Source organism: Chiloscyllium punctatum, chromosome 3 (assembly GCF_047496795.1).
Source record: "Chiloscyllium punctatum isolate Juve2018m chromosome 3, sChiPun1.3, whole genome shotgun sequence".
NCBI classification, from domain to species: Eukaryota; Metazoa; Chordata; class Chondrichthyes; order Orectolobiformes; family Hemiscylliidae; genus Chiloscyllium; species Chiloscyllium punctatum.
Genome location: NC_092741.1, coordinates 20,628,315 through 20,772,493, shown reverse-complemented (window position 1 = coordinate 20,772,493; position 144,179 = coordinate 20,628,315).

Here is a 144,179-nt window from a genome sequence, read left to right as displayed (position 1 = left end):
GAAGGGCGGCCATGTTCTATAAACCAATTCCAAGTCCAGGGGAATATGATCCATAACTATCCTACGCCAGTTCAAGAGTCCTGGGGGACTCTCTGATATGTAGTTCATTAAAATGTTTTTCCTCGCACAAAAAGAGAGGATGGTAAAAGATTTTCTTCCCATGTACATCTAGAGAGGGAAAGTTTGGAAAACCCGAAAGGAGAGACATTGGATCCAGGAAAAAGAACCCTTTATCACCTCTTGCTATGTTCTACCCATGAGCCAATTCTCTATCCATACCAACATCCATCCAACCCCACGGCCTCTTACCGTTTCACTTAATCTTTTGTGAGGTACTGTGCCATTCACCTCCAAAGTGGTTCTGTTTCCTCGTCTAAAGAAATATTTTTCTGTTTTCTATAAAATGCATCGTGGTACACTCTATTTTCTAAAACGGTGAACTTTTGACTTGAGTTTCAGTTACAAAGCCCTGTTTAAATGTGAGTAATTATCTTTCCAGACACTCCTAACTCAAAAATGAAAGGAAACTTACTCTTTCAAAACATAAACCATATAGAAATACCAATCATATTTAAAGCATACTGTTTCAAGTTTCGAAATGATGTTTTGAGGATGTTAAGGTAAAGTTGTCAAAGCCCTACTCTCTCTTCACAGAGAGATGACTCACGGTAGTTTAAATCAACAAGGTGGAAATGGGTACTGCAGATTTTGGAGATTAGAGTCAAGATTAGAGTGGTGCTGGAAAAGCACAGCAGGTCAGGCAGCGTCTGAGGAGCAGGAGAATCGACAGTTTGGGCAAAAGCCCTTCATCATGGTGGTTTAACCTGAGCGTTACCACACCGTAGGTGAGGGGAGAGGCTGGGTTCATCATGGGAACTACATCTGTACTCACAGTGGTTAGATCACTAGTCCTCAAATCCCAGAAAGATGTTGAGATTGTCATTTGTAAGCAGTAATGTTTTAAACTGTCCATTTTCCTCCAACATGGAATGGAATTGGGAATAAAGAATAACAAATCAGCATTTCTACCTGGATACAATGCCCATGTGATTCACATTGTCAGGGAGATGGTTTTTGAGGGGGGAAGAGTCCTTAGGAGAGCATTGTGAGATTCAATTCCCTGAAATTTGCAGATGAGTTGTTCTACCAGCATCTGAGAGAGAGAGAGAAACGTTGCAGTTCAAAGCCAAACACCTCCGTGATTCACCATGAAGGACAAAAAAAATTACATTCATGAGAATTTGAAACAAGGTTGGAATATTCACCCAGAGAGGAAGTCGCCAGGAAAAATCTTCACAGTGAAAGGTAGTTTTGGTGTGAAGAGATATAAGGCCAGCCCGCAAAACTAGTGTTTAATCAATAGTAAAAATCATAAAACATTAAATCTTGTGCCCAGTTCTGGTCACCATACTTCAGGAAAGACTTGAAGGTCCTTGACAGGGTGGAGAGGTGATTTACCAGAATGTTTCCAGGGATAAGGTGGGAAGGCTGGGGAATGAGCCTGGGGAGTTCAGTTACAATGTTGGGTTGGAAAGACTGGGGTTTGGAGCAAAGGAAATTTGAGGGGAGATTCGATAGAGGTGTGTAAGATTATCATGGGCTTAGACAAGGCAGAGAAAGATGAACTCAAAATTTTCAGCGTTTATGGACTGGGGGAAGAAAAGATTTTAAGATTTTGGGCTTGAGACAGAGGACGATTTGAGGTTAAACTTCATTAGGCCAAGAGTTCTAGTGACCTGGAACTCACTGCCCATGAGAATGGGAAAAGTATCAATAGTTCTCAAATGAGTTTTGAGAAGATTTGTAGCTCAGGTTGAGGTTTTGGATGTAAGTTTGCTCGCTGAGCTGCAAGGTTCATTTCCACACGTTTCGTCACCCCACTAGGTAACATCTTCAGTGGGCCTCAGGCGAAGCACTGCTGAAAATTCCTGCTTTCTATTTATATGTTTGGGTTTCTTTGGGTTGCTGATGTCATTTCCTGTGGTGAAGTCACTTCCTGTTCCTTTTCTTAGGGGGTGGTAGATGGGGCTTAACTCAATGTGTTTGTTAATAGAGTTCTGGTTGGAATGCCATGCTTCTAGGAATTCTCGTGCGTGTCTTTGTTTGGCTTGTCCTTAGATGGATGTGTTGTCCCAGTCGAAGTGATGTCCTTCCTCATCTGTATGTAAGGATATCAGTGAGAGGGGGTCATGTCGTTTTGTGGCTAGTTGGTGGCTAGTTTTCTGCCTGTTTGTCCAATGTAGTGTTTATTACAGTCCTTGCATGGTATTTTGAAAATGGCGCTAGTTTTGCTTGTTGTCTGTATAGGGTCTTTCAAGTTCATTAGCTGCTGTTTTAGTGTGTTGGTGGGTTTGTGGGCTACCATGATGCCAAGGGGTCTGAGTAGTCTGGCAGTCATTTCCGAAGTTTCCAAAGTTAATTGGATGGGCTTTGGAATGAATGGAGTTGCACATCTATGGGATTGAACAGGGGAATGGGACTGACTGGCTTGTTGCACTGGAGTTAGCAGAAAATTGATAGATTGAGTGGTCGTAACTATCTGGTAACTAACTCTAATCGAACACTTCAAAATTGAGGTTGTTAGATTAATGTGATGAAGTGTTACAGACCCATAGCAAGTAGGTGAAGTTAGAATAAGGATGGCTCCAATCTAACTGAATGGGGCAACAGGGTCTAGGATGGTCCCCAATGCTCTCCCGGTGACCTTTGGCCTCTCCAGGGGGGTCGGTGAAGTTTAGATTCACAGGAATCCTGGCTCAGAGGAGATCCCTCCAGCCTCCCCTCTGACAACTGCCATCAGCCCTGGTCAAGTGCTGGCTACCCACCAGAAACCAGCATCTGGTGGGACAACAGGGAGGCTGCACACAGACCACGGCCCAAGGGGAGCAATGGGAACCCCAGACCATGCTCACCCTGTGAAACATGGCAGATGTAAAACATCTCAGTTTTGTGACAGAGGTGGTTTGGAGTTTACAAAGATGAACAGCTAAGGCAGTGAGCAAAACAAAAGACTAGGCTTCCTCAGCTGACAAACACGTTCCTGTTCCCATGAAGTAACAGAGGAATCCCTTCAACAGGCTCCTCACAACAGGCTGAAGTGGGATCATACTGTGACACCCCCGTCCTATCAATCAAACTTTATCAGTAATTGTAGGACGTGGCATAATCTTGCAGGCAGCCATCAGCTCCGCACTCAGGGACCTGTCTTCATTATGCTGTAATTACACAGTGTCATTTGACATGTAAATGATTACATTTGCTTCTTTTTTAACAACATTTCTTTCCCAGTTCTGAAATCCTTCAAGCCCATCGTGTAGCTTGCCTTTCTCATGGAATATGAATTGAATAGGGACCAGAAGGTGGCTACAGCATTGAAGTGGTCACTCAGCCCATCAAGTCCATGCAAGCCCAGCAATAACGCCTGACCCACTCCCAGCCCCATCCCCATAGCTCTGCAAATCTTTCACTTCAAGTCCTTACCCAGTTCCATTTTGTAGCCTCATTTGACTCTTCCCTTCACCCCCCCGTTTTCAGACAGCACAATCCAGACCCGAGCCGCTCACTGCGTGGGAACCGTTTTCCTCATGTCTGCTGCGTTTGACACCAATTACCTGAACTCTCGCGCCTCTGGTTCTTGATCCTCGCACCAGTGGGAATAGTGTCTCTCTGAAAACTTCGTCAAGACCCTTCGGGATTTTGAATGTCTCAATCACACCTCCTCTCAGCTTTCCCTTCTGCGAGGAGAGCAGACCCACTGTCTCTAATCTATCTGGGAAACGATGTTCCTCAATCTTCTCAGTAACTTTCCACTTGAAGGCTGAACCATGTCTCATGAAGATTTAACAGAACATCTTTTTATTTTGTATTTAGTGCCTCTGATTATAAAGTCCACAACACTGATTGCTTAGTTTCTCTGAACCTGTCCTGATATCATCAATATTCATTATTCTTTCATGTGATGTGGGACAAGGTCAGAATTTACAGTCCATCCCTAACAATCTTTGACCTGAGAGGGCTATTAAGAGGCAACCACATTGCTGTGGGTCTGGAGTCACGTTTAGGCTAAACCAGCCAAGGATAGCAGATTTTCTTCCTTAAAGGGCATGAAGGAAGCAGATGAGTTCTTACAACAATTGAGGATAGTTTCATGGTAACCGTTACCAATGGCTGACATTTAGTTTCAGGTTAGTTACTAATTGAATTTGTATTGGAGTTAGGTTGGAGTCATATCTGGCACATAGGAAGACATCATAGTTGTTGGAAGTCAGTCATCTCACCTCCTGGACATCAGATCTTCAGCACAATGTATAGCACAATTTGCAACTCATCAGATACTGAAGCAGTCCATCTTCAAATGCCATAAGACCTGGACAGTATCCAGGCCTGGGGCTGACAAGTGACAAGTAACATTCATACTGTACAAATGCCAGGCAATGACTGTCACCAATAAGAGACCATCTAACCACCACCCCTTGATCTTCAGTGGTGGAACCATCACAGAACGCCCCACTATCTGACATACTACAGGCTTCCATTGACCAGCAACTCAACTGGACTCACCAGACAAACACAGCTAAAAGATCAGGTCGGAGGCTGGGAATATCGTGGGGAGTAACTCACCTCTGGACGCCCCATAGCCTATCCATCATCTTCAAGACAGAGGTTAGGAGTGTGATGGGATACTCCCCACTTACCTGGATGGGTGCAGCCCCAAACACACTGAAGAAGATTGACACCATCCAGGATAAAGCAGCCTGCTGGATTAACACCACATCCAGATGCATCCCTTCCCTCCACCACCGATAGCTCAGTAGCAGCAGTGTATACCCTCTACAAGATGCCCTGCAGAAATTCACCAAAGATCCTCAGGCAGCTCCTTCCAAACCCACGACCACTTCCATCTATGAAGGACAATGGCAGCAGTTACATGGGAACGTCATCACTTGCAAGTTCCCAAGTCACTCACCATCCTGATTTGGAAATATATCACCGTTCCTTTGCTGTCGCTGGGCCAAAATCCTGGAATTCCCTCCCTCAGGGCATTGTGGGTCCCTCTGTTGCTAACGAACATCAGTGGTGGAGGGAACAGATGGTTCTGGATGTGGTGCCAATCATGTGGGCCAATTTGTCTTCGGGATGGTGTTAAATGTCTTGAGTGTTGTAGGGGCTGCATCCATCCAGGTAAATGGGGAGTATCCCATCACATTCCTGACCTCTGCCTTGCAGATGATGGACAGGCTTTGGGGATTCCGGAGGTGAGTTACTCCCCACGATATTCCCAGAGTCTGACCTGCTCTTGTCACTGTGTTCATACGGTGAGTGTGGGAAAAGATCTGCTAACCCACGATAGGCCCACAAAAGCAAAATTGGCCAAACTGTACCAAAAGCACCCAGAATTCCCAAGCAGGCTCACAAGCCAAATCAGACAGCCCATGCAGACAAGGGAATACACTTTAAGCTCACTAACGATGACAGAGCACCACAGCTATCCCAAAGCCCCAAGGGCAGTTTCACAACCCAGCAATACCAAAGCCACACAATGAGCAGGTCAGACAAAGATGTACCAGCAAGGACATGTTCCAGGAGCAGGACGATGGAAGCCCCATACCACTTCAGAGGAGACTTTAACACCTACCTGTGAAGAGGAAGGGAACCATCGATGCTGTCGGGATGCTGCATTGTGGGAAGGAATAGGACATCCATCCGATAAGCAGTTTTCCAATTAGCATCCTTGGAACTAGATTACTCCATTTCTAGACACATTGTAGTTTCCCATTTCTTAGTCAGTGTCATTGTGCAGCAATACTATAAAACTGGTCTCATTCTCAGCTCTGGGAAGAGAGATTCTGATCTACCTGACCGTCCGTTCTGTGTCAGCCTAGGTCAATTTCTCTTCCAGCCATATCGCTCGCAATTTCACCTTGAGCTGTGTTTCGTCATCTCTAACCTATTGGGCAAATTTCTCCCACAGTGAGTTCAGCTGAGTTTCTGGGCTACTTGAAATGTTTTTTGGTGGGGGGGGGGGGGGGTGGGATACTTGAAATGTTTTTTGGTGGGGGGGGGGGTCTGGCCTGGTCCATAACATGTGTGAGACCGAGGTTACAGGAAGCTGGGAGAAGGTAAGTGGGGGAATATTCCATCACACTCTTGGCTTGGAGGGAATCGTTAGGAATGCGGCGGAATACTGGGCAGTTGCTGGTCTTCCGCCTGACATTTTCCAGAACTTTCTGTCTTTATTTCACAATACTTTATTCCCATTGCAATTAAATTCCACGGTTGAATTCACGCTAATGGCCATCAGTGGAAGAGATTTCCCTTCTTTGGTTCTGTGCGTTTGCCTGATTTGATTCCTGAAAGTTCTTAAGACTGGTAATCATGGTTGAATTTTCCTTTCATTGATTTTCAAACTGTTTACTGTCACGCCCTGTACACACAGCTCTAATCCCTGCCTCTCTTAACTCCTCAGCTGTTGCTCAATGATCAGATTGCTTCCAATACTCGCCCATCTGAATTTTTTCCCAGATTAAACATGGTTGAGATTGAAGCCTTCGTTTTCAACGACAATTCCAAACTCAGCTCCCCGGCTACTGACTGTCCCCCCGCCCGGCTACCAGCCTGAGATTAACTCCGTTACAATCTTAGATTACTTACAGTGTGGAAACAGCCCCCTTGGCCCAACGAGTCCACAGCGACCCTCCGAAGCGCAACCCACCCAGATCCGTTCCCCTACATTTACCCCTTCACCTAACACAACGGGCAATTTAGCCTGGCCAGTTCACCTGACCTGCACATCTTTGGACTGTGGGAGGAAACCCACGCAGACACGGGGAGAATGTGCAAACTCAATACGCGATATCCTATTCTATTCTATTTACAGAAAAAGGTGTCAGAGTGTTTCAGGAGGAGCTAATCTGAGCCAGGAATGATCTGCAGTGATGCCCTGAAGGTAATGAAATGTCTATGAGGCCAAAGATTTCTCTCACGGCCGTGAATGTGTGACGATGGTGCTCCTTTAACACGGTCTTGTTCTCCTTAGTTTTTTTTTCAGAGAGGTCATAAAACACACAGAGTCTGAAAAGTCGAGGTTGAAGGGTTTTCCAACCAGCTTGATTGTAGCTGACAGATACTGCCTCAGGAAAAAGGCTTTCAAGTATTTTTAAAATAAATCCTTGTACAATGAAAGAGGGGGTGGCCAGTTCTCCCAGCTCAGCTCTCTCTGGTTTGGTTTAGCACAGTAGGGTTGTGAAGCTGCTAGATCCACCGAAGCAGGACCAGGCTGATCCTCCTGCTCTCTTGGACACCTCCCGTGTAAGACCTTGTGCTTGAATTTTCCTTTTGTGCCAAGGAGTGTTTATGGGGAATCTTGTGAGTCAATCCTGTTTGGTTTAAAACTACATAGTTTGACCAACGCCTGGAATATCCACTCTATGCCTGCTTAAAACAACTCGGTAAGATGATCTGGGCTACTTTCTTGAAATTGTTTGGAGGGGGTCTGGCCTGGTCCATAACTACGTGAGACTAAGGTTACAGGAAGCTGGGGCGGCATGGTGGCACAGTGGTTCACACTGCTGCCTCACAGCGCCAGAGACCCGGGTTCGATTCCCGCCTCAGGAAGATTACCGAATGAAACACATACAAAAGAGAGCAGAATACAGAATAACATAACCTGTCCGAAAACTCAACAGATCATCCCAACTTAATCATGCTGTTCCAGATATTTGCAACAATCCCCATAAACACTCCTTGGCACAAAAGGAAAATTCAAGCACAAGGTCTTACACGGGAGGTGTCCAAGAGAGCAGGAGGATCAGCCTGGTCCTGCTTCGGTGGATCTAGCAGCTTCACAACCCTACTGTGCTAAACCAAACCAGAGAGAGCTGAGCTGGGAGAACTGGCCACCCCCTCTTTCATTGTACAAGGATTTATTTTAAAAATACTTGAAAGCCTTTTTCCTGAGGCAGTATCTGTCAGCTACAATCAAGCTGGTTGGAAAACCCTTCAACCTCGACTTTTCAGACTCTGTGTGTTTTATGACCTCTCTGAAAAAAAAACTAAGGAGAACAAGACCGTGTTAAAGGAGCACCATCGTCACACATTCACGGCCGTGAGAGAAATCTTTGGCCTCATAGACATTTCATTACCTTCAGGGTATCACTGCACATCATTCCTGGCTCAGATTAGCTCCTCCTGAAACACTCTGACACTTTTTTCTGTAAATAGAATAGAATAGGATATCGCGTAGTGACATGTGTACTCCACTGTAGGGTTACAGTGCAATGCTTTTCCAATGTCTGCTTCTTGCATCACCATCTTCGTTACATGTACCTAGATACAAAACATAAAGATGAAAGAGGAATAAAAAGGAGTTGCACAGCTTTACAGAGGTTAAAAAATAAGTTAGAAATAAGACATTGTTCAAGGATTGACATGACTGCCAGATAAAATAATTAAAAAAAACATACATGACAGCAGCTCAGAGCAAGGTCTTTGGACACAGTGTGACCGGTGGCCCCAGACCCCAATCCAACAGCCATCCCTGTTCTGCTCCGAGCCACAGACTGCTCGATACAGGCACACAGCTGCGACAAGGTCAGTGCCAGGATGGTCAAACCAAGACCATCGCTGTCCAGGCCTTGCTACACAGGCCAGTCTGGGACTAGCTCGTACACTATTCTGTTACTGACTCCCCACGCTGTGCCAGGAATCACTCCGCAAGCTACTCCACGACTCACTCCCCACGCTGCTCCGGGACTCACTGCACACACTGTTCTGTTACTCACTCCCCACGCTGCTCCGGGACTCACTGCACACACTGTTCTGTTACTCACTCCCCACGATGCTCCGGGACTCACTGCACACGCTGTTCTGTTACTCCCTCCCCACGATGCTCAGGGACTCACTGCACACACTGTTCTGTTACTCACTCCCCACGATGCTCCGGGACTCACTGCACACGCTGTTCTGTTACTCCCTCCCCACGATGCTCGGGGACTCACTGCACACTGTTCGGTTACTCACTCCCCACGATGCTCGGGGACTCACTGCACACACTGTTCTGTTACTCACTCCCCACGCTGCTCCGGGACTCAATGCACACTGTTCTGTTACTCACTCCCCACGATGCTCGGGGACTCACTGCACACACTGTTCTGTTACTCACTCCCCACGCTGCTCCGGGTCACACTGCACACACTGTTCTGTTACTCACTCCCCATGCTGCTCCAGGACACACTGCACACGCTGTTCTGTTACTCACTCCCCACGCTGCTCCGGGACTCACTGCACACACTGTTCTGTTACTCACTCCCCACGCTGCTCCGGGACTCACTGCACACGCTGTTCTGTTACTCACTCCCCACGCTGCTCCGGGACTCACTGCACACGCTGTTCTGTTACTCACTCCCCACGCTGCTCCGGGACTCACTGCACACTGTTCGGTTGCTCCCTCCCCACGATGCTCGGGGACTCACTGCACACTGTTCGGTTACTCACTCCCCACGATGCTCGGGGACTCACTGCACACGCTGTTCTGTTACTCACTCCCCACGCTGCTCCGGGACTCAATGCACACTGTTCTGTTACTCACTCCCCACGATGCTCGGGGACTCACTGCACACACTGTTCTGTTACTCACTCCCCACGCTGCTCCGGGTCACACTGCACACACTGTTCTGTTCCTCACTCCCCATGCTGCTCCAGGACACACTGCAAACGCTGTCCTGTTACTCACTCCCCACGCTGCTCCGGGTCACACTGCACACACTGTTCTGTTACTCACTCCCCACGCTGCTCCAGGACACACTGCAAACGCTGTTCTGTTACTCACTCCCCACGCTGCTCCAGGACACACTGCAAACGCTGTTCTGTTACTCACTCCCCACGCTACTCCAGGAGACACTGCAAACGCTGTTCTGTTCCTCGCTCACTACGCTGCTCTGAGATTCACTGCACACGCTGTTCTGTTACTCACTCCCCACGCTGGTCCGGGACACACTGCACACACTGTTCTGTTACTCACTCCCCACGCTGCTCCGGGACACACTGCTCACACTGTTCCGTTACTCTGTCCCCACGATGCTCCAGGACACACTGCACGCACTGTTCTGTTACTCTCTCCCCACACTGCTCCGGGACTCACTGCACACGCTGTTCTGTTACTCACTCCCCACGCTACTCCAGGAGACACTGCAAACGCTGTTCTGTTCCTCGCTCACTACGCTGCTCTGAGATTCACTGCACACGCTGTTCTGTTACTCACTCCCCACGCTGGTCCGGGACACACTGCACACACTGTTCTGTTACTCACTCCCCACGCTGCTCCAGGACTCATTGCACTCGCTGTTCTGTTAATCACTCCCCACGCTGCTCCGGAACACACTGCACACACTGTTCTGTTACTCACTCCCCACGCTGCTCAAGGAAATATTGCACACACTGTTCTGTTACTCACTCCCCACGCTGCTCCAGGACTCACTGCACACGCTGTTCTGTTACTCACTCCCCACGCTGCTCCGGGACTCACTGCACACGCTGTTCTGTTACTCACTCCCCACGCTGCACCGGGACACACTGCACACACTGTTCTGTTACTCACTCCACACGCTGCTCATGGACACACTGCACACACTGTTCTGTTACTCACTCCACACGCTGCTCCAGGATACACTGCACACTCTGTTCTGTTACTCAGTCCCCACGCTGCTCCGGGACTCACTGCACACACTGTTCTGTTAGTCACTCCTCACGCTGCTCCGGGACACACTGCACACGCTATTCTGTTACTCACTCCCCACGCTACTCCAGGACTCACTGCACACGCTGTTCTGTTACTCACTCCAAACGCTACTCCAGGAGACACTGCAAACGCTGTTCTGTTACTCACTCCCCACGCTGCCCCGGAACTCATTGCACACACTGTTCTGTTACTCACTCCCCACGCTGATCCAGGACTCATTGCACACTCTGTTCTGTTACACACTCCCCACGCTGCTCCAGGACACACTGCACACGTTGTTATGTTACCCACTCCCCATGCTGCTCCGGGACATATGGCACACACTGTTCTGTTACACACTCCCCACGCTGCTCCAGGACACACTGCACACGCTGTTCTGTTACTTTCTCCCCGCGCTGCTCCGCGACTCACTGCACACACTGTTCTGTTACTCACTCCCCACGCTGCTCTGGGACACACTTCACACACTGTTCTGTTACTCACTCCCCACGCTGCTCCAGGACACACTGCACACGCTGTTCTGTTACTCTCTCCCCACGCTGCTCCGGGACACACTGCACACACTGTTCTGTTACTCTCTCCACACGCTGCTCATGGACACACTGCACACACTGTTCTGTTACTCACTCCCCACGCTGCTCCAGGACACACTGCACACGCTGTTCTGTTACTCACTCCCCACGCTGCTCAAGGAAACACTGCACACGCTGTTCTCTTACTCACTCCCCACGCTGCTCTAGGATTCACTGCACACACTGTTCTGTTACTCACTCCCCACACTGCTCAAGGAAATATTGCACACACTGTTCTGTTACTCACTCCCCACGCTGCTCTGGGACACACTGCACACGCTGTTCTGTTACTCACTCCCCACGCTGCTCCGGGACACACTGCACACGCTATTCTGTTACTCACTCCCCACGCTACTCCGGGACTCACTGCACACGCTGTTCTGTTAGTCACTCCAAACGCTACTCCAGGAGATACTGCAAACGCTGTTCTGTTCCTAGCTCCCCACGTTGCTCTGAGATTCACTGCACACGCTGTTCTGTTACTCACTCCCCACGCTGCCCCGGAACTCATTGCACACACTGTTCTGTTACTCACTCCCCACGCTGATCCAGGACTCATTGCACACTCTGTTCTGTTACTCACTCCCCACGCTGCTCCGGGACACACTGCACACGTTGTTATGTTACTCACTCCCCACGCTGCTCCGGGACATATGGCACACACTGTTCTGTTACGCACTCCCCACGCTGCTCCAGGACACACTGCACACGCTGTTCTGTTACTCACTCCCCGCGCTGCTCCGCGACTCACTGCATACACTGTTCTGTTACTCACTCCCCACGCTACTCCGGGACACACTGCACACGCTGTTCTGTTCCTCACTCCCCACGCTGCTCCGGGTCTCAAGGCACACACTGTTCTGTTACTCACTCTCCACGCTGCTCCGGGACTCACTGCACACACTGTTGTGTTACTCACTCCCCACGCTGCTCCGGGTCTCACTGCACACACTGTTCTGTTACTCACTCCCCACGCTGCTGCAGGACACACTGCGCACACTGTTCTGTTACTCACTCCCCACGCTGCTCCGTGACTCACTGTACACAGTGTTTTGTTACTCGCTCACCACGCTGCTCCAGGACACACTGCACATGCTGTTCTGTTACTCACTCCACACGCTGCTCCAGGACACACTGCACACACTGTTCTGTTACTCACTCCACACGCTGCTCCAGGACACACTGCACATGCTGTTCTGTTACTCACTCCACACGATGCTCCGGGACACACTGCAAATGCTGTTCTGTTACTCACTCCCCACACTGCTCCTGAACGTATAGAACACACTGTTCTGTTACTCACTCCCCACGCTGCTCTAGGATTCACTGCACACACTGTTCTGTTACTCACTCCCCACACTGCTCAAGGAAATATTGCACACACTGTTCTGTTACTCACTCCCCACGCTGCTCTGGGACACACTGCACACACTGTTCTGTTACTCACTCCACACGCTGCTCCGGGACTCACTGCACACGCTGTTCTGTTACTCACTCCACACGCTGCTCCTGAACGAATAGAACACACTGTTCTGTTACTCACTCCCCACGCTCTTCCAGGACACATTGCACACGCTGTTCTGTTCCTCACTCCCCACGCTGCTCCGGGACTCACTGCACATGCTGTTCTGGTACTAACTCCACACGCTGCTCCGAGACTCACTGCACACGCTGTTCTGTTACTCACTCCCCACGCTGTTCCAGGACACACTGCACACGCTGTTCTGTTACTCACTCCCCACGCTCTTCCAGGACACATTGCACACGCTGTTCTGTTACTCACTCCCCACGATGCTCCGGGACACACTGCACACACTGTTCTGTTACTCACTCCCCACGCAGCTCCGGGACACACTGCACACGCTGTTCTGTTACTCACTCCACATGCTGCTCCGGGACACACTGCACACACTGTTCTGTTACTCACTCCCCACGCTGCTCCAGGACACACTGCACACACTGTTCTGTTACTCACTCCCCATGCTGCTCTGGGACACACTGCACACGCTGTTCTGTTACTCACTCCCCACGCTGCTCCGGGACACACTGCACACGCTGTTCTGTTACTCACTCCCCACGCTGATCCAGGACTCATTGCACACTCTGTTCTGTTACACACTCCCCGCGCTGCTCCGCGACTCACTGCATACACTGTTCTGTTACTCACTCCCCACGCTACTCCGGGACACACTGCACACGCTGTTCTGTTCCTCACTCCCCACGCTCTTCCAGGACACATCGCACACGCTGTTCTGTTACTCACTCCCCACGATGCTCCGGGTCACACTGCACACACTGTTCTGTTACTCACTCCCCACGCTGCTCCGGGACACACTGCACACGCTGTTCTGTTACTCACTCCACATGCTGCTCCGGGACACACTGCACACACTGTTCTGTTACTCACTCCCCACGCTGCTCCAGGACGCACTGCACACACTGTTCTGTTACTCACTCCCCATGCTGCTCTGGGACACACTGCACACGCTGTTCTGTTACTCACTCCCCACGCTGCTCCGGGACACACTGCACACGCTGTTCTGTTACTCACTCCCCACGCTGCTCCAGGACTCACTGCACACACTGTTCTGTTCCTCACTCCCCACGCTGCTCCAGGACACACTGCACACGCGGTTCTGTAACTCACTCCCCACGCTGCACCGGGACATACTGCACACGCTGTTCCGTTACTCTCTCCCCACGCTGCTCCAGGACACACTGCACACACTGTTCTGTTACTTATTCCCCACGATTTTACAGGACTCACTGCACACACTGTTCTGTTACTCACTCCCCACGCTGTTCCAGGACACACTGCACACACTGTTCTGTTACTCACTCCCCCCGCTGCTCCGGGACTCACTGCACACTCTGTTCTGTTACTCACTCCCCACGCTGCTCCGGGACTCACTGCACACGCTGTTCTGTTACTCACTCCCCACGCTGCTCCAGGACTCATTGCACACACTGTTCTGTTACTCACTCCCCACGTTGCCCAAGGAAACACTGCACACGCTGTTCTGTTACTCTGTCCCCACGCTGCTCCTGAACGTATAGCACACACAGTGTTCAGTTACTCACTCCCCACGCTGTTCCAGGACATACTGCACACGCTGTCCTGTTACTCACTCCCCACGCTGACCCGGGACTCACTGCACACACTGTCCTGTTACTCACTCTCCACGCTGCTCCAGGACTCACCGCACGCGTTGTTCTGTTACTCACTCCCCACGCTGCTCCAGGATACACTGCAAACGCTGTTCTGTTACTCACTTCCCACGCTGCTCGTGAACGTATAGCACACACTGTTCTGTTACTCACTCAACACGCTGTTCCAGGACACACTGCACACTCTGTTCTGTTACTCACTCCCCACGCTGCTCCAGGAGTCACTGCATGCGCTGTTCTGTTACACACTCCCCACGCTGTTCCAGGACACACTGCACACACTGTTCTGTTACTCACTCCCCACGCTGTTCCAGGACACACTGTACACGCTGTTCTGTTACTCACTCCCCACGCCGTTCCAGGACACACTGCACACACTGTTCTGTTACTCACTCCCCACGCTGTTCCAGGACACACTGCAAACGCTGTTCTGTTACTCACTCCCCATGCTGCTCTGGGACGCACGCACACGCTGTTCTGTTACTCACTCCACACGCTGTTCCAGGACACACTGCACAAGCTGTTCTGTTACTCACTCCCCACGCTGTTCCAGGACACACTGCACGCGCTGTTCTGTTACTCACTCCCCACGCTGCTCTTGGACACACTGCACACGCTGTTCTGTTACTCACTCCCCATGATGCTCTGGGACACACTGCACACACTGTTCTGTTACTCACTCCCCACGCTGTTCCACGACACACTGCACACACTGTTCTGTTACTCACTCCCCACGTGGCTCTGGGACACACTGCACACACTGTTCTGTTACTCACTCCCCACGCTGTTCCAGAACACACTGCACACACTGTTCTGTTACTCACTCCCCACGCTGTTCCACGACACACTGCACACACTGTTCTGTTAGTCACTCCCCACGCTGCTCCGGGACACACTGCACGCACTGTTCTGTTACTCACTCCCCACGCTGCTCCGGGACACACTGCAAACGCTGTTCTGTTACTCACTCCACACGCTGCTCCACGACCCACTGCAAGCGCTGTTCTGTTACTCACTCCCCACGCTGTTCGAGGACACACTGCACACGCTGTTCTGTTTTTCACTCCCCATGCTGCTCTTGAACGTATAGCACACACTGTTCTGTTACTCACTCACCACGCTGTTCCAGGACAAACTGCACACGCTGTTCTGTTATTCACTCCCCACGCTGCTCCGGGACACACTGCACACAGTGTTCTGTTACTCACTCCCCACGCTGCTCTGGGGCACACTGCAAACACTGTTCTGTTACTCACTCCCCACGCTGCTCTGGGATACACTGCACACGCTGTTCTGTTACTCACTCCCCACACTGCTCGTGAATGTATAGCACACACTGTTCAGTTACTCACTCCCCACGCTGCTCCGGGACACACTGCACACACTGTTCTGTTACTCACTCCCCACACTGCTCTGGGGCACACTGCACACACTGTTCTGTTACTCACTCCCCATGCTGCTCTGGGACACACTGCACACGCTGTTCTGTTACTCACTCCACACGCTGTTCCAGGACACACTGCCCTAGCTGTTCTGTTACTCACTCCCCACGCTGCTCTGGGATACACTGCACACGCTGTTCTGTTACTCACTCCCCACACTGCTCGTGAATGTATAGCACACACTGTTCAGTTACTCACTCCCCACGCTGTTCCAGAACACACTGCACACACTGTTCTGTTACTCACTCCCCACACTGCTCTGGGGCACACTGCACACACTGTTCTGTTACTCACTCCCCATGCTGCTCTGGGACACACTGCACACGCTGTTCTGTTACTCACTCCACACGCTGTTCCAGGACACACTGCACTAGCTGTTCTGTTACTCACTCCCCACGCTGTTCCAGGACACACTGCACACACTGTTCTGTTACTCACTCCCCACGCTCCTCCGGGATTCACTGCACACGCTGTTCTGTTACTCTGTCCCCACGCTGCTCCTGAACGTATAGCACACACAGTGTTCAGTTACTCACTCCCCACGTTGTTCCAGGACATACTGCACACGCTGTCCTGTTACTCACTCCCCACGCTGACCCGGGACTCACTGCACACACTGTCCTGTTACTCACTCTCCACGCTGCTCCAGGACTCACCGCACGCGTTGTTCTGTTACTCACTCCCCACGCTGCTCCAGGATACACTGCAAACACTGTTCTGTTACTCACTTCCCACGCTGCTCGTGAACGTATAGCACACACTGTTCTGTTACTCACTCAACACGCTGTTCCAGGACACACTGCACACTCTGTTCTGTTACTCACTCCCCACGCTGCTCCAGGAGTCACTGCATGCGCTGTTCTGTTACACACTCCCCACGCTGTTCCAGGACACACTGCACACACTGTTCTGTTACTCACTCCCCACGCTGTTCCAGGACACACTGTACACGCTGTTCTGTTACTCACTCCCCACGCCGTTCCAGGACACACTGCACACACTGTTCTGTTATTCACTTCCCACGCTGTTCCAGGACACACTGCAAACGCTGTTCTGTTACTCACTCCCCATGCTGCTCTGGGACGCACGCACACGCTGTTCTGTTACTCACTCCACACGCTGTTCCAGGACACACTGCACAAGCTGTTCTGTTACTCACTCCCCACGCTGTTCCAGGACACACTGCACGCGCTGTTCTGTTACTCACTCCCCACGCTGCTCTGGGACACACTGCACACACTGTTCTGTTACTCACTCCCCATGATGCTCTGGGACACACTGCACACACTGTTCTGTTACTCACTCCCCACGCTGTTCCACGACACACTGCACACACTGTTCTGTTACTCACTCCCCACGCTGCTCTGGGACACACTGCACGCACTGTTCTGTTACTCACTCCCCACGCTGCTCCGGGACACACTGCAAACGCTGTTCTGTTACTCACTCCACACGCTGCTCCACGACCCACTGCAAGCGCTGTTCTGTTACTCACTCCCCACGCTGTTCGAGGACACACTGCACACGCTGTTCTGTTTTTCACTCCCCATGCTGCTCTTGAACGTATAGCACACACTGTTCTGTTACTCACTCACCACGCTGTTCCAGGACAAACTGCACACGCTGTTCTGTTATTCACTCCCCACGCTGCTCCGGGACACACTGCACACAGTGTTCTGTTACTCACTCCCCACGCTGTTCCAGGACAAACTGCACACGCTGTTCTGTTATTCACTCCCCACGCTGCTCCGGGACACACTGCACACAGTGTTCTGTTACTCACTCCCCACGCTGCTCTGGGGCACACTGCACACACTGTTCTGTTACTCACTCCCCACGCTGCTCCGGGCCTCACTGCACACACTGTTCTGTTACTCACTCACCACGCTGTTCCAGGACAAACTGCACACGCTGTTCTGTTACTCACTCACCACGCTGTTCCAGGACAAACTGCACACGCTGTTCTGTTATTCACTCCCCACGCTGCTCTGGGGCACACTGCACACACTGTTCTGTTACTCAATCCCCACGCTGCTCTGGGGCACACTGCACACACTGTTCTGTTACTCACTCCCCACGCTGCTCGTGAACGTATAGCACACACTGTTCTGTTACTCACTCCCCACGCTGTCCCACGACACACTGCACACACTGTTCTGTTACTCACTCCCCATGCTGCTCTGGGACACACTGCACACGCTGTTCTGTTACTCACTCCCCACGCTGTTCCACGACACACTGCACACGCTGTTCTGTTACTCACTCCCCACGCTGTCCCACGACACACTGCACACTCTGTTATGTCACTCACTCCCCACGCTGCTCCAGGACACACTGTACACGCTGTTCTGTTACTCACTCCCCACGCTGCTTCAGTACTCACTGCAATACTGTTCTGTTACTCACTCCCCACGCTGCTCCAGGACACACTGCGCACGCTGTTCTGTTACTCACTCCCCACGCTGCTCCGGGACGCACTGCAAACGCTGTTCTGTTAGTCACTCCCCACGCTGCGCCGGGACACACTGCAAGCGCTGTTCTGTTACTCACTCCCCACGCTGTTCGAGGACACACTGCACACGCTGTTCTGTTACTCACTGCCCACGCTGCCCTTGAACATATAGCACACACTGTTCTGTTACTCACTCCCCACGCTGTTCCAGGACACACTGCACACGCTGTTCTGTTACTCACTCCCCACGCTGCTCTGGGGCACACTGCACACACTGTTCTGTTACTCACTCCCCACGCTGCTCTGGGACACACTGCACACACTGTTCTGTTACTCACTCCCCACGCTGCTCCAGGACACACTGCACACGCTGTTCTGTTACTCACTCCCCACGCTGCTCCAGGACACACTTCACACACTGTTCTGTTACTCACTCCCCATGCTGCTCTGGGACACACTACACACACTGTTCTGTTACTCACTCCACACGCTGCTCCGGGACACACTGCACACGCTGTTCTGTTACTCACTCCCCACGCTGCTCCAGGACACACTGCAAACACTGTTCTGTTACTCACTCCCCACGCTGCTCTGGAATACACTGCACACGCTGTTCTGTTACTCACTCCCCACACTGCTCGTGAATGTATAGCACACACTGTTCAGTTACTCACTCCCCACGCTGCTCCAGGACACACTGCACATGCTGTTCTGTTACTCACTCCACACGCTGCTCCAGGTCACACTGCACACGCTGTTCTGTTACTCACTCCCCACGCTGTTCCAGAACACACTGCACACACTGTTCTGTTACTCACTCCCCACGCTGTTCCACGACACACTGCACACACTGTTCTGTTAGTCACTCCCCACGCTGCTCCGGGACACACTGCAAGCGCTGTTCTGTTACTCACTCCCCATGCTGTTCCAGGACACACTGCACACGCTGCTCTGTTACTCACTCCCCACGCTGCTCTTGGGCACACTGCACACACTGTTCTGTTACTCACTCCCCATGCTGCTCCGGGACACACTGCACTCACTGTTCTGTCACTCACTCCCCACGCTGCTCCAGGACACACTGCACACGCTGTTCTGTTACTCACTCCCCACGCTGCTCCAGGACACACTGCAAACACTGTTCTGTTACTCACTCCCCACTCTGCTCCGGGACACACTGCACTCACTGTTCTGTCACTCACTCCCCACGCTGCTCCAGGACACACTGCACACGCTGTTCTGTTACTCACTCCCCACGCTGCTCCAGGACACACTGCACATGCTGTTCTGTTACTCACTCCACACGCTGCTCCAGGTCACACTGCACACGCTGTTCTGTTACTCACTCCCCACGCTGTTCCAGAACACACTGCACACACTGTTCTGTTACTCACTCCCCACACTGCTCTGGGGCACACTGCACACACTGTTCTGTTACTCACTCCCCATGCTGCTCTGGGACACACTGCACACGCTGTTCTGTTACTCACTCCACACGCTGTTCCAGGACACACTGCACTAGCTGTTCTGTTACTCACTCCCCACGCTGTTCCAGGACACACTCCACACGCTGTTCTGTTACTCCCTGCCCACGCTGCTCTGGGACACACTGCACACGCTGTCCTGTTACTCACTCCACACGCTGTTCCAGGACACACTGCACAAGCTGTTCTGTTACTCACTCCCCACGCTGTTCCAGGACACACTGCACGCGCTGTTCTGTTACTCACTCCCCACGCTGCTCTGGGACACACTGCACACACTGTTCTGTTACTCACTCCCCATGATGCTCTGGGACACACTGCACACACTGTTCTGTTACTCACTCCCCACGCTGTTCCACGACACACTGCACACACTGTTCTGTTACTCACTCCCCACGCTGCTCCGGGACACACAGCACACGCTGTTCTGTTACTCACTCCCCACGCTGCTCCGGGACACACTGCACACTCTGTTCTGTTACTCACTCCCCACGCTGCTCCGGGACACACTGCACACTCTGTTCTGTTACTCACTCCCCACGCTGTTCCAGGACACACTGCACACACTGTTCTGTTACTCACTCCCCCCGCTGCTCCGGGACTCACTGCACACTCTGTTCTGTTACTCACTCCCCACGCTGCTCCGGGACTCACTGCACACGCTGTTCTGTTACTCACTCCCCACGCTGCTCCAGGACTCATTGCACACACTGTTCTGTTACTCACTCCCCACGTTGCCCAAGGAAACACTGCACACGCTGTTCTGTTACTCTGTCCCCACGCTGCTCCTGAACGTATAGCACACACAGTGTTCAGTTACTCACTCCCCACGCTGTTCCAGGACATACTGCACACGCTGTCCTGTTACTCACTCCCCACGCTGACCCGGGACTCACTGCACACACTGTCCTGTTACTCACTCTCCACGCTGCTCCAGGACTCACCGCACGCGTTGTTCTGTTACTCACTCCCCACGCTGCTCCAGGATACACTGCAAACGCTGTTCTGTTACTCACTTCCCACGCTGCTCGTGAACGTATAGCACACACTGTTCTGTTACTCACTCAACACGCTGTTCCAGGTCACACTGCACACACTGTTCTGTTACTCACTCCCCACGCTGCTCCAGGAGTCACTGCATGCGCTGTTCTGTTACACACTCCCCACGCTGTTCCAGGACACACTGTACACACTGTTCTGATACTCACTCCCCACGCTGTTCCAGGACACACTGTACACGCTGTTCTGTTACTCACTCCCCACGCCGTTCCAGGACACACTGCACACACTGTTCTGTTACTCACTCCCCACGCTGTTCCAGGACACACTGCAAACGCTGTTCTGTTACTCACTCCCCATGCTGCTCTGGGACGCAAGCACACGCTGTTCTGTTACTCACTCCACACGCTGTTCCAGGACACACTGCACAAGCTGTTCTGTTACTCACTCCCCACGCTGTTCCAGGACACACTGCACGCGCTGTTCTGTTACTCACTCCCCACGCTGCTCTGGGACACACTGCACACACTGTTCTGTTACTCACTCCCCATGATGCTCTGGGACACACTGCACACACTGTTCTGTTACTCACTCCCCACGCTGTTCCACGACACACTGCACACACTGTTCTGTTACTCACTCCCCACGCTGCTCTGGGACACACTGCGCACACTGTTCTGTTACTCACTCCCCACGCTGTTCCACGACACACTGCACACAATGTTCTGTCACTCACTCCCCATGCTGCTCTGGGACACACTGCACACACTGTTCTGTTACTCACTCCCCACGCTGCTCTGGGACACACTGCACGCACTGTTCTGTTACTCACTCCCCACGCTGCTCCGGGACACACTGCAAACGCTGTTCTGTTACTCACTCCACACGCTGCTCCACGACCCACTGCAAGCGCTGTTCTGTTACTCACTCCCCACGCTGTTCGAGGACACACTGCACACGCTGTTCTGTTTTTCACTCCCCATGCTGCTCTTGAACGTATAGCACACACTGTTCTGTTACTCACTCACCACGCTGTTCCAGGACAAACTGCACACGCTGTTCTGTTATTCACTCCCCACGCTGCTCCGGGACACACTGCACACAGTGTTCTGTTACTCACTCCCCACGCTGCTCTGGGGCACACTGCACACACTGTTCTGTTACTCACTCCCCACGCTGCTCCGGGACACACTGCACGCACTGTCCTGTTACTCACTCCCCACGCTGCTCCGGGCCTCACTGCACACACTGTTCTGTTACTCACTCACCACGCTGTTCCAGGACAAACTGCACACGCTGTTCTGTTACTCACTCACCACGCTGTTCCAGGACAAACTGCACACGCTGTTCTGTTATTCACTCCCCACGCTGCTCTGGAGCACACTGCACACACTGTTCTGTTACTCAATCCCCACGCTGCTCTGGGGCACACTGCACACACTGTTCTGTTACTCACTCCCCACGCTGCTCGTGAACGTATAGCACACACTGTTCTGTTACTCACTCACCACGCTGTCCCACGACACACTGCACACACTGTTCTGTTACTCACTCCCCATGCTGCTCTGGGACACACTGCACACGCTGTTCTGTTACTCACTCCCCACGCTGTTCCACGACACACTGCACACGCTGTTCTGTTACTCACTCCCCACGCTGTCCCACGACACACTGCACACTCTGTTATGTCACTCACTCCCCACGCTGCTCCAGGACACAGTGTACACGCTGTTCTGTTACTCACTCCCCACGCTGCTTCAGTACTCACTGCAATACTGTTCTGTTACTCACTCCCCACGCTGCTCCAGGACACACTGCGCACGCTGTTCTGTTACTCACTCCCCACGCTGCTCCGGGACGCACTGCAAACGCTGTTCTGTTAGTCACTCCCCACGCTGCGCCGGGACACACTGCAAGCGCTGTTCTGTTACTCACTCCCCACGCTGTTCGAGGACACACTGCACACGCTGTTCTGTTACTCACTGCCCACGCTGCCCTTGAACATATAGCACACACTGTTCTGTTACTCACTCCCCACGCTGTTCCAGGACACACTGCACACGCTGTTCTGTTACTCACTCCCCACGCTGCTCTGGGGCACACTGCACACACTGTTCTGTTACTCACTCCCCACGCTGTTCCACGACACACTGCACACACTGTTCTGTTACTCACTCCCCACGCTGCTCTGGGACACACTGCACACACTGTTCTGTTACTCACTCCCCACGCTGTTCCACGACACACTGCACACAATGTTCTGTCACTCACTCCCCATGCTGCTCTGGGACACACTGCACACACTGTTCTGTTACTCACTCCCCACGCTGCTCTGGGACACACTGCACGCACTGTTCTGTTACTCACTCCCCACGCTGCTCCGGGACACACTGCAAACGCTGTTCTGTTACTCACTCCACACGCTGCTCCACGACCCACTGCAAGCGCTGTTCTGTTACTCACTCCCCACGCTGTTCGAGGACACACTGCACACGCTGTTCTGTTTTTCACTCCCCATGCTGCTCTTGAACGTATAGCACACACTGTTCTGTTACTCACTCACCACGCTGTTCCAGGACAAACTGCACACGCTGTTCTGTTATTCACTCCCCACGCTGCTCCGGGACACACTGCACACAGTGTTCTGTTACTCACTCCCCACGCTGCTCTGGGGCACACTGCACACACTGTTCTGTTACTCACTCCCCACGCTGCTCCGGGACACACTGCACGCACTGTCCTGTTACTCACTCCCCACGCTGCTCCGGGCCTCACTGCACACACTGTTCTGTTACTCACTCACCACGCTGTTCCAGGACAAACTGCACACGCTGTTCTGTTACTCACTCACCACGCTGTTCCAGGACAAACTGCACACGCTGTTCTGTTATTCACTCCCCACGCTGCTCTGGAGCACACTGCACACACTGTTCTGTTACTCAATCCCCACGCTGCTCTGGGGCACACTGCACACACTGTTCTGTTACTCACTCCCCACGCTGCTCGTGAACGTATAGCACACACTGTTCTGTTACTCACTCCCCACGCTGTCCCACGACACACTGCACACACTGTTCTGTTACTCACTCCCCATGCTGCTCTGGGACACACTGCACACGCTGTTCTGTTACTCACTCCCCACGCTGTTCCACGACACACTGCACACGCTGTTCTGTTACTCACTCCCCACGCTGTCCCACGACACACTGCACACTCTGTTATGTCACTCACTCCCCACGCTGCTCCAGGACACAGTGTACACGCTGTTCTGTTACTCACTCCCCACGCTGCTTCAGTACTCACTGCAATACTGTTCTGTTACTCACTCCCCACGCTGCTCGGGGACACACTGCACACACTGTTCTGTTACTCACTCCCCATGCTGCTCCAGGACACACTGCGCACGCTGTTCTGTTACTCACTCCCCACGCTGCTCCGGGACGCACTGCAAACGCTGTTCTGTTAGTCACTCCCCACGCTGCGCCGGGACACACTGCAAGCGCTGTTCTGTTACTCACTCCCCACGCTGTTCGAGGACACACTGCACACGCTGTTCTGTTACTCACTGCCCACGCTGCCCTTGAACATATAGCACACACTGTTCTGTTACTCACTCCCCACGCTGTTCCAGGACACACTGCACACGCTGTTCTGTTACTCACTCCCCACGCTGCTCTGGGGCACACTGCACACACTGTTCTGTTACTCACTCCCCACGCTGCTCCAGGACACACTGCACACGCTGTTCTGTTACTCACTCCCCACGCTGCTCCAGGACACACTGCACACACTGTTCTGTTACTCACTCCCCATGCTGCTCTGGGACACACTACACACACTGTTCTGTTACTCACTCCACACGCTGCTCCGGGACACACTGCACACGCTGTTCTGTTACTCACTCCCCACGCTGCTCCAGGACACACTGCAAACACTGTTCTGTTACTCACTCCCCACGCTGCTCTGGGATACACTGCACACGCTGTTCTGTTACTCACTCCCCACACTGCTCGTGAATGTATAGCACACACTGTTCAGTTACTCACTCCCCACGCTGCTCCAGGACACACTGCACATGCTGTTCTGTTACTCACTCCACACGCTGCTCCAGGTCACACTGCACACGCTGTTCTGTTACTCACTCCCCACGCTGTTCCAGAACACACTGCACACACTGTTCTGTTACTCACTCCCCACGCTGTTCCACGACACACTGCACACACTGTTCTGTTAGTCACTCCCCACGCTGCTCCGGGACACACTGCAAGCGCTGTTCTGTTACTCACTCCCCACGCTGTTCCAGGACACACTGCACACGCTGCTCTGTTACTCACTCCCCACGCTGCTCTTGGGCACACTGCACACACTGTTCTGTTACTCACTCCCCATGCTGCTCCGGGACACGCTGCACTCACTGTTCTGTCACTCACTCCCCACGCTGCTCCAGGACACACTGCACACGCTGTTCTGTTACTCACTCCCCACGCTGCTCCAGGACACACTGCAAACACTGTTCTGTTACTCACTCCCCACTCTGCTCCGGGACACACTGCACTCACTGTTCTGTCACTCACTCCCCACGCTGCTCCAGGACACACTGCACACGCTGTTCTGTTACTCACTCCACACGCTGCTCCAGGACACACTGCACATGCTGTTCTGTTACTCACTCCACACGCTGCTCCAGGTCACACTGCACACGCTGTTCTGTTACTCACTCCCCACGCTGTTCCAGGACACACTGCACACACTGTTCTGTTACTCACTCCCCACACTGCTCTGGGGCACACTGCACACACTGTTCTGTTACTCACTCCCCATGCTGCTCTGGGACACACTGCACACGCTGTTCTGTTACTCACTCCACACGCTGTTCCAGGACACACTGCACTAGCTGTTCTGTTACTCACTCCCCACGCTGTTCCAGGACACACTCCACACGCTGTTCTGTTACTCCCTGCCCACGCTGCTCTGGGACACACTGCACACGCTGTCCTGTTACTCACTCCCCACGCTGCTCCGGGACTCACTGCACACGCTGATCTGTTACTCACTCCCCACGCTGCTCCAGGACACACTGCACACACTGTTCTGTTACTCTCTCCCCACGCTGTTCCAGGACACACTGCACACGCTGTTCTGTTACTCACTCCCCATGCTGCTCTGGGACTCACTGCACACATTGTCCTGTTACTCACTCCCCACGCTGCTCTGGGACACACTGCACACACTGTTCTGTTACTCACTCCCCACGCTCCTCCGGGATTCACTGCACACGCTGTTCTGTTACTCTGTCCCCACGCTGCTCCTGAACGTATAGCACACACAGTGTTCAGTTACTCACTCCCCACGTTGTTCCAGGACATACTGCACACGCTGTCCTGTTACTCACTCCCCACGCTGACCCGGGACTCACTGCACACACTGTCCTGTTACTCACTCTCCACGCTGCTCCAGGACTCACCGCACGCGTTGTTCTGTTACTCACTCCCCACGCTGCTCCAGGATACACTGCAAACACTGTTCTGTTACTCACTTCCCACGCTGCTCGTGAACGTATAGCACACACTGTTCTGTTACTCACTCAACACGCTGTTCCAGGACACACTGCACACTCTGTTCTGTTACTCACTCCCCACGCTGCTCCAGGAGTCACTGCATGCGCTGTTCTGTTACACACTCCCCACGCTGTTCCAGGACACACTGCACACACTGTTCTGTTACTCACTCCCCACGCTGTTCCAGGACACACTGTACACGCTGTTCTGTTACTCACTCCCCACGCCGTTCCAGGACACACTGCACACACTGTTCTGTTATTCACTCCCCACGCTGTTCCAGGACACACTGCAAACGCTGTTCTGTTACTCACTCCCCATGCTGCTCTGGGACGCACGCACACGCTGTTCTGTTACTCACTCCACACGCTGTTCCAGGACACACTGCACAAGCTGTTCTGTTACTCACTCCCCACGCTGTTCCAGGACACACTGCACGCGCTGTTCTGTTACTCACTCCCCACGCTGCTCTGGGTCACACTGCACACACTGTTCTGTTACTCACTCCCCATGATGCTCTGGGACACACTGCACACACTGTTCTGTTACTCACTCCCCACGCTGTTCCACGACACACTGCACACACTGTTCTGTTACTCACTCCCCACGCTGCTCTGGGACACACTGCACGCACTGTTCTGCTACTCACTCCCCACGCTGCTCCGGGACACACTGCAAACGCTGTTCTGTTACTCACTCCACACGCTGCTCCACGACCCACTGCAAGCGCTGTTCTGTTACTCACTCCACACGCTGTTCGAGGACACACTGCACACGCTGTTCTGTTTTTCACTCCCCATGCTGCTCTTGAACGTATAGCACACACTGTTCTGTTACTCACTCCCCAAGCTGTTCCAGGACAAACTGCACACGCTGTTCTGTTATTCACTCCCCACGCTGCTCCGGGACACACTGCACACAGTGTTCTGTTACTCACTCCCCACGCTGCTCTGGGGCACACTGCACACACTGTTCTGTTACTCACTCCCCACGCTGCTCCGGGACACACTGCACGCACTGTCCTGTTACTCACTCCCCACGCTGCTCCGGGCCTCACTGCACACACTGTTCTGTTACTCACTCACCACGCTGTTCCAGGACAAACTGCACACGCTGTTCTGTTACTCACTCACCACGCTGTTCCAGGACAAACTGCACACGCTGTTCTGTTATTCACTTCCCACGCTGCTCTGGGGCACACTGCACACACTGTTCTGTTACTCAATCACCACGCTGCTCTGGGGCACACTGCACACACTGTTCTGTTACTCACTCCCCACGCTGCTCGTGAACGTATAGCACACACTGTTCTGTTACTCACTCCCCACGCTGTCCCACGACACACTGCACACACTGTTCTGTTACTCACTCCCCATGCTGCTCTGGGACACACTGCACACGCTGTTCTGTTACTCACTCCCCACGCTGTTCCACGACACACTGCACACGCTGTTCTGTTACTCACTCCCCACGCTGTCCCACGACACACTGCACACTCTGTTATGTCACTCACTCGCCACGCTGCTCCAGGACACACTGTACACGCTGTTCTGTTACTCACTCCCCACGCTGCTTCAGTACTCACTGCAATACTGTTCTGTTACTCACTCCCCACGCTGCTCCAGGACACACTGCGCACGCTGTTCTGTTACTCACTCCCCACGCTGCTCCGGGACGCACTGCAAACGCTGTTCTGTTAGTCACTCCCCACGCTGCGCCGGGACACACTGCAAGCGCTGTTCTGTTACTCACTCCCCACGCTGTTCGAGGACACACTGCACACGCTGTTCTGTTACGCACTGCCCACGCTGCCCTTGAACATATAGCACACACTGTTCTGTTACTCACTCCCCACGCTGTTCCAGGACACACAGCACACGCTGTTCTGTTACTCAATCCCCACGCTGCTCTTGGGCACACTGCACACACTGTTCTGTTACTCACTCCCCACGCTGCTCTGGGACACACTGCACACACTGTTCTGTTACTCACTCCCCACGCTGCTCCAGGACACACTGCACACGCTGTTCTGTTACTCACTCCCCACGCTGCTCCAGGACACACTGCACACACTGTTCTGTTACTCACTCCCCATGCTGCTCTGGGACACACTACACACACTGTTCTGTTACTCACTCCACACGCTGCTCCGGGACACACTGCACACGCTGTTCTGTTACTCACTCCCCACGCTGCTCCAGGACACACTGCAAACACTGTTCTGTTACTCACTCCCCACGCTGCTCTGGGATACACTGCACACGCTGTTCTGTTACTCACTCCCCTCACTGCTCGTGAATGTATAGCACACACTGTTCAGTTACTCACTCCCCACGCTGCTCCAGGACACACTGCACATGCTGTTCTGTTACTCACTCCACACGCTGCTCCAGGTCACACTGCACACGCTGTTCTGTTACTCACTCCCCACGCTGCTCTGGGACACACTGCACTCACTGTTCTGTCACTCACTCCCCACGCTGCTCCAGGACACACTGCACACGCTGTTCTGTTACTCACTCCCCACGCTGCTCCAGGACACACTGCAAACACTGTTCTGTTACTCACTCCCCACTCTGCTCCGGGACACACTGCACTCACTGTTCTGTCACTCACTCCCCACGCTGCTCCAGGACACACTGCACACGCTGTTCTGTTACTCACTCCCCACGCTGCTCCAGGACACACTGCACATGCTGTTCTGTTACTCACTCCACACGCTGCTCCAGGTCACACTGCACACGCTGTTCTGTTACTCACTCCCCACGCTGTTCCAGAACACACTGCACACACTGTTCTGTTACTCACTCCCCACACTGCTCTGGGGCACACTGCACACACTGTTCTGTTACTCACTCCCCATGCTGCTCTGGGACACACTGCACACGCTGTTCTGTTACTCACTCCACACGCTGTTCCAGGACACACTGCACTAGCTGTTCTGTTACTCACTCCCCACGCTGTTCCAGGACACACTCCACACGCTGTTCTGTTACTCCCTGCCCACGCTGCTCTGGGACACACTGCACACGCTGTCCTGTTACTCACTCCCCACGCTGCTCCGGGACTCACTGCACACGCTGATCTGTTACTCACTCCCCACGCTGCTCCAGGACACACTGCACACACTGTTCTGTTACTCTCTCCCCACGCTGTTCCAGGACACACTGCACACGCTGTTCTATTACTCACTCCCCATGCTGCTCTGGGACTCACTGCACACATTGTCCTGTTACTCACTCCCCACGCTGCTCTGGGACACACTGCACACACTGTTCTGTTACTCACTCCCCACGCTCCTCCGGGATTCACTGCACACGCTGTTCTGTTACTCTGTCCCCACGCTGCTCCTGAACGTCTAGCACACACAGTGTTCAGATACTCACTCCCCACGTTGTTCCAGGACATACTGCACACGCTGTCCTGTTACTCACTCCCCACGCTGACCCGGGACTCACTGCACACACTGTCCTGTTACTCACTCTCCACGCTGCTCCAGGACTCACCGCACGCGTTGTTCTGTTACTCACTCCCCACGCTGCTCCAGGATACACTGCAAACACTGTTCTGTTACTCACTTCCCACGCTGCTCGTGAACGTATAGCACACACTGTTCTGTTACTCACTCAACACGCTGTTCCAGGACACACTGCACACTCTGTTCTGTTACTCACTCCCCACGCTGCTCCAGGAGTCACTGCATGCGCTGTTCTGTTACACACTCCCCACGCTGTTCCAGGACACACTGCACACACTGTTCTGTTACTCACTCCCCACGCTGTTCCAGGTCACACTGTACACGCTGTTCTGTTACTCACTCCCCACGCCGTTCCAGGACACACTGCAAACGCTGTTCTGTTACTCACTCCCCATGCTGCTCTGGGACGCACGCACACGCTGTTCTGTTACTCACTCCACACGCTGTTCCAGGACACACTGCACAAGCTGTTCTGTTACTCACTCCCCACGCTGTTCCAGGACACACTGCACGCGCTGTTCTGTTACTCACTCCCCACGCTGCTCTGGGACACACTGCACACACTGTTCTGTTACTCACTCCCCATGATGCTCTGGGACACACTGCACACACTGTTCTGTTACTCACTCCCCACGCTGTTCCACGACACACTGCACACACTGTTCTGTTACTCACTCCCCACGCTGCTCTGGGACACACTGCACACACTGTTCTGTTACTCACTCCCCACGCTGTTCCACGACACACTGCACACAATGTTCTGTCACTCACTCCCCATGCTGCTCTGGGACACACTGCACACACTGTTCTGTTACTCACTCCCCACGCTGCTCTGGGACACACTGCACGCACTGTTCTGTTACTCACTCCCCACGCTGCTCCGGGACACACTGCAAACGCTGTTCTGTTACTCACTCCACACGCTGCTCCACGACTCACTGCAAGCGCTGTTCTGTTACTCACTCCCCACGCTGTTCGAGGACACACTGCACACGCTGTTCTGTTTTTCACTCCCCATGCTGCTCTTGAACGTATAGCACACACTGTTCCGTTACTCACTCACCACGCTGTTCCAGGACAAACTGCACACGCTGTTCTGTTATTCACTCCCCACGCTGCTCCGGGACACACTGCACACAGTGTTCTGTTACTCACTCCCCACGCTGCTCTGGGGCACACTGCACACACTGTTCTGTTACTCACTCCCCACGCTGCTCCGGGACACACTGCACGCACTGTTCTGTTACTCACTCCCCACGCTGCTCCGGGCCTCACTGCACACACTGTTCTGTTACTCACTCACCACGCTGTTCCAGGACAAACTGCACACGCTGTTCTGTTACTCACTCACCACGCTGTTCCAGGACAAACTGCACACGCTGTTCTGTTATTCACTCCCCACGCTGCTCTGGGGCACACTGCACACACTGTTCTGTTACTCAATCCCCACGCTGCTCTGGGGCACACTGCACACACTGTTCTGTTACTCACTCCCCACGCTGCTCGTGAACGTATAGCACACACTGTTCTGTTACTCACTCCCCACGCTGTCCCACGACACACTGCACACACTGTTCTGTTACTCACTCCCCATGCTGCTCTGGGACACACTGCACACGCTGTTCTGTTACTCACTCCCCACGCTGTTCCACGACACACTGCACACGCTGTTCTGTTACTCACTCCCCACGCTGTCCCACGACACACTGCACACTCTATATGTTACTCACTCCCCATGCTGCTCTGGGACACACTGCACACACTGTTCTGTTACTCACTCCCCACGCTGTTCCACGACACACTGCACACACTGTTCTGTTAATCACTCCCCATGCTGCTCTGGGACACTCTGCACACACTGTTCTGTTACTCACTCCCCACGCTGTTCCACGACACACTGCACACACTGTTCTGTTACTCACTCCCCACGCTGCTCTGGGACACACTGCACACACTGTTCTGTTACTCACTCCCCACGCTGTTCCACGACACACTGCACTCACTGTTCTGTTACTCACTCCCCATGCTGCTCTGGGACAGACTGCACACGCTGTTCTGTTACTCACTCCCCACGCTGTTCCACGACACACTGCACACACTGTTTTGTTAGTCACTCCCCACGCTGCTCCGGGACACACTGCAAGCGCTGTTCTGTTACTCACTCCCCACGCTGTTCCAGGACACACTGCACACGCTGTTCTGTTACTCACTCCCCACGCTGCTCTTGGGCACACTGCACACACTGTTCTGTTATTCACTCCCCACGCTGCTCTGGGGCACACTGCACACACTGTTCTGTTACTCACTCCCCACGCTGCTCGTGAACGTATAGCACACACTGTTCTGTTACTCACTCCCCACGCTGTCCCACGACATACTGCACACACTGTTCTGTTACTCACTCCCCATGCTGCTCTGGGACACACTGCACACGCTGTTCTGTTACTCACTCCCCACGCTGTTCCACGACATACTGCACACTCTGTTCTGTTACTCACTCCCCATGCTGCTCTGGGACACACTGCACACACTGTTCTGTTACTCACTCCCCACGCTGTTCCACGACACACTGCACACACTGTTCTGTTACTCACTCCCCATGCTGCTCTGGGACACTCTGCAAGCGCTGTTCTGTTACTCACTCCCCACGCTGTTCGAGGACACACTGCACACGCTGTTCTGTTACTCACTGCCCACGCTGTTCCAGGACACACTGCACACGCTGTTCTGTTACTCACTCCCCACGCTGTTCCAGGACACACTGCACACGCTGTTCTGTTACTCACTCCCCACGCTGCTCTGGGGCACACTGCACACACTGTTCTGTTACTCACTCCCCACGCTGCTCTGGGACACACTGCACACACTGTTCTGTTACTCACTCCCCACGCTGCTCCAGGACACACTGCACACGCTGTTCTGTTACTCACTCCCCACGCTGCTCCAGGACACACTGCACACACTGTTCTGTTACTCACTCCCCATGCTGCTCTGGGACACACTACACACACTGTTCTGTTACTCACTCCACACGCTGCTCCGGGACACACTGCACACGCTGTTCTGTTACTCACTCCCCACGCTGCTCCAGGACACACTGCACACACTGTTCTGTTACTCACTCCCCACGCTGCTCTGGGATACACTGCACACGCTGTTCTGTTACTCACTCCCCACGCTGCTCGTGAATGTATAGCACACACTGTTCAGTTACTCACTCCCCACGCTGCTCCAGGACACACTGCACATGCTGTTCTGTTACTCACTCCACACGCTGCTCCAGGTCACACTGCACACGCTGTTCTGTTACTCACTCCCCACGCTGTTCCAGAACACACTGCACACACTGTTCTGTTACTCACTCCCCACGCTGTTCCACGACACACTGCACACACTGTTCTGTTAGTCACTCCCCACGCTGTTCCGGGACACACTGCAAGCGCTGTTCTGTTACTCACTCCCCACGCTGTTCCAGGACACACTGCATACGCTGCTCTGTTACTCACTCCCCACGCTGCTCTTGGGCACACTGCACACACTGTTCTGTTACTCACTCCCCATGCTGCTCCGGGACACATGGCACTCACTGTTCTGTCACTCACTCCCCACGCTGCTCCAGGACACACTGCACACGCTGTTCTGTTACTCACTCCCCACGCTGCTCCAGGACACACTGCAAACACTGTTCTGTTACTCACTCCCCACTCTGCTCTGGGACACACTGCACACGCTGTTCTGTTACTCACTCCCCACGCTGCTCGTGAATGTATAGCACACACTGTTCTGTTACTCACTCCCCACGCTGCTCCAGGACACACTGCACATGCTGTTCTGTTACTCACTCCACACGCTGCTCCAGGTCACACTGCACACGCTGTTCTGTTACTCACTCCCCACGCTGTTCCAGAACACACTGCACACACTGTTCTGTTACTCACTCCCCACACTGCTCTGGGGCACACTGCACACACTGTTCTGTTACTCACTCCCCATGCTGCTCTGGGACACACTGCACACGCTGTTCTGTTACTCACTCCACACGCTGTTCCAGGACACACTGCACTAGCTGTTCTGTTACTCACTCCCCACGCTTTTCCAGGACACACTCCACACGCTGTTCTGTTACTCCCTGCCCACGCTGCTCTGGGACACACTGCACACGCTGTCCTGTTACTCACTCCCCACGCTGCTCCGGGACTCACTGCACACGCTGATCTGTTACTCACTCCCCACGCTGCTCCAGGACACACTGCACACACTGTTCTGTTACTCACTCCCCACGCTGTTCCACGACATACTGCACACTCTGTTCTGTTACTCACTCCCCATGCTGCTCTGGGACACACTACACACACTGTTCTGTTACTCACTCCACACGCTGCTCCGGGACACACTGCACACGCTGTTCTGTTACTCACTCCCCACACTGCTCCAGGACACACTGCAAACACTGTTCTGTTACTCACTCCCCACGCTGCTCTGGGATACACTGCACACGCTGTTCTGTTACTCACTCCCCACGCTGCTCGTGAATGTATAGCACACACTGTTCAGTTACTCACTCCCCACGCTGCTCCAGGACACACTGCACATGCTGTTCTGTTACTCACTCCACACGCTGCTCCAGGTCACACTGCACACGCTGTTCTGTTACTCACTCCCCACGCTGTTCCAGAACACACTGCACACACTGTTCTGTTACTCACTCCCCACGCTGTTCCACGACACACTGCACACACTGTTCTGTTAGTCACTCCCCACGCTGCTCCGGGACACACTGCAAGCGCTGTTCTGTTACTCACTCCCCACGCTGTTCCAGGACACACTGCACACGCTGTTCTGTTACTCACTCCACACCCTGTTCCAGGACACACTGCACTTGCTGTTCTGTTACTCACTCCCCACGCTGTTCCAGGACACACTCCACACGCTGTTCTGTTACTCCCTGCCCACGCTGCTCTGGGACACACGGCACACGCTGTCCTGTTACTCACTCCCCACGCTGCTCCGGGACTCACTGCACACGCTGATCTGTTACTCACTCCCCACGCTGCTCCAGGACGCACTGCACACACTGTTCTGTTACTCAATCCCCACGCTGTTCCACGACATACTGCACACTCTGTTCTGTTACTCACTCCCCATGCTGCTCTGGGACACACTGCACACGCTGTTCTGTTACTCACTCCCCACGCTGTTCCACGACACACTGCACACACTGTTCTGTTACTCACTCCCCACGCTGCTCTGGGACACACTGCACACACTGTTCTGTTACTCACTCCCCACGCTGTTCCACGACACACTGCACACACTGTTCTGTTACTCACTCCCCATGCTGCTCTGGGACACACTGCACACACTGTTCTGTTACTCACTCCCCACGCTGTTCCACGACACACTGCACACACTGTTCTGTTCGTCACTCCCCACGCTGCGCCGGGACACACTGCACGCGCTGTTCTGTTACTCACTCCCCACGCTGTTCCAGGACACACTGCACACGCTGTTCTGTTACTCACTCCCCACGCTGCTCTGGGGCACACTGCACACACTGTTCTGTTACTCACTCCCCACGCTGCTCTGGGACACACTGCACACACTGTTCTGTTACTCACTCCCCACGCTGTCCCACGACACACTGCACACGGTGTTCTGTTACTCACTCCCCACGCTGCTCCAGGACACACTGCACACACTGTTCTATTACTCACTCCCCATGCTGCTCTGGGACACACTGCACACGCTGTTCTGTTACTCACTCCCCACGCTGCTCCAGGACACACTGCAAACACTGTTCTGTTACTCACTCCCCACGCTGCTCTGGGATACACTGCACACGCTGTTCTGTTACTCACTCCCCACGCTGCTCGTGAATGTATAGCACACACTGTTCAGTTACTCACTCCCCACGCTGCTCCAGGACACACTGCACATGCTGTTCTGTTACTCACTCCACACGCTGCTCCAGGTCACACTGCACACGCTGTTCTGTTACTCAAACCCCACGCTGTTCCAGAACACACTGCACACACTGTTCTGTTACTCACTCCCCACGCTGTTCCACGACACACTGCACACACTGTTCTGTTACTCACTCCCCACGCTGCTCCGGGACACACTGCAAGCGCTGTTCTGTTACTCACTCCCCACGCTGTTCCAGGACACACTGCACACGCTGCTCCGTTACTCACTCCCCACGCTGCTCTTGGGCACACTGCACACGCTGTTCTGTTACTCACTCCCCACGCTGTTCCAGGACACACTGCACTCACTGTTCTGTCACTCACTCCCCACGCTGCTCCAGGACACACTGCACACGCTGTTCTGTTACTCACTCCCCACGCTGCTCCAGGACACACTGCAAACACTGTTCTGTTACTCACTCCCCACTCTGCTCTGGGACACACTGCACACGCTGTTCTGTTACTCACTCCCCACGCTGCTCGTGAATGTTTAGCACACACTGTTCTGTTACTCACTCCCCACGCTGCTCCAGGACACACTGCACATGCTGTTCTGTTACTCACTCCACACGCTGCTCCAGGTCACACTGCACTAGCTGTTCTGTTACTCACTCCCCACGCTGTTCCAGGACACACTCCACACGCTGTTCTGTTACTCCCTGCCCACGCTGCTCTGGGACACACTGCACACGCTGTCCTGTTACTCACTCCCCACGCTGCTCCGGGACTCACTGCACACGCTGATCTGTTACTCACTCCCCACGCTGCTCCAGGACACACTGCACACACTGTTCTGTTACTCTCTCCCCACGCTGTTCCAGGACACACTGCACACGCTGTTCTGTTACTCACTCCCCATGCTGCTCCGGGACTCACTGCACACATTGTCCTGTTACTCACTCCCCACGCTGCTCTGGGACACACTGCACACACTGTTCTGTTACTCACTCCCCACGCTCCTCCGGGATTCACTGCACACGCTGTTCTGTTACTCTGTCCCCACGCTGCTCCTGAACGTATAGCACACACAGTGTTCAGTTACTCACTCCCCACGCTGTTCCAGGACATACTGCACACGCTGTCCTGTTACTCACTCCCCACGCTGACCCGGGACTCACTGCACACACTGTCCTGTTACTCACTCTCCACGCTGCTCCAGGACTCACCGCACGCGTTGTTCTGTTACTCACTCCCCACGCTGCTCCAGGATACACTGCAAACGCTGTTCTGTTACTCACTTCCCACGCTGCTCGTGAACGTATAGCACACACTGTTCTGTTACTCACTCAACACGCTGTTCCAGGACACACTGCACACTCTGTTCTGTTACTCACTCCCCACGCTGCTCCAGGAGTCACTGCATGCGCTGTTCTGTTACTCACTCCCTACGCTGTTCCAGGACACACTGTACACGCTGTTCTGTTACTCACTCCCCACGCCGTTCCAGGACACACTGCACACGCTGTTCTGTTACTCACTCCCCACGCTGTTCCAGGACACACTGCAAACGCTGTTCTGTTACTCACTCCCCATGCTGCTCTGGGACGCACGCACACGCTGTTCTGTTACTCACTCCACACGCTGTTCCAGGACACACTGCACAAGCTGTTCTGTTACTCACTCCCCACGCTGTTCCAGGACACACTGCACGCGCTGTTCTGTTACTCACTCCCCACGCTGCTCTGGGACACACTGCACACACTGTTCTGTTACTCACTCCCCATGATGCTCTGGGACACACTGCACACACTGTTCTGTTACTCACTCCCCACGCTGTTCCACGACACACTGCACACACTGTTCTGTTACTCACTCCCCACGCTGCTCTGGGACACACTGCACACACTGTTCTGTTACTCACTCCCCACGCTGTTCCACGACACACTGCACACAATGTTCTGTTACTCACTCCCCATGCTGCTCTGGGACACACTGCACACACTGTTCTGTTACTCACTCCCCACGCTGCTCTGGGACACACTGCACGCACTGCTCTGTTACTCACTCCCCACGCTGCTCCGGGACACACTGCAAACGCTGTTCTGTTACTCACTCCACACGCTGCTCCACGACTCACTGCAAGCGCTGTTCTGTTACTCACTCCCCACGCTGTTCGAGGACACACTGCACACGCTGTTCTGTTTTTCACTCCCCATGCTGCTCTTGAACGTATAGCACACACTGTTCTGTTACTCACTCACCACGCTGTTCCAGGACAAACTGCACACGCTGTTCTGTTATTCACTCCCCACGCTGCTCCGGGACACACTGCACACAGTGTTCTGTTACTCACTCCCCACGCTGCTCTGTGGCACACTGCACGCACTGTTCTGTTACTCACTCCCCACGCTGCTCCGGGACACACTGCACGCACTGTTCTGTTACTCACTCCCCACGCTGCTCCGGGCCTCACAGCACACGCTGTTCTGTTACTCACTCACCACGCTGTTCCAGGACAAACTGCACACGCTGTTCTGTTACTCACTCACCACGCTGTTCCAGGACAAACTGCACACGCTGTTCTGTTATTCACTCCCCACGCTGCTCTGGGGCACACTGCACACACTGTTCTGTTACTCAATCCCCACGCTGCTGTGGGGCACACTGCACACACTGTTCTGTTACTCACTCCCCACGCTGCTCGTGAACGTATAGCACACACTGTTCTGTTACTCACTCCCCACGCTGTCCCACGACACACTGCACACACTGTTCTGTTACTCACTCCCCATGCTGCTCTGGGACACACTGCACACGCTGTTCTGTTACTCACTCCCCACGCTGTTCCACGACACACTGCACACGCTGTTCTGTTACTCACTCCCCACGCTGTCCCACGACACACTGCACACTCTGTTATGTTACTCACTCCCCATGCTGCTCTGGGACACACTGCACACACTGTTCTGTTACTCACTCCCCACGCTGTTCCACGACACACTGCACACACTGTTCTGTTACTCACTCCCCATGCTGCTCTGGGACACTCTGCACACACTGTTCTGTTACTCACTCCCCACGCTGTTCCACGACACACTGCACACACTGTTCTGTTACTCACTCCCCACGCTGCTCTGGGACACACTGCACACACTGTTCTGTTACTCACTCCCCACGCTGTTCCACGACACACTGCACACACTGTTCTGTTACTCACTCCCCATGCTGCTCTGGGACAGACTGCACACACTGTTCTGTTACTCACTCCCCACGCTGTTCCACGACACACTGCACACACTGTTCTGTTAGTCACTCCCCACGCTGCGCCGGGACACACTGCAAGCGCTGTTCTGTTACTCACTCCCCACGCTGTTCCAGGACACACTGCACACGCTGTTCTGTTACTCACTCCCCATGCTGCTCTGGGACTCACTGCACACATTGTCCTGTTACTCACTCCCCACGCTGCTCTGGGACACACTGCACACACTGTTCTGTTACTCACTCCCCACGCTCCTCCGGGATTCACTGCACACGCTGTTCTGTTACTCTGTCCCCACGCTGCTCCTGAACGTATAGCACACACAGTGTTCAGTTACTCACTCCCCACGCTGTTCCAGGACATACTGCACACGCTGTCCTGTTACTCACTCCCCACGCTGACCCGGGACTCACTGCACACACTGTACTGTTACTCACTCTCCACGCTGCTCCAGGACTCACCGCACGCGTTGTTCTGTTACTCACTCCCCACGCTGCTCCAGGATACACTGCAAACGCTGTTCTGTTACTCACTTCCCACGCTGCTCGTGAACGTATAGCACACACTGTTCTGTTACTCACTCAACACGCTGTTCCAGGACACACTGCACACTCTGTTCTGTTACTCACTCCCCACGCTGCTCCAGGAGTCACTGCATGCGCTGTTCTGTTACTCACTCCCTACGCTGTTCCAGGACACACTGTACACGCTGTTCTGTTACTCACTCCCCACGCCGTTCCAGGACACACTGCAAACGCTGTTCTGTTACTCACTCCCCATGCTGCTCTGGGACGCACGCACACGCTGTTCTGTTACTCACTCCACACGCTGTTCCAGGACACACTGCACAAGCTGTTCTGTTACTCACTCCCCACGCTGTTCCAGGACACACTGCACACACTGTTCTGTTACTCACTCCCCATGATGCTCTGGGACACACTGCACACACTGTTCTGTTACTCACTCCCCACGCTGTTCCACGACACACTGCACACACTGTTCTGTTACTCACTCCCCACGCTGCTCTGGGACACACTGCACACACTGTTCTGTTACTCACTCCCCACGCTGTTCCACGACACACTGCACACAATGTTCTGTTACTCACTCCCCACGCTGTTCCACGACACACTGCACACACTGTTCTGTTACTCACTCCCCACGCTGCTCTGGGACACACTGCACGCACTGTTCTGTTACTCACTCCCCACGCTGCTCCGGGACACACTGCAAACGCTGTTCTGTTACTCACTCCACACGCTGCTCCACGACTCACTGCAAGCGCTGTTCTGTTACTCACTCCCCACGCTGTTCGAGGACACACTGCACACGCTGTTCTGTTTTTCACTCCCCATGCTGCTGTTGAACGTATAGCACACACTGTTCTGTTACTCACTCACCACGCTGTTCCAGGACAAACTGCACACGCTGTTCTGTTATTCACTCCCCACGCTGCTCCGGGACACACTGCACACACTGTTCTGTTACTCACTCCCCACGCAGCTCCGGGACACACTGCACGCACTGTTCTGTTACTCACTCCCCACGCTGCTCCGGGCCTCACTGCACACGCTGTTCTGTTACTCACTCACCACGCTGTTCCAGGACAAACTGCACACGCTGTTCTGTTACTCACTCACCACGCTGTTCCAGGACAAACTGCACACGCTGTTCTGTTATTCACTCCCCACGCTGCTCTGGGGCACACTGCACACACTGTTCTGTTACTCAATCCCCACGCTGCTGTGGGGCACACTGCACACACTGTTCTGTTACTCACTCCCCACGCTGCTCGTGAACGTATAGCACACACTGTTCTGTTACTCACTCCCCACGCTGTCCCACGACACACTGCACACACTGTTCTGTTACTCACTCCCCATGCTGCTCTGGGACACACTGCACACACTGTTCTGTTACTCACTCCCCACGCTGTTCCACGACACACTGCACACACTGTTCTGTTACTCACTCCCCACGCTGCTCGTGAACGTATAGCACACACTGTTCTGTTACTCACTCCCCACGCTGTCCCACGACACACTGCACACACTGTTCTGTTACTCACTCCCCATGCTGCTCTGGGACACACTGCACACACTGTTCTGTTACTCACTCCCCACGCTGTTCCACGACACACTGCACACACTGTTCTGTTACTCACTCCCCACGCTGCTCTGGGACACACTGCACACACTGTTCTGTTACTCACTCCCCACGCTGTTCCACGACACACTGCACACACTGTTCTGTTACTCACTCCCCATGCTGCTCTGGGACACACTGCACACACTGTTCTGTTACTCACTCCCCACGCTGTTCCACGACACACTGCACACACTGTTCTGTTCGTCACTCCCCACGCTGCGCCGGGACACACTGCACGCGCTGTTCTTTTACTCACTCCCCACGCTGTTCCAGGACACACTGCACACGCTGTTCTGTTACTCACTCCCCACGCTGCTCTGGGGCACACTGCACACACTGTTCTGTTACTCACTCCCCACGCTGCTCTGGGACACACTGCACACACTGTTCTGTTACTCACTCCCCACGCTGTCCCACGACACACTGCACACGCTGTTCTGTTACTCACTCCCCACGCTGCTCTGGGACACACTGCACACACTGTTCTATTACTCACTCCCCATGCTGCTCTGGGACACACTGCACACGCTGTTCTGTTACTCACTCCCCACGCTGCTCCAGGACACACTGCAAACACTGTTCTGTTACTCACTCCCCACGCTGCTCTGGGATACACTGCACATGCTGTTCTTTTACTCACTCCCCACGCTGCTCGTGAATGTATAGCACACACTGTTCAGTTACTCACTCCCCACGCTGCTCCAGGACACACTGCACATGCTGTTCTGTTACTCACTCCACACGCTGCTCCAGGTCACACTGCACACGCTGTTCTGTTACTCAAACCCCACGCTGTTCCAGAACACACTGCACACACTGTTCTGTTACTCACTCCCCACGCTGTTCCACGACACACTGCACACACTGTTCTGTTACTCACTCCCTACGCTGCTCCGGGACACACTGCAAGCGCTGTTCTGTTACTCACTCCCCACGCTGTTCCAGGACACACTGCACACGCTGCTCCGTTACTCACTCCCCACGCTGCTCTTGGGCACACTGCACACGCTGTTCTGTTACTCACTCCCCATGCTGCTCCGGGACACACTGCACTCACTGTTCTGTCACTCACTCCCCACGCTGCTCCAGGACACACTGCACACGCTGTTCTGTTACTCACTCCCCACGCTGCTCCAGGACACACTGCAAACACTGTTCTGTTACTCACTCCCCACTCTGCTCTGGGACACACTGCACACGCTGTTCTGTTACTCACTCCCCACGCTGCTCGTGAATGTTTAGCACACACTGTTCTGTTACTCACTCCCCACGCTGCTCCAGGACACACTGCACATGCTGTTCTGTTACTCACTCCACACGCTGCTCCAGGTCACACTGCACTAGCTGTTCTGTTACTCACTCCCCACGCTGTTCCAGGACACACTCCACACGCTGTTCTGTTACTCCCTGCCCACGCTGCTCTGGGACACACTGCACACGCTGTCCTGTTACTCACTCCCCACGCTGCTCCGGGACTCACTGCACACGCTGATCTGTTACTCACTCCCCACGCTGCTCCAGGACACACTGCACACACTGTTCTGTTACTCTCTCCCCACGCTGTTCCAGGACACACTGCACACGCTGTTCTGTTACTCACTCCCCATGCTGCTCCGGGACTCACTGCACACATTGTCCTGTTACTCACTCCCCACGCTGCTCTGGGACACACTGCACACACTGTTCTGTTACTCACTCCCCACGCTCCTCCGGGATTCACTGCACACGCTGTTCTGTTACTCTGTCCCCACGCTGCTCCTGAACGTATAGCACACACAGTGTTCAGTTACTCACTCCCCACGCTGTTCCAGGACATACTGCACACGCTGTCCTGTTACACACTCCCCACGCTGACCCGGGACTCACTGCACACACTGTCCTGTTACTCACTCTCCACGCTGCTCCAGGACTCACCGCACGCGTTGTTCTGTTACTCACTCCCCACGCTGCTCCAGGATACACTGCAAACGCTGTTCTGTTACTCACTTCCCACGCTGCTCGTGAACGTATAGCACACACTGTTCTGTTACTCACTCAACACGCTGTTCCAGGACACACTGCACACTCTGTTCTGTTACTCACTCCCCACGCTGCTCCAGGAGTCACTGCATGCGCTGTTCTGTTACTCACTCCCTACGCTGTTCCAGGACACACTGTACACGCTGTTCTGTTACTCACTCCCCACGCCGTTCCAGGACACACTGCACACGCTGTTCTGTTACTCACTCCCCACGCTGTTCCAGGACACACTGCAAACGCTGTTCTGTTACTCACTCCCCATGCTGCTCTGGGACGCACGCACACGCTGTTCTGTTACTCACTCCACACGCTGTTCCAGGACACACTGCACAAGCTGTTCTGTTACTCACTCCCCACGCTGTTCCAGGACACACTGCACGCGCTGTTCTGTTACTCACTCCCCACGCTGCTCTGGGACACACTGCACACACTGTTCTGTTACTCACTCCCCATGATGCTCTGGGACACACTGCACACACTGTTCTGTTACTCACTCCCCACGCTGTTCCACGACACACTGCACACACTGTTCTGTTACTCACTCCCCACGCTGCTCTGGGACACACTGCACACACTGTTCTGTTACTCACTCCCCACGCTGTTCCACGACACACTGCACACAATGTTCTGTTACTCACTCCCCATGCTGCTCTGGGACACACTGCACACACTGTTCTGTTACTCACTCCCCACGCTGCTCTGGGACACACTGCACGCACTGTTCTGTTACTCACTCCCCACGCTGCTCCGGGACACACTGCAAACGCTGTTCTGTTACTCACTCCACACGCTGCTCCACGACTCACTGCAAGCGCTGTTCTGTTACTCACTCCCCACGCTGTTCGAGGACACACTGCACACGCTGTTCTGTTTTTCACTCCCCATGCTGCTCTTGAACGTATAGCACACACTGTTCTGTTACTCACTCACCACGCTGTTCCAGGACAAACTGCACACGCTGTTCTGTTATTCACTCCCCACGCTGCTCCGCGACACACTGCACACAGTGTTCTGTTACTCACTCCCCACGCTGCTCTGTGGCACACTGCACACACTGTTCTGTTACTCACTCCCCACGCTGCTCCGGGACACACTGCACGCACTGTTCTGTTACTCACACCCCACGCTGCTCCGGGCCTCACAGCACACGCTGTTCTGTTACTCACTCACCACGCTGTTCCAGGACAAACTGCACACGCTGTTCTGTTACTCACTCACCACGCTGTTCCAGGACAAACTGCACACGCTGTTCTGTTATTCACTCCCCACGCTGCTCTGGGGCACACTGCACACACTGTTCTGTTACTCAATCCCCACGCTGCTGTGGGGCACACTGCACACACTGTTCTGTTACTCACTCCCCACGCTGCTCGTGAACGTATAGCACACACTGTTCTGTTACTCACTCCCCACGCTGTCCCACGACACACTGCACACACTGTTCTGTTACTCACTCCCCATGCTGCTCTGGGACACACTGCACACGCTGTTCTGTTACTCACTCCCCACGCTGTTCCACGACACACTGCACACGCTGTTCTGTTACTCACTCCCCACGCTGTCCCACGACACACTGCACACTCTGTTATGTTACTCACTCCCCATGCTGCTCTGGGACACACTGCACACACTGTTCTGTTACTCACTCCCCACGCTGTTCCACGACACACTGCACACACTGTTCTGTTACTCACTCCCCATGCTGCTCTGGGACACTCTGCACACACTGTTCTGTTACTCACTCCCCACGCTGTTCCACGACACACTGCACACACTGTTCTGTTACTCACTCCCCACGCTGCTCTGGGACACACTGCACACACTGTTCTGTTACTCACTCCCCACGCTGTTCCACGACACACTGCACACACTGTTCTGTTACTCACTCCCCATGCTGCTCTGGGACAGACTGCACACACTGTTCTGTTACTCACTCCCCACGCTGTTCCACGACACACTGCACACACTGTTCTGTTAGTCACTACCCACGCTGCGCCGGGACACACTGCAAGCGCTGTTCTGTTACTCACTCCCCACGCTGTTCCAGGACACACTGCACACGCTGTTCTGTTACTCACTCCCCATGCTGCTCTGGGACTCACTGCACACATTGTCCTGTTACTCACTCCCCACGCTGCTCTGGGACACACTGCACACACTGTTCTGTTACTCACTCCCCACGCTCCTCCGGGATTCACTGCACACGCTGTTCTGTTACTCTGTCTCCACGCTGCTCCTGAACGTATAGCACACACAGTGTTCAGTTACTCACTCCCCACGCTGTTCCAGGACATACTGCACACGCTGTCCTGTTACTCACTCCCCACGCTGACCCGGGACTCACTGCACACACTGTCCTGTTACTCACTCTCCACGCTGCTCCAGGACTCACCGCACGCGTTGTTCTGTTACTCACTCCCCACGCTGCTCCAGGATACACTGCAAACGCTGTTCTGTTACTCACTTCCCACGCTGCTCGTGAACGTATAGCACACACTGTTCTGTTACTCACTCAACACGCTGTTCCAGGACACACTGCACACTCTGTTCTGTTACTCACTCCCCACGCTGCTCCAGGAGTCACTGCATGCGCTGTTCTGTTACTCACTCCCTACGCTGTTCCAGGACACACTGTACACGCTGTTCTGTTACTCACTCCCCACGCCGTTCCAGGACACACTGCAAACGCTGTTCTGTTACTCACTCCCCATGCTGCTCTGGGACGCACGCACACGCTGTTCTGTTACTCACTCCACACGCTGTTCCAGGACACACTGCACAAGCTGTTCTGTTACTCACTCCCCACGCTGTTCCAGGACACACTGCACGCGCTGTTCTGTTACTCACTCCCCACGCTGCTCTGGGACACACTGCACACACTGTTCTGTTACTCACTCCCCATGATGCTCTGGGACACACTGCACACACTGTTCTGTTACTCACTCCCCACGCTGTTCCACGACACACTGCACACACTGTTCTGTTACTCACTCCCCACGCTGCTCTGGGACACACTGCACACACTGTTCTGTTACTCACTCCCCACGCTGTTCCACGACACACTGCACACAATGTTCTGTTACTCACTCCCCACGCTGTTCCACGACACATTGCACACACTGTTCTGTTACTCACTCCCCACGCTGCTCTGGGACACACTGCACGCACTGTTCTGTTACTCACTCCCCACGCTGCTCCGGGACACACTGCAAACGCTGTTCTGTTACTCACTCCACACGCTGCTCCACGACTCACTGCAAGCGCTGTTCTGTTACTCACTCCCCACGCTGTTCGAGGACACACTGCACACGCTGTTCTGTTTTTCACTCCCCATGCTGCTGTTGAACGTATAGCACACACTGTTCTGTTACTCACTCACCACGCTGTTCCAGGACAAACTGCACACGCTGTTCTGTTATTCACTCCCCACGCTGCTCCGGGACACACTGCACACACTGTTCTGTTACTCACTCCCCACGCTGCTCCGGGACACACTGCACGCACTGTTCTGTTACTCACTCCCCACGCTGCTCCGGGCCTCACTGCACACGCTGTTCTGTTACTCACTCACCACGCTGTTCCAGGACAAACTGCACACGCTGTTCTGTTACTCACTCACCACGCTGTTCCAGGACAAACTGCACACGCTGTTCTGTTATTCACTCCCCACGCTGCTCTGGGGCACACTGCACACACTGTTCTGTTACTCAATCCCCACGCTGCTGTGGGGCACACTGCACACACTGTTCTGTTACTCACTCCCCACGCTGCTCGTGAACGTATAGCACACACTGTTCTGTTACTCACTCCCCACGCTGTCCCACGACACACTGCACACACTGTTCTGTAACTCACTCCCCATGCTGCTCTGGGACACACTGCACACGCTGTTCTGTTACTCACTCCCCACGCTGTTCCACGACACACTGCACACGCTGTTCTGTTACTCACTCCCCACGCTGTCCCACGACACACTGCACACTCTGTTATGTTACTCACTCCCCATGCTGCTCTGGGACACACTGATCACACTGTTCTGTTACTCACTCCCCACGCTGTTCCACGACACACTGCACACACTGTTCTGTTACTCACTCCCCATGCTGCTCTGGGACACTCTGCACACACTGTTCTGTTACTCACTCCCCACGCTGTTCCACGACACACTGCACACACTGTTCTGTTACTCACTCCCCACGCTGCTCTGGGACACACTGCACACACTGTTCTGTTACTCACTCCCCACGCTCTTCCACGACACACTGCACACACTGTTCTGTTACTCACTCCCCACGCTGCTCCAGGACACACTGCACACGCTGTTCTGTTACTCACTCCCCACGCTGCTCCGGGACACACTGCACACACTGTTCTGTTACTCACTCCCCATGCTGCTCTGGGACACACTACACACACAGTTCTGTTACTCACTCCACACGCTGCTCCGGGACACACTGCACACGCTGTTCTGTTTCTCACTCCCCTCGCTGCTCCAGGACACACTGCAAACACTGTTCTGTTACTCACTCCCCACGCTGCTCTGGGACACACTGCACACGCTGTTCTGTTACTCACTCCCCACGCTGCTCGTGAATGTATAGCACACACTGTTATGTTACTCACTCCCCACGCTGCTCCAGGACACACTGCACATGCTGTTCTGTTACTCACTCCACACGCTGCTCCAGGTCACACTGCACACGCTGTTCTGTTATTCACTCCCCACGCTGTTCCAGGACACACTGCACACACTGTTCTGTTACTCACTCCCCATGCTGCTCTGGGGCACACTGCACACACTGTTCTGTTACTCACTCCCCATGCTTCTCTGGGACACACTGCACACGCCGTTCTGTTACTCACTCCACACGCTGTTCCAGGACACACTGCACAAGCTGTTCTGTTACTCACTCCCCACGCTGTTCCAGGACACACTCCACACGCTGTTCTGTTACTCCCTGCCCACGCTGCTCTGGGACACACTGCACACGCTGTCCTGTTACTCACTCCCCACGCTGCTCCGGGACTCACTGCACACGCTGATCTGTTACTCACTCCCCACGCTGCTCCAGGACACACTGCACACGCTGTCCTGTTACTCACTCCCCACGCTGCTCTGGGACACACTGCACACGCTGTCCTGTTACTCACTCCCCACGCTGCTCCGGGACTCACTGCACACGCTGATCTGTTACTCACTCCCCACGCTGCTCCAGGACACACTGCACACACTGTTCTGTTACTCTCTCCCCACGCTGTTCCAGGACACACTGCACACGCTGTTCTGTTACTCACTCCCCATGCTGCTCTGGGACTCACTGCACACATTGTCCTGTTACTCACTCCCCACGCTGCTCTGGGACACACTGCACACACTGTTCTGTTACTCACTCCCCACGCTCCTCCGGGATTCACTGCACACGCTGTTCTGTTACTCTGTCCCCACGCTGCTCCTGAACGTATAGCACACACAGTGTTCAGTTACTCACTCCCCACGCTGTTCCAGGACATACTGCACACGCTGTCCTGTTACTCACTCCCCACGCTGACCCGGGACTCACTGCACACACTGTCCTGTTACTCACTCTCCACGCTGCTCCAGGACTCACCGCACGCGTTGTTCTGTTACTCACTCCCCACGCTGCTCCAGGATACACTGCAAACGCTGTTCTGTTACTCACTTCCCACGCTGCTCGTGAACGTATAGCACACACTGTTCTGTTACTCACTCAACACGCTGTTCCAGGACACACTGCACACTCTGTTCTGTTACTCACTCCCCACGCTGCTCCAGGAGTCACTGCATGCGCTGTTCTGTTACTCACTCCCTACGCTGTTCCAGGACACACTGTACACGCTGTTCTGTTACTCACTCCCCACGCCGTTCCAGGACACACTGCACACGCTGTTCTGTTACTCACTCCCCACGCTGTTCCAGGACACACTGCAAACGCTGTTCTGTTACTCACTCCCCATGCTGCTCTGGGACGCACGCACACGCTGTTCTGTTACTCACTCCACACGCTGTTCCAGGACACACTGCACAAGCTGTTCTGTTACTCACTCCCCACGCTGTTCCAGGACACACTGCACGCGCTGTTCTGTTACTCACTCCCCACGCTGCTCTGGGACACACTGCACACACTGTTCTGTTACTCACTCCCCATGATGCTCTGGGACACACTGCACACACTGTTCTGTTACTCACTCCCCACGCTGTTCCACGACACACTGCACACACTGTTCTGTTACTCACTCCCCACGCTGCTCTGGGACACACTGCACACACTGTTCTGTTACTCACTCCCCACGCTGTTCCACGACACACTGCACACAATGTTCTGTTACTCACTCCCCATGCTGCTCTGGGACACACTGCACACACTGTTCTGTTACTCACTCCCCACGCTGCTCCAGGACACACTGCACACACTGTTCTGTTACTCACTCCCCACGCTGCTCCAGGACACACTGCACACACTGTTCTGTTACTCACTCCCCATGCTGCTCTGGGACACACTACACACACTGTTCTGTTACTCACTCCACACGCTGCTCCGGGACACACTGCACACGCTGTTCTGTTACTCACTCCCCACGCTGCTCCAGGACACACTGCAAACACTGTTCTGTTACTCACTCCCCACGCTGCTCTGGGATACACTGCACACGCTGTTCTGTTACTCACTCCCCACGCTGCTCGTGAATGTATAGCACACACTGTTCAGTTACTCACTCCTCACGCTGCTCCAGGACACACTGCACATGCTGTTCTGTTACTCACTCCACACGCTGCTCCAGGTCACACTGCACACGCTGTTCTGTTACTCACTCCCCACGCTGTTCCAGAACACACTGCACACACTGTTCTGTTACTCACTCCCCACGCTGTTCCACGACACACTGCACACACTGTTCTGTTAGTCACTCCCCACGCTGCTCCGGGACACACTGCAAGCGCTGTTCTGTTACTCACTCCCCACGCTGTTCCAGGACACACTGCACACGCTGTTCTGTTACTCACTCCCCACGCTGCTCTTCGGCACACTGCACACACTGTTCTGTTACTCACTCCCCATGCTGCTCCGGGACACACTGCACTCACTGTTCTGTCACTCACTCCCCACGCTGCTCCAGGACACACTGCACACGCTGTTCTGTTACTCACTCCCCACACTGCTCCAGGACACACTGCACACACTGTTCTGTTACTCACTCCCCATGCTGCTCTGGGACACACTACACACACAGTTCTGTTACTCACTCCACACGCTGCTCCGGGACACACTGCACACGCTGTTCTGTTTCTCACTCCCCACGCTGCTCCAGGACACACTGCAAACACTGTTCTGTTACTCACTCCCCACGCTGCTCTGGGATACACTGCACACGCTGTTCTGTTACTCACTCCCCACGCTGCTCGTGAATGTATAGCACACACTGTTCAGTTACTCACTCCTCACGCTGCTCCAGGACACACTGCACATGCTGTTCTGTTACTCACTCCACACGCTGTTCCAGGACAAACTGCACACGCTGTTCTGTTACTCACTCACCACGCTGTTCCAGGACAAACTGCACACGCTGTTCTGTTATTCACTCCCCACGCTGCTCTGGGGCACACTGCACACACTGTTCTGTTACTCAATCCCCACGCTGCTGTGGGGCACACTGCACACACTGTTCTGTTACTCACTCCCCACGCTGCTCGTGAACGTATAGCACACACTGTTCTGTTACTCACTCCCCACGCTGTCCCACGACACACTGCACACACTGTTCTGTAACTCACTCCCCATGCTGCTCTGGGACACACTGCACACGCTGTTCTGTTACTCACTCCCCACGCTGTTCCACGACACACTGCACACGCTGTTCTGTTACTCACTCCCCACGCTGTCCCACGACACACTGCACACTCTGTTATGTTACTCACTCCCCATGCTGCTCTGGGACACACTGATCACACTGTTCTGTTACTCACTCCCCACGCTGTTCCACGACACACTGCACACACTGTTCTGTTACTCACTCCCCATGCTGCTCTGGGACACTCTGCACACACTGTTCTGTTACTCACTCCCCACGCTGTTCCACGACACACTGCACACACTGTTCTGTTACTCACTCCCCACGCTGCTCTGGGACACACTGCACACACTGTTCTGTTACTCACTCCCCACGCTCTTCCACGACACACTGCACACACTGTTCTGTTACTCACTCCCCACGCTGCTCCAGGACACACTGCACACGCTGTTCTGTTACTCACTCCCCACGCTGCTCCGGGACACACTGCACACACTGTTCTGTTACTCACTCCCCATGCTGCTCTGGGACACACTACACACACAGTTCTGTTACTCACTCCACACGCTGCTCCGGGACACACTGCACACGCTGTTCTGTTTCTCACTCCCCTCGCTGCTCCAGGACACACTGCAAACACTGTTCTGTTACTCACTCCCCACGCTGCTCTGGGACACACTGCACACGCTGTTCTGTTACTCACTCCCCACGCTGCTCGTGAATGTATAGCACACACTGTTATGTTACTCACTCCCCACGCTGCTCCAGGACACACTGCACATGCTGTTCTGTTACTCACTCCACACGCTGCTCCAGGTCACACTGCACACGCTGTTCTGTTACTCACTCCCCACGCTGTTCCAGGACACACTGCACACACTGTTCTGTTACTCACTCCCCATGCTGCTCTGGGGCACACTGCACACACTGTTCTGTTACTCACTCCCCATGCTTCTCTGGGACACACTGCACACGCCGTTCTGTTACTCACTCCACACGCTGTTCCAGGACACACTGCACAAGCTGTTCTGTTACTCACTCCCCACGCTGTTCCAGGACACACTCCACACGCTGTTCTGTTACTCCCTGCCCACGCTGCTCTGGGACACACTGCACACGCTGTCCTGTTACTCACTCCCCACGCTGCTCCGGGACTCACTGCACACGCTGATCTGTTACTCACTCCCCACGCTGCTCCAGGACACACTGCACACGCTGTCCTGTTACTCACTCCCCACGCTGCTCTGGGACACACTGCACACGCTGTCCTGTTACTCACTCCCCACGCTGCTCCGGGACTCACTGCACACGCTGATCTGTTACTCACTCCCCACGCTGCTCCAGGACACACTGCACACACTGTTCTGTTACTCTCTCCCCACGCTGTTCCAGGACACACTGCACACGCTGTTCTGTTACTCACTCCCCATGCTGCTCTGGGACTCACTGCACACATTGTCCTGTTACTCACTCCCCACGCTGCTCTGGGACACACTGCACACACTGTTCTGTTACTCACTCCCCACGCTCCTCCGGGATTCACTGCACACGCTGTTCTGTTACTCTGTCCCCACGCTGCTCCTGAACGTATAGCACACACAGTGTTCAGTTACTCACTCCCCACGCTGTTCCAGGACATACTGCACACGCTGTCCTGTTACTCACTCCCCACGCTGACCCGGGACTCACTGCACACACTGTCCTGTTACTCACTCTCCACGCTGCTCCAGGACTCACCGCACGCGTTGTTCTGTTACTCACTCCCCACGCTGCTCCAGGATACACTGCAAACGCTGTTCTGTTACTCACTTCCCACGCTGCTCGTGAACGTATAGCACACACTGTTCTGTTACTCACTCAACACGCTGTTCCAGGACACACTGCACACTCTGTTCTGTTACTCACTCCCCACGCTGCTCCAGGAGTCACTGCATGCGCTGTTCTGTTACTCACTCCCTACGCTGTTCCAGGACACACTGTACACGCTGTTCTGTTACTCACTCCCCACGCCGTTCCAGGACACACTGCACACGCTGTTCTGTTACTCACTCCCCACGCTGTTCCAGGACACACTGCAAACGCTGTTCTGTTACTCACTCCCCATGCTGCTCTGGGACGCACGCACACGCTGTTCTGTTACTCACTCCACACGCTGTTCCAGGACACACTGCACAAGCTGTTCTGTTACTCACTCCCCACGCTGTTCCAGGACACACTGCACGCGCTGTTCTGTTACTCACTCCCCACGCTGCTCTGGGACACACTGCACACACTGTTCTGTTACTCACTCCCCATGATGCTCTGGGACACACTGCACACACTGTTCTGTTACTCACTCCCCACGCTGTTCCACGACACACTGCACACACTGTTCTGTTACTCACTCCCCACGCTGCTCTGGGACACACTGCACACACTGTTCTGTTACTCACTCCCCACGCTGTTCCACGACACACTGCACACAATGTTCTGTTACTCACTCCCCATGCTGCTCTGGGACACACTGCACACACTGTTCTGTTACTCACTCCCCACGCTGCTCCAGGACACACTGCACACACTGTTCTGTTACTCACTCCCCACGCTGCTCCAGGACACACTGCACACACTGTTCTGTTACTCACTCCCCATGCTGCTCTGGGACACACTACACACACTGTTCTGTTACTCACTCCACACGCTGCTCCGGGACACACTGCACACGCTGTTCTGTTACTCACTCCCCACGCTGCTCCAGGACACACTGCAAACACTGTTCTGTTACTCACTCCCCACGCTGCTCTGGGATACACTGCACACGCTGTTCTGTTACTCACTCCCCACGCTGCTCGTGAATGTATAGCACACACTGTTCAGTTACTCACTCCTCACGCTGCTCCAGGACACACTGCACATGCTGTTCTGTTACTCACTCCACACGCTGCTCCAGGTCACACTGCACACGCTGTTCTGTTACTCACTCCCCACGCTGTTCCAGAACACACTGCACACACTGTTCTGTTACTCACTCCCCACGCTGTTCCACGACACACTGCACACACTGTTCTGTTAGTCACTCCCCACGCTGCTCCGGGACACACTGCAAGCGCTGTTCTGTTACTCACTCCCCACGCTGTTCCAGGACACACTGCACACGCTGTTCTGTTACTCACTCCCCACGCTGCTCTTCGGCACACTGCACACACTGTTCTGTTACTCACTCCCCATGCTGCTCCGGGACACACTGCACTCACTGTTCTGTCACTCACTCCCCACGCTGCTCCAGGACACACTGCACACGCTGTTCTGTTACTCACTCCCCACACTGCTCCAGGACACACTGCACACACTGTTCTGTTACTCACTCCCCATGCTGCTCTGGGACACACTACACACACAGTTCTGTTACTCACTCCACACGCTGCTCCGGGACACACTGCACACGCTGTTCTGTTTCTCACTCCCCACGCTGCTCCAGGACACACTGCAAACACTGTTCTGTTACTCACTCCCCACGCTGCTCTGGGACACACTGCACACGCTGTTCTGTTACTCACTCCCCACGCTGCTCGTGAATGTATAGCACACACTGTTCTGTTACTCACTCCCCACGCTGCTCCAGGACACACTGCACATGCTGTTCTGTTACTCACTCCACACGCTGCTCCAGGTCACACTGCACACGCTGTTCTGTTACTCACTCCCCACGCTGTTCCAGAACACACTGCACACACTGTTCTGTTACTCACTCCCCATGCTGCTCTGGGGCACACTGCACACACTGTTCTGTTACTCACTCCCCATGCTTCTCTGGGACACACTGCACACGCCGTTCTGTTACTCACTCCACACGCTGTTCCAGGACACACTGCACAAGCTGTTCTGTTACTCACTCCCCACGCTGTTCCAGGACACACTCCACACGCTGTTCTGTTACTCCCTGCCCACGCTGCTCTGGGACACACTGCACACGCTGTCCTGTTACTCACTCCCCACGCTGCTCCGGGACTCACTGCACACGCTGATCTGTTACTCACTCCCCACGCTGCTCCAGGACACACTGCACACGCTGTCCTGTTACTCACTCCCCACGCTGCTCTGGGACACACTGCACACGCTGTCCTGTTCCTCACTCCCCACGCTGCTCCGGGACTCACTGCACACGCTGATCTGTTACTCACTCCCCACGCTGCTCCAGGACACACTGCACACACTGTTCTGTTACTCTCTCCCCACGCTGTTCCAGGACACACTGCACACGCTGTTCTGTTACTCACTCCCCATGCTGCTCTGGGACTCACTGCACACATTGTCCTGTTACTCACTCCCCACGCTGCTCTGGGACACACTGCACACACTGTTCTGTTACTCACTCCCCACGCTCCTCCGGGATTCACTGCACACGCTGTTCTGTTACTCTGTCCCCACGCTGCTCCTGAACGTATAGCACACACAGTGTTCAGTTACTCACTCCCCACGCTGTTCCAGGACATACTGCACACGCTGTCCTGTTACTCACTCCCCACGCTGACCCGGGACTCACTGCACACACTGTCCTGTTACTCACTCTCCACGCTGCTCCAGGACTCACCGCACGCGTTGTTCTGTTACTCACTCCCCACGCTGCTCCAGGATACACTGCAAACGCTGTTCTGTTACTCACTTCCCACGCTGCTCGTGAACGTATAGCACACACTGTTCTGTTACTCACTCAACACGCTGTTCCAGGACACACTGCACACTCTGTTCTGTTACTCACTCCCCACGCTGCTCCAGGAGTCACTGCATGCGCTGTTCTGTTACTCACTCCCTACGCTGTTCCAGGACACACTGTACACGCTGTTCTGTTACTCACTCCCCACGCTGCTCCGGGACACACTGCACACACTGTTCTGTTACTCACTCCCCATGCTGCTCTGGGACACACTACACACACAGTTCTGTTACTCACTCCACACGCTGCTCCGGGACACACTGCACACGCTGTTCTGTTTCTCACTCCCCTCGCTGCTCCAGGACACACTGCAAACACTGTTCTGTTACTCACTCCCCACGCTGCTCTGGGACACACTGCACACGCTGTTCTGTTACTCACTCCCCACGCTGCTCGTGAATGTATAGCACACACTGTTATGTTACTCACTCCCCACGCTGCTCCAGGACACACTGCACATGCTGTTCTGTTACTCACTCCACACGCTGCTCCAGGTCACACTGCACACGCTGTTCTGTTATTCACTCCCCACGCTGTTCCAGGACACACTGCACACACTGTTCTGTTACTCACTCCCCATGCTGCTCTGGGGCACACTGCACACACTGTTCTGTTACTCACTCCCCATGCTTCTCTGGGACACACTGCACACGCCGTTCTGTTACTCACTCCACACGCTGTTCCAGGACACACTGCACAAGCTGTTCTGTTACTCACTCCCCACGCTGTTCCAGGACACACTCCACACGCTGTTCTGTTACTCCCTGCCCACGCTGCTCTGGGACACACTGCACACGCTGTCCTGTTACTCACTCCCCACGCTGCTCCGGGACTCACTGCACACGCTGATCTGTTACTCACTCCCCACGCTGCTCCAGGACACACTGCACACGCTGTCCTGTTACTCACTCCCCACGCTGCTCTGGGACACACTGCACACGCTGTCCTGTTACTCACTCCCCACGCTGCTCCGGGACTCACTGCACACGCTGATCTGTTACTCACTCCCCACGCTGCTCCAGGACACACTGCACACACTGTTCTGTTACTCTCTCCCCACGCTGTTCCAGGACACACTGCACACGCTGTTCTGTTACTCACTCCCCATGCTGCTCTGGGACTCACTGCACACATTGTCCTGTTACTCACTCCCCACGCTGCTCTGGGACACACTGCACACACTGTTCTGTTACTCACTCCCCACGCTCCTCCGGGATTCACTGCACACGCTGTTCTGTTACTCTGTCCCCACGCTGCTCCTGAACGTATAGCACACACAGTGTTCAGTTACTCACTCCCCACGCTGTTCCAGGACATACTGCACACGCTGTCCTGTTACTCACTCCCCACGCTGACCCGGGACTCACTGCACACACTGTCCTGTTACTCACTCTCCACGCTGCTCCAGGACTCACCGCACGCGTTGTTCTGTTACTCACTCCCCACGCTGCTCCAGGATACACTGCAAACGCTGTTCTGTTACTCACTTCCCACGCTGCTCGTGAACGTATAGCACACACTGTTCTGTTACTCACTCAACACGCTGTTCCAGGACACACTGCACACTCTGTTCTGTTACTCACTCCCCACGCTGCTCCAGGAGTCACTGCATGCGCTGTTCTGTTACTCACTCCCTACGCTGTTCCAGGACACACTGTACACGCTGTTCTGTTACTCACTCCCCACGCCGTTCCAGGACACACTGCACACGCTGTTCTGTTACTCACTCCCCACGCTGTTCCAGGACACACTGCAAACGCTGTTCTGTTACTCACTCCCCATGCTGCTCTGGGACGCACGCACACGCTGTTCTGTTACTCACTCCACACGCTGTTCCAGGACACACTGCACAAGCTGTTCTGTTACTCACTCCCCACGCTGTTCCAGGACACACTGCACGCGCTGTTCTGTTACTCACTCCCCACGCTGCTCTGGGACACACTGCACACACTGTTCTGTTACTCACTCCCCATGATGCTCTGGGACACACTGCACACACTGTTCTGTTACTCACTCCCCACGCTGTTCCACGACACACTGCACACACTGTTCTGTTACTCACTCCCCACGCTGCTCTGGGACACACTGCACACACTGTTCTGTTACTCACTCCCCACGCTGTTCCACGACACACTGCCCACAATGTTCTGTTACTCACTCCCCATGCTGCTCTGGGACACACTGCACACACTGTTCTGTTACTCACTCCCCACGCTGCTCCAGGACACACTGCACACACTGTTCTGTTACTCACTCCCCACGCTGCTCCAGGACACACTGCACACACTGTTCTGTTACTCACTCCCCATGCTGCTCTGGGACACACTACACACACTGTTCTGTTACTCACTCCACACGCTGCTCCGGGACACACTGCACACGCTGTTCTGTTACTCACTCCCCACGCTGCTCCAGGACACACTGCAAACACTGTTCTGTTACTCACTCCCCACGCTGCTCTGGGATACACTGCACACGCTGTTCTGTTACTCACTCCCCACGCTGCTCGTGAATGTATAGCACACACTGTTCAGTTACTCACTCCTCACGCTGCTCCAGGACACACTGCACATGCTGTTCTGTTACTCACTCCACACGCTGCTCCAGGTCACACTGCACACGCTGTTCTGTTACTCACTCCCCACGCTGTTCCAGAACACACTGCACACACTGTTCTGTTACTCACTCCCCACGCTGTTCCACGACACACTGCACACACTGTTCTGTTAGTCACTCCCCACGCTGCTCCGGGACACACTGCAAGCGCTGTTCTGTTACTCACTCCCCACGCTGTTCCAGGACACACTGCACACGCTGTTCTGTTACTCACTCCCCACGCTGCTCTTCGGCACACTGCACACACTGTTCTGTTACTCACTCCCCATGCTGCTCCGGGACACACTGCACTCACTGTTCTGTCACTCACTCCCCACGCTGCTCCAGGACACACTGCACACGCTGTTCTGTTACTCACTCCCCACACTGCTCCAGGACACACTGCACACACTGTTCTGTTACTCACTCCCCACACTGCTCCAGGACACACTGCACACACTGTTCTGTTACTCACTCCCCATGCTGCTCCAGGACACACTACACACACAGTTCTGTTACTCACTCCACACGCTGCTCCGGGACACACTGCACACGCTGTTCTGTTTCTCACTCCCCACGCTGCTCCAGGACACACTGCAAACACTGTTCTGTTACTCACTCCCCACGCTGCTCTGGGACACACTGCACACGCTGTTCTGTTACTCACTCCCCACGCTGCTCGTGAATGTATAGCACACACTGTTCTGTTACTCACTCCCCACGCTGCTCCAGGACACACTGCACATGCTGTTCTGTTACTCACTCCACACGCTGCTCCAGGTCACACTGCACACGCTGTTCTGTTACTCACTCCCCACGCTGTTCCAGAACACACTGCACACACTGTTCTGTTACTCACTCCCCATGCTGCTCTGGGGCACACTGCACACACTGTTCTGTTACTCACTCCCCATGCTTCTCTGGGACACACTGCACACGCCGTTCTGTTACTCACTCCACACGCTGTTCCAGGGCACACTGCACAAGCTGTTCTGTTACTCACTCCCCACGCTGTTCCAGGACACACTCCACACGCTGTTCTGTTACTCCCTGCCCACGCTGCTCTGGGACACACTGCACACGCTGTCCTGTTACTCACTCCCCACGCTGCTCCGGGACTCACTGCACACGCTGATCTGTTACTCACTCCCCACGCTGCTCCAGGACACACTGCACACGCTGTCCTGTTACTCACTCCCCACGCTGCTCTGGGACACACTGCACACGCTGTCCTGTTCCTCACTCCCCACGCTGCTCCGGGACTCACTGCACACGCTGATCTGTTACTCACTCCCCACGCTGCTCCAGGACACACTGCACACACTGTTCTGTTACTCTCTCCCCACGCTGTTCCAGGACACACTGCACACGCTGTTCTGTTACTCACTCCCCATGCTGCTCTGGGACTCACTGCACACATTGTCCTGTTACTCACTCCCCACGCTGCTCTGGGACACACTGCACACACTGTTCTGTTACTCACTCCCCACGCTCCTCCGGGATTCACTGCACACGCTGTTCTGTTACTCTGTCCCCACGCTGCTCCTGAACGTATAGCACACACAGTGTTCAGTTACTCACTCCCCACGCTGTTCCAGGACATACTGCACACGCTGTCCTGTTACTCACTCCCCACGCTGACCCGGGACTCACTGCACACACTGTCCTGTTACTCACTCTCCACGCTGCTCCAGGACTCACCGCACGCCTTGTTCTGTTACTCACTCCCCACGCTGCTCCAGGATACACTGCAAACGCTGTTCTGTTACTCACTTCCCACGCTGCTCGTGAACGTATAGCACACACTGTTCTGTTACTCACTCAACACGCTGTTCCAGGACACACTGCACACTCTGTTCTGTTACTCACTCCCCACGCTGCTCCAGGAGTCACTGCATGCGCTGTTCTGTTACTCACTCCCTACGCTGTTCCAGGACACACTGTACACGCTGTTCTGTTACTCACTCCCCACGCCGTTCCAGGACACACTGCACACGCTGTTCTGTTACTCACTCCCCACGCTGTTCCAGGACACACTGCAAACGCTGTTCTGTTACTCACTCCCCATGCTGCTCTGGGACGCACGCACACGCTGTTCTGTTACTCACTCCACACGCTGTTCCAGGACACACTGCACGCGCTGTTCTGTTACTCACTCCCCACGCTGCTCTGGGACACACTGCACACACTGTTCTGTTACTCACTCCCCATGATGCTCTGGGACACACTGCACACACTGTTCTGTTACTCACTCCCCACGCTGTTCCACGACACACTGCACACACTGTTCTGTTACTCACTCCCCACGCTGCTCTGGGACACACTGCACACACTGTTCTGTTACTCACTCCCCACGCTGTTCCACGACACACTGCACACACTGTTCTGTTACTCACTCCCCACGCTGCTCTGGGACACACTGCACACACTGTTCTGTTACTCACTCCCCACGCTGTTCCACGACACACTGCACACAATGTTCTGTTACTCACTCCCCATGCAGCTCTGGGACACACTGCACACACTGTTCTGTTACTCACTCCCCACGCTGCTCTGGGACACACTGCACGCACTGTTCTGTTACTCACTCCCCACGCTGCTCCGGGACACACTGCAAACGCTGTTCTGTTACTCACTCCACACGCTGCTCCACGACTCACTGCAAGCGCTGTTCTGTTACTCACTCCCCACGCTGTTCGAGGACACACTGCACACGCTGTTCTGTTTTTCACTCCCCATGCTGCTCTTGAACGTATAGCACACACTGTTCTGTTACTCACTCACCACGCTGTTCCAGGACAAACTGCACACGCTGTTCTGTTATTCACTCCCCACGCTGCTCCGGGACACACTGCACGCACTGTTCTGTTACTCACTCCCCATGCTGCTCTGGGGCACACTGCACACACTGTTCTGTTACTCACTCCCCACGCTGCTCCGGGACACACTGCACGCACTGTTCTGTTACTCACTCCCCACGCTGCTCCGGGCCTCACTGCACACGCTGTTCTGTTACTCACTCACCACGCTGTTCCAGGACAAACTGCACACGCTGTTCTGTTACTCACTCACCACGCTGTTCCAGGACAAACTGCACACGCTGTTCTGTTATTCACTCCCCACGCTGCTCTGGGGCACACTGCACACACTGTTCTGTTACTCAATCCCCACGCTGCTGTGGGGCACACTGCACACACTGTTCTGTTACTCACTCCCCACGCTGCTCGTGAACGTATAGCACACACTGTTCTGTTACTCACTCCCCACGCTGTCCCACGACACACTGCACACACTGTTCTGTTACTCACTCCCCATGCTGCTCTGGGACACACTGCACACGCTGTTCTGTTACTCACTCCCCACGCTGTTCCACGACACACTGCACACACTGTTCTGTTACTCACTCCCCACGCTGTCCCACGACACACTGCACACTCTGTTATGTTACTCACTCCCCATGCTGCTCTGGGACACACTGCACACACTGTTCTGTTACTCACTCCCCACGCTGTTCCACGACACACTGCACACACTGTTCTGTTACTCACTCCCCATGCTGCTCTGGGACACTCTGCACACACTGTTCTGTTACTCACTCCCCACGCTGTTCCACGACACACTGCACACACTGTTCTGTTACTCACTCCCCACGCTGCTCTGGGACACACTGCACACACTGTTCTGTTACTCACTCCCCACGCTGTTCCACGACACACTGCACACACTGTTCTGTTACTCACTCCCCACGCTGCTCCAGGACACACTGCACACGCTGTTCTGTTACTCACTCCCCACGCTGCTCCAGGACACACTGCACACACTGTTCTGTTACTCACTCCCCATGCTGCTCTGGGACACACTACACACACTGTTCTGTTACTCACTCCACACGCTGCTCCGGGACACACTGCACACGCTGTTCTGTTTCTCACTCCCCACGCTGCTCCAGGACACACTGCAAACACTGTTCTGTTACTCACTCCCCACGCTGCTCTGGGACACACTGCACACGCTGTTCTGTTACTCACTCCCCACGCTGCTCGTGAATGTATAGCACACACTGTTCTGTTACTCACTCCCCACGCTGCTCCAGGACACACTGCACATGCTGTTCTGTTACTCACTCCACACGCTGCTCCAGGTCACACTGCACACGCTGTTCTGTTACTCACTCCCCACGCTGTTCCAGAACACACTGCACACACTGTTCTGTTACTCACTCCCCATGCTGCTCTGGGGCACACTGCACACACTGTTCTGTTACTCACTCCCCATGCTTCTCTGGGACACACTGCACACGCCGTTCTGTTACTCACTCCACACGCTGTTCCAGGACACACTGCACAAGCTGTTCTGTTACTCACTCCCCACGCTGTTCCAGGACACACTCCACACGCTGTTCTGTTACTCCCTGCCCACGCTGCTCTGGGACACACTGCACACGCTGTCCTGTTACTCACTACCCACGATGCTCCGGGACTCACTGCACACGCTGATCTGTTACTCACTCCCCACGCTGCTCCAGGACACACTGCACACGCTGTCCTGTTACTCACTCCCCACGCTGCTCTGGGACACACTGCACACGCTGTCATGTTACTCACTCCCCACGCTGCTCCGGGACTCACTGCACACGCTGATCTGTTACTCACTCCCCACGCTGCTCCAGGACACACTGCACACACTGTTCTGTTACTCTCTCCCCACGCTGTTCCAGGACACACTGCACACGCTGTTCTGTTACTCACTCCCCATGCTGCTCTGGGACTCACTGCACACATTGTCCTGTTACTCACTCCCCACGCTGCTCTGGGACACACTGCACACACTGTTCTGTTACTCACTCCCCACGCTCCTCCGGGATTCACTGCACACGCTGTTCTGTTACTCTGTCCCCACGCTGCTCCTGAACGTATAGCACACACAGTGTTCAGTTACTCACTCCCCACGCTGTTCCAGGACATACTGCACTCGCTGTCCTGTTACTCACTCCCCACGCTGACCCGGGACTCACTGCACACACTGTCCTGTTACTCACTCTCCACGCTGCTCCAGGACTCACCGCACGCGTTGTTCTGTTACTCACTCCCCACGCTGCTCCAGGATACACTGCAAACGCTGTTCTGTTACTCACTTCCCACGCTGCTCGTGAACGTATAGCACACACTGTTCTGTTACTCACTCAACACGCTGTTCCAGGACACACTGCACACTCTGTTCTGTTACTCACTCCCCACGCTGCTCCAGGAGTCACTGCATGCGCTGTTCTGTTACTCACTCCCTACGCTGTTCCAGGACACACTGTACACGCTGTTCTGTTACTCACTCCCCACGCCGTTCCAGGACACACTGCACACGCTGTTCTGTTACTCACTCCCCACGCTGTTCCAGGACACACTGCAAACGCTGTTCTGTTACTCACTCCCCATGCTGCTCTGGGACGCACGCACACGCTGTTCTGTTACTCACTCCACACGCTGTTCCAGGACACACTGCACAAGCTGTTCTGTTACTCACTCCCCACGCTGTTCCAGGACACACTGCACGCGCTGTTCTGTTACTCACTCCCCACGCTGCTCTGGGACACACTGCACACGCTGTTCTGTTACTCACTCCCCATGATGCTCTGGGACACACTGCACACACTGTTCTGTTACTCACTCCCCACGCTGTTCCACGACACACTGCACACACTGTTCTGTTACTCACTCCCCACGCTGCTCTGGGACACACTGCACACACTGTTCTGTTACTCACTCCCCACGCTGTTCCACGACACACTGCACACAATGTTCTGTTACTCACTCCCCATGCTGCTCTGGGACACACTGCACACACTGTTCTGTTACTCACTCCCCACGCTGCTCTGGGACACACTGCACGCACTGTTCTGTTACTCACTCCCCACGCTGCTCCGGGACACACTGCAAACGCTGTTCTGTTACTCACTCCACACGCTGCTCCACGACTCACTGCAAGCGCTGTTCTGTTACTCACTCCCCACGCTGTTCGAGGACACACTGCACACGCTGTTCTGTTTTTCACTCCCCATGCTGCTCTTGAACGTATAGCACACACTGTTCTGTTACTCACTCACCACGCTGTTCCAGGACAAACTGCACACGCTGTTCTGTTATTCACTCCCCACGCTGCTCCGGGACACACTGCACACAGTGTTCTGTTACTCACTCCCCACGCTGCTCTGGGGCACACTGCACACACTGTTCTGTTACTCACTCCCCACGCTGCTCCGGGACACACTGTACGCACTGTTCTGTTACTCACTCCCCACGCTGCTCCGGGCCTCACTGCACACGCTGTTCTGTTACTCACTCACCACGCTGTTCCAGGACAAACTGCACACGCTGTTCTGTTACTCACTCACCACGCTGTTCCAGGACAAACTGCACACGCTGTTCTGTTATTCACTCCCCACGCTGCTCTGGGGCACACTGCACACACTGTTCTGTTACTCAATCCCCACGCTGCTGTGGGGCACACTGCACACACTGTTCTGTTACTCACTCCCCACGCTGCTCGTGAACGTATAGCACACACTGTTCTGTTACTCACTCCCCACGCTGTCCCACGACACACTGCACACACTGTTCTGTTACTCACTCCCCATGCTGCTCTGGGACACACTGCACACGCTGTTCTGTTACTCACTCCCCACGCTGTTCCACGACACACTGCACACGCTGTTCTGTTACTCACTCCCCACGCTGTCCCACGACACACTGCACACTCTGTTATGTTACTCACTCCCCATGCTGCTCTGGGACACACTGCACACACTGTTCTGTTACTCACTCCCCACGCTGTTCCACGACACACTGCACACACTGTTCTGTTACTCACTCCCCATGCTGCTCTGGGACACTCTGCACACACTGTTCAGTTACTCACTCCCCACGCTGTTCCACGACACACTGCACACACTGTTCTGTTACTCACTCCCCACGCTGCTCTGGGACACACTGCACACACTGTTCTGTTACTCACTCCCCACGCTGTTCCACGACACACTGCACACACTGTTCTGTTACTCACTCCCCATGCTGCTCTGGGACAGACTGCACACACTGTTCTGTTACTCACTCCCCACGCTGTTCCACGACACACTGCACACACTGTTCTGTTAGTCACTCCCCACGCTGCGCCGGGACACACTGCAAGCGCTGTTCTGTTACTCACTCCCCACGCTGTTCCAGGACACACTGCACACGCTGTTCTGTTACTCACTGCCCACGCTGCCCTTGAACATATAGCACACACTGTTCTGTTACTCACTCCCCACGCTGTTCCAGGACACACTGCACACGCTGTTCTGTTACTCACTCCCCACGCTGCTCTGGGGCACACTGCACACACTGTTCTGTTACTCACTCCCCACGCTGCTCTGGGACACACTGCACACACTGTTCTGTTACTCACTCCCCACGCTGCTCCAGGACACACTGCACACGCTGTTCTGTTACTCACTCCCCACGCTGCTCCAGGACACACTGCACACACTGTTCTGTTACTCACTCCCCATGCTGCTCTGGGACACACTACACACACTGTTCTGTTACTCACTCCACACGCTGCTCCGGGACACACTGCACACGCTGTTCTGTTACTCACTCCCCACGCTGCTCCAGGACACACTGCAAACACTGTTCTGTTACTCACTCCCCACGCTGCTCTGGGATACACTGCAAACGATGTTCTGTTACTCACTCCCCACGCTGCTCGTGAATGTATAGCACACACTGTTCAGTTACTCACTCCTCACGCTGCTCCAGGACACACTACACATGCTGTTCTGTTACTCACTCCACACGCTGCTCCAGGTCACACTGCACACGCTGTTCTGTTACTCACTCCCCACGCTGTTCCAGAACACACTGCACACACTGTTCTGTTACTCACTCCCCACGCTGTTCCACGACACACTGCACACACTGTTCTGTTAGTCACTCCCCACGCTGCTCCGGGACACACTGCAAGCGCTGTTCTGTTACTCACTCCCCACGCTGTTCCAGGACACACTGCACACGCTGTTCTGTTACTCACTCCCCACGCTGCTCTTGGGCACACTGCACACACTGTTCTGTTACTCACTCCCCATGCTGCTCCGGGACACACTGCACTCACTGTTCTGTCACTCACTCCCCACGCTGCTCCAGGACACACTGCACACGCTGTTCTGTTACTCACTCCCCACGCTGCTCCAGGACACACTGCACACACTGTTCTGCTACTCACTCCCCATGCTGCTCTGGGACACACTACACACGCTGTTCTGTTACTCACTCCCCACGCTGCTCGTGAATGTATAGCACACACTGTTCTGTTACTCACTCCCCACGCTGCTCCAGGACACACTGCACATGCTGTTCTGTTACTCACTCCACACGCTGCTCCAGGTCACACTGCACACGCTGTTCTGTTACTCACTCCCCACGCTGTTCCAGAACACACTGCACACACTGTTCTGTTACTCACTCCCCATGCTGCTCTGGGGCACACTGCACACACTGTTCTGTTACTCACTCCCCATGCTTCTCTGGGACACACTGCACACGCCGTTCTGTTACTCACTCCACACGCTGTTCCAGGACACACTGCACAAGCTGTTCTGTTACTCACTCCCCACGCTGTTCCAGGACACACTCCACACGCTGTTCTGTTACTCCCTGCCCACGCTGCTCTGGGACACACTGCACACGCTGTCCTGTTACTCACTCCCCACGCTGCTCCGGGACTCACTGCACACGCTGATCTGTTACTCACTCCCCACGCTGCTCCAGGACACACTGCACACACTGTTCTGTTACTCTCTCCCCACGCTGTTCCAGGACACACTGCACACGCTGTTCTGTTACTCACTCCCCATGCTGCTCTGGGACTCACTGCACACATTGTCCTGTTACTCACTTCCCACGCTGCTCTGGGACACACTGCACACACTGTTCTGTTACTCACTCCCCAAGCTCCTCCGGGATTCACTGCACACGCTGTTCTGTTACTCTGTCCCCACGCTGCTCCTGAACGTATAGCACACACAGTGTTCAGTTACTCACTCCCCACGCTGTTCCAGGACATACTGCACACGCTGTCCTGTTACTCACTCCCCACGCTGACCCGGGACTCACTGCACACACTGTCCTGTTACTCACTCTCCACGCTGCTCCAGGACTCACCGCACGCGTTGTTCTGTTACTCACTCCCCACGCTGCTCCAGGATACACTGCAAACGCTGTTCTGTTACTCACTCCCCACGCTGCTCGTGAACGTATAGCACACACTGTTCTGTTACTCACTCAACACGCTGTTCCAGGACACACTGCACACTCTGTTCTGTTACTCACTCCCCACGATGCTCCAGGAGTCACTGCATGCGCTGTTCTGTTACTCACTCCCCACGCTGTTCCAGGACAAACTGCACACACTGTTCTGTTACTCACTCCCCACGCTGTTCCAGGACACACTGCACACGCTGTTCTGTTACTCACTCCCCACGCCGTTCCAGGACACACTGCACACACTGTTCTGTTACTCACTCCCCACGCTGTTCCAGGACACACTGCAAACGCTGTTCTGTTACTCACTCCCCATGCTGCTCTGGGACGCACGCACACGCTGTTCTGTTACTCACTCCACACGCTGTTCCAGGACACACTGCACAAGCTGTTCTGTTACTCACTCCCCACGCTGTTCCAGGACACACTGCACGCGCTGTTCTGTTACCCACTCCCCACGCTGCTCTGGGACACACTGCACACACTGTTCTGTTACTCACTCCCCATGATGCTCTGGGACACACTGCACACACTGTTCTGTTACTCACTCCCCACGCTGTTCCACGACACACTGCACACACTGTTCTGTTACTCACTCCCCACGCTGCTCTGGGACACACTGCACACACTGTTCTGTTACTCACTCCCCACGCTGTTCCACGACACACTGCACACAATGTTCTGTTACTCACTCCCCATGCTGCTCTGGGACACACTGCACACACTGTTCTGTTACTCACTCCCCACGCTGTTCCACGACACACTGCACACACTGTCCTGTTAGTCACTCCCCAAGCTGCTCCGGGACACACTGCAAGCGCTGTTCTGTTACTCACTCCCCACGCTGTTCGAGGACACACTGCACACGCTGTTCTGTTACTCACTGCCCACGCTGCCCTTGAACGTATAGCACACACTGTTCTGTTACTCACTCCCCACGCTGTTCCAGGACACACTGCACACGCTGTTCTGTTACTCACTCCCCACGCTGCTCTGGGGCACACTGCACACACTGTTCTGCTACTCACTCCCCACGCTGCTCCGGGACACACTGCACACACTGTTCTGTCACTCACTCCCCACACTGCTCCAGGACACACTGCACACGCTGTTCTGTTACTCACTCCCCACGCTGCTCCAGGACACACTGCACACGCTGTTCTGTTACTCACTCCCCATGCTGCTCTGGGGCACACTGCACACACTGTTCTGTTAATCACTCCCCACGCTGTTCTGGGACACACTGCACACGCTGTTCTGTTACTCACTCCCCACGCTGTTCCAGGACACACTGCACACGCTGTTCTGTTACTCACTCCCCACGCTGCTCTGGGACACACTGCACACGCTGTTCTGTTACCCACTCCACACGCTGTTCCAGGACACACTGCACAAGCTGTTCTGTTACTCACTCCCCACGCTGTTCCAGGACACACTGCACACACTGTTCTGTTACTCACTCCCCAAGCTGTTCCAGGAACCACTGCAAACGCTGTTCTGTTACTCACTCCCCATGCTGCTCTGGGACGCACGCACACAGTATTCTGTTACTCACTCCCCACGCTGCTCTGGGACACACTGCACACGCTGTTCTGTTACTCACTCCACACGCTGCTCCGGGATTCACTGCACACGCTGCTCTGTTACTCTGTCCCCACGCTGCACCTGAACGTATAGCACACACAGTGTTCAGTTACTCACTCCCCACGCTGTTCCAGGACATACTGCACACGCTGTCCTGTTACTCACTCCCCACGCTGACCCGGGACTCACTGCACACACTGTCCTGTTACTCACTCTCCACGCTGCTCCAGGACTCACTGCACGCGTTGTTCTGTTACTCACTCCCCACGCTGCTCCAGGATACACTGCAAACGCTGTTCTGTTACTCACTCCCCACGCTGCTCCAGGACTCACTGCATGCGCTGTTCTGTTACACACTCCCCACGCTGCTCGTGAATGTATAGCACACACTGTTCAGTTACTCACTCCTCACGCTGCTCCAGGATACACTGCACATGCTGTTCTGTTACTCATTCCACACGCTGTTCCAGGTCACACTGCACACACTGTTCTGTTACTCACTCCCCATGCTGTTTCAGAACACACTGCACACACTGTTCTGTTACTCACTCCCCACGCTGTTCCACGACACACTGCACACACTGTTCTGTTAGTCACTCCCCACGCTGCTCCGGGACACACTGCAAGCGCTGTTCTGTTACTCAATCCCCACGCTGTTCCAGGACACACTGCACACGCTGTTCTGTTACTCACTCCCCACGCTGCTCTTGGGCACACTGCACACACTGTTCTGTTACTCACTCCCCATGCTGCTCCGGGACACACTGCACTCACTGTTCTGTCACTCACTCCCCACGCTGCTCCAGGACACACTGCACACACTGTTCTGTTACTCACTCCCCATGCTGCTCTGGGACACACTACACACACAGTTCTGTTACTCACTCCACACGCTGCTCCGGGACACACTGCACACGCTGTTCTGTTTCTCACTCCCCACGCTGCTCCAGGACACACTGCAAACACTGTTCTGTTCCTCACTCCCCACGCTGCTCTGGGACACACTGCACACACTGTTCTGTTACTCACTCCCCACGCTCCTCCGGGACTCACTGCACACGCTGTTCTGTTCCTCAGTCCCCACGCTGCTCCTGAACGTATAGCACACACAGTGTTCTGTTACTCACTCCCCACGCTGTTCCAGGACACACTGCACACGCTGTTCTGTTACTCACTCCCCACGCTGATCTGGGACACACTGCACACGCTGTTCTGTTACTCACTCTCCACACTGCTCCAGGACACACTGCACACGCTGTTCTGTTACTCACTCCACACGCTGCTCCAGGACACACTGCACACGCTATTCTGTTACTCACTCCCCACGCTGTTCCAGAACAGACTGCACACACTGTTCTGTTACTCACTCCCCATGCTGCTCTGGGACGCACTGCACACACTATTCTGTTACTCACTCCCCACGCTGCTCTGGGACACACTGCACACGCTGTTCTGTTACTCACTCCACACGCTGTTCCAGGACACACTCCACACGCAGTTCTGTTACTCCCTCCCCACGCTGCTCTGGGACACATTGCACACGCTGTTCTGTTACTCACTCCCCGCGCTGCTCCGGGACTCACTGCACACGCTGTTCTGTTACTCACTCCACACGCTGCTCCAGGACACACTGCACACCCTGTTGTGTTACTCACTCCACACGCTGTTCCAGGACACACTGCACACGCTGTTCTGTTACTCACTCCCCACACTGCTCCAGGATACACTGCACACGCTGTTCTGTTACTCACTCCACACGCTGCTCTGGGACTCACTGCACACGCTGTTCTGTTATTCACTCCCCACGCTGTTCCAGGACACACTGGACACACTGTTCTGTTACTCACTCCCCATGCTGCTCTGGGACACACTGCACACGCTGTTCTGTTACTCACTCCCCACGCTGTTCCACGACACACTGCACACGCTGTTCTGTTACTCACTCCCCACGCTGTCCCACGACACACTGCACACGCTGTTCTGTTACTCACTCCCCACGCTGCTCCAGGACACACTGCAAACACTGTTCTGTTACTCACTCCCCACGCTGCTCTGGGACACACTACACACACTGCTCTGTTACTCACTCCCCACACTGCTCTGGGACACACGGCACACGCTGTTCTGTTACTCACTCCCCACGCTGCTCGTGAATGTATAGCACACACTATTGTGTTACTCACTCCCCACGCTGCTCCAGGACACACTGCACACGCTGTTCTGTTACTCACTCCACACGCAGCTCCAGGTCACACTGCACACGCTGTTCTGTTACTCACTCTCCACGCTGTTCCAGAACACACTGCACACGCTGTTCTGTTACTCACTCCCCATGCTGCTCTGGGACACACTGCACACACTGTTCTGTTAATCACTCCGCACGCTGCTCTGGGACACACTGCACACGCTGTTCTGTTACTCACTCCACACGCTGTTCCAGGACACACTGCACAAGCTGTTCTGTTACTCACTCCCCACGCTGTTCCAGGACACACTCCACACGCTGTTCTGTTACTTCCTGCCCACGCTGCTCTGGGACACACTGCACACGCTGTCCTGTTACTCACTCCCCACGCTGCTCCGGGACTCACTGCACACGCTGTTCTGTTACTCACTCCCGACGCTGCTCCGGGACACACTGCACACACTGTTCTGTTACTCACTCCCCACGCTGTTCCAGGGCACACTGCACACGCTGTTCTGTTACTCACTCCCCACGCTGCTCTGGGACTCACTGCAGACATTGTTCTTTTACTCACTCCCCACGCTGCTCTGGGACACACTGCACACACTGTTCTGTTACTCACTCCCCACGCTCCTCCGGGATTCACTGCACACGCTGCTTTGGTACTCTGTCCCCACGCTGCACCTGAACGTATAGCACACACAGTGTTCAGTTACTCACTCCCCACGCTGTTCCAGGACATACTGCACACGCTGTCCTGTTACTCACTCCCCACGCTGACCCGGGACTCACTGCACACGCTGTCCTGTTACTCACTCTCCACGCTGCTCCAGGACTCACTGCACGCGTTGTTCTGTTACTCACTCCCCACGCTGCTCCAGGATACACTGCAAACGCTGTTCTGTTACTCACTTCCCACGCTGCTCGTGAAGGTATAGCACACACTGTTCTGTTACTCACTGAACACGCTGTTCCAGGACACACTGCACACTCTGTTCTGTTACTCACTCCCCACGCTGCTCCAGGACTCACTGCATGCGCTGTTCTGTTACACACTCCCCACGCTGTTCCAGGACACACTGCACACACTATTCTGTTTCTCACTCCCCACGCTGTTCCAGGACACACTGCACACGCTGTTCTGTTACTCACTCCCCATGCTGCTCTGGGACTCACTGCACGCGCTGTTCTGTTACTCACTCCCCACGCTGTTCCAGGACACACTGCACACACTGTTCTGTTACTCACTCCCCACGCTGTTCCAGGACACACTGCACACGCTGTTCTGTTACTCACTCCCCATGCTGCTCTGGGACGCACTGCACACAGTATTCTGTTACTCACTCCCCACGCTGCTCTGGGACACAGTGCACACGCTGTTCTGTTACTCACTCCACACGCTGTTCCAGGACACACTGCACAAGCTGTTCTGTTACTCACTCCCCACGCTGTTCCAGGACACACTCCACACGCTGTTCTGTTACTCCCTCCCGACGCTGTTCGTTAACGTATAGCACACACTGTTCTGTTACTCACTCAACACGCTGTTCCAGGACACACTGCACACACTGTTCTGTTACTCACTCCCCACGCTGCTCCAGGAGTCACTGCACGCGCTGTTCTTTTACACACTCCCCACGCTGTTCCAGGACACACTGCACACGCTGTTCTGTTACTCACTCCCCATGCTGCTCCAGGACTCACTGCACACGCTGTTCTGTTACTCACTCCCCACGCTGTTCCAGGACACACTGGACACACTGTTCTGTTACTCACTCCCCACGCTGTTCCAGGACACACTGCACACGCTGTTCTGTTACTCACTCCCCACGCTGCTCTGGGACACACTGCACACACTGTTCTGTTACTCACTCCCCACGCTCCTCCGGGACTCACTGCACACGCTGTTCTGTTCCTCAGTCCCCACGCTGCTCCTGAACGTATAGCACACACAGTGTTCTGTTACTCACTCCCCACGCTGTTCCAGGACACACTGCACATGCTGTCCTGTTACTCACTCCCCACGCTGTTCCAGGACACACTGCACTCGCTGTTCTGTTACTCACTCCCCACGCTGATCTGGGACACACTGCACACACTGTTCTTTTACTCACTCACTGTTCTGTTACTCACTCTCCACACTGCTCCAGGACACACTGCACACGCTGTTCTGTTACTCACTCCCCACGCTGCTCGTGATTGTATAGCACACACTGATCTGTTACTCACTCCCCACGCTGCTCCAGGACACACTGCACACGCTGTTCTGTTACTCACTCCACACGCTGCTCCAGGACACACTGCACACGCTGTTCTGTTACTCACTCCCCACGCTGCTCGTGATTGTATAGCACACACTGTTCTGTTACTCACTCCCCACGCTGCTCCAGGACACACTGCACACGCTGTTCTGTTACTCACTCCACACGCTGCACCAGGACACAATGCACACGCTGTTCTGTTACTCACTCCCCACGCTGTTCCAGAACAGACTGCACACACTGTTCTGTTACTCACTCCCCATGCTGCTCTGGGATGCACTGCACACACTATTCTGTTACTCACTCCCCACGCTGCTCTGGGACACACTGCACACGCTGTTCTGTTACTCACTCCCCACGCTGCTTGTGACTGTATAGCACACACTTCTGTTACTCACTCCCCACACTGCTCGAGGACACACTGCACACGCTGTTCTGTTACTCACTCCACACGCTGCTCGTGATTGTATAGCACACACTGTTCTGTTACTCACTCCCCACGCTGCTTGTGATTGTATAGCACACACTGTTCTGTTACTCACTCCCCACACTGCTCGAGGACTCACTGCACACGCTGTTCTGTTACTCACTCCACACGCTGCTCGTGATTGTATAGCACGCACTGTTCTGTTACTCACTACCCACGCTGCTCCAGGACACACTGCACTCGCTGTTCTGTTACTCACTCCACACGCTGCTCCTGAACGTATAGCACACACAGTGTTCTGTTACACACTCCCCACGCTGTTCCAGGACACACTGCACACGCTGTTCTGTTACTCACTCCCCACGCTGTTCCAGGACACACTGCACAAGCTGTTCTGTTACTCACTCCCCACGCTGCTCCGGGACTCACTGCACACACTGTTCTGTTACTCACTCCCCACGCTGCTCCTGAACGTATAGCACACACAGTGTTCAGTTACTCACTCCCCACGTTGTTCCAGGACATACTGCACACGCTGTCCAATTACTCACTCCCCACGCTGCCCCGGGACTCACTGCACACGCTGTCCTGTTACTCACTCCCCACGCTGCTCCAGGATACACTGCAAACGCTGTTCTGTTACTCACTTCCCACGCTGCTCGTGATCGTATACCACACACTGTTCTGTTACTCACTCAACACGCTGTTCCATGACACACTGCACACTCTGTTCTGTTACTCACTCCCCACGCTGCTCCAGGACTCACTGCACGCGCTGTTCTGTTACACACTCCCCACGCTGTTCCAGGACACACTGCACACGCTGTACTGTTACTCACTCCCCACGCTGTTCCAGGACACACTGCACACACTGTTCTGTTACTCACTCCCCACGCTGTTCCAGGACACACTGCACACGCTGTTCTGTTACTCACTCCCCACGCTGCTCTGGGTCAAACTGCGCACACTGTTCTGTTACTCACTCCCCACGCTCCTCCGGGAGTCACTGCACACGCTGTTCTGTTCCTCAGTCCCCACGCAGCTCCTGAACGTATAGCACACACAGTGTTCTGTTACTCACTCCCCACGCTGCCCCGGGACACACTGCACACGCTGTTCTGTTACTCACTGCACACGCTGCTCCAGGACACACTGCACACGCTGTTCTGTTACTCACTGCACACTCTGCTCCAGGACACACTGCACACGCTGTTCTGTTACTCACTCCCCACGCTGCTCCAGGACACACTGCACACGCTGTTCTGTTACTCACTGCACACGCTGCTCCAGGACACACTGCACACGCTGTTCTGTTACTCTCTCCCCAGGCTGTTCCAGAACAGACTGCACACACTGTTCTTTTACTCACTCCCCATGCTGCTCTGGTACACACTGCACTCACTATTCTGTTACTCACTCCCCACGCTGCTCTGGGACACACTGCACACACTGTTCTGTTACTCACTCCCCACGCTGCTCCAGGACGCACTGCACACGCTGTTCTGTTACTCACTCCCCACGCTGCTCCAGGACACACTGCACACGCTGTTCTGTTACTCACTGCACACGCTGCTCCAGGACACACTGCACACGCTGTTCTGTTACTCACTGCACACTCTGCTCCAGGACACACTGCACACGCTGTTCTGTTACTCACTCCCCACGCTGCTCCAGGACACACTGCACACGCTGTTCTGTTACTCACTGCACACGCTGCTCCAGGACACACTGCACACGCTGTTCTGTTACTCTCTCCCCAGGCTGTTCCAGAACAGACTGCACACACTGTTCTTTTACTCACTCCCCATGCTGCTCTGGTACACACTGCACTCACTATTCTGTTACTCACTCCCCACGCTGCTCTGGGACACACTGCACACACTGTTCTGTTACTCACTCCCCACGCTGCTCCGGGACACACTGCAGGCGCTGTTCTGTTACTCACTCCCCACGCTGTTCGAGGACACACTGCACACGCTGTTCTGTTACTCACTCCCCACACTGTTCCAGGACACACTGCACACCCTGTTCTGTTACTCACTCCCCACGCTGTTCCAGGACACACTGCACACGCTGTTCTGTTACTCACTCCCCACGCTGCTCTGGGTCACACTGCACACACTGTTCTGTTACTTACTCCCCACGCTGCTCCAGGACACACTGCACACTCTGTCCTGTTACTCACTCCCCACGCTGTTCCAGGACACACTGCACACGCTGTTCTGTTACTCACTCCCCACGTTGCTCTGGGACACACTGCACACACTGTTCTGTTACTCACTCCCCACGCTCCTCCGGGACTCACTGCACACGCTGTTCTGTTCCTCAGTCCCCACGCTGCTCCTGAACATATAGCACATACAGTGTTCTGTTACTCACTCCCCACGCTGTTCCAGGACACACTGCAAACACTGTTCTGTTACTCACTCCCCACGCTGCTCGTGAATGTATAGCGCAAGCTGTTCTGTTACTCACTCCCCACGCTGCTCCGGGACACACTGCACTCACTGTTCTGTTACTCACTCCCCACACTGCTCTGCGACACACTGCAAGCGATTTTCTGTTACTCACTCCCCACGTTGCTCCTGGACTCAATGCACACGCTGTTCTGTTACTCACTCCCCACGCTGCTCCGGGATACACTGCAAGCGCTGTTCTGTTACTCACTCCCCACGCTGCTCCGGGACACACTGCAAGCGCTGTTCTGTTACTCACTCCCCACGCTGTTCGAGGACACACTGCACACGCTGTTCTGTTACTCACTCCTCACGCAGCTCCGGGACACACTGCACACACTGTTCTGTTACTCACTCCCCACGCTGCTCTGGGACACACTGCACGCGCTGTTCGGTTACTCACTCCCCACGCTGTTCCAGGACACATGGCGCACGCTGTTCTGTTACTCACTCCCCATGCTTCTCCGGGACACACTGCACACACTGTTCTGTTACTCATTCCCCAAATTGTTCCAGGAAACACTGCACACGCTGTTCTGTTACTCACTCCCCACGCTGCTCCGGGACACACTGCACACACTGTTCTGTTACTCACTCCCCAAGCTGTTCCAGGACACACTGCACACGCTGTTCTGTTACTCACTCCCCACGCTGCTCCGGGACACACTGCAAACACTGTTCTGATACTCACTCCCAACGCTGTTCCAGGACACACTTCACACGCTGTTCTGTTCCTCAGTCCCCACGCTGCTCTGGGACACACTGCACACACTGCTCTGTTACTCACACCCCACGCTGCTCTGGGACACACTGCACCCGCTGTTCTGTTACTCATTCCCCACGCAGTTCCAGGACTCATTGCACGCGCTGTTCTGTTACTCACTCCCCACGATGCTCCGGGACACACTGCAAGCGCTGTTCTGTTACTCACTCCCCACGCTGCTCCGGGACACACTGCACACACTGCTCTGTTACTCAATCCCCACGCTGTTCGAGGACACACTGCACACGCTGTTCTGTTACTCACTCCCCACGCTGCTCCGGGACACACTGCACAAACTGTTCTGTTACTCACTCCCAACGCTGTTCCAGGACACACTGCACAGTCTGTTCTGTTACTCACTCCCCACGCTGCTCCAGGACTCACTGCACACGCTGTTCTTTTACACACTCCCCACGCTGTTCCCGAACACACTGCACACGCTGTTCTGTTACTCACTCCCCACGCTGTTCCAGGACACACTGCACACGCTGTTCTGTTACTCACTCCCCATGCTGCTCTGGGACTCACTGCACGCGCTGTTCTGTTACTCGCTCCCCACGCTGTTCCAGGACACACTGCACACGCTGTTCTGTTACTCACTCCCCACGCTGCTTTGGGACACACTGCCCACACTGTTCCGTTACTCACTCCCCACGCTGCTCTGGGACACACTGCACACGCTGTTCTGTTACTCACTCCCCACGCTGCTCTGGGACACACTGCACACGCTGTTCTGTTACTCACTCCACACGCTGTTCCAGGACACACTGCACAAGCTGTTCTGTTACTCACTCCCCACGCTGCTCCGGGACTCACTGCACACACTGTTCTGTTACTCACTCCCCACGCTGCTCCTGAACGTATAGCACACACAGTGTTCAGTTACTCACTCCCCACGTTGTTCCAGGACATACTGCACACGCTGTCCAATTACTCACTCCCCACGCTGCCCCGGACTCACTGCACACGCTGTCCTGTTACTCACTCCCCACGCTGCTCCAGGATACACTGCAAACGCTGTTCTGTTACTCACTTCCCACGCTGCTCGTGATCGTATACCACACACTGTTCTGTTACTCACTCAACACGCTGTTCCATGACACACTGCACACTCTGTTCTGTTACTCACTCCCCACGCTGCTCCAGGACTCACTGCACGCGCTGTTCTGTTACACACTCCCCACGCTGTTCCAGGACACACTGCACACGCTGTACTGTTACTCACTCCCCACGCTGTTCCAGGACACACTGCACACACTGTTCTGTTACTCACTCCCCACGCTGTTCCAGGACACACTGCACACGCTGTTCTGTTACTCACTCCCCACGCTGCTCTGGGTCAAACTGCACACACTGTTCTGTTACTCACTCCCCACGCTCCTCCGGGAGTCACTGCACACGCTGTTCTGTTCCTCAGTCCCCACGCTGCTCCTGAACGTATAGCACACACAGTGTTCTGTTACTCACTCCCCACGCTGCCCCGGGACACACTGCACACACGGTTCTGTTACTCACTCACTGCTCTGTTACTCACTCTCCACACTGCTCCAGGACGCACTGCACACGCTGTTCTGTTACTCACTCCCCACGCTGCTCCAGGACACACTGCACACGCTGTTCTGTTACTCACTGCACACGCTGCTCCAGGACACACTGCACACGCTGTTCTGTTACTCTCTCCCCAGGCTGTTCCAGAACAGACTGCACACACTGTTCTTTTACTCACTCCCCATGCTGCTCTGGTACACACTGCACTCACTATTCTGTTACTCACTCCCCACGCTGCTCTGGGACACACTGCACACACTGTTCTGTTACTCACTCCCCACGCTGCTCCGGGACACACTGCAAGCGCTGTTCTGTTACTCACTCCCCACGCTGCTCTGGGTCACACTGCACACACTGTTTTGTTACGTACTCCCCACGCTGCTCCAGGACACACTGCACACACTGTCCTGTTACTCACTCCCCACGCTGTTCCAGGACACACTGCACACGCTGTTCTGTTACTCACTCCCCACGTTGCTCTGGGACACACTGCACACACTGTTCTGTTACTCACTCCCCACGCTCCTCCGGGACTCACTGCACACGCTGTTCTGTTCCTCAGTCCCCACGCTGCTCCTGAACATATAGCACATACAGTGTTCTGTTACTCACTCCCCACGCTGTTCCAGGACACACTGCAAACACTGTTCTGTTACTCACTCCCCACGCTGCTCGTGAATGTATAGCGCAAGCTGTTCTGTTACTCACTCCCCACGCTGCTCCGGGACACACTGCACTCACTGTTCTGTTACTCACTCCCCACACTGCTCTGCGACACACTGCAAGCGATTTTCTGTTACTCACTCCCCACGTTGGTCCGGGACTCAATGCACACGCTGTTCTGTTACTCACTCCCCACGCTGCTCCGGGATACACTGCAAGCGCTGTTCTGTTACTCACTCCCCACGCTGCTCCGGGACACACTGCACACACTGCTCTGTTACTCAATCCCCACGCTGATCGAGGACACACTGCACACGCTGTTCTGTTACTCACTCCCCACGCTGCTCCGGGACACACTGCACAAACTGTTCTGTTACTCACTCCCAACGCTGTTCCAGGACACACTTCACACGCTGTTCTGTTCCTCACTCCCCACGCTGCTCTGGGACACACTGCACACACTGCTCTGATACTCACACCCCACGCTGCTCTGGGACACACTGCACACGCTGGTCTGTTACTCACTCCACACGCTGCTCCAGGACTCATTGCACGTGTTGTTCTGTTACTCACTCCCCACGATGCTCAGGGACACACTGCAAGCGCTGTTCTGTTACTCACTCCCCACGCTGTTCGAGGACACACTGCACACGCTGTTCTGTTACTCACTCCCCACGCTGCTCCGGGACACACTGCACACACTGTTCTGTTACTCACTCCACACGCTGCTCCAGGACACACTGCACGCGCTGTTCTGTTACTCACTCCCCACGCTGCTCCAGGACACACTGCACACCCTGTTCTGTTACTCACTCCCCACGCTGCTCCGGGTCACACTGCACACGCTGTTCTGTTACTCACTCCCCACGCTGCTCCAGGACACACTGCACACGCTGTTCTGTTACTCACTCCCCACGCTGCTCCGGGACTCACTGCACACGCTGTTCTGTTACTCACTCCCCATGCTGTTCCAGGACACACTGCACACGCTGTTCTGTTACTCACTCCCCATGCTGCTCTGGGACTCACTGCACACGCTGTTCTGTTACTCACTCCACACGCTCCTCCGGGACTCACTGCACACACTGTTCTGTTACTCACTCCCCACGCTGCTCCTGAACGTATAGCACACACAGTGTTCAGTTACTCACTCCCCACGCTGTTCCAGGACATACTGCACACGCTGTCCTGTTCCTCACTCCCCACGCTGTTCCAGGACATACTGCACACGCTGTCCTGTTACTCACTCCCCACGCTGCCCCGGGACTCACTGCACATGCTGTTCTGTTACTCACTCCCCACGCTGCTCCAGTATACACTGCAAACGCTGTTCTGTTACTCACTTCCCACGCTGCTCGTGAATGTATAGCACACACTGTTCGGTTACTCACTCAACACGCTGTTCCAGGACACACTGCACAGTCTGTTCTGTTACTCACTCCCCACGCTGCTCCAGGACTTACTGCACACGCTGTTCTTTTACACACTCCCCACGCTGTTCCCGAACACACTGCACACGCTGCTCTGTTACTCACTCCCCACGCTGTTCCAGGACACACTGCACAAGCTGTTCTGTTACTCACTCCCCACGCTGCTCCGGGACTCACTGCACACACTGTTCTGTTACTCACACCCCACGCTGCTCTGGGACACACTGCACCCGCTGTTCTGTTACTCATTCCCCACGCAGCTCCAGGACTCATTGCACGCGCTGTTCTGTTACTCACTCCCCACGATGCTCCGGGACACACTGCAAGCGCTGTTCTGTTACTCACTCCCCACGCTGCTCCGGGACACACTGCACACACTGCTCTGTTACTCACTCCCCACGCTGCTCCGGGACACACTGCACAAACTGTTCTGTTACTCACTCCCAACGCTGTTCCAGGACACACTTCACACGCTGTTCTGTTCCTCACTCCCCACGCTGCTCTGGGACACACTGCACACACTGCTCTGTTACTCACACCCCACGCTGCTCTGGGACACACTGCACACGCTGGTCTGTTACTCACTCCACACGCTGCTCCAGGACTCATTGCACGTGCTGTTCTGTTACTCACTCCCCACGATGCTCCGGGACACACTGCAAGCGCTGTTCTGTTACTCACTCCCCACTCTGTTCGAGGACACACTGCACACGCTGTTCTGTTACTCACTCCCCACGCTGCTCCGGGACACACTGCACACACTGTTCTGTAACTCACTCCCCACGCTGCTCTGGGACACACTGCACGCGCTGTTCTGTTACTCACTCCCCACGCTGTTCCAGGACACACGGCGCATACTGTTCTGTTACTCACTCCCCATGCTGCTCTGGGACTCACTGCACACACTGTTCTGTTACTCTCTCCCCAAGCTGCTCCGGGACACACTGCACACACTGTTCTGTTACTCACTCCCCAAGCTGTTCCAGGACACACTGCACACGCTGTTCTGTTATTCACTCCCCACGCTGCTCCGGGACACACTGCACACACTGTTCTGTTCCTCACTCCCCACGCTGCTCTGGGACACACTGCACACACTGCTCTGTTACTCACACCCCATGCTGCTCTGGGACACACTGCACACGCTGTTCTGTTACTCACTCCCCACGCTGCTCCAGGACTCACTGCACGCGCTGTTCTGTTACTCACTCCCCACGATGCTCCAGGACACACTGCACACACTGTTCTGTTACTCACTCCCCACGCTGCTCCAGGACTCACTGCACACGCTGTTCTGTTACTCACTCCCCACGATGCTCCAGGACACTCTGCACACGCTGTTCTGATACTCACTCCACACACTGCTCCAGGACACACTGCACACCCTGTTCTGATACTCACTCCCCACGATGCTCCAGGACACACTGCACACGCTGTTCTGATACTCACTCCACACGCTGCTCCAGGACAAATTGCACACGCTGTTTTGTTACTCACTCCCCACGCTGCTCCAGGACTCACTGCACGCGCTGTTCTGTTAATCACTCCTCACGATGCTCCAGGACACACTGCACGCGCTGTTCTGTTACTCACTCCCCACGCTGCTCCAGGATACACTGCATACGCTGTTCTGTTACTCACTCCCCACGCTGCTCGTGAACGTATAGCACACACTGTTCTGTTACTCACTCCCCACGCTGTTCCAGGACACACTGCACACACTGTTCTGTTAAGCACTCCCCACACTTCTCTGGGACACACTGCACACACTGTTCTGTTACTCACTCCCCACGCTGCTCCAGGACACACTGCACAAGCTGTTCTGTTACTCACTTCCCACGCTGTTCCAGGACACACTCCACACGCTGTTCTGTTACTCCCTCCCCACGCTGCTCCGTGACTCACTGCACACGCTGTCCTGTTACTCACTCCCCATGGTGCTCCGGGACTCACTGCACACGCTGTTCTGTTACTCACTCCCCACGCTGCTCTGGGACACATTGCACACGCTGTTCTGTTACTCACTCCCCACGCTGCTCCGGGACTCACTGCACACGCTGTTCTGTTACTCACTCCGCACGCTGCTCCGGGACACACTGCACACCCTGTTCTGTTACTCACTCCCCACGCCGTTCCAGGACACACTGCACACGCTGTTCTGTTACTCACTCCCCACGCTGTTACAGGACACACTGCACACGCTGTTCTGTGACTCAGTCCCCACGCGGCTCCGGGACTCACTGCACACGCTGTTCTGTGACTCAGTCCCCACGCTGCTCCGGGACTCACTGCACACACTGTTCTGTTACTCACTCCCCACGCTGCTCCTGAACGTATAGCACACACAGTGTTCAGTTACTCACTCCCCACGTTGTTCCAGGACATACTGCACACGCTGTCCAATTACTCACTCCCCACGCTGCCCCGGGACTCACTGCACACGCTGTCCTGTTACTCACTCCCCACGCTGCTCCAGGATACACTGCAAACGATGTTCTGTTACTCACTTCCCACGCTGCTCGTGATCGTATACCACACACTGTTCTGTTACTCACTCAACACGCTGTTCCATGACACACTGCACACTCTGTTCTGTTACTCACTCCCCAGGCTGCTCCGGGACACACTGCACAAACTGTTCTGTTACTCACACCCAACGCTGTTCCAGGACACACTGCACAGTCTGTTCTGTTACTCACTCCCCACGCTGCTCCAGGACTCACTGCACACGCTGTTCTTTTACACACTCCCCACGCTGTTCCCGAACACACTGCACACGCTGTTCTGTTACTCACTCCCCACGCTGTTCCAGGACACACTGCACACGCTGTTCTGTTACTCACTCCCCATGCTGCTCTGGGACTCACTGCACGCGCTGTTCTGTTCCTCACTCCCCACGCTGCTCTGGGACACACTGCACACACTGCTCTATTACTCACACCCCACGCTGCTCTGGGACACACTGCACCCGCTGTTCTGTTACTCATTCCCCACGCAGCTCCAGGACTCATTGCACGCGCTGTTCTGTTACTCACTCCCCACGATGCTCCGGGACACACTGCAAGCGCTGTTCTGTTACTCACTCCCCACGCTGCTCCGGGACACGCTGCACACACTGCTCTGTTACTCAATCCCCACGCTGTTCGAGGACACACTGCACACGCTGTTCTGTTACTCACTCCCCACGCTGCTCCGGGACACACTGCACAAACTGTTCTGTTACTCACTCCCAACGCTGTTCCAGGACACACTTCACTCGCTGTTCTGTTCCTCACTCCCCACGCTGCTCTGGGACACACTGCACACACTGCTCTGTTACTCACACCCCACGCTGCTCTGGGACACACTGCACACGCTGGTCTGTTACTCACTCCACACGCTGCTCCAGGACTCATTGCACGTGCTGTTCTGTTACTCACTCCCCACGATGCTCCGGGACACACTGCAAGCGCTGTTCTGTTACTCACTCCCCACTCTGTTCGAGGACACACTGCACACGCTGTTCTGTTACTCACTCCCCACGCTGCTCCGGGACACACTGCACACACTGTTCTGTTACTCACTCCCCACGCTGCTCTGGGACACACTGCACGCGCTGTTCTGTTACTCACTCCCCACGAAGTTCCAGGACACACGGCGCATACTGTTCTGTTACTCACTCCCCATGCTGCTCTGGGACTCACTGCACACACTGTTCTGTTACTCTCTCCCCAAGCTGCTCCGGGACACACTGCACACACTGTTCTGTTACTCACTCCCCAAGCTGTTCCTGGACACACTGCACACGCTGTTCTGTTATTCACTCCCCACGCTGCTCCGGGACACACTGCACACACTGTTCTGTTCCTCACTCCCCACGCTGCTCTGGGACACACTGCACACACTGCTCTGTTACTCACACCCCACGCTGCTCTGGGACACACTGCACACGCTGTTCTGTTACTCACTCCCCACGCTGCTCCAGGACTCACTGCACGCGCTGTTCTGTTACTCACTCCCCACGATGCTCCAGGACACACTGCACACACTGTTCTGTTACTCACTCCCCACGCTGCTCCAGGACTCACTGCACACGCTGTTCTGTTACTCACTCCCCACGATGCTCCAGGACACACTGCACACGCTGTTCTGATACTCACTCCACACACTGCTCCAGGACACACTGCACACCCTGTTCTGATACTCACTCCCCACGATGCTCCAGGACACACTGCACACGCTGTTCTGATACTCACTCCACACGCTGCTCCAGGATACACTGCATACGCTGTTCTGTTACTCACTCCCCACACTGCTCCAGGACTCACTGCACGCGCTGTTCTGTTAATCACTCCCCACACTGCTCCAGGACTCACTGCACGCGCTGTTCTGTTACTCACTCCCCACGCTGCTCCAGGATACACTGCATACGCTGTTCTGTTACTCACTCCCCACGCTGCTCGTGAACGTATAGCACACACTGTTCTGTTACTCACTCCCCACGCTGTTCCAGGACACACTGCACACACTGTTCTGTTAAGCACTCCCCACACTTCTCTGGGACACACTGCACACACTGTTCTGTTACTCACTCCCCACGCTGCTCCAGGACACACTGCACAAGCTGTTCTGTTACTCACTTCCCACGCTGTTCCAGGACACACTCCACACGCTGTTCTGTTACTCCCTCCCCACGCTGCTCCGTGACTCACTGCACACGCTGTCCTGTTACTCACTCCCCATGGTGCTCCGGGACTCACTGCACACGCTGTTCTGTTACTCACTCCCCACGCTGCTCTGGGACACATTGCACACGCTGTTCTGTTACTCACTCCCCACGCTGCTCCGGGACTCACTGCACACGCTGTTCTGTTACTCACTCCGCACGCTGCTCCGGGACACACTGCACACCCTGTTCTGTTACTCACTCCCCACGCCGTTCCAGGACACACTGCACACGCTGTTCTGTTACTCACTCCCCACGCTGTTACAGGACACACTGCACACGCTGTTCTGTGACTCAGTCCCCACGCGGCTCCGGGACTCACTGCACACGCTGTTCTGTGACTCAGTCCCCACGCTGCTCCGGGACTCACTGCACACACTGTTCTGTTACTCACTCCCCACGCTGCTCCTGAACGTATAGCACACACAGTGTTCAGTTACTCACTCCCCACGTTGTTCCAGGACATACTGCACACGCTGTCCAATTACTCACTCCCCACGCTGCCCCGGGACTCACTGCACACGCTGTCCTGTTACTCACTCCCCACGCTGCTCCAGGATACACTGCAAACGATGTTCTGTTACTCACTTCCCACGCTGCTCGTGATCGTATACCACACACTGTTCTGTTACTCACTCAACACGCTGTTCCATGACACACTGCACACTCTGTTCTGTTACTCACTCCCCAGGCTGCTCCGGGACACACTGCACAAACTGTTCTGTTACTCACACCCAACGCTGTTCCAGGACACACTGCACAGTCTGTTCTGTTACTCACTCCCCACGATGCTCCAGGACACACTGCACACGCTGTTCTGATACTCACTCCACACACTGCTCCAGGACACACTGCACACCCTGTTCTGATACTCACTCCCCACGATGCTCCAGGACACACTGCACACGCTGTTCTGATACTCACTCCACACGCTACTCCAGGACAAATTGCACACGCTGTTTTGTAACTCACTCCCCACGCTGCTCCAGGACTCACTGCACGCGCTGTTCTGTTAATCACTCCCCACGATGCTCCAGGACACACTGCACGCGCTGTTCTGTTACTCACTCCCCACGCTGCTCCAGGATACACTGCATACGCTGTTCTGTTACTCACTCCCCACGCTGCTCGTGAACGTATAGCACACACTGTTCTGTTACTCACTCCCCACGCTGTTCCAGGACACACTGCACACACTGTTCTGTTAAGCACTCCCCACACTTCTCTGGGACACACTGCACACACTGTTCTGTTACTCACTCCCCACGCTGCTCTGGGACACACTGCACGCGCTGTTCTGTTACTCACTCCCCACGAAGTTCCAGGACACACGGCGCATACTGTTCTGTTACTCACTCCCCATGCTGCTCTGGGACTCACTGCACACACTGTTCTGTTACTCTCTCCCCAAGCTGCTCCGGGACACACTGCACACACTGTTCTGTTACTCACTCCCCAAGCTGTTCCTGGACACACTGCACACGCTGTTCTGTTACTCACTCCCCACGCTGTTACAGGACACACTGCACACGCTGTTCTGTGACTCAGTCCCCACGCGGCTCCGGGACTCACTGCACACGCTGTTCTGTGACTCAGTCCCCACGCTGCTCCGGGACTCACTGCACACACTGTTCTGTTACTCACTCCCCACGCTGCTCCTGAACGTATAGCACACACAGTGTTCAGTTACTCACTCCCCACGTTGTTCCAGGACATACTGCACACGCTGTCCAATTACTCACTCCCCACGCTGCCCCGGGACTCACTGCACACGCTGTCCTGTTACTCACTCCCCACGCTGCTCCAGGATACACTGCAAACGATGTTCTGTTACTCACTTCCCACGCTGCTCGTGATCGTATACCACACACTGTTCTGTTACTCACTCAACACGCTGTTCCATGACACACTGCACACTCTGTTCTGTTACTCACTCCCCAGGCTGCTCCGGGACACACTGCACAAACTGTTCTGTTACTCACACCCAACGCTGTTCCAGGACACACTGCACAGTCTGTTCTGTTACTCACTCCCCACGATGCTCCAGGACACACTGCACACGCTGTTCTGATACTCACTCCACACACTGCTCCAGGACACACTGCACACCCTGTTCTGATACTCACTCCCCACGATGCTCCAGGACACACTGCACACGCTGTTCTGATACTCACTCCACACGCTACTCCAGGACAAATTGCACACGCTGTTTTGTAACTCACTCCCCACGCTGCTCCAGGACTCACTGCACGCGCTGTTCTGTTAATCACTCCCCACGATGCTCCAGGACACACTGCACGCGCTGTTCTGTTACTCACTCCCCACGCTGCTCCAGGATACACTGCATACGCTGTTCTGTTACTCACTCCCCACGCTGCTCGTGAACGTATAGCACACACTGTTCTGTTACTCACTCCCCACGCTGTTCCAGGACACACTGCACACACTGTTCTGTTAAGCACTCCCCACACTTCTCTGGGACACACTGCACACACTGTTCTGTTACTCACTCCCCACGCTGCTCTGGGACACACTGCACGCGCTGTTCTGTTACTCACTCCCCACGAAGTTCCAGGACACACGGCGCATACTGTTCTGTTACTCACTCCCCATGCTGCTCTGGGACTCACTGCACACACTGTTCTGTTACTCTCTCCCCAAGCTGCTCCGGGACACACTGCACACACTGTTCTGTTACTCACTCCCCAAGCTGTTCCTGGACACACTGCACACGCTGTTCTGTTATTCACTCCCCACGCTGCTCCGGGACACACTGCACACACTGTTCTGTTCCTCACTCCCCACGCTGCTCTGGGACACACTGCACACACTGCTCTGTTACTCACACCCCACGCTGCTCTGGGACACACTGCACACGCTGTTCTGTTACTCACTCCCCACGCTGCTCCAGGACTCACTGCACGCGCTGTTCTGTTACTCACTCCCCACGATGCTCCAGGACACACTGCACACACTGTTCTGTTACTCAGTCCCCACGCTGCTCCAGGACTCACTGCACACGCTGTTCTGTTACTCACTCCCCACGATGCTCCAGGACACACTGCACACGCTGTTCTGATACTCACTCCACACACTGCTCCAGGACACACTGCACACCCTGTTCTGATACTCACTCCCCACGATGCTCCAGGACACACTGCACACGCTGTTCTGATACTCACTCCACACGCTGCTCCAGGACAAATTGCACACGCTGTTTTGTAACTCCCTCCCCACGCTGCTCCAGGACTCACTGCACGCGCTGTTCTGTTAATCACTCCCCACGATGCTCCAGGACACACTGCACGCGCTGTTCTGTTACTCACTCCCCACGCTGCTCCAGGATACACTGCATACGCTGTTCTGTTACTCACTCCCCACGCTGCTTGTGAACGTATAGCACACACTGTTCTGTTACTCACTCCCCACGCTGTTCCAGGACACACTGCACACACTGTTCTGTTAAGCACTCCCCACACTTCTCTGGGACACACTGCACACACTGTTCTGTTACTCACTCCCCACGCTGCTCCAGGACACACTGCACAAGCTGTTCTGTTACTCACTTCCCACGCTGTTCCAGGACACACTCCACACGCTGTTCTGTTACTCCCTCCCCACGCTGCTCCGTGACTCACTGCACACGCTGTCCTGTTACTCACTCCCCATGGTGCTCCGGGACTCACTGCACACGCTGTTCTGTTACTCACTCCCCACGCTGCTCTGGGACACATTGCACACGCTGTTCTGTTACTCACTCCCCACGCTGCTCCGGGACTCACTGCACACGCTGTTCTGTTACTCACTCCGCACGCTGCTCCGGGACACACTGCACACCCTGTTCTGTTACTCACTCCCCACGCCGTTCCAGGACACACTGCACACGCTGTTCTGTTACTCACTCCCCACGCTGTTACAGGACACACTGCACACGCTGTTCTGTGACTCAGTCCCCACGCGGCTCCGGGACTCACTGCACACGCTGTTCTGTGACTCAGTCCCCACGCTGCTCCGGGACTCACTGCACACACTGTTCTGTTACTCACTCCCCACGCTGCTCCTGAACGTATAGCACACACAGTGTTCAGTTACTCACTCCCCACGTTGTTCCAGGACATACTGCACACGCTGTCCAATTACTCACTCCCCACGCTGCCCCGGGACTCACTGCACACGCTGTCCTGTTACTCACTCCCCACGCTGCTCCAGGATACACTGCAAACGATGTTCTGTTACTCACTTCCCACGCTGCTCGTGATCGTATACCACACACTGTTCTGTTACTCACTCAACACGCTGTTCCATGACACACTGCACACTCTGTTCTGTTACTCACTCCCCAGGCTGCTCCGGGACACACTGCACAAACTGTTCTGTTACTCACACCCAACGCTGTTCCAGGACACACTGCACAGTCTGTTCTGTTACTCACTCCCCACGATGCTCCAGGACACACTGCACACGCTGTTCTGATACTCACTCCACACACTGCTCCAGGACACACTGCACACCCTGTTCTGATACTCACTCCCCACGATGCTCCAGGACACACTGCACACGCTGTTCTGATACTCACTCCACACGCTGCTCCAGGACAAATTGCACACGCTGTTTTGTAACTCACTCCCCACGCTGCTCCAGGACTCACTGCACGCGCTGTTCTGTTAATCACTCCCCACGATGCTCCAGGACACACTGCACGCGCTGTTCTGTTACTCACTCCCCACGCTGCTCCAGGATACACTGCATACGCTGTTCTGTTACTCACTCCCCACGCTGCTCGTGAACGTATAGCACACACTGTTCTGTTACTCACTCCCCACGCTGTTCCAGGACACACTGCACACACTGTTCTGTTAAGCACTCCCCACACTTCTCTGGGACACACTGCACACACTGTTCTGTTACTCACTCCCCACGCTGCTCCAGGACACACTGCACAAGCTGTTCTGTTACTCACTTCCCACGCTGTTCCAGGACACACTCCACACGCTGTTCTGTTACTCCCTCCCCACGCTGCTCCGTGACTCACTGCACACGCTGTCCTGTTACTCACTCCCCATGGTGCTCCGGGACTCACTGCACACGCTGTTCTGTTACTCACTCCCCACGCTGCTCTGGGACACATTGCACACGCTGTTCTGTTACTCACTCCCCACGCTGCTCCGGGACTCACTGCACACGCTGTTCTGTTACTCACTCCGCACGCTGCTCCGGGACACACTGCACACCCTGTTCTGTTACTCACTCCCCACGCCGTTCCAGGACACACTGCACACGCTGTTCTGTTACTCACTCCCCACGCTGTTACAGGACACACTGCACACGCTGTTCTGTGACTCAGTCCCCACGCGGCTCCGGGACTCACTGCACACGCTGTTCTGTGACTCAGTCCCCACGCTGCTCCGGGACTCACTGCACACACTGTTCTGTTACTCACTCCCCACGCTGCTCCTGAACGTATAGCACACACAGTGTTCAGTTACTCACTCCCCACGTTGTTCCAGGACATACTGCACACGCTGTCCAATTACTCACTCCCCACGCTGCCCCGGGACTCACTGCACACGCTGTCCTGTTACTCACTCCCCACGCTGCTCCAGGATACACTGCAAACGATGTTCTGTTACTCACTTACCACGCTGCTCGTGATCGTATAACACACACTGTTCTGTTACTCACTCAACACGCTGTTCCATGACACACTGCACACTCTGTTCTGTTACTCACTCCCCAGGCTGCTCCGGGACACACTGCACAAACTGTTCTGTTACTCACACCCAACGCTGTTCCAGGACACACTGCACAGTCTGTTCTGTTACTCACTCCCCACGCTGCTCCAGGACTCACTGCACACGCTGTTCTTTTACACACTCCCCACGCTGTTCCCGAACACACTGCACACGCTGTTCTGTTACTCACTCCCCACGCTGCTCTGGGTCACACTGCACACACTGTTCTGTTACTTACTCCCCACGCTGCTCCAGGACACACTGCACACACTGTCCTGTTACTCACTCCCCACGCTGTTCCAGGACACACTGCACACGCTGTTCTGTTACTCACTCCCCACGTTGCTCTGGGACACACTGCACACACTGTTCTGTTACTCACTCCCCACGCTCCTCTGGGACTCACTGCACACGCTGTTCTGTTCCTCAGTCCCCACACTGCTCCTGAACATATAGCACATACAGTGTTCTGTTACTCACTCCCCACGCTGCTCCAGGATACACTGAAAACGCTGTTCTGTTACTCACTTCCCACGCTGCTCGTGAATGTATAGCACACACTGTTCGGTTACTCACTCAACACGCTGTTCCAGGACACACTGCACAGTCTGTTCTGTTACTCACTCCCCACGCTGCTCCAGGACTTACTGCACACGCTGTTCTTTTACACACTCCCCACGCTGTTCCCGAACACACTGCACACGCTGCTCTGTTACTCACTCCCCACGCTGTTCCAGGACACACTGCACACGCTGTTCTGTTACTCACTCCCCATGCTGCTCCGGGACTCACTGCACGCGCTGTTCTGTTACTCGCTCCCCACGCTGTTCCAGGACACACTGCACACGCTGTTCTGTTACTCACTCCCCACGCTGCTTTGGGACACACTGCCCACACTGTTCCGTTACTCACTCCCCACGCTGCTCTGGGACACACTGCACACGCTGTTCTGTTACTCACTCCCCACGCTGCTCTGGGACACACTGCACACGCTGTTCTGTTACTCACTCCACACGCTGTTCCAGGACACACTGCACAAGCTGTTCTGTTACTCACTCCCCACGCTGCTCCGGGACTCACTGCACACACTGTTCTGTTACTCACTCCCCACGCTGCTCCTGAACGTATAGCACACACAGTGTTCAGTTACTCACTCCCCACGTTGTTCCAGGACATACTGCACACGCTGTCCAATTACTCACTCCCCACGCTGCCCCGGGACTCACTGCACACGCTGTCCTGTTACTCACTCCCCACGCTGCTCCAGGATACACTGCAAACGCTGTTCTGTTACTCACTTCCCACGCTGCTCATGATCGTATACCACACACTGTTCTGTTACTCACTCAACACGCTGTTCCATGACACACTGCACACTCTGTTCTGTTACTCACTCCCCAGGCTGCTCCAGGACTCACTGCACGCGCTGTTCTGTTACACACTCCCCACGCTGTTCCAGGACACACTGCACACGCTGTACTGTTACTCACTCCCCACGCTGCTCTGGGACACACTGCACACACTGTTCTGTTACTCACTCCCCACGCTGCTCCGGGACACACTGCAAGCGCTGTTCTGTTACTCACTCCCCACGCTGCTCTGGGTCACACTGCACACACTGTTCTGTTACTTACTCCCCACGCTGCTCCAGGACACACTGCACACACTGTCCTGTTACTCACTCCCCACGCTGTTCCAGGACACACTGCACACGCTGTTCTGTTACTCACTCCCCACGTTGCTCTGGGACACACTGCACACACTGTTCTGTTACTCACTCCCCACGCTCCTCCGGGACTCACTGCACACGCTGTTCTGTTCCTCAGTCCCCACGCTGCTCCTGAACATATAGCACATACAGTGTTCTGTTACTCACTCCCCACGCTGTTCCAGGACACACTGCAAACACTGTTCTGTTACTCACTCCCCACGCTGCTGGTGAATGTATAGCGCAAGCTGTTCTGTTACTCACTCCCCACGCTGCTCCGGGACACACTGCACTCACTGTTCTGTTACTCACTCCCCACACTGCTCTGCGACACACTGCAAGCGATTTTCTGTTACTCACTCCCCACGTTGCTCCGGGACTCAATGCACACGCTGTTCTGTTACTCACTCCCCACGCTGCTCCGGGATACACTGCAAGCGCTGTTCTGTTACTCACTCCCCACGCTGCTCCGGGACACACTGCACACACTGCTCTGTTACTCACACCCAACGCTGTTCCAGGACACACTGCACAGTCTGTTCTGTTACTCACTCCCCACGCTGCTCCAGGACTCACTGCACACGCTGTTCTTTTACACACTCCCCACGCTGCTCTGGGACACACTGCACACACTGTTCTGTTACTCACACCCCACGCTGCTCCGGGACACACTGCAAGCGCTGTCCTGTTACTCACTCCCCACGCTGTTCCAGGACACACTGCACACGCTGTTCTGTTACTCACTCCCCACGCTGTTCCAGGACACACTGCACACGCTGTACTGTTACTCACTCCCCACGCTGCTCTGGGACACACTGCACACACTGTTCTGTTACTCACACCCCACGCTGCTCCGGGACACACTGCAAGCGCTGTCCTGTTACTCACTCCCCACGCTGTTCCAGGACACACTGCACACGCTGTTCTGTTACTCACTCCCCACGTTGCTCTGGGACACACTGCACTCACTATTCTGTTACTCACTCCCCACGCTGCTCTGGGACACACTGCACACACTGTTCTGTTACTCACTCCCCACGCTGTTCGAGGACACACTGCACACGCTGTTCTGTTACTCACTCCCCACACTGTTCCAGGACACACTGCACACCCTGTTCTGTTACTCACTCCCCACGCTGTTCCAGGACACACTGCACACGCTGTTCTGTTACTCACTCCCCATGCTGCTCTGGGTCACACTGCACACACTGTTCTGTTACTTACTCCCCACGCTGCTCCAGGACACACTGCACACACTGTCCTGTTACTCACTCCCCACGCGTTCCAGGACACACTGCACACGCTGTTCTGTTACTCACTCCCCATGCTGCTCTGGGTCACACTGCACACACTGTTCTGTTACTTACTCCCCACGCTGCTCCAGGACACACTGCACACACTGTCCTGTTACTCACTCCCCACGCTGTTCCAGGACACACTGCACACGCTGTTCTGTTACTCACTCCCCACGTTGCTCTGGGACACACTGCACACACTGTTCTGTTACTCACTCCCCACGCTCCTCTGGGACTCACTGCACACGCTGTTCTGTTCCTCAGTCCCCACACTGCTCCTGAACATATAGCACATACAGTGTTCTGTTACTCACTCCCCACGCTGCTCCAGGATACACTGAAAACGCTGTTCTGTTACTCACTTCCCACGCTGCTCGTGAATGTATAGCACACACTGTTCGGTTACTCACTCAACACGCTGTTCCAGGACACACTGCACAGTCTGTTCTGTTACTCACTCCCCACGCTGCTCCAGGACTTACTGCACACGCTGTTCTTTTACACACTCCCCACGCTGTTCCCGAACACACTGCACACGCTGCTCTGTTACTCACTCCCCACGCTGTTCCAGGACACACTGCACACGCTGTTCTGTTACTCACTCCCCATGCTGCTCCGGGACTCACTGCACGCGCTGTTCTGTTACTCGCTCCCCACGCTGTTCCAGGACACACTGCACACGCTGTTCTGTTACTCACTCCCCACGCTGCTTTGGGACACACTGCCCACACTGTTCCGTTACTCACTCCCCACGCTGCTCTGGGACACACTGCACACGCTGTTCTGTTACTCACTCCCCACGCTGCTCTGGGACACACTGCACACGCTGTTCTGTTACTCACTCCACACGCTGTTCCAGGACACACTGCACAAGCTGTTCTGTTACTCACTCCCCACGCTGTTACAGGACACACTGCACATGCTGTTCTGTTACTCACTCCCCATGCTGCTCTGGGACTCACTGCACACATTGTTCTGTTACTCACTCCCCACGCTGCTCCGGGACTCACTGCACACGCTGTTCTGTGACTCAGTCCCCATGCTGCTCCGGGACTCACTGCACACACTGTTCTGTTACTCACTCCCCACGCTGCTCCTGAACGTATAGCACACACAGTGTTCAGTTACTCACTCCCCACGTTGTTCCAGGACATACTGCACACGCTGTCCAATTACTCACTCCCCACGCTGCCCCGGGACTCACTGCACACGCTGTTCTGTGACTCAGTCCCCATGCTGCTCCGGGACTCACTGCACACACTGTTCTGTTACTCACTCCCCACGCTGCTCCTGAACGTATAGCACACACAGTGTTCAGTTACTCACTCCCCACGTTGTTCCAGGACATACTGCACACGCTGTCCAATTACTCACTCCCCACGATGCTCCGGGACACACTGCACACGCTGTTCTGTTACTCACTCCCCACGCTGCTCCGGGACACACTGCACACACTGTTCTGTAACTCACTCCCCACGCTGCTCTGGGACACACTGCACGCGCTGTTCTGTTACTCACTCCCCACGCTGCTCCAGGACACACTGCACACCCTGTTCTGTTACTCACTCCCCACGCTGCTCCGGGTCACACTGCACACGCTGTTCTGTTACTCACTCCCCACGCTGCTCCAGGACACACTGCACACGCTGTTCTGTTACTCACTCCCCACGCTGCTCCGGGACTCACTGCACACGCTGTTCTGTTACTCACTCCCCATGCTGTTCCAGGACACACTGCACACGCTGTTCTGTTACTCACTCCCCATGCTGCTCTGGGACTCACTGCACACGCTGTTCTGTTACTCACTCCACACGCTCCTCCGGGACTCACTGCACACGCTGTTCTGTTACTCTGTCCCCACGCTGCTCCTGAACGTATAGCACACACAGTGTTCAGTTACTCACTCCCCACGCTGTTCCAGGACATACTGCACACGCTGTCCTGTTCCTCACTCGCCACGCTGTTCCAGGACATACTGCACACGCTGCCCTGTTACTCACTCCCCACGCTGCCCCGGGACTCACTGCACATGCTGTTCTGTTACTCACTCCCCACGCTGCTCCAGGATACACTGAAAACGCTGTTCTGTTACTCACTTCCCACGCTGCTCGTGAATGTATAGCACACACTGTTCGGTTACTCACTCAACACGCTGTTCCAGGACACACTGCACAGTCTGTTCTGTTACTCACTCCCCACGCTGCTCCAGGACTTACTGCACACGCTGTTCTTTTACACACTCCCCACGCTGTTCCCGAACACACTGCACACGCTGCTCTGTTACTCACTCCCCACGCTGTTCCAGGACACACTGCACACGCTGTTCTGTTACTCACTCCCCATGCTGCTCCGGGACTCACTGCACGCGCTGTTCTGTTACTCGCTCCCCACGCTGTTCCAGGACACACTGCACACGCTGTTCTGTTACTCACTCCCCACGCTGCTTTGGGACACACTGCCCACACTGTTCCGTTACTCACTCCCCACGCTGCTCTGGGACACACTGCACACGCTGTTCTGTTACTCACTCCCCACGCTGCTCTGGGACACACTGCACACGCTGTTCTGTTACTCACTCCACACGCTGTTCCAGGACACACTGCACAAGCTGTTCTGTTACTCACTCCCCACGCTGTTACAGGACACACTGCACACGCTGTTCTGTTACTCACTCCCCATGCTGCTCTGGGACTCACTGCACACATTGTTCTGTTACTCACTCCCCACGCTGCTCCGGGACTCACTGCACACGCTGTTCTGTGACTCAGTCCCCATGCTGCTCCGGGACTCACTGCACACACTGTTCTGTTACTCACTCCCCACGCTGCTCCTGAACGTATAGCACACACAGTGTTCAGTTACTCACTCCCCACGTTGTTCCAGGACATACTGCACACGCTGTCCAATTACTCACTCCCCACGCTGCCCCGGGACTCACTGCACACGCTGTCCTGTTACTCACTCCCCACGCTGCTCCAGGATACACTGCAAACGCTGTTCTGTTACTCACTTCCCACGCTGCTCGTGATCGTATACCACACACTGTTCTGTTACTCACTCAACACGCTGTTCCATGACACACTGCACACTCTGTTCTGTTACTCACTCCCCAGGCTGCTCCAGGACTCACTGCACGCGCTGTTCTGTTACACACTCCCCACGCTGTTCCAGGACACACTGCACACGCTGTTCTGTTACTCACTCCCCACGCTGTTCCAGGACACACTGCACACACTGTTCTGTTACTCACTCCCCACGCTGTTCCAGGACACACTGCACACGCTGTTCTGTTACTCACTCCCCACGCTGCTCTGGGTCAAACTGCACACACTGTTCTGTTACTCACTCCCCACGCTCCTCCGGGACTCACTGCACACGCTGTTCTGTTCCTCAGTCCCCACGCTGCTCCTGAACGTATAGCACACACACTGTTCTGTTACTCACTCCCCACGCTGCCCCGGGACACACTGCACACACGGTTCTGTTACTCACTCACTGCTCTGTTACTCACTCTCCACACTGCTCCAGGACGCACTGCACACGCTGTTCTGCTATTCTCTCCCCACGCTGTTCCAGAACAGACTGCACACACTGTTCTTTTACTCACTCCCCATGCTGCTCTGGTACACACTGCACTCACTATTCTGTTACTCACTCCCCACGCTGCTCTGGGACACACTGCACACACTGTTCTGTTACTCACTCCCCACGCTGTTCGAGGACACACTGCACACGCTGTTCTGTTACTCACTCCCCACACTGTTCCAGGACACACTGCACACCCTGTTCTGTTACTCACTCCCCACGCTGTTCCAGGACACACTGCACACGCTGTTCTGTTACTCACTCCCCATGCTGCTCTGGGTCACACTGCACACACTGTTCTGTTACTTACTCCCCACGCTGCTCCAGGACACACTGCACACACTGTCCTGTTACTCACTCCCCACGCTGTTCCAGGACACACTGCACACGCTGTTCTGTTACTCACTCCCCACGTTGCTCTGGGACACACTGCACACACTGTTCTGTTACTCACTCCCCACGCTCCTCTGGGACTCACTGCACACGCTGTTCTGTTCCTCAGTCCCCACACTGCTCCTGAACATATAGCACATACAGTGTTCTGTTACTCACTCCCCACGCTGTTCCAGGACACACTGCAAACACTGTTCTGTTACTCACTCCCCACGCTGCTCGTGAATGTATAGCGCAAGCTGTTCTGTTACTCACTCCCCACGCTGCTCCGGGACACACTGCACTCACTGTTCTGTTACTCACTCCCCACACTGCTCTGCGACACACTGCAAGCGATTTTCTGTTACTCACTCCCCACGTTGCTCCTGGACTCAATGCACACGCTGTTCTGTTACTCACTCCCCACGCTGCTCCGGGATACACTGCAAGCGCTGTTCTGTTACTCACTCCCCACGCTGCTCCGGGACACACTGCAAGCGCTGTTCTGTTACTCACTGCCCACGCTGTTCGAGGACACACTGCACACACTGTTCTGTTACTCACTCCTCACGCAGCTCCGGGACACACTGCACACACTGTTCTGTTACTCACTCCCCACGCTGCTCTGGGACACACTGCACGCGCTGTTCGGTTACTCCCTCCCCACGCTGTTCCAGGACACATGGCGCACGCTGTTCTGTTACTCACTCGCCACGCTGCTCCGGGACACACTGCACACACTGTTCTGTTACTCATTCCCCAAATTGTTCCAGGACACACTGCACACGCTGTTCTGTTACTCACTCCCCACGCTGCTCCGGGACACACTGCACACACTGTTCTGTTACTCACTCCCCAAGCTGTTCCAGGACACACTGCACACGCTGTTCTGTTACTCACTCCCCACGCTGCTCCGGGACACACTGCAAACACTGTTCTGATACTCACTCCCAACGCTGTTCCAGGACACACTTCACACGCTGTTCTGTTCCTCAGTCCCCACGCTGCTCTGGGACACACTGCACACACTGCTCTGTTACTCACACCCCACGCTGCTCTGGGACACACTGCACCCGCTGTTCTGTTACTCATTCCCCACGCAGCTCCAGGACTCATTGCACGCGCTGTTCTGTTACTCACTCCCCACGCTGCTCCGGGACACACTGCACACACTGCTCTGTTACTCAATCCCCACGCTGTTCGAGGACACACTGCACACGCTGTTCTGTTACTCACTCCCCACGCTGCTCCGGGACACACTGCACAAACTGTTCTGTTACTCACTCCCAACGCTGTTCCAGGACACACTTCACACGCTGTTCTGTTCCTCACTCCCCACGCTGCTCTGGGACACACTGCACACACTGCTCTGTTACTCACACCCCACGCTGCTCTGGGACACACTGCACACGCTGGTCTGTTACTCACTCCCCACGCTGCTCCGGGACTCACTGCACACACTGTTCTGTTACTCACTCCCCACGCTGCTCCTGAACGTATAGCACACACAGTGTTCAGTTACTCACTCCCCACGTTGTTCCAGGACATACTGCACACGCTGTCCAATTACTCACTCCCCACGCTGCCCCGGGACTCACTGCACACGCTGTCCTGTTACTCACTCCCCACGCTGCTCCAGGATACACTGCAAACGCTGTTCTGTTACTCACTTCCCACGCTGCTCATGATCGTATACCACACACTGTTCTGTTACTCACTCAACACGCTGTTCCATGACACACTGCACACTCTGTTCTGTTACTCACTCCCCAGGCTGCTCCAGGACTCACTGCACGCGCTGTTCTGTTACACACTCCCCACGCTGTTCCAGGACACACTGCACACGCTGTACTGTTACTCACTCCCCACGCTGCTCTGGGACACACTGCACACACTGTTCTGTTACTCACTCCCCACGCTGCTCCGGGACACACTGCAAGCGCTGTTCTGTTACTCACTCCCCACGCTGCTCTGGGTCACACTGCACACACTGTTCTGTTACTTACTCCCCACGCTGCTCCAGGACACACTGCACACACTGTCCTGTTACTCACTCCCCACGCTGTTCCAGGACACACTGCACACGCTGTTCTGTTACACACTCCCCACGTTGCTCTGGGACACACTGCACACACTGTTCTGTTACTCACTCCCCACGCTCCTCCGGGACTCACTGCACACGCTGTTCTGTTCCTCAGTCCCCACGCTGCTCCTGAACATATAGCACATACAGTGTTCTGTTACTCACTCCCCACGCTGTTCCAGGACACACTGCAAACACTGTTCTGTTACTCACTCCCCACGCTGCTCGTGAATGTATAGCGCAAGCTGTTCTGTTACTCACTCCCCACGCTGCTCCGGGACACACTGCACTCACTGTTCTGTTACTCACTCCCCACACTGCTCTGCGACACACTGCAAGCGATTTTCTGTTACTCACTCCCCACGTTGCTCCGGGACTCAATGCACACGCTGTTCTGTTACTCACTCCCCACGCTGCTCCGGGATACACTGCAAGCGCTGTTCTGTTACTCACTCCCCACGCTGCTCCGGGACACACTGCACACACTGCTCTGTTACTGACACCCAACGCTGTTCCAGGACACACTGCACAGTCTGTTCTGTTACTCACTCCCCACGCTGCTCCAGGACTCACTGCACACGCTGTTCTTTTACACACTCCCCACGCTGTTCCCGAACACACTGCACACGCTGTTCTGTTACTCACTCCCCACGCTGTTCCAGGACACACTGCACACGCTGTACTGTTACTCACTCCCCACGCTGCTCTGGGACACACTGCACACACTGTTCTGTTACTCACTCCCCACGCTGCTCCGGGACACACTGCAAGCGCTGTCCTGTTACTCACTCCCCACGCTGTTCCAGGACACACTGCACACGCTGTTCTGTTACTCACTCCCCACGTTGCTCTGGGACACACTGCACTCACTATTCTGTTACTCACTCCCCACGCTGCTCTGGGACACACTGCACACACTGTTCTGTTACTCACTCCCCACGCTGTTCGAGGACACACTGCACACGCTGTTCTGTTACTCACTCCCCACACTGTTCCAGGACACACTGCACACCCTGTTCTGTTACTCACTCCCCACGCTGTTCCAGGACACACTGCACACGCTGTTCTGTTACTCACTCCCCATGCTGCTCTGGGTCACACTGCACACACTGTTCTGTTACTTACTCCCCACGCTGCTCCAGGACACACTGCACACACTGTCCTGTTACTCACTCCCCACGCGTTCCAGGACACACTGCACACGCTGTTCTGTTACTCACTCCCCATGCTGCTCTGGGTCACACTGCACACACTGTTCTGTTACTTACTCCCCACGCTGCTCCAGGACACACTGCACACACTGTCCTGTTACTCACTCCCCACGCTGTTCCAGGACACACTGCACACGCTGTTCTGTTACTCACTCCCCACGTTGCTCTGGGACACACTGCACACACTGTTCTGTTACTCACTCCCCACGCTCCTCTGGGACTCACTGCACACGCTGTTCTGTTCCTCAGTCCCCACACTGCTCCTGAACATATAGCACATACAGTGTTCTGTTACTCACTCCCCACGCTGCTCCAGGATACACTGAAAACGCTGTTCTGTTACTCACTTCCCACGCTGCTCGTGAATGTATAGCACACACTGTTCGGTTACTCACTCAACACGCTGTTCCAGGACACACTGCACAGTCTGTTCTGTTACTCACTCCCCACGCTGCTCCAGGACTTACTGCACACGCTGTTCTTTTACACACTCCCCACGCTGTTCCCGAACACACTGCACACGCTGCTCTGTTACTCACTCCCCACGCTGTTCCAGGACACACTGCACACGCTGTTCTGTTACTCACTCCCCATGCTGCTCCGGGACTCACTGCACGCGCTGTTCTGTTACTCGCTCCCCACGCTGTTCCAGGACACACTGCACACGCTGTTCTGTTACTCACTCCCCACGCTGCTTTGGGACACACTGCCCACACTGTTCCGTTACTCACTCCCCACGCTGCTCTGGGACACACTGCACACGCTGTTCTGTTACTCACTCCCCACGCTGCTCTGGGACACACTGCACACGCTGTTCTGTTACTCACTCCACACGCTGTTCCAGGACACACTGCACAAGCTGTTCTGTTACTCACTCCCCACGCTGTTACAGGACACACTGCACACGCTGTTCTGTTACTCACTCCCCATGCTGCTCTGGGACTCACTGCACACATTGTTCTGTTACTCACTCCCCACGCTGCTCCGGGACTCACTGCACACGCTGTTCTGTGACTCAGTCCCCATGCTGCTCCGGGACTCACTGCACACACTGTTCTGTTAATCACTCCCCACGCTGCTCCTGAACGTATAGCACACACAGTGTTCAGTTACTCACTCCCCACGTTGTTCCAGGACATACTGCACACGCTGTCCAATTACTCACTCCCCACGCTGCCCCGGGACTCACTGCACACGCTGTTCTGTGACTCAGTCCCCATGCTGCTCCGGGACTCACTGCACACACTGTTCTGTTACTCACTCCCCACGCTGCTCCTGAACGTATAGCACACACAGTGTTCAGTTACTCACTCCCCACGTTGTTCCAGGACATACTGCACACGCTGTCCAATTACTCACTCCCCACGATGCTCCGGGACACACTGCAAGCGCTGTTCTGTTACTCACTCCCCACGCTGTTCGAGGACACACTGCACACGCTGTTCTGTTACTCACTCCCCACGCTGCTCCGGGACACACTGCACACACTGTTCTGTAACTCACTCCCCACGCTGCTCTGGGACACACTGCACGCGCTGTTCTGTTACTCACTCCCCACGCTGCTCCAGGACACACTGCACACCCTGTTCTGTTACTCACTCCCCACGCTGCTCCGGGTCACACTGCACACGCTGTTCTGTTACTCACTCCCCACGCTGCTCCAGGACACACTGCACACGCTGTTCTGTTACTCACTCCCCACGCTGCTCCGGGACTCACTGCACACGCTGTTCTGTTACTCACTCCCCATGCTGTTCCAGGACACACTGCACACGCTGTTCTGTTACTCACTCCCCATGCTGCTCTGGGACTCACTGCACACGCTGTTCTGTTACTCACTCCACACGCTCCTCCGGGACTCACTGCACACGCTGTTCTGTTACTCTGTCCCCACGCTGCTCCTGAACGTATAGCACACACAGTGTTCAGTTACTCACTCCCCACGCTGTTCCAGGACATACTGCACACGCTGTCCTGTTCCTCACTCCCCACGCTGTTCCAGGACATACTGCACACGCTGTCCTGTTACTCACTCCCCACGCTGCCCCGGGACTCACTGCACATGCTGTTCTGTTACTCACTCCCCACGCTGCTCCAGGATACACTGAAAACGCTGTTCTGTTACTCACTTCCCACGCTGCTCGTGAATGTATAGCACACACTGTTCGGTTACTCACTCAACACGCTGTTCCAGGACACACTGCACAGTCTGTTCTGTTACTCACTCCCCACGCTGCTCCAGGACTTAGTGCACACGCTGTTCTTTTACACACTCCCCACGCTGTTCCCGAACACACTGCACACGCTGCTCTGTTACTCACTCCCCACGCTGTTCCAGGACACACTGCACACGCTGTTCTGTTACTCACTCCCCATGCTGCTCCGGGACTCACTGCACGCGCTGTTCTGTTACTCGCTCCCCACGCTGTTCCAGGACACACTGCACACGCTGTTCTGTTACTCACTCCCCACGCTGCTTTGGGACACACTGCCCACACTGTTCCGTTACTCACTCCCCACGCTGCTCTGGGACACACTGCACACGCTGTTCTGTTACTCACTCCCCACGCTGCTCTGGGACACACTGCACACGCTGTTCTGTTACTCACTCCACACGCTGTTCCAGGACACACTGCACAAGCTGTTCTGTTACTCACTCCCCACGCTGTTACAGGACACACTGCACACGCTGTTCTGTTACTCACTCCCCATGCTGCTCTGGGACTCACTGCACACATTGTTCTGTTACTCACTCCCCACGCTGCTCCGGGACTCACTGCACACGCTGTTCTGTGACTCAGTCCCCATGCTGCTCCGGGACTCACTGCACACGCTGTTCTGTTACTCACTCCCCACGCTGCTCCTGAACGTATAGCACACACAGTGTTCAGTTACTCACTCCCCACGTTGTTCCAGGACATACTGCACACGCTGTCCAATTACTCACTCCCCACGCTGCCCCGGGACTCACTGCACACGCTGTCCTGTTACTCACTCCCCACGCTGCTCCAGGATACACTGCAAACGCTGTTCTGTTACTCACTTCCCACGCTGCTCGTGATCGTATACCACACACTGTTCTGTTACTCACTCAACACGCTGTTCCATGACACACTGCACACTCTGTTCTGTTACTCACTCCCCACGCTGCTCCAGGACTCACTGCACGCGCTGTTCTGTTACACACTCCCCACGCTGTTCCAGGACACACTGCACACGCTGTTCTGTTACTCACTCCCCACGCTGTTCCAGGACACACTGCACACACTGTTCTGTTACTCACTCCCCACGCTGTTCCAGGACACACTGCACACGCTGTTCTGTTACTCACTCCCCACGCTGCTCTGGGTCAAACTGCACACACTGTTCTGTTACTCACTCCCCACGCTCCTCCGGGACTCACTGCACACGCTGTTCTGTTCCTCAGTCCCCACGCTGCTCCTGAACGTATAGCACACACACTGTTCTGTTACTCACTCCCCACGCTGCCCCGGGACACACTGCACACACGGTTCTGTTACTCACTCACTGCTCTGTTACTCACTCTCCACACTGCTCCAGGACGCACTGCACACGCTGTTCTGCTATTCTCTCCCCACGCTGTTCCAGAACAGACTGCACACACTGTTCTTTTACTCACTCCCCATGCTGCTCTGGTACACACTGCACTCACTATTCTGTTACTCACTCCCCACGCTGTTCGAGGACACACTGCACACGCTGTTCTGTTACTCACTCCCCACACTGTTCCAGGACACACTGCACACCCTGTTCTGTTACTCACTCCCCACGCTGTTCCAGGACACACTGCACACGCTGTTCTGTTACTCACTCCCCATGCTGCTCTGGGTCACACTGCACACACTGTTCTGTTACTTACTCCCCACGCTGCTCCAGGACACACTGCACACACTGTCCTGTTACTCACTCCCCACGCTGTTCCAGGACACACTGCACACGCTGTTCTGTTACTCACTCCCCACGTTGCTCTGGGACACACTGCACACACTGTTCTGTTACTCACTCCCCACGCTCCTCTGGGACTCACTGCACACGCTGTTCTGTTCCTCAGTCCCCACACTGCTCCTGAACATATAGCACATACAGTGTTCTGTTACTCACTCCCCACGCTGTTCCAGGACACACTGCAAACACTGTTCTGTTACTCACTCCCCACGCTGCTCGTGAATGTATAGCGCAAGCTGTTCTGTTACTCACTCCCCACGCTGCTCCGGGACACACTGCACTCACTGTTCTGTTACTCACTCCCCACACTGCTCTGCGACACACTGCAAGCGATTTTCTGTTACTCACTCCCCACGTTGCTCCTGGACTCAATGCACACGCTGTTCTGTTACTCACTCCCCACGCTGCTCCGGGATACACTGCAAGCGCTGTTCTGTTACTCACTCCCCACGCTGCTCCGGGACACACTGCAAGCGCTGTTCTGTTACTCACTGCCCACGCTGTTCGAGGACACACTGCACACACTGTTCTGTTACTCACTCCTCACGCAGCTCCGGGACACACTGCACACACTGTTCTGTTACTCACTCCCCACGCTGCTCTGGGACACACTGCACGCGCTGTTCGGTTACTCACTCCCCACGCTGTTCCAGGACACATGGCGCACGCTGTTCTGTTACTCAGTCCCCATGCTTCTCCGGGACACACTGCACACACTGTTCTGTTACTCATTCCCCAAATTGTTCCAGGACACACTGCACACGCTGTTCTGTTACTCACTCCCCACGCTGCTCCGGGACACACTGCACACACTGTTCTGTTACTCACTCCCCAAGCTGTTCCAGGACACACTGCACACGCTGTTCTGTTACTCACTCCCCACGCTGCTCCGGGACACACTGCAAACACTGTTCTGATACTCACTCCCAACGCTGTTCCAGGACACACTTCACACGCTGTTCTGTTCCTCAGTCCCCACGCTGCTCTGGGACACACTGCACACACTGCTCTGTTACTCACACCCCACGCTGCTCTGGGACACACTGCACCCGCTGTTCTGTTACTCATTCCCCACGCAGCTCCAGGACTCATTGCACGCGCTGTTCTGTTACTCACTCCCCACGCTGTTCCGGGACACACTGCACACACTGCTCTGTTACTCAATCCCCACGCTGTTCGAGGACACACTGCACACGCTGTTCTGTTACTCACTCCACACGCTGCTCCGGGACACACTGCACAAACTGTTCTGTTACTCATTCCCAACGCTGTTCCAGGACACACTTCACACGCTGTTCTGTTCCTCACTCCCCACGCTGCTCTGGGACACACTGCACACACTGCTCTGTTACTCACACCCCACGCTGCTCTGGGACACACTGCACACGCTGGTCTGTTACTCACTCCACATGCTGCTCCAGGACTCATTGCACGTGCTGTTCTGTTACTCACTCCCCACGATGCTCCGGGACACACTGCAAGCGCTGTTCTGTTACTCACTCCCCACGCTGTTCGAGGACACACTGCACACGCTGTTCTGTTACTCACTCCCCACGCTGCTCCGGGACACACTGCACACACTGTTCTGTAACTCACTCCCCACGCTGCTCTGGGACACACTGCACGCGCTGTTCTGTTACTCACTCCCCACGCTGCTCCAGGACACACTGCACACCCTGTTCTGTTACTCACTCCCCACGCTGCTCCGGGTCACACTGCACACGCTGTTCTGTTACTCACTCCCCACGCTGCTCCGGGACTCACTGCACACGCTGTTCTGTTACTCACTCCCCATGCTGTTCCAGGACACACTGCACACGCTGTTCTGTTACTCACTCCCCATGCTGCTCTGGGACTCACTGCACACGCTGTTCTGTTACTCACTCCACACGCTCCTCCGGGACTCACTGCACACGCTGTTCTGTTACTCTGTCCCCACGCTGCTCCTGAACGTATAGCACACACAGTGTTCAGTTACTCACTCCCCACGCTGTTCCAGGACATACTGCACACGCTGTCCTGTTCCTCACTCCCCACGCTGTTCCAGGACATACTGCACACGCTGTCCTGTTACTCACTCCCCACGCTGCCCCGGGACTCACTGCACATGCTGTTCTGTTACTCACTCCCCACGCTGCTCCAGGATACACTGAAAACGCTGTTCTGTTACTCACTTCCCACGCTGCTCGTGAATGTATAGCACACACTGTTCGGTTACTCACTCAACACGCTGTTCCAGGACACACTGCACAGTCTGTTCTGTTACTCACTCCCCACGCTGCTCCAGGACTTACTGCACACGCTGTTCTTTTACACACTCCCCACGCTGTTCCCGAACACACTGCACACGCTGCTCTGTTACTCACTCCCCACGCTGTTCCAGGACACACTGCACACGCTGTTCTGTTACTCACTCCCCATGCTGCTCCGGGACTCACTGCACGCGCTGTTCTGTTACTCGCTCCCCACGCTGTTCCAGGACACACTGCACACGCTGTTCTGTTACTCACTCCCCACGCTGCTTTGGGACACACTGCCCACACTGTTCCGTTACTCACTCCCCACGCTGCTCTGGGACACACTGCACACGCTGTTCTGTTACTCACTCCCCACGCTGCTCTGGGACACACTGCACACGCTGTTCTGTTACTCACTCCACACGCTGTTCCAGGACACACTGCACAAGCTGTTCTGTTACTCACTCCCCACGCTGTTACAGGACACACTGCACACGCTGTTCTGTTACTCACTCCCCATGCTGCTCTGGGACTCACTGCACACATTGTTCTGTTACTCACTCCCCACGCTGCTCCGGGACTCACTGCACACGCTGTTCTGTGACTCAGTCCCCATGCTGCTCCGGGACTCACTGCACACACTGTTCTGTTACTCACTCCCCACGCTGCTCCTGAACGTATAGCACACACAGTGTTCAGTTACTCACTCCCCACGTTGTTCCAGGACATACTGCACACGCTGTCCAATTACTCACTCCCCACGCTGCCCCGGGACTCACTGCACACGCTGTCCTGTTACTCACTCCCCACGCTGCTCCAGGATACACTGCAAACGCTGTTCTGTTACTCACTCCCCACGCTGTTCCAGGACACACTGCACACACTGTTCTGTTACTCACTCCCCACGCTGTTCCAGGACACACTGCACACGCTGTTCTGTTACTCACTCCCCACGCTGTTCCAGGACACACTGCACACACTGTTCTGTTACTCACTCCCCACGCTGTTCCAGGACACACTGCACACGCTGTTCTGTTACTCACTCCCCACGCTGCTCTGGGTCAAACTGCACACACTGTTCTGTTACTCACTCCCCACGCTCCTCCGGGACTCACTGCACACGCTGTTCTGTTCCTCAGTCCCCACGCTGCTCCTGAACGTATAGCACACACACTGTTCTGTTACTCACTCCCCACGCTGCCCCGGGACACACTGCACACACGGTTCTGTTACTCACTCACTGCTCTGTTACTCACTCTCCACACTGCTCCAGGACGCACTGCACACGCTGTTCTGCTATTCTCTCCCCACGCTGTTCCAGAACAGACTGCACACACTGTTCTTTTACTCACTCCCCATGCTGCTCTGGTACACACTGCACTCACTATTCTGTTACTCACTCCCCACGCTGCTCTGGGACACACTGCACACACTGTTCTGTTACTCACTCCCCACGCTGTTCGAGGACACACTGCACACGCTGTTCTGTTACTCACTCCCCACACTTTTCCAGGACACACTGCACACCCTGTTCTGTTACTCACTCCCCACGCTGTTCCAGGACACACTGCACACGCTGTTCTGTTACTCACTCCCCATGCTGCTCTGGGTCACACTGCACACACTGTTCTGTTACTTACTCCCCACGCTGCTCCAGGACACACTGCACACACTGTCCTGTTACTCACTCCCCACGCTGTTCCAGGGCACACTGCACACGCTGTTCTGTTACTCACTCCCCACGTTGCTCTGGGACACACTGCACACACTGTTCTGTTACTCACTCCCCACGCTCCTCTGGGACTCACTGCACACGCTGTTCTGTTCCTCAGTCCCCACACTGCTCCTGAACATATAGCACATACAGTGTTCTGTTACTCACTCCCCACGCTGTTCCAGGACACACTGCAAACACTGTTCTGTTACTCACTCCCCACGCTGCTCGTGAATGTATAGCGCAAGCTGTTCTGTTACTCACTCCCCACGCTGCTCCGGGACACACTGCACTCACTGTTCTGTTACTCACTCCCCACACTGCTCTGCGACACACTGCAAGCGATTTTCTGTTACTCACTCCCCACGTTGCTCCTGGACTCAATGCACACGCTGTTCTGTTACTCACTCCCCACGCTGCTCCGGGATACACTGCAAGCGCTGTTCTGTTACTCACTCCCCACGCTGCTCCGGGACACACTGCAAGCGCTGTTCTGTTACTCACTGCCCACGCTGTTCGAGGACACACTGCACACACTGTTCTGTTACTCACTCCTCACGCAGCTCCGGGACACACTGCACACACTGTTCTGTTACTCACTCCCCACGCTGCTCTGGGACACACTGCACGCGCTGTTCGGTTACTCACTCCCCACGCTGTTCCAGGACACATGGCGCACGCTGTTCTGTTACTCAGTCCCCATGCTTCTCCGGGACACACTGCACACACTGTTCTGTTACTCATTCCCCAAATTGTTCCAGGACACACTGCACACGCTGTTCTGTTACTCACTCCCCACGCTGCTCCGGGACACACTGCACACACTGTTCTGTTACTCACTCCCCAAGCTGTTCCAGGACAGACTGCACACGCTGTTCTGTTACTCACTCCCCACGCTGCTCCGGGACACACTGCAAACACTGTTCTGATACTCACTCCCAACGCTGTTCCAGGACACACTTCACACGCTGTTCTGTTCCTCAGTCCCCACGCTGCTCTGGGACACACTGCACACACTGCTCTGTTACTCACACCCCACGCTGCTCTGGGACACACTGCACCCGCTGTTCTGTTACTCATTCCCCACGCAGCTCCAGGACTCATTGCACGCGCTGTTCTGTTACTCACTCCCCACGATGCTCCGGGACACACTGCAAGCGCTGTTCTGTTACTCACTCCCCACGCTGCTCCGGGACACACTGCACACACTGCTCTGTTACTCAATCCCCACGCTGTTCGAGGACACACTGCACACGCTGTTCTGTTACTCACTCCCCACGCTGCTCCGGGACACACTGCACAAACTGTTCTGTTACTCACTCCCAACGCTGTTCCAGGACACACTTCACACGCTATTCTGTTCCTCACTCCCCACGCTGCTCTGGGACACACTGCACACACTGCTCTGTTACTCACACCCCACGCTGCTCTGGGACACACTGCACACGCTGGTCTGTTACTCACTCCACACGCTGCTCCAGGACTCATTGCACGTGCTGTTCTGTTACTCACTCCCCACGATGCTCCGGGACACACTGCAAGTGCTGTTCTGTTACTCACTCCCCACTCTGTTCGAGGACACACTGCACACGCTGTTCTGTTACTCACTCCCCACTCTGTTCGAGGACACACTGCACACGCTGTTCTGTTACTCACTCCCCACGCTGCTCCGGGACACACTGCACACACTGTTCTGTAACTCACTCCCCACGCTGCTCTGGGACACACTGCACGCGCTGTTCTGTTACTCACTCCCCACGCTGTTCCAGGACACACGGCGCATACTGTTCTGTTACTCACTCCCCATGCTGCTCTGGGACTCACTGCACACACTGTTCTGTTACTCTCTCCCCAAGCTGCTCCGGGACACACTGCACACACTGTTCTGTTACTCACTCCCCAAGCTGTTCCAGGACACACTGCACACGCTGTTCTGTTATTCACTCCCCACGCTGCTCCGGGACACACTGCACACACTGTTCTGTTCCTCACTCCCCACGCTGCTCTGGGACACACTGCACACACTGCTCTGTTACTCACACCCCACGCTGCTCTGGGACGCACTGCACACGCTGTTCTGTTACTCACTCCCCACGCTGCTCCAGGACTCACTGCACGCACTGTTCTGTTACTCACTCCCCACGATGCTCCAGGACACACTGCACACACTGTTCTGTTACTCACTCCCCACGCTGCTCCAGGACTCACTGCACACGCTGTTCTGTTACTCACTCCCCACGATGCTCCAGGACACACTGCACACGCTGTTCTGATACTCACTCCACACACTGCTCCAGGACACACTGCACACCCTGTTCTGATACTCACTCCCCACGATGCTCCAGGACACACTGCACACGCTGTTCTGATACTCACTCCACACGCTGCTCCAGGACAAATTGCACACGCTGTTTTGTAACTCACTCCCCACGCTGCTCCAGGACTCACTGCACGCGCTGTTCTGTTAATCACTCCCCACGATGCTCCAGGACACACTGCACGCGCTGTTCTGTTACTCACTCCCCACGCTGCTCCAGGATACACTGCATACGCTGTTCTGTTACTCACTCCCCACGCTGCTCGTGAACGTATAGCACACACTGTTCTGTTACTCACTCCCCACGCTGTTCCAGGACACACTGCACACACTGTTCTGTTAAGCACTCCCCACACTTCTCTGGGACACACTGCACACACTGTTCTGTTACTCACTCCCCACGCTGCTCCAGGACACATTGCACAAGCTGTTCTGTTACTCACTTCCCACGCTGTTCCAGGACACACTCCACACGCTGTTCTGTTACTCCCTCCCCACGCTGCTCCGTGACTCACTGCACACGCTGTCCTGTTACTCACTCCCCATGGTGCTCCGGGACTCACTGCACACGCTGTTCTGTTACTCACTCCCCACGCTGCTCTGGGACACATTGCACACGCTGTTCTGTTACTCACTCCCCACGCTGCTCCGGGACTCACTGCACACGCTGTTCTGTTACTCACTCCGCACGCTGCTCCGGGACACACTGCACACCCTGTTCTGTTACTCACTCCCCACGCCGTTCCAGGACACACTGCACACGCTGTTCTGTTACTCACTCCCCACGCTGTTACAGGACACACTGCACACGCTGTTCTGTGACTCAGTCCCCACGCGGCTCCGGGACTCACTGCACACGCTGTTCTGTGACTCAGTCCCCACGCTGCTCCGGGACTCACTGCACACACTGTTCTGTTACTCACTCCCCACGCTGCTCCTGAACGTATAGCACACACAGTGTTCAGTTACTCACTCCCCACGTTGTTCCAGGACATACTGCACACGCTGTCCAATTACTCACTCCCCACGCTGCCCCGGGACTCACTGCACACGCTGTCCTGTTACTCACTCCCCACGCTGCTCCAGGATACACTGAAAACGCTGTTCTGTTACTCACTTCCCACGCTGCTCGTGATCGTATACCACACACTGTTCTGTTACTCACTCAACACGCTGTTCCATGACACACTGCACACTCTGTTCTGTTACTCACTCCCCACGCTGCTCCAGGACTCACTGCACGCGCTGTTCTGTTACACACTCCCCACGCTGTTCCAGGACACACTGCACACGCTGTTCTGTTACTCACTCCCCACGCTGTTCCAGGACACACTGCACACACTGTTCTGTTACTCACTCCCCACGCTGTTCCAGGACACACTGCACACGCTGTTCTGTTACTCACTCCCCACGCTGCTCTGGGTCAAACTGCACACAGTGTTCTGTTACTCACTCCCCACGCTCCTCCGGGACTCACTGCACACGCTGTTCTGTTCCTCAGTCCCCACGCTGCTCCTGAACGTATAGCACACACAGAGTTCTGTTACTCACTCCCCACGCTGCTTTGGGACACACTGCACACACGGTTCTTTTACTCACTCACTGTTCTGTTACTCACTCTCCACACTGCTCCAGGACACACTGCACACGCTGTTCTGTTACTCACTCCCCACGCTGCTCGTGATTGTATAGCACACACTGTTCTGTTACTCACTCCCCACGCTGCTCCAGGACACAATGCACACGCTGTTCTGTTCCTCACTCCACACGCTGCTCCAGGACACACTGCACACGCTGTTCTGTTACTCACTCCCCACGCTTCTCGTGATTGTATAGCACACACTGTTCTGTTACTCACTCCCCACGCTGCTCCAGGACACACTGCACACGCTGTTCTGTTACTCACTCCACACGCTGCTCCAGGACACACTGCACACGCTGTTCTGTTACTCACTCCCCACGCTGTTCCAGGACACACTGCACACACTGTTCTGTTACTCACTCCCCACGCTGCTCCAGGACACACTGCACACGCTGTTCTGTTACTCACTCCACACGCTGCTCCAGGACACACTGCACACGCTGTTCTGTTACTCACTCCACACGCTGCTCCAGGACACACTGCACACACTGTTCTGTTACTCACTCCCCATGCTGCTCTGGGACGCACTGCACACACTATTCTGTTACTCACTCCCCACGCTGCTCTGGGACACACTGCACATGCTGTTCTGTTACTCACTCCCCACGCTGTTCCAGGACACACTCTACACTCTGTTCTGTTACTCCCTCCCCAAGCTGCTCCAGGACACACTGCACACCCTGTTCTGTTACTCACTCCCCATGCTGCTCTGGGACTCACTGCACACCCTGTTCTGTTACTCACTCCACACGCTCCTCCGGGACTCACTGCACACGCTGTTCTGTTACTCTGTCCCCACGCTGCTCCTGAACGTATAGCACACACAGTGTTCAGTTACTCACTCCCCACGCTGCTCCAGGACACACTGCACACACAGTGTTCAGTTACTCACTCCCCACGCTGCTCCGGGTCACACTGCACACGCTGTTCTGTTACTCACTCCCCACGCTGCTCCAGGACACACTGCACACGTTGTTCTGTTACTCACTCCCCACGCTGCTCTGGGGCACACTGCACACGCTGTTCTGTTACTCACTCCCCACGCTGCTCCGGGTCACACTGCACACGCTGTTCTGTTACTCACTCCCCACGCTGCTCCAGGACACACTGCACACCCTGTTCTGTTACTCACTCCCCACGCTGCTCCGGGACTCACTGCACACGCTGTTCTGTTACTCACTCCCCATGCTGTTCCAGGACACAGTGCACACGCTGTTCTGTTACTCACTCCCCATGCTGCTCTGGGACTCACTGCACACGCTGTTCTGTTACTCACTCCACACGCTCCTCCGGGACTCACTGCACACGCTGTTCTGTTACTCTGTCCCCACGCTGCTCCTGAACGTATAGCACACACAGTGTTCAGTTACTCACTCCCCACGCTGTTCCATGACATACTGCACACGCTGTCCTGTTACTCACTCCCCACGCTGTTCCAGGACATACTGCACACGCTGTCCTGTTACTCACTCCCCACGCTGCCCCGGGACTCACTGCACATGCTGTTCTGTTACTCACTCCCCACGCTGCTCCAGGATACACTGCAAATGCTGTTCTGTTACTCACTTCCCACGCTGCTCGTGAATGTATACCACACACTGTTCTGTTACTCACTCAACACGCTGTTCCATGACACACTGCACACTCTGTTCTGTTACTCACTCCCCACGCTGCTCCAGGACTCACTGCACGCGCTGTTCTGTTACACACTCCCCACGCTGTTCCAGGACACACTGCACACGCTGTTCTGTTACTCACTCCCCACGCTGTTCCAGGACACACTGCACACACTGTTCTGTTACTCACTCCCCACGCTGTTCCAGGACACACTGCACACGCTGTTCTGTTACTCACTCCCCACGCTGCTCTGGGTCAAACTGCACACAGTGTTCTGTTACTCACTCCCCACGCTCCTCCGGGACTCACTGCACACGCTGTTCTGTTCCTCAGTCCCCACGCTGCTCCTGAACGTATAGCACACACAGAGTTCTGTTACTCACTCCCCACGCTGCTTTGGGACACACTGCACACACGGTTCTTTTACTCACTCACTGTTCTGTTACTCACTCTCCACACTGCTCCAGGACACACTGCACACGCTGTTCTGTTACTCACTCCCCACGCTGCTCGTGATTGTATAGCACACACTGTTCTGTTACTCACTCCCCACGCTGCTCCAGGACACAATGCACACGCTGTTCTGTTCCTCACTCCACACGCTGCTCCAGGACACACTGCACACGCTGTTCTGTTACTCACTCCCCACGCTTCTCGTGATTGTATAGCACACACTGTTCTGTTACTCACTCCCCACGCTGCTCCAGGACACACTGCACACGCTGTTCTGTTACTCACTCCACACGCTGCTCCAGGACACACTGCACACGCTGTTCTGTTACTCACTCCCCACGCTGTTCCAGGACACACTGCACACACTGTTCTGTTACTCACTCCCCACGCTGCTCCAGGACACACTGCACACGCTGTTCTGTTACTCACTCCACACGCTGCTCCAGGACACACTGCACACGCTGTTCTGTTACTCACTCCACACGCTGCTCCAGGACACACTGCACACACTGTTCTGTTACTCACTCCCCATGCTGCTCTGGGACGCACTGCACACACTATTCTGTTACTCACTCCCCACGCTGCTCTGGGACACACTGCACATGCTGTTCTGTTACTCACTCCACACGCTGTTCCAGGACACACTGCACAAGCTGTTCTGTTACTCACTCCCCACGCTGTTCCAGGACACACTCTACACTCTGTTCTGTTACTCCCTCCCCAAGCTGCTCCAGGACACACTGCACACCCTGTTCTGTTACTCACTCCCCATGCTGCTCTGGGACTCACTGCACACCCTGTTCTGTTACTCACTCCACACGCTCCTCCGGGACTCACTGCACACGCTGTTCTGTTACTCTGTCCCCACGCTGCTCCTGAACGTATAGCACACACAGTGTTCAGTTACTCACTCCCCACGCTGCTCCAGGACACACTGCACACACAGTGTTCAGTTACTCACTCCCCACGCTGCTCCGGGTCACACTGCACACGCTGTTCTGTTACTCACTCCCCACGCTGCTCCAGGACACACTGCACACGTTGTTCTGTTACTCACTCCCCACGCTGCTCTGGGGCACACTGCACACGCTGTTCTGTTACTCACTCCCCACGCTGCTCCGGGTCACACTGCACACGCTGTTCTGTTACTCACTCCCCACGCTGCTCCAGGACACACTGCACACCCTGTTCTGTTACTCACTCCCCACGCTGCTCCGGGACTCACTGCACACGCTGTTCTGTTACTCACTCCCCATGCTGTTCCAGGACACAGTGCACACGCTGTTCTGTTACTCACTCCCCATGCTGCTCTGGGACTCACTGCACACACTGTTCTGTTACTCACTCCACACGCTCCTCCGGGACTCACTGCACACGCTGTTCTGTTACTCTGTCCCCACGCTGCTCCTGAACGTATAGCACACACAGTGTTCAGTTACTCACTCCCCACGCTGTTCCATGACATACTGCACACGCTGTCCTGTTACTCACTCCCCGCGCTGTTCCAGGACATACTGCACACGCTGTCCTGTTACTCACTCCCCACGCTGCCCCGGGACTCACTGCACATGCTGTTCTGTTACTCACTCCCCACGCTGCTCCAGGATACACTGCAAATGCTGTTCTGTTACTCACTTCCCACGCTGCTCGTGAATGTATAGCACACACTGTTCTGTTACTCACTCAACACGCTGTTCCAGGACACACTGCACAGTCTGTTCTGTTACTCACTCCCCACGCTGCTCCAGGACACACTGCACGCGCTGTTCTTTTACACACTCCCCACGCTGTTCCCGGACACACTGCACACGCTGCTCTGTTACTCACTCCCCACGCTGTTCCAGGACACACTGCACACGCTGTTCTGTTACTCACTCCCCATGCTGCTCTGGGACTCACTGCACGCGCTGTTCTGTTACTCGCTCCCCACGCTGTTCCAGGACACACTGCACACACTGTTCTATTACTCACTCCCCATGCTGCTCTGGGACACACTGCACACGCTGTTCTGTTACTCACTCCCCACGCTGCTCTGGGAATCACTGCACACATTGTTCTGTTACTCACTCCCCACGCTGCTCTGGGACACAGTGCACACACTGTTCTGTTACTCACTCCACACGCTGTTCCAGGACACACTGCACAAGCTGTTCCGTTACTCACTCCCCACGCTGTTACAGGACACACTGCACACGCTGTTCTGTTACTCACTCCCCATGCTGCTCTGGGACTCACTGCACACATTGTTCTGTTACTCACTCCCCACGCTGCTCCTGAACGTATAGCTAACACAGTGTTCAGTTACTCACTCCCCACGTTGTTCCAGGACATACTGCACACGCTGTCCTGTTACTCACTCCCCACGCTGCCCCAGGACTCACTGCACATGCTGTCCTGTTACTCACTCCCCACGCTGCTCCAGGATACACTGCAAACGCTGTTCTGTTACTCACTTCCCACGCTGCTCGTGATCGTATACCACACACTGTTCTGTTACTCACTCAACACGCTGTTCCATGACACACTGCACACTCTGTTCTGTTACTCACTCCCCACGCTGCACCAGGACTCACTGCACGCGCTGTTCTGTTACTCACTCCCCACGCTGTTCCAGGACACACTGCACACACTGTTCTGTTACTCACTCCCCACGCTGTTCCATGACACACTGCACACTCTGTTCTGTTACACACTCCCCACGCTGTTCCAGGACACACTGCACATGCTGTTCTGTTACTCACTCCCCACGCTGTTCCAGGACACACTGCACACACTGTTCTGTTACTCACTCCCCACGCTGTTCCAGGACACACTGCACACGCTGTTCTGTTACTCACTCCCCACGCTGCTCTGGGTCAAACTGCACACACTGTTCTGTTACTCACTCCCCACGCTCCTCCGGGACTCACTGCACACGCTGTTCTGTTCCTCAGTCCCCACGCTGCTCCTGAACGTATAGCACACACAGTGTTCTGTTACTCACTCCCCACGCTGCCCCGGCACACACTGCACACACGGTTCTGTTACTCACTCACTGCTCTGTTACTCACTCTCCACACTGCTCCAGGACGCACTGCACACGCTGTTCTGTTACTCACTCCCCACGCTGCTCGTGAATGTATAGCACACACTGTTCTGTTACTCACTCCCCACGCTGCTCCAGGACACACTGCACACGCTGTTCTGTTACTCACTGCACACGCTGCTCCAGGACACACTGCACACGCTGTTCTGTTACTCACTCCCCACGCTGCTCCAGGACAGAATGCACACACTGTTCTTTTACTCACTCCCCATGCTGCTCTGGGACACACTGCACTCACTATTCTGTTACTTACTCCCCACGCTGCTCTGGGACACACTGCACACACTGTTCTGTTACTCACTCCCCACGCTGCTCCGGGACACACTGCAAGCGCTGTTCTGTTACTCACTCCCCACGCTGTTCGAGGACACACTGCACACGCTGTTCTGTTACTCACTCCCCACACTGTTCCAGGACACACTGCACACACTGTTCTGTTACTCACTCCCCACGCTGTTCCAGGACACACTGCACACGCTGTTCTGTTTCTCACTCCCCACGCTGCTCTGGGTCACACTGCACACACTGTCCTGTTACTCACACCCCACGCTGTTCCAGTACACACTGCACACGCTGTTCTGTTACTCACTCTCGACGTTGCTCTGGGACACACTGCACACACTGTTCTGTTACTCACTCCCCACGCTCCTCCCCGACTCACTGCACACGCTGTTCTGTTCCTCAGTCCCCACGCTGCTCCTCAACATATAGCACATACAGTGTTCTGTTACTCACTCCCCACGCTGTTCCAGGACACACTGCAAACACTGTTCTGTTACTCACTCCCCACGCTGCTCGTGAATGTATAGCGCAAGCTGTTCTGTTACTCACTCCCCACGCTGCTCCGGGACACACTGCACTCACTGTTCTGTAACTCACTCCCCACACTGCTCTGCGACACACTGCAAGCGATTTTCTGTTACTCACTCCCCACGTTGCTCCGGGACTCAATGCACACGCTGTTCTGTTACTCACTCCCCACGCTGTTCCAGGACACACTGCACATGCTGTTCTGTTACTCACTCCCCACGCTGTTCCAGGACACACTGCACACACTGTTCTGTTACTCACTCCCCACGCTGTTCCAGGACACACTGCACACGCTGTTCTGTTACTCACTCCCCACGCTGCTCTGGGTCAAACTGCACACACTGTTCTGTTACTCACTCCCCACGCTCCTCCGGGACTCACTGCACACGCTGTTCTGTTCCTCAGTCCCCACGCTGCTCCTGAACGTATAGCACACACAGTGTTCTGTTACTCACTCCCCACGCTGCCCCGGCACACACTGCACACACGGTTCTGTTACTCACTCACTGCTCTGTTACTCACTCTCCACACTGCTCCAGGACGCACTGCACACGCTGTTCTGTTACTCACTCCCCACGCTGCTCGTGAATGTATAGCACACACTGTTCTGTTACTCACTCCCCACGCTGCTCCAGGACACACTGCACACGCTGTTCTGTTACTCACTGCACACGCTGCTCCAGGACACACTGCACACGCTGTTCTGTTGCTCACTCCCCACGCTGCTCCAGGACAGAATGCACACACTGTTCTTTTACTCACTCCCCATGCTGCTCTGGGACACACTGCACTCACTATTCTGTTACTCACTCCCCACGCTGCTCTGGGACACACTGCACACACTGTTCTGTTACTCACTCCCCACGCTGCTCCGGGACACACTGCAAGCGCTGTTCTGTTACTCACTCCCCACGCTGTTCGAGGACACACTGCACACGCTGTTCTGTTACTCACTCCCCACACTGTTCCAGGACACACTGCACACACTGTTCTGTTACTCACTCCCCACGCTGTTCCAGGACACACTGCACACGCTGTTCTGTTACTCACTCCCCACGCTGCTCTGGGTCAAACTGCACACAGTGTTCTGTTACTCACTCCCCACGCTCCTCCGGGACTCACTGCACACGCTGTTCTGTTCCTCAGTCCCCACGCTGCTCCTGAACGTATAGCACACACAGAGTTCTGTTACTCACTCCCCACGCTGCTTTGGGACACACTGCACACACGGTTCTTTTACTCACTCACTGTTCTGTTACTCACTCTCCACACTGCTCCAGGACACACTGCACACGCTGTTCTGTTACTCACTCCCCACGCTGCTCGTGATTGTATAGCACACACTGTTCTGTTACTCACTCCCCACGCTGCTCCAGGACACAATGCACACGCTGTTCTGTTCCTCACTCCACACGCTGCTCCAGGACACACTGCACACGCTGTTCTGTTACTCACTCCCCACGCTTCTCGTGATTGTATAGCACACACTGTTCTGTTACTCACTCCCCACGCTGCTCCAGGACACACTGCACACGCTGTTCTGTTACTCACTCCACACGCTGCTCCAGGACACACTGCACACGCTGTTCTGTTACTCACTCCCCACGCTGTTCCAGGACACACTGCACACACTGTTCTGTTACTCACTCCCCACGCTGCTCCAGGACACACTGCACACGCTGTTCTGTTACTCACTCCACACGCTGCTCCAGGACACACTGCACACGCTGTTCTGTTACTCACTCCACACGCTGCTCCAGGACACACTGCACACACTGTTCTGTTACTCACTCCCCATGCTGCTCTGGGACGCACTGCACACACTATTCTGTTACTCACTCCCCACGCTGCTCTGGGACACACTGCACATGCTGTTCTGTTACTCACTCCACACGCTGTTCCAGGACACACTGCACAAGCTGTTCTGTTACTCACTCCCCACGCTGTTCCAGGACACACTCTACACTCTGTTCTGTTACTCCCTCCCCAAGCTGCTCCAGGACACACTGCACACCCTGTTCTGTTACTCACTCCCCATGCTGCTCTGGGACTCACTGCACACCCTGTTCTGTTACTCACTCCACACGCTCCTCCGGGACTCACTGCACACGCTGTTCTGTTACTCTGTCCCCACGCTGCTCCTGAACGTATAGCACACACAGTGTTCAGTTACTCACTCCCCACGCTGCTCCAGGACACACTGCACACACAGTGTTCAGTTACTCACTCCCCACGCTGCTCCGGGTCACACTGCACACGCTGTTCTGTTACTCACTCCCCACGCTGCTCCAGGACACACTGCACACGTTGTTCTGTTACTCACTCCCCACGCTGCTCTGGGGCACACTGCACACGCTGTTCTGTTACTCACTCCCCACGCTGCTCCGGGTCACACTGCACACGCTGTTCTGTTACTCACTCCCCACGCTGCTCCAGGACACACTGCACACGCTGTTCTGTTACTCACTCCCCATGCTGTTCCAGGACACAGTGCACACGCTGTTCTGTTACTCACTCCCCATGCTGCTCTGGGACTCACTGCACACGCTGTTCTGTTACTCACTCCACACGCTCCTCCGGGACTCACTGCACACGCTGTTCTGTTACTCTGTCCCCACGCTGCTCCTGAACGTATAGCACACACAGTGTTCAGTTACTCACTCCCCACGCTGTTCCATGACATACTGCACACGCTGTCCTGTTACTCACTCCCCACGCTGTTCCAGGACATACTGCACACGCTGTCCTGTTACTCACTCCCCACGCTGCCCCGGGACTCACTGCACATGCTGTTCTGTTACTCACTCCCCACGCTGCTCCAGGATACACTGCAAATGCTGTTCTGTTACTCACTTCCCACGCTGCTCGTGAATGTATACCACACACTGTTCTGTTACTCACTCAACACGCTGTTCCATGACACACTGCACACTCTGTTCTGTTACTCACTCCCCACGCTGCTCCAGGACTCACTGCACGCGCTGTTCTGTTACACACTCCCCACGCTGTTCCAGGACACACTGCACACGCTGTTCTGTTACTCACTCCCCACGCTGTTCCAGGACACACTGCACACACTGTTCTGTTACTCACTCCCCACGCTGTTCCAGGACACACTGCACACGCTGTTCTGTTACTCACTCCCCACGCTGCTCTGGGTCAAACTGCACACAGTGTTCTGTTACTCACTCCCCACGCTCCTCCGGGACTCACTGCACACGCTGTTCTGTTCCTCAGTCCCCACGCTGCTCCTGAACGTATAGCACACACAGAGTTCTGTTACTCACTCCCCACGCTGCTTTGGGACACACTGCACACACGGTTCTTTTACTCACTCACTGTTCTGTTACTCACTCTCCACACTGCTCCAGGACACACTGCACACGCTGTTCTGTTACTCACTCCCCACGCTGCTCGTGATTGTATAGCACACACTGTTCTGTTACTCACTCCCCACGCTGCTCCAGGACACAATGCACACGCTGTTCTGTTCCTCACTCCACACGCTGCTCCAGGACACACTGCACACGCTGTTCTGTTACTCACTCCCCACGCTTCTCGTGATTGTATAGCACACACTGTTCTGTTACTCACTCCCCACGCTGCTCCAGGACACACTGCACACGCTGTTCTGTTACTCACTCCACACGCTGCTCCAGGACACACTGCACACGCTGTTCTGTTACTCACTCCCCACGCTGTTCCAGGACACACTGCACACACTGTTCTGTTACTCACTCCCCACGCTGCTCCAGGACACACTGCACACGCTGTTCTGTTACTCACTCCACACGCTGCTCCAGGACACACTGCACACGCTGTTCTGTTACTCACTCCACACGCTGCTCCAGGACACACTGCACACACTGTTCTGTTACTCACTCCCCATGCTGCTCTGGGACGCACTGCACACACTATTCTGTTACTCACTCCCCACGTTGCTCTGGGACACACTGCACATGCTGTTCTGTTACTCACTCCACACGCTGTTCCAGGACACACTGCACAAGCTGTTCTGTTACTCACTCCCCACGCTGTTCCAGGACACACTCTACACTCTGTTCTGTTACTCCCTCCCCAAGCTGCTCCAGGACACACTGCACACCCTGTTCTGTTACTCACTCCCCATGCTGCTCTGGGACTCACTGCACACCCTGTTCTGTTACTCACTCCACACGCTCCTCCGGGACTCACTGCACACGCTGTTCTGTTACTCTGTCCCCACGCTGCTCCTGAACGTATAGCACACACAGTGTTCAGTTACTCACTCCCCACGCTGCTCCAGGACACACTGCACACACAGTGTTCAGTTACTCACTCCCCACGCTGCTCCGGGTCACACTGCACACGCTGTTCTGTTACTCACTCCCCACGCTGCTCCAGGACACACTGCACACGTTGTTCTGTTACTCACTCCCCACGCTGCTCTGGGGCACACTGCACACGCTGTTCTGTTACTCACTCCCCACGCTGCTCCGGGTCACACTGCACACGCTGTTCTGTTACTCACTCCCCACGCTGCTCCAGGACACACTGCACACCCTGTTCTGTTACTCACTCCCCACGCTGCTCCGGGACTCACTGCACACGCTGTTCTGTTACTCACTCCCCATGCTGTTCCAGGACACAGTGCACACGCTGTTCTGTTACTCACTCCCCATGCTGCTCTGGGACTCACTGCACACGCTGTTCTGTTACTCACTCCACACGCTCCTCCGGGACTCACTGCACACGCTGTTCTGTTACTCTGTCCCCACGCTGCTCCTGAACGTATAGCACACACAGTGTTCAGTTACTCACTCCCCACGCTGTTCCATGACATACTGCACACGCTGTCCTGTTACTCACTCCCCACGCTGTTCCAGGACATACTGCACACGCTGTCCTGTTACTCACTCCCCACGCTGCCCCGGGACTCACTGCACATGCTGTTCTGTTACTCACTCCCCACGCTGCTCCAGGATACACTGCAAATGCTGTTCTGTTACTCACTTCCCACGCTGCTCGTGAATGTATAGCACACACTGTTCTGTTACTCACTCAACACGCTGTTCCAGGACACACTGCACAGTCTGTTCTGTTACTCACTCCCCACGCTGCTCCAGGACACACTGCACGCGCTGTTCTTTTACACACTCCCCACGCTGTTCCCGGACACACTGCACACGCTGCTCTGTTACTCACTCCCCACGCTGTTCCAGGACACACTGCACACGCTGTTCTGTTACTCACTCCCCATGCTGCTCTGGGACTCACTGCACGCGCTGTTCTGTTACTCGCTCCCCACGCTGTTCCAGGACACACTGCACACACTGTTCTATTACTCACTCCCCATGCTGCTCTGGGACACACTGCACACGCTGTTCTGTTACTCACTCCCCACGCTGCTCTGGGAATCACTGCACACATTGTTCTGTTACTCACTCCCCACGCTGCTCTGGGACACACTGCACACACTGTTCTGTTACTCACTCCACACGCTGTTCCAGGACACACTGCACAAGCTGTTCTGTTACTCACTCCCCACGCTGTTACAGGACACACTGCACACGCTGTTCTGTTACTCACTCCCCATGCTGCTCTGGGACTCACTGCACACATTGTTCTGTTACTCACTCCCCACGCTGCTCCTGAACGTATAGCTAACACAGTGTTCAGTTACTCACTCCCCACGTTGTTCCAGGACATACTGCACACGCTGTCCTGTTACTCACTCCCCACGCTGCCCCAGGACTCACTGCACATGCTGTCCTGTTACTCACTCCCCACGCTGCTCCAGGATACACTGCAAACGCTGTTCTGTTACTCACTTCCCACGCTGCTCGTGATCGTATACCACACACTGTTCTGTTACTCACTCAACACGCTGTTCCATGACACACTGCACACTCTGTTCTGTTACTCACTCCCCACGCTGCACCAGGACTCACTGCACGCGCTGTTCTGTTACTCACTCCCCACGCTGTTCCAGGACACACTGCACACACTGTTCTGTTACTCACTCCCCACGCTGTTCCATGACACACTGCACACTCTGTTCTGTTACACACTCCCCACGCTGTTCCAGGACACACTGCACATGCTGTTCTGTTACTCACTCCCCACGCTGTTCCAGGACACACTGCACACACTGTTCTGTTACTCACTCCCCACGCTGTTCCAGGACACACTGCACACGCTGTTCTGTTACTCACTCCCCACGCTGCTCTGGGTCAAACTGCACACACTGTTCTGTTACTCACTCCCCACGCTCCTCCGGGACTCACTGCACACGCTGTTCTGTTCCTCAGTCCCCACGCTGCTCCTGAACGTATAGCACACACAGTGTTCTGTTACTCACTCCCCACGCTGCCCCGGCACACACTGCACACACGGTTCTGTTACTCACTCACTGCTCTGTTACTCACTCTCCACACTGCTCCAGGACGCACTGCACACGCTGTTCTGTTACTCACTCCCCACGCTGCTCGTGAATGTATAGCACACACTGTTCTGTTACTCACTCCCCACGCTGCTCCAGGACACACTGCACACGCTGTTCTGTTACTCACTGCACACGCTGCTCCAGGACACACTGCACACGCTGTTCTGTTACTCACTCCCCACGCTGCTCCAGGACAGAATGCACACACTGTTCTTTTACTCACTCCCCATGCTGCTCTGGGACACACTGCACTCACTATTCTGTTACTTACTCCCCACGCTGCTCTGGGACACACTGCACACACTGTTCTGTTACTCACTCCCCACGCTGCTCCGGGACACACTGCAAGCGCTGTTCTGTTACTCACTCCCCACGCTGTTCGAGGACACACTGCACACGCTGTTCTGTTACTCACTCCCCACACTGTTCCAGGACACACTGCACACACTGTTCTGTTACTCACTCCCCACGCTGTTCCAGGACACACTGCACACGCTGTTCTGTTTCTCACTCCCCACGCTGCTCTGGGTCACACTGCACACACTGTCCTGTTACTCACACCCCACGCTGTTCCAGGACACACTGCACACGCTGTTCTGTTACTCACTCCCCACGTTGCTCTGGGACACACTGCACACACTGTTCTGTTACTCACTCCCCACGCTCCTCCCCGACTCACTGCACACGCTGTTCTGTTCCTCAGTCCCCACGCTGCTCCTGAACATATAGCACATACAGTGTTCTGTTACTCACTCCCCACGCTGTTCCAGGACACACTGCAAACACTGTTCTGTTACTCACTCCCCACGCTGCTCGTGAATGTATAGCGCAAGCTGTTCTGTTACTCACTCCCCACGCTGCTCCGGGACACACTGCACTCACTGTTCTGTAACTCACTCCCCACACTGCTCTGCGACACACTGCAAGCGATTTTCTGTTACTCACTCCCCACGTTGCTCCGGGACTCAATGCACACGCTGTTCTGTTACTCACTCCCCACGCTGTTCCAGGACACACTGCACATGCTGTTCTGTTACTCACTCCCCACGCTGTTCCAGGACACACTGCACACACTGTTCTGTTACTCACTCCCCACGCTGTTCCAGGACACACTGCACACGCTGTTCTGTTACTCACTCCCCACGCTGCTCTGGGTCAAACTGCACACACTGTTCTGTTACTCACTCCCCACGCTCCTCCGGGACTCACTGCACACGCTGTTCTGTTCCTCAGTCCCCACGCTGCTCCTGAACGTATAGCACACACAGTGTTCTGTTACTCACTCCCCACGCTGCCCCGGCACACACTGCACACACGGTTCTGTTACTCACTCACTGCTCTGTTACTCACTCTCCACACTGCTCCAGGACGCACTGCACACGCTGTTCTGTTACTCACTCCCCACGCTGCTCGTGAATGTATAGCACACACTGTTCTGTTACTCACTCCCCACGTTGCTCCAGGACACACTGCACACGCTGTTCTGTTACTCACTGCACACGCTGCTCCAGGACACACTGCACACGCTGTTCTGTTGCTCACTCCCCACGCTGCTCCAGGACAGAATGCACACACTGTTCTTTTACTCACTCCCCATGCTGCTCTGGGACACACTGCACTCACTATTCTGTTACTCACTCCCCACGCTGCTCTGGGACACACTGCACACACTGTTCTGTTACTCACTCCCCACGCTGCTCCGGGACACACTGCAAGCGCTGTTCTGTTACTCACTCCCCACGCTGTTCGAGGACACACTGCACACGCTGTTCTGTTACTCACTCCCCACACTGTTCCAGGACACACTGCACACACTGTTCTGTTACTCACTCCCCACGCTGTTCCAGGACACACTGCACACGCTGTTCTGTTTCTCACTCCCCACGCTGCTCTGGGTCACACTGCACACACTGTCCTGTTACTCACACCCCACGCTGTTCCAGGACACACTGCACACGCTGTTCTGTTACTCACTCCCCACGTTGCTCTGGGACACACTGCACACACTGTTCTGTTACTCACTCCCCACGCTCCTCCCCGACTCACTGCACACGCTGTTCTGTTTCACAGTCCCCACGCTGCTCCTGAACATATAGCACATACAGTGTTCTGTTACTCACTCCCCACGCTGCTCCGGGATACATTGCAAGTGCTGTTCTGTTACTCACTCCCCACGCTGCTCCGGGACACACTGCAAGCGCTGTTCTGTTACTCACCCCCCACGCTGTTCGAGGACACACTGCACACACTGTTCTGTTACTCACTCCTCACGCAGCTCCGGGACACACTGCACACACTGTTCTGTTACTCACTCCCCACGCTGCTCTGGGACACACTGCACGCGCTGTTCGGTTACTCACTCCCCACGCTGTTCCAGGACACATGGCGCACGCTGTTCTGTTACTCACTCCCCATGCTTCTCCGGGACACACTGCACACACTGTTCTGTTACTCATTCCCCAAATTGTTCCAGGACACACTGCACACGCTGTTCTGTTACTCAGTCCCCACGCTGCTCCGGGACACACTGCACACACTGTTCTGTTACTCACTCCCCAAGCTGTTCCAGGAAACACTGCACACGCTGTTCTGTTACTCACTCCCCACGCTGCTCCGGGACACACTGCAAACACTGTTCTGATACTCACTCCCAACGCTGTTCCAGGACACACTTCACACGCTGTTCTGTTCCTCACTCCCCACGCTGCTCTGGGACACACTGCACACACTGCTCTGTTACTCACACCCCACGCTGCTCTGGGACACACTGCACCCGCTGTTCTGTTACTCATTCCCCACGCAGCTCCAGGACTCATTGCACGCGCTGTTCTGTTACTCACTCCCCACGATGCTCCGGGACACACTGCAAGCGCTGTTCTGTTACTCACTCCCCACGCTGCTCCGGGACACACCGCACACACTGCTCTGTTACTCAATCCCCACGCTGTTCGAGGACACACTGCACACGCTGTTCTGTTACTCACTCCCCACGCTGCTCCGGGACACACTGCACAAACTGTTCTGTTACTCACTCCCCACGCTGTTCCAGGACACACTTCACACGCTGTTCTGTTCCTCACTCCCCACGCTGCTCTGGGACACACTGCACACACTGCTCTGTTAATCACACCCCACGCTGCTCTGGGACACACTGCACACGCTGTTCTGTAACTCACTCCACACGCTGCTCCAGGACTCATTGCACGCGCTGTTCTGTTACTCACTCCCCACGATGCTCCGGGACACACTGCAAGCGCTGTTCTGTTACTCACTCCCCACGCTGCTCCGGGACACACTGCAAGCGCTGTTCTGTTACTCACTCCCCACGCTGTTCGAGGACACACTGCACACGCTGTTCTGTTACTCACTCCCCACGCTGCTCCGGGACACACTGCACACACTGTTCTGTAACTCACTCCACACGCTGCTCTGGGACACACTGCACGCGCTGTTCTGTTACTCACTCCCCACGCTGTTCCAGGACACACGGCGCATGCTGTTCTGTTACTCACTCCCCATGCTGCTCTGGGACTCACTGCACACACTGTTCTGTTACTCACTCACCACGCTGCTCCGGGACACACTGCACACACTGTTCTGTTACTCACTCCCCACGCTGCTCCGGGACACACTGCAAGCGCTGTTCTGTTACTCACTCCCCACGCTGTTCGAGGACACACTGCACACGCTGTTCTGTTACTCACTCCCCACACTGTTCCAGGACACACTGCACACACTGTTCTGTTACTCACTCCCCACGCTGTTCCAGGACACACTGCACACGCTGTTCTGTTTCTCACTCCCCACGCTGCTCTGGGTCACACTGCACACACTGTCCTGTTACTCACACCCCACGCTGTTCCAGGACACACTGCACACGCTGTTCTGTTACTCACTCCCCACGTTGCTCTGGGACACACTGCACACACTGTTCTGTTACTCACTCCCCACGCTCCTCCCCGACTCACTGCACACGCTGTTCTGTTTCACAGTCCCCACGCTGCTCCTGAACATATAGCACATACAGTGTTCTGTTACTCACTCCCCACGCTGCTCCGGGATACATTGCAAGTGCTGTTCTGTTACTCACTCCCCACGCTGCTCCGGGACACACTGCAAGCGCTGTTCTGTTACTCACCCCCCACGCTGTTCGAGGACACACTGCACACACTGTTCTGTTACTCACTCCTCACGCAGCTCCGGGACACACTGCACACACTGTTCTGTTACTCACTCCCCACGCTGCTCTGGGACACACTGCACGCGCTGTTCGGTTACTCACTCCCCACGCTGTTCCAGGACACATGGCGCACGCTGTTCTGTTACTCACTCCCCATGCTTCTCCGGGACACACTGCACACACTGTTCTGTTACTCATTCCCCAAATTGTTCCAGGACACACTGCACACGCTGTTCTGTTACTCAGTCCCCACGCTGCTCCGGGACACACTGCACACACTGTTCTGTTACTCACTCCCCAAGCTGTTCCAGGAAACACTGCACACGCTGTTCTGTTACTCACTCCCCACGCTGCTCCGGGACACACTGCAAACACTGTTCTGATACTCACTCCCAACGCTGTTCCAGGACACACTTCACACGCTGTTCTGTTCCTCACTCCCCACGCTGCTCTGGGACACACTGCACACACTGCTCTGTTACTCACACCCCACGCTGCTCTGGGACACACTGCACCCGCTGTTCTGTTACTCATTCCCCACGCAGCTCCAGGACTCATTGCACGCGCTGTTCTGTTACTCACTCCCCACGATGCTCCGGGACACACTGCAAGCGCTGTTCTGTTACTCACTCCCCACGCTGCTCCGGGACACACCGCACACACTGCTCTGTTACTCAATCCCCACGCTGTTCGAGGACACACTGCACACGCTGTTCTGTTACTCACTCCCCACGCTGCTCCGGGACACACTGCACAAACTGTTCTGTTACTCACTCCCCACGCTGTTCCAGGACACACTTCACACGCTGTTCTGTTCCTCACTCCCCACGCTGCTCTGGGACACACTGCACACACTGCTCTGTTAATCACACCCCACGCTGCTCTGGGACACACTGCACACGCTGTTCTGTAACTCACTCCACACGCTGCTCCAGGACTCATTGCACGCGCTGTTCTGTTACTCACTCCCCACGATGCTCCGGGACACACTGCAAGCGCTGTTCTGTTACTCACTCCCCACGCTGCTCCGGGACACACTGCAAGCGCTGTTCTGTTACTCACTCCCCACGCTGTTCGAGGACACACTGCACACGCTGTTCTGTTACTCACTCCCCACGCTGCTCCTGGACACACTGCACACACTGTTCTGTAACTCACTCCCCACGCTGCTCTGGGACACACTGCACGCGCTGTTCTGTTACTCACTCCCCACGCTGTTCCAGGACACACGGCGCATGCTGTTCTGTTACTCACTCCCCATGCTGCTCTGGGACTCACTGCACACACTGTTCTGTTACTCACTCCCCACGCTGCTCCGGGACACACTGCACACACTGTTCTGTTACTCACTCCCCAAGCTGTTCCAGGACACACTGCACACGCTGTTCTGTTACTCTGTCCCCACGCTGCTCCAGGACTCACTGCACGCGCTGTTCTGTTACTCACTCCCCACGATGCTCCAGGACACACTGCACACACTGTTCTGTTACTCACTCCCCACGCTGCTCCGGGACTCAATGCACACACTGTTCTCTTACTCACTCCCCACGCTGCTCCAGGACTCACTGCACACGCTGTTCTGTTACTCACTCCCCACGATGCTCCAGGACACACTGCACACACTGTTCTGTTACTCACTCCCCACGCTGCTCCAGGACTCACTGCACACGCTGTTCTGATACTCACTGCCCACAATGCTCCAGGACACACTGCACACGCTGTTTTGTAACTCACTCCCCACGCTGCTCCAGGACTCACTGCACGCGCTGTTCTGTTACTCACTCCCCACGATGCTCCAGGACACACTGCACGCGCTGTTCTGTTACTCACTCCCCACGCTGCTCCAGGATACACTGCAAACGCTGTTCTGTTACTCACTCCCCACGCTGCTCGTGAACGTATAGCACACACTGTTCTGTTACTCACTCCCCACGCTGTTCCAGGACACACTGCACACACTGTTCTGTTACGCACTCCCCACACTTCTCTGGGACACACTGCACACACTGTTCTGTTACTCTCTCCCCACGCTGCTCCAGGACACACTGCACACGCTGTTCTGTTACTCACTCCACACGCTGCTCCAGGACACACTGCACACGCTGTTCTGTTACTCACTCCCCACGCTGTTCCAGAACTGACTGCACACACTGTTCTGTTACTCACTCCCCACGATGCTCCAGGACACACTGCACACACTGTTCTGTTACTCACTCCCCACGCTGCTCCAGGACTCACTGCACACGCTGTTCTGATACTCACTGCCCACAATGCTCCAGGACACACTGCACACGCTGTTTTGTAACTCACTCCCCACGCTGCTCCAGGACTCACTGCACGCGCTGTTCTGTTACTCACTCCCCACGATGCTCCAGGACACACTGCACGCGCTGTTCTGTTACTCACTCCCCACGCTGCTCCAGGATACACTGCAAACGCTGTTCTGTTACTCACTCCCCACGCTGCTCGTGAACGTATAGCACACACTGTTCTGTTACTCACTCCCCACGCTGTTCCAGGACACACTGCACACACTGTTCTGTTACGCACTCCCCACACTTCTCTGGGACACACTGCACACACTGTTCTGTTACTCTCTCCCCACGCTGCTCCAGGACACACTGCACACGCTGTTCTGTTACTCACTCCACACGCTGCTCCAGGACACACTGCACACGCTGTTCTGTTACTCACTCCCCACGCTGTTCCAGAACTGACTGCACACACTGTTCTGTTACTCACTCCCCACGCTGCTCCGGGACACACTGCAAGCGCTGTTCTGTTACTCACTCCCCACGCTGTTCGAGGACACACTGCACACGCTGTTCTGTTACTCACTCCCCACACTGTTCCAGGACACACTGCACACACTGTTCTGTTACTCACTCCCCACGCTGTTCCAGGACACACTGCACACGCTGTTCTGTTTCTCACTCCCCACGCTGCTCTGGGTCACACTGCACACACTGTCCTGTTACTCACACCCCACGCTGTTCCAGGACACACTGCACACGCTGTTCTGTTACTCACTCCCCACGTTGCTCTGGGACACACTGCACACACTGTTCTGTTACTCACTCCCCACGCTCCTCCCCGACTCACTGCACACGCTGTTCTGTTCCTCAGTCCCCACGCTGCTCCTGAACATATAGCACATACAGTGTTCTGTTACTCACTCCCCACGCTGTTCCAGGACACACTGCAAACACTGTTCTGTTACTCACTCCCCACGCTGCTCGTGAATGTATAGCGCAAGCTGTTCTGTTACTCACTCCCCACGCTGCTCCGGGACACACTGCACTCACTGTTCTGTAACTCACTCCCCACACTGCTCTGCGACACACTGCAAGCGATTTTCTGTTACTCACTCCCCACGTTGCTCCGGGACTCAATGCACACGCTGTTCTGTTACTCACTCCCCACGCTGTTCCAGGACACACTGCACATGCTGTTCTGTTACTCACTCCCCACGCTGTTCCAGGACACACTGCACACACTGTTCTGTTACTCACTCCCCACGCTGTTCCAGGACACACTGCACACGCTGTTCTGTTACTCACTCCCCACGCTGCTCTGGGTCAAACTGCACACACTGTTCTGTTACTCACTCCCCACGCTCCTCCGGGACTCACTGCACACGCTGTTCTGTTCCTCAGTCCCCACGCTGCTCCTGAACGTATAGCACACACAGTGTTCTGTTACTCACTCCCCACGCTGCCCCGGCACACACTGCACACACGGTTCTGTTACTCACTCACTGCTCTGTTACTCACTCTCCACACTGCTCCAGGACGCACTGCACACGCTGTTCTGTTACTCACTCCCCACGCTGCTCGTGAATGTATAGCACACACTGTTCTGTTACTCACTCCCCACGTTGCTCCAGGACACACTGCACACGCTGTTCTGTTACTCACTGCACACGCTGCTCCAGGACACACTGCACACGCTGTTCTGTTGCTCACTCCCCACGCTGCTCCAGGACAGAATGCACACACTGTTCTTTTACTCACTCCCCATGCTGCTCTGGGACACACTGCACTCACTATTCTGTTACTCACTCCCCACGCTGCTCTGGGACACACTGCACACACTGTTCTGTTACCCACTCCCCACGCTGCTCCGGGACACACTGCAAGCGCTGTTCTGTTACTCACTCCCCACGCTGTTCGAGGACACACTGCACACGCTGTTCTGTTACTCACTCCCCACACTGTTCCAGGACACACTGCACACACTGTTCTGTTACTCACTCCCCACGCTGTTCCAGGACACACTGCACACGCTGTTCTGTTTCTCACTCCCCACGCTGCTCTGGGTCACACTGCACACACTGTCCTGTTACTCACACCCCACGCTGTTCCAGGACACACTGCACACGCTGTTCTGTTACTCACTCCCCACGTTGCTCTGGGACACACTGCACACACTGTTCTGTTACTCACTCCCCACGCTCCTCCCCGACTCACTGCACACGCTGTTCTGTTTCACAGTCCCCACGCTGCTCCTGAACATATAGCACATACAGTGTTCTGTTACTCACTCCCCACGCTGCTCCGGGATACATTGCAAGTGCTGTTCTGTTACTCACTCCCCACGCTGCTCCGGGACACACTGCAAGCGCTGTTCTGTTACTCACCCCCCACGCTGTTCGAGGACACACTGCACACACTGTTCTGTTACTCACTCCTCACGCAGCTCCGGGACACACTGCACACACTGTTCTGTTACTCACTCCCCACGCTGCTCTGGGACACACTGCACGCGCTGTTCGGTTACTCACTCCCCACGCTGTTCCAGGACACATGGCGCACGCTGTTCTGTTACTCACTCCCCATGCTTCTCCGGGACACACTGCACACACTGTTCTGTTACTCATTCCCCAAATTGTTCCAGGACACACTGCACACGCTGTTCTGTTACTCAGTCCCCACGCTGCTCCGGGACACACTGCACACACTGTTCTGTTACTCACTCCCCAAGCTGTTCCAGGAAACACTGCACACGCTGTTCTGTTACTCACTCCCCACGCTGCTCCGGGACACACTGCAAACACTGTTCTGATACTCACTCCCAACGCTGTTCCAGGACACACTTCACACGCTGTTCTGTTCCTCACTCCCCACGCTGCTCTGGGACACACTGCACACACTGCTCTGTTAATCACACCCCACGCTGCTCTGGGACACACTGCACACGCTGTTCTGTAACTCACTCCACACGCTGCTCCAGGACTCATTGCACGCGCTGTTCTGTTACTCACTCCCCACGATGCTCCGGGACACACTGCAAGCGCTGTTCTGTTACTCACTCCCCACGCTGCTCCGGGACACACTGCAAGCGCTGTTCTGTTACTCACTCCCCACGCTGTTCGAGGACACACTGCACACGCTGTTCTGTTACTCACTCCCCACGCTGCTCCGGGACACACTGCACACACTGTTCTGTAACTCACTCCACACGCTGCTCTGGGACACACTGCACGCGCTGTTCTGTTACTCACTCCCCACGCTGTTCCAGGACACACGGCGCATGCTGTTCTGTTACTCACTCCCCATGCTGCTCTGGGACTCACTGCACACACTGTTCTGTTACTCACTCACCACGCTGCTCCGGGACACACTGCACACACTGTTCTGTTACTCACTCCCCACGCTGCTCCGGGACACACTGCAAGCGCTGTTCTGTTACTCACTCCCCACGCTGTTCGAGGACACACTGCACACGCTGTTCTGTTACTCACTCCCCACACTGTTCCAGGACACACTGCACACACTGTTCTGTTACTCACTCCCCACGCTGTTCCAGGACACACTGCACACGCTGTTCTGTTTCTCACTCCCCACGCTGCTCTGGGTCACACTGCACACACTGTCCTGTTACTCACACCCCACGCTGTTCCAGGACACACTGCACACGCTGTTCTGTTACTCACTCCCCACGTTGCTCTGGGACACACTGCACACACTGTTCTGTTACTCACTCCCCACGCTCCTCCCCGACTCACTGCACACGCTGTTCTGTTTCACAGTCCCCACGCTGCTCCTGAACATATAGCACATACAGTGTTCTGTTACTCACTCCCCACGCTGCTCCGGGATACATTGCAAGTGCTGTTCTGTTACTCACTCCCCACGCTGCTCCGGGACACACTGCAAGCGCTGTTCTGTTACTCACCCCCCACGCTGTTCGAGGACACACTGCACACACTGTTCTGTTACTCACTCCTCACGCAGCTCCGGGACACACTGCACACACTGTTCTGTTACTCACTCCCCACGCTGCTCTGGGACACACTGCACGCGCTGTTCGGTTACTCACTCCCCACGCTGTTCCAGGACACATGGCGCACGCTGTTCTGTTACTCACTCCCCATGCTTCTCCGGGACACACTGCACACACTGTTCTGTTACTCATTCCCCAAATTGTTCCAGGACACACTGCACACGCTGTTCTGTTACTCAGTCCCCACGCTGCTCCGGGACACACTGCACACACTGTTCTGTTACTCACTCCCCAAGCTGTTCCAGGAAACACTGCACACGCTGTTCTGTTACTCACTCCCCACGCTGCTCCGGGACACACTGCAAACACTGTTCTGATACTCACTCCCAACGCTGTTCCAGGACACACTTCACACGCTGTTCTGTTCCTCACTCCCCACGCTGCTCTGGGACACACTGCACACACTGCTCTGTTACTCACACCCCACGCTGCTCTGGGACACACTGCACCCGCTGTTCTGTTACTCATTCCCCACGCAGCTCCAGGACTCATTGCACGCGCTGTTCTGTTACTCACTCCCCACGATGCTCCGGGACACACTGCAAGCGCTGTTCTGTTACTCACTCCCCACGCTGCTCCGGGACACACCGCACACACTGCTCTGTTACTCAATCCCCACGCTGTTCGAGGACACACTGCACACGCTGTTCTGTTACTCACTCCCCACGCTGCTCCGGGACACACTGCACAAACTGTTCTGTTACTCACTCCCCACGCTGTTCCAGGACACACTTCACACGCTGTTCTGTTCCTCACTCCCCACGCTGCTCTGGGACACACTGCACACACTGCTCTGTTAATCACACCCCACGCTGCTCTGGGACACACTGCACACGCTGTTCTGTAACTCACTCCACACGCTGCTCCAGGACTCATTGCACGCGCTGTTCTGTTACTCACTCCCCACGATGCTCCGGGACACACTGCAAGCGCTGTTCTGTTACTCACTCCCCACGCTGCTCCGGGACACACTGCAAGCGCTGTTCTGTTACTCACTCCCCACGCTGTTCGAGGACACACTGCACACGCTGTTCTGTTACTCACTCCCCACGCTGCTCCTGGACACACTGCACACACTGTTCTGTAACTCACTCCCCACGCTGCTCTGGGACACACTGCACGCGCTGTTCTGTTACTCACTCCCCACGCTGTTCCAGGACACACGGCGCATGCTGTTCTGTTACTCACTCCCCATGCTGCTCTGGGACTCACTGCACACACTGTTCTGTTACTCACTCCCCACGCTGCTCCGGGACACACTGCACACACTGTTCTGTTACTCACTCCCCAAGCTGTTCCAGGACACACTGCACACGCTGTTCTGTTATTCACTCCCCACGCTGCTCCGGGACACACTGCACACACTGTTCTGTTCCTCACTCCCCACGCTGCTCTGGGACACACTGCACACACTGCTCTGTTACTCACACCCCATGCTGCTCTGGGACACACTGCACACGCTGTTCTGTTACTCTGTCCCCACGCTGCTCCAGGACTCACTGCACGCGCTGTTCTGTTACTCACTCCCCACGATGCTCCAGGACACACTGCACACACTGTTCTGTTACTCACTCCCCACGCTGCTCCGGGACTCAATGCACACACTGTTCTCTTACTCACTCCCCACGCTGCTCCAGGACTCACTGCACACGCTGTTCTGTTACTCACTCCCCACGATGCTCCAGGACACACTGCACACACTGTTCTGTTACTCACTCCCCACGCTGCTCCAGGACTCACTGCACACGCTGTTCTGATACTCACTGCCCACAATGCTCCAGGACACACTGCACACGCTGTTTTGTAACTCACTCCCCACGCTGCTCCAGGACTCACTGCACGCGCTGTTCTGTTACTCACTCCCCACGATGCTCCAGGACACACTGCACGCGCTGTTCTGTTACTCACTCCCCACGCTGCTCCAGGATACACTGCAAACGCTGTTCTGTTACTCACTCCCCACGCTGCTCGTGAACGTATAGCACACACTGTTCTGTTACTCACTCCCCACGCTGTTCCAGGACACACTGCACACACTGTTCTGTTACGCACTCCCCACACTTCTCTGGGACACACTGCACACACTGTTCTGTTACTCTCTCCCCACGCTGCTCCAGGACACACTGCACACGCTGTTCTGTTACTCACTCCACACGCTGCTCCAGGACACACTGCACACGCTGTTCTGTTACTCACTCCCCACGCTGTTCCAGAACTGACTGCACACACTGTTCTGTTACTCACTCCCCATGCTGCTCTGGGACGCACTGCACACACTATTCTGTTACTCACTCCCCACGCTGTTCGAGGACACACTGCACACGCTGTTCTGTTACTCACTCCCCACACTGCTCCAGGACACACTGCACAAGCTGTTCTGTTACTCACTTCCCACGCTGTTCCAGGACACACTCCACACGCTGTTCTGTTACTCCCTCCCCACGCTGCTCCGTGACTCACTGCACACGCTGTCCTGTTACTCACTCCCCACGCTGCTCTGGGACTCATTGCACACGCTGTTCTGTTACTCCCTCCCCATGGTGCTCCGGTACTCACTGCACACGCTGTTCTGTTACTCACTCCCCACGCTGCACTGGGACACACTGCACACGCTGTTCTGTTACTCACTCCCCACGCTGCTCTGGGACACATTGCACACGCTGTTCTGTTACTCACTCCCCACGCTGCTCCGGGACTCACTGCACACACTGTTCTGTTACTCACTCCCCACGCTGCTCCGGGACACACTGCACACCCTGTTCTGTTACTCACTCCCCACGCCGTTCCAGGACACACTGCACACGCTGTTCTGTTTCTCACTCCCCACGCTGTTACAGGACACACTGCACACGCTGTTCTGTTACTCACTCCCCATGCTGCTCTGGGACTCACTGCACACGCTGTTCTGTGACTCAGTCCCCACGCTGCTCCGGGACTCACTGCACACACTGTTCTGTTACTCACTCCCCACGCTGCTCCTGAACGTATAGCACACACAGTGTTCAGTTACTCACTCCCCACGTTGTTCCAGGACATACTGCACACGCTGTCCAATTACTCACTCCCCACGCTGCTCCAGGACTCACTGCATGCGCTGTTCTGTTACACACTCCCCACGCTGTTCCAGGACACACTGCACACACTGTTCTGTTACTCACTCCCCACGCTGTTCCAGGACACACTGCACACGCTGTTCTGTTACTCACTCCCCACGCTGCTCTGGGTCAAACTGCACACACTGTTCTGTTACTCACTCCCCACGCTCCTCCGGGACTCACTGCACACGCTGTTCTGTTCCTCAGTCCCCACGCTGATCCTGAACGTATAGCACACACAGTGTTCTGTTACTCACTCCCCACGCTGCCCCGGGACACACTGCACACACGGTTCTGTTACTCACTCACTGCTCTGTTACTCACTCTCCACACTGCTCCAGGACGCACTGCACACGCTGTTCTGTTACTCACTCCCCACGCTGCTCGTGAATGTATAGCACACACTGTTCTGTTACTCACTCCCCACGCTGCTCCAGGACACACTGCACACGCTGTTCTGTTACTCACTGCACACGCTGCTCCAGGACACACTGCACACGCTGTTCTGTTACTCACTCCCCACGCTGTTCCAGAACAGACTGCACACACTGTTCTTTTACTCACTCCCCATGCTGCTCTGGGACACACTGCACTCACTATTCTGTTACTCACTCCCCACGCTGCTCTGGGACAAACTGCACACACTGTTCTGTTACTCACTCCCCACGCTGTTCGAGGACACACTGCACATGCTGTTCTGTTACTCACTCCCCACACTGTTCCAGGACACACTGCACACACTGTTCTGTTACTCACTCCCCACGCTGTTCCAGGACACACTGCACACGCTGTTCTGTTACTCACTCCCCACGCTGCTCTGGGTCACACTGCACACACTGTTCTGTTACTCACTCCCCACGCTGTTCCAGGACACACTGCACACGCTGTTCTGTTACTCACTCCCCACGCTGCTCTGGGTCACACTGCACACACTGTTCTGTTACTTACTCCCCACGCTGCTCTGGGTCACACTGCACACACTGTTCTGTTACTTACTCCCCACGCTGCTCCAGGACACACTGCACACACTGTTCTGTTACTCACTCCCCACGCTCCTCCGGGGCTCACTGCACACGCTGTTCTGTTCCTCAGTCCCCACGCTGCTGCTGAACATATAGCACATACAGTGTTCTGTTACTCACTCCCCACGCTGTTCCAGGACACACTGCAAACACTGTTCTGTTACTCACTCCCCACGCTGCTCGTGAATGTATAGCGCAAGCTGTTCTGTTACTCACTCCCCACGCTGCTCCGGGACACACTGCACTCACTGTTCTGTTACTCACTCCCCACACTGCTCTGCGACACACTGCAAGCGATTTTCTGTTACTCACTCCCCACGTTTCCGGGACTCAATGCACACGCTGTTCTGTTACTCACTCGCCACGCTGCTCCGGGATACACTGCAAGCGCTGTTCTGTTACTCACTCCCCACGCTGCTCCGGGACACACTGCAAGCGCTGTTCTGTTACTCACTCCCCACGCTGTTCGAGGACACACTGCAAACACTGTTCTGTTACTCACTCCCCACGCTGCTCCTGAACGTATAGCACACACAGTGTTCAGTTACTCACTCCCCACGTTGTTCCAGGACATACTGCACACGCTGTCCAATTACTCACTCCCCACGCTGCCCCGGGACTCACTGCACACGCTGTCCTGTTACTCACTCCCCACGCTGCTCCAGGACTCACTGCATGCGCTGTTCTGTTACACACTCCCCACGCTGTTCCAGGACACACTGCACACACTGTTCTGTTACTCACTCCCCACGCTGTTCCAGGACACACTGCACACGCTGTTCTGTTACTCACTCCCCACGCTGCTCTGGGTCAAACTGCACACACTGTTCTGTTACTCACTCCCCACGCTCCTCCGGGACTCACTGCACACGCTGTTCTGTTCCTCAGTCCCCACGCTGATCCTGAACGTATAGCACACACAGTGTTCTGTTACTCACTCCCCACGCTGCCCCGGGACACACTGCACACACGGTTCTGTTACTCACTCACTGCTCTGTTACTCACTCTCCACACTGCTCCAGGACGCACTGCACACGCTGTTCTGTTACTCACTCCCCACGCTGCTCGTGAATGTATAGCACACACTATTCTGTTACTCACTCCCCACGCTGCTCCAGGACACACTGCACACACTGTTCTGTTACTCACTGCACACGCTGCTCCAGGACACACTGCACACGCTGTTCTGTTACTCACTCCCCACGCTGTTCCAGAACAGACTGCACACACTGTTCTTTTACTCACTCCCCATGCTGCTCTGGGACACACTGCACTCACTATTCTGTTACTCACTCCCCACGCTGCTCTGGGACAAACTGCACACACTGTTCTGTTACTCACTCCCCACGCTGTTCGAGGACACACTGCACATGCTGTTCTGTTACTCACTCCCCACACTGTTCCAGGACACACTGCACACACTGTTCTGTTACTCACTCCCCACGCTGTTCCAGGACACACTGCACACGCTGTTCTGTTACTCACTCCCCACGCTGCTCTGGGTCACACTGCACACACTGTTCTGTTACTCACTCCCCACGCTGTTCCAGGACACACTGCACACGCTGTTCTGTTACTCACTCCCCACGCTGCTCTGGGTCACACTGCACACACTGTTCTGTTACTTACTCCCCACGCTGCTCTGGGTCACACTGCACACACTGTTCTGTTACTTACTCCCCACGCTGCTCCAGGACACACTGCACACACTGTTCTGTTACTCACTCCCCACGCTCCTCCGGGGCTCACTGCACACGCTGTTCTGTTCCTCAGTCCCCACGCTGCTCCTGAACATATAGCACATACAGTGTTCTGTTACTCACTCCCCACGCTGTTCCAGGACACACTGCAAACACTGTTCTGTTACTCACTCCCCACGCTGCTCGTGAATGTATAGCGCAAGCTGTTCTGTTACTCACTCCCCACGCTGCTCCGGGACACACTGCACTCACTGTTCTGTTACTCACTCCCCACACTGCTCTGCGACACACTGCAAGCGATTTTCTGTTACTCACTCCCCACGTTTCCGGGACTCAATGCACACGCTGTTCTGTTACTCACTCGCCACGCTGCTCCGGGATACACTGCAAGCGCTGTTCTGTTACTCACTCCCCACGCTGCTCCGGGACACACTGCAAGCGCTGTTCTGTTACTCACTCCCCACGCTGTTCGAGGACACACTGCAAACACTGTTCTGTTACTCACTCCTCACGCAGCTCCGGGACACACTGCACACACTGTTCTGTTACTCACTCCCCACGCTGCTCTGGGACACACGGCACGCGCTGTTCGGTTACTCACTCCCCACGCTGTTCCAGGACACATGGCGCACGCTGTTCTGTTACTCACTCCCCATGCTTCTCCGGGACACACTTCACACACTGTTCTGTTACTCATTCCCCAAATTGTTCCAGGACACACTGCACACGCTGTTCTGTTACTCACTCCCCACGCTGCTCCGGGACACACTGCACACACTGTTCTGTTACTCACTCCCCAAGCTGTTCCAGGACACACTGCACACGCTGTTCTGTTACTCACTCCCCACGCTGCTCCGGGACTCACTGCACACGCTGTTCTGTTACTCATTCCCCAAATTGTTCCAGGACACACTGCACACGCTGTTCTGTTACTCACTCCCCACGCTGCTCCGGGACACACTGCACACACTGTTCTGTTACTCACTCCCCAAGCTGTTCCAGGACACACTGCACACGCTGTTCTGATACTCACTCCAAACGCTGTTCCAGGACACACTTCACACGCTGTTCTGTTCCTCACTCCCCACGCTGCTCTGGGACACACTGCACACACTGCTCTGTTACTCACACCCCACGCTGCTCTGGGACACACTGCACCCGCTGTTCTGTTACTCATTCCCCATGCAGCTCCAGGACTCATTGCACGCGCTGTTCTGTTACTCACTCCCCACGATGCTCCGGGACACACTGCAAGCCCTGTTCTGTTACTCACTCCCCACGCTGCTCCGGGACACACTGCAAGCGCTGTTCTGTTACTCAATCCCCACGCTGTTCGAGGACACACTGCACACGCTGTTCTGTTACTCACTCCCCACGCTGCTCCGGGACACACTGCACAAACTGTTCTGTTACTCACTCCCAACGCTGTTCCAGGACACACTTCACACGCTGTTCTGTTCCTCACTCCCCACGCTGCTCTGGGACACACTGCACACACTGCTCTGTTACTCACTCCCCACGCTCCTCCGGGACTCACTGCACACGCTGTTCTGTTCCTCAGTCCCCACGCTGCTCCTGACCATATAGCACATACAGTGTTCTGTTACTCACTCCCCACGCTGTTCCAGGACACACTGCAAACACTGCTCTGTTACTCACTCCCCACGCTGTTCGAGGACACACTGCACACGCTGTTCTGTTACTCACTCCCCACGCTGCTCCGGGACACACTGCACACACTGTTCTGTAACTCACTCCCCACGCTGCTCTGGGACACACTGCACGCGCTGTTCTGTTACTCACTCCCCACGCTGTTCCAGGACACACGGCGCATGCTGTTCTGTTACTCACTCCCCATGCTGCTCTGGGACTCACTGCACACACTGTTCTGTTACTCAGTCCCCACGCTGTTCGAGGACACACTGCACACGCTGTTCTGTTACTCACTCCCCAAGCTGTTCCAGGACACACTGCACACGCTGTTCTGTTATTCACTCCCCACGCTGCTCCGGGA